This window comes from Protopterus annectens, chromosome 1.part0, assembly GCF_019279795.1.
Source record: "Protopterus annectens isolate FY-2018-M chromosome 1.part0, PAN1.0, whole genome shotgun sequence".
Classification (NCBI taxonomy): Eukaryota; Metazoa; Chordata; order Ceratodontiformes; family Protopteridae; genus Protopterus; species Protopterus annectens.
In genome coordinates this window covers 1728345133-1728489311 of record NC_056725.1, presented here as the reverse complement: position 1 = coordinate 1728489311, position 144179 = coordinate 1728345133, and positions in this window count along the sequence as shown.

Below are 144179 nucleotides of genomic sequence, written 5' to 3'. Positions count from 1 at the left end.
GATATGGCTAAGTCATGCTGAGAACTTTACACCATGTCTATCCAACTGGAAGTGATGGGAGGCCACAATGGCTGAGGTTAGACTTCCTCTTACTCATTTTCAGATTGTCAGTGTATAGCTACCTGAGTGCTTGATTCCTCTGAGGATTAAGGTCATTTCTAGGATTAGTTTACAATGCCCTGACATTGTACAGTAGGGGAACAGAAGCATATTCTTGCCTCTGTTAATATCCCTATAGTGAGACCATTTTGGTTGGACATAGATAAGGATTTTATTTATTTACTTATTTATTTTTAAAGACAGTGTTCCACTGATCAGGTTTCATTTAAAGGAAAACTCTACCTTCTCCTACAGTTTAACTCAACTCTTACGTTGTTATTTCCCCGACAATATGATTCAGGTATTGTGTAGGTACCTGAAACCTGCATGTACTTTATAAAACTTTAATTTCCTTGGCTTGAAATCAAAGGATAGGAAAGATCACCCACTTTTTTAAAGCTTAACATCTCACATAATTTGCAGAGGAATTTGTCTACATCTGCATGACATACGACAGGCAAAGAGAAATCTGTAGTTGGGTACTGTAGACAAAATCTTATTTGGGTAATTAGTCCTCCTAATGTCAGGAGCTCAGGCTGCTGTAAACAAAACTGAGAGGTGTGAAACTGTTTTCCATTGTCATTACATCAGAGAGGAAGAGAACTTTCATTGATTTACACATGCTTCCACTGTCGCAATGCCTTTCACAGCAAAACAGAGCAATTAAATCAGTCACCTTTATTGACAAATTTACATAAGCAGCATCACAGTATTGAAATGCTAAGCTTTAAACTATAAATGTTTGTTGCTTATACTACTTTACATTTTAAGATGACTTGAATGTAGTACCAAAGATGTCTGTGACATTTACAGAAAATTCAGAAAATATTTTTTCTTATAATACTTGTAAAGTATCATCACATTTATCAAGGTGTAGGGAGAGGGTCTGTCATTTCATCTTGGACTACAAAAATATACTTTGATCAAAAGCCTGCAATTTACCAACTGTTTTGGGCAAATGCTGTATAACTCCTTCGTATACTGTAAAACAAGCCCTGAGACACACACAAATGAGGGTCATTCAAGAGATAAAATAAGTAGTCGTGTTACAGACAGTACATAAGATGACAGTGCATGGAAACTCTGGATAAAAAACAAACCACTCATACACTATCAAAAATATAGACAACTCCATAATCTGGCCAAAACACATCTTAACAATGACAAAAAAAAACTTCTACTTAACACCCCTTACTGCACAACCTAGAAATCCAAAAAAATTCTGGAATGCAATCAACCAAATTCTCCACCCCAGTAACTCTTCACTCCCAACCTCTGCCCTAATAATTCACTGCTAGAAACTGCTTCCACCTTCAATAACTATTTTACTGATACCACTAGCAAACTTGTGCCAACTGCCAAGCCTTCCTTTCCCTCACCTCCCACCACACCCCTTCTACATAGTTCTCCTTCCTACTTAGTCCTATCTCTACTAGCCATATTAAAAATCTTTGTCTCAAACTTAAAGCATGTAATCCCTTCAGTCAATAACTTGCCACCACTCTTCCTAAAGACTTCTGCTAACTCTATACTCTCCATCCTCATTAACTGCTCTATCTGCAAATCCACTCTCCCATCCATCTGGAAGAAATTGTACACCATACCTATCAACAAAGGTGGAAACTCTGTTGAATTCTCTAACTATTGCCCAATTGCCATTCTCTCTCTCCACTCTCTAAAATCCTTGAGCATTGGGTCCACAAACAAATCCTGTTTTAGGTCATGCTAGAAAAGTTCATCACCCCTACCCAACATGGCTTTCACCCCCACCACAGTCCACCTTCTGCTCTCATTTCCTTTACTAACTCCATTTCCCTAGCTAGACATAATAATAAACTAGTATCCTGCGTCTTCTTAGACCTCTCTAAAGCCTTTGGCACTGTCTCTCATTCCATCCTGCTATATAAGCTATCTCAACTAAACATCTCCCCTGCTACTATTTCCTGATTTACTAGCTATCTCACTAACAGACAGATATACATCAAATGGCTCTTGGCTCTATCTCCCTTTCATCCTAAGAAAACTGGTGTCCTACAAGGCTCTATTCTAGGTCCCCTTATTTTTAGCATTTTTACTAACCAGCTCCACACATCTTGTCCTCAGTCATCTCTCATCCAGTATGCTGATGACTCCACTCTGATCACTATTGCTGATAACCTCTCTGACCTGCTCACCTGTACTCAAACCTCTTTCAACCTCAAGGAAACCTGGCTTACTAAGAACCAACTCAAACTTAACCCTAAAAAGACTAAACCCTTCCTATTCCTACTCAAATCACTCTACCAGCTGAAATTCTCTTTCTCCATCTCTTCCCTTAACATCACCATAATTCCAACAAAACCTCACACAAAGCTCCTTGGTGTAATCATTGATGACCAACTTATATTTGATCTCCATGTACACAACTGTATAAAGAAAACCCACCAAAAGCTTGGCCTACTTTACAGAAACCAAATGTTTCTCACCCCTAACTCCAAAATCTCTCTTGCTCAGGCTTACCTTCTTCCTAATCATTTGTACTGCTGTCAAATCCTTACTAACATACATTCCTCTTTACTATCCAAACTTGAAACTGCATATAACAAAGTTGCCAGATTTGCAGCTAACATGCCACCAAAATTATATCACTGTGTTTCACTCCAAAATCTCAGAAGGCTAGATTTTCCTAATCAGCTCATATATTCTCAACTTCTCATAATCCATTCTATTCTAAACAAGCCTCCCCCCTGCCCTAGCATTTCCTCTTTAGTCTCCCTCTATAACCCACCTCTCTCCCTCAGAAGTTCTGCCCTATGCCTATAACAGATCCATAAACTAAAAAAAAATTGCTTGGGCAAAATCTTCATAGGTGTCTTCTGGCACTATCTTGGAATAAGCTTCCCTTGGCCCTCAGAAATATTACTCATACACATAAATTTAAGACAACTCTTAGAAACCACCTATACAGCACCTGGAAATGTCACTGCAAGCATACCACCTAAATTCTTCCCTTCCCTCTCTCTCCTTTTATTTGTTTACCTCACTGTCATTCCTTCCTTTTACTTTCCTTCCCACATAAATACTATCTATTCTTACTTCCTGTTTACCCTATGTTACTATATTACTTCCTTTTTTTACCCCTCTAATTTACTGTCCCTAGTAACCTGATTCTTACTTACTATATACTTACTCTATATTCTTTTACTGCTCTTGATATCTTTCTAATTAACTGTCCCCTGTATTCTTGCACTAATCTCTGTTTTGCCTTCTCTACCTATTCTCTTCCCCTCACACTTCTGCTTGTCAGCTGACTTCTATGTCGCTCATACTAGACCACCAATAACAATTTGTCTGCATCTTTTCAACCTTGCTTGGACCAAATGCTCTTCTATACTCACTCCTAACTTGTAATACCTCACTCACTGACATTTCTTTTTGCACTACATTTGGTCACCTGCCTTATCTTCTCCGATTGTATCCTTTTCTACATATTTCTATTAAATTTACACTAGCATTATCAGTACTTCAAATCTGTTCCCTGCACTATTATTCTCTCACTTGCACAACTCCTCATTTGAATTTTTATTTATATTTTGTGATGTTAAGCTGTGGATCACTACTTTGAACTGTGTATTTTTTATATGTAAAACTTGTCCTCTGATTCTAATTACTTGTATAATTTGTACTGTGGAGCTTTTCTCCCCGGGCCCCCTCTGAAAATGGCCGGAAGCTCAGATGGACTAACTCAGTCAACAACTGTCAAATAAATAAATAAATAAGGAGGTATAAGATAGGAATAGGTGCCTGCCCAGATTTAGTGATATAGTTTATCCTGTGGTTCAGTAAGAACAGAGACAGACTTTGGCTACAAAGTCCTTCAGAATGTTTTTAAAGGACTAAAAGGACAGCGGTAACCAGGCTGATATGGGTAAGGAGTTTCAGGCCTTAGCAACATGGTATGAGTACAGACCATGCCCATCAGATTTGACAGGTTTATGGATAAAGAGTAGCTTTTGGTCACTGGATTGTACTGACCAATTGGGAACATAGTTGTGTCAAATGATATTTAGTCTTGGATAAGCAGATGGATGCTGCATACTTTTATTGATGGTAAGAAGCTGTGTATAAATTAGTTTGTGGAGTGATTCTAAAAAATTTACAATTTTTAGTGCTATATAGTTGTGGGTTATGAAATTGCTATTTACTGTAAATGTATCCACTTTATTATAGCATTGTTCAGGTTTTGATTTGTGTAATTCTTGGAGGTCGGCAAGGATGGGAGCACCATAAAGTAGTCAGGGGAGGAGTTAAGTAGTGTCAAATGTGGTTTTAGTTGCACTGGTGAGCTTGTTCTGTAAAGCACCCCTAGTTTTGGTGATTTTTTGTATGCAATTTTGTATATGCAGGCCAAATTTAAAATAATCATTCAGTATCATCCCTAATAATTTGCTATGAAAAGCAAGGATTATTTTATTAAAACAGAGGATTCTAAATTTTGTTTTTTTATGAGAGAGGGATTTGGGGAAAAAAGTAGTCTGTTTTTTTTTGGGGGGGTGTACTTGAGGTGTGAGTTACAAGGTCATGTTTCAGTGGCTGTTAAAGACTGCTGAGTAATTCTCAGGAGATGTCCCAAGTTGTCAGATATGCATAGAGTTTTGAGTCATCTGTGCATTGTTTTAGGGAGGCCTAATGTGTGAATGTATGGAGGGTATTAATGAGAATGTGAAAGAGGAGGGGACCAAGGATAGATCCTTGTGGTACACTGGTGGTAACTAGGATGTATGTAGATAGGGTGGAGTGCCATTTTACTGATACCTACTGGACAGGTATCTTTTGATCCATAAAAGGGTGTGCTAAGATATACCTAGTGAGAAAATTTGAATTAGATGTTTGCTGTGACAAATTGTGCTGAAAGTATTTTGACAAGTCTAAAAATAAGGAGGAGCATAGTTAGCCATTGTCTCTAGCTTTATTGACAGCATATATGTAGGTTAGAAGTGTGTGGGGGACAGGAGTTTTTCCTGCAGGAAATAGTTTAGCAATTGTTTTTAAATGCATTTTTCAAGTATTTTGGTGAGGGGGGATAAGATTGCTGTAGATGTAAAGTAGCAATGTCTGTTGAGTGCCCTTCTTTGTGTATAGGGATAATGTGGGATTTTTTCCAGAAAGATGGAATGTGAGATACCTGGACTGACCTATTTATAAGGATTGAAACAGGATAGACAATGCTATCGGCTGCTGTTTTAAGGTACTCACTTGGAAAGTCTTCAACAGAAGTAGAGCTTGGTGTCAGTTTGTTTAAAGAGTAGTTTTATATAGGATACTGGCAGGTTTGAAGGAGAAAGTGGATATGGTGACATGTGGCTGCTAGGCTGTGTTGGGACTGGCTCTTGGGGAATCCTTGGTTAGAACTGCTATAGCAGCTATGAAACAAGAGTTGAATTCTATTGCAGTTTCGAGTGGTTAGTTATTGGGAGAGGGGTTAGGGATGAATTTACAGCCAGGATGTAAGATTTCTTTAATGGCTGACCAGAATTTTTTAGTGTTTTGTTTAACTATTATTCTGAAAGTTGTTATAGTATAGATTTTTGTGTTTGTTTATTTCCTTTTTAGTACAGTTGCAGAACATTCAAAAAGTTTTTCAAGATATTTTGGTGTGTAACATTTTTGCCATTCTATCCTGCATTAGCATGCTGCTCTTTTTGGACAGCCAAATTGCATTATTTGTTTTTAGACTCTTCCTTCTAGCAGGTGCAAGCCTATTTAAGATATTTAGTAAAATTGTATTGAAATATTTTACAGTATAATCTAAATAGAAGATTTTTAGGATGTTGCAGTTAATAGATGATAGGGTGGTAATGAATATTTCTGGGTTTAGCATAGATCTCCCTATGTGAGCTCTCCTCCTACGTGGTGATTCTTGCTTGTGTTGCAGCATTTAAGTATGTGATGCACAAGATGTAAAAAAGGAGCCCCCTTAATATTTCCTCAATAGATGGATATTATACAGCCTATCTATATAATTGATTTAAGTATGTAATGCACAAAATGGGCAAAAGGAACCCCCGTAATGTTTCCTCAATAGATGGACATCATACAGCCTATCCATATCCTTAATTTAAGTATGTAATTCACAGAATGTGAAAAAGGAACCCCCTTAATGTTTCCTCAATAGATGGACATCATACAGCCTATCCATATCCTTAATTTAAGTATGTAATTCACAGGATGTGAAAAAGGAACCCCCTTAATGTTTCCTCAATAGATGGACATCATACAACCTATCCATATCCTTAATTTAAGTATGTAATTCACAGGATGTGAAAAGGAACCCCCTTAATGTTTCCTCAATAGATGGACATCATACAGCCTATCCATATCCTTAATTTAAGTATGTAATTCACAGGATGTGAAAAAGGAACCCCCTTAATGTTTCCTCAATAGATGGACATCATACAGCCTATCCATATCCTTAATTTAAGTATGTAATTCACAGGATGTGAAAAAGGAACCCCCTTAATGTTTCCTCAATAGATGGACATCATACAGCCTATCCATATCCTTAATTTAAGTATGTAATTCACAGGATGTGAAAAAGGAACCCCCTTAATGTTTCCTCAATAGATGGACATCATACAGCCTATCCATATCCTTAATTTAAGTATGTAATTCACAGGATGTGAAAAAGGAACCCCCTTAATGTTTCCTCACTAGATGGACATTATACAGCCTATCCATATCATTGACAGACTTACCTGCAAAAGAGAAGGAAGATAAAAGATGATGAATGGATGGAATCCATGGCTACAAACATTTTAAGTGACAAAACAAGAAAATCTTGCATTTTGTCATTTTGGTATGCATGGAAAGCATTTCTTTTTCCTGACTGCCACTGTAAAGACAAACTTCAGAAGGCTTCTTAGTCTCTTTACAATACTGGCATTCTTTCCACACCCTAATCTTCACTCATCTTCACTGCTTTCCCAAGGTCAATGAGACTGAAACTATAGACAAGATAGCTCTCAAGTGAGAAAAAGCTGAGTTTGGGGTGCTGGTCTTTGCCTTGCGGTCCCATAACGTGAGGTGCCAACTATCAATTTGTATCTTTATTTCATGTCAGGATGCAGTATATACATTGCATGCTGACTGTTGCATGCATGGCTTACATTTCTTATATCACTCTGGTATTTCTTACTGAATTTGAGGGTTATAGTCAAAAACAATGTATGAAAGCGTTTTACTTAGTACTATATTTGTTTTGATAGCACTTGTTAAAGGATATTGTTTAAATGCATGTGTGCTGTGATACCTATTGCTAACTTCCTATACATAAAAAAGTCTAAAAATGAGAATGTTCTGGCTTTTACAGATTTTCATAATAGGTCTTATAGAGGAAAAACAAGCTATCCCACAGCCTTTGTAAAGCTGAAGAGAGTCACTTTATTTATTTATTTATTTATTTACATTTTAATTTGGTAACCAGGTGGGTGAGCTTATTCTAGGATCGTTTCAGCCACAAGCCAGGTGCAAATGAGATCAGTGGATAAAGGGGATTATGATAAGAAGAAGTCTGAATCTGGCTGAGGTGTGCTAAGAAGCACCAAATGGTATATGTCCAGAAGAGTTTGGCAATAAATGAGACAGTCAAAGAAGAAATACCTTTGTTTTTTGCATGTTGGAAACATTGTACTAGAAATGATTTACATGACTGAAAAGGGTGCAGAAGGCAGCCTATTTATCTGATTAACAAATTGAAATACATAAAAATTAATGAAAGTAACTGGTACTTAATGTCATTTATAGCAGATTGCAATGATTACACCAACCCATATTCTGAAGGCCAATAACAATAATGGAACACTTTTAATGTGAATGTTTGTAATGGATACTCTGGAATGGTTTATTCCTCTCCTCTACACATATATATTTTTTTCATTTTCAGCATTTTCAGTGTTTTCCGTGTAAATCAGCATGAATAAAAAAGGTTTTGCACAGTCTGAGGCTGGCTGATATTTTAATGCAGATATATTAAATTATGATTTCATACTATACATAATTGTGAATTCAGTTCTCAAGGTCCTTCATGTTCATAGAAATGCGGTCCTATAACACCATCACAAAACAGCATGATATGTCTAGGCAGAGCAAAGTGTTTCTGTCATTTGATAAAGAAGCAGTGTTTCTTAAGGACTGATTATTTAAGGATGTGTAGAAAAGTAGGAAAAAACAAGCTGCCAACTTGAAAAAAAAATGTGATTTGAATTACCATCCCATATCAAGAATCCTGCAATTGCCACTAGTATATCCCTGCAGACAGGAAACTGCCAAGCATTTGTGAACGACGACATAATAAGCATTTTGAGTTCAACATTGCTGCTTATAGCTGCTGGTTAGATAAGAAAACAGTGAGAGAGAGAGAGAGAGAGAGAGATGAGTGTGTATGTGTGTGTGTGTGTGTGTGTGTGTGTGTGTGTGTGTGTGTGTGTGTGTGTGTGTGTGTGTGTGTGTGTGTGTGTGAAGAAGAGTGAGAGTGAGAGAAATGGTCTGCTATTGATTGAATTTCCCATTTTCAGAAAAAGTCCATGCTAACACAATTAACAGTCGGGAGAGCAGTAAATTGGTTAGTAAAGGGGATAGACAGCTGCATTTTCAATCTGTCTGCAAGCAATCCTATAGCTTTTTTCCCCTTTGCTGCAAACCATGACACATTGCCTAATGTATTGCCATGCAGTAATGACAGCTCTTCAGAGGGGTTGCAGCCTAGTCATTTGTCTGACACCAGTCAGGCTACTTGTGAGCAATGTCCTGAAAGGGCTTCGTAAAGCTAAGCACCAGCCAGATTCAGTAATGATTACTATATGCTTACCTGTTTCAGCAATTAGAGTAGCTCTGAACATCCATAAAGGTATAAGACTGTGTCTTACATCACGGAAAACACAACCTAGAGTTAAAAAATAAAACTGTAAAATATTTTATTTCCTTTAGTGTTAGATATTTAATATAACTTGCACAGATAAAAGCAAGGAAAAGAAGAAAAAGTAATAAATCTGCACATTAAATGCAAGGCATATTCAAAGGAACAAGTCAACTGCCAAATAAAAAGAATGAACAAAGCTACATAAGATGAAATAAGCTACAGAGAATGCAGACTGTATGTGCGATCTGTGTCTCTGATTTCAGATTTTTTTTTAGTTCAAAGACAAGTTATGGCTTTTGTCCAGAAACAGAAAGCATAAATCTTTTTCTTCCTGCTGAACTGCTAAATGGCAGTGGTCATGGGGCCTAATCTTGTTCAGCAGAGAAGACTCTGTTTGAGTCCTGTTTGCTAAGGGTCACACATGAATAAGATCCCAGCAATAAACACATTTGTTTCCTTCTCCATTTATCGCATTGACATTACATAAGGCATTCTGTACTTCTGCAGTAAGGAATATATTTATAATTACTAAAATAATAGTAACATTTTGGCAGTCCAGATTCATAGAGTGAATGCAACACACCAGGAAAGGATGAACAGGTCCTGACCAAATGACACTGCTATCTATCTATCTATCTATATATATATATATATATATATATGGGTTCACTTTATAACTTTGAAATACTGAAATCCTGAATTTCAGTATTCCGAAACCATAAAGTCGAATGTCCCAAATCCCAAAACTACAACACATACATCATCCAACCCACACCACAACAAACAAAACGCACACAAACACAAAAACACAAACAAACCTACACTACATATAAACAGGGAGGCAAGCACCCTGCACCCCCCCATGTGGGGGTCTGCACCCCCCACATCCCCCTACTTATATATACCAACTCCGAGATCGCACAAACAGACACAGAAAGGAAACTCACACCCACACATTCTACAGTGCCTCACACACAAACATTACACATTTACAAAAACCAACACATCCAACACTTACGCACCCATACTTTCACCTCCCTACCCAAACCCACACGTACAACTGACAAACACATTCATACACACTCAAACTCCCACTCAAAACCCCTGACAAAACACTCACTTACCTTAATTTACATCTAAATCCATACACAACATGAAACACCATCCACTCACAACACCACACACAATGTACCGTAAAACCATAACCGCAAATTCGAGATTTTCGGATTTGTGATTATGCACTTTTGTGATCTTGAAGGTTTGACTTTATAATTTCAGGATACTGAAATTTGGGAGTTCAGTATTTCGAAATTATAAAGTGAACCCATATATATATATATATATATATATATATATCTCTATATATATTATTTATATATATATATATATATATATATATATATATATATATATATATATATATATATATATATATATATATATATATATATATATATATATATATATATATATATATATATATATATATATATATATATATAATTGATTGTCCTTTTGTGTACCAAATGACAACTTTGCTTGCCAGTGTGTTCAGGTGTGGAAATATATCAGAAGCATTATTTTTTGGAGTATAGTTTATTTGCTGAGTGAGTACATTGAATGGCGTTCCTGGTGTCAGAAGTGACTAAATGCAGGAGTTATCAAGTGCAGGAAGAATCAAATTATGCAGTATCAAGTATTAGATACATTTGAGTGATGGGCATGTGTGTGTGTGTGTGTGTGTGTGTGTGTGTGTGTGTGTGTGTGTGTGTGTGTGTGTGTGTGTGTGTGTGTGTCTGTATGTGTGTGTGCACACGAAAGTGAGAGTGATTGCATGTTAGGGTTCAACTAAGGGCAAGGGAAGTGGGTAGCTTTAGTGTTGCTTTTTTATATTATTATGTGTATACATGCGTGTGTGTCTGTCTCTGTCTGTGTGTGTGTCTGTGTGACTGTGTCTTTTATTTAGTGGTACTCTTAAGGAAAGAGTGCTTATTTACCTAATGTTTAGTGTTGAGATTAGGAGCGGAGGTAGGGCTAAGGATGGCCATAGCACACATGAGGAATGCAGGGAGTAACCCCCTACCTTATTCCTCTGTGCTAACTGTATCCCTAACATTATCCAGCCCTACACATTGGGTCATTAAACAATCTTTCCTAACAGTGCTACTATGCAGAAAAAGTGTGTCTGCAAGTTAGTGGTCTGTTGCCTTTTTTGCTATTTCTATTACAGATTTCCTTGTGTAATTGGTACAGTTTAAATTGTATTGTCAACATGCTTGAAGCGATATTATGCATATTGCTGTAAGTGCATTCCACTATTGATAATACACTCATAGAACTGTGTGTGTGTGTGTGTGTGTGTGTGTGTGTGTGTGTGTGTGTGTGTGTGTGTGTGTGTGTGTGTGTGTTTGTGTGTGTGTGTGTAGAACTTGTAGGAAATGTGTTGTCCTTAAATTGTTACTGTCTGCTCAGTATAGTGTTACAGATGAGACAACTGAAATATGAAATAGATACACCAGTATTTAGGAAATCTTAAAAACATTTTCAATATGGACATAACCATAACATCTTAATTATACCATGATCCCCCCAAAATGTGCACGCTGATTGGCCAGCGTGCCCGTTGTAAATCGAGTTATACTAATGGAAAAAGGTCCGGTCGCCCGGACTTTTTTCCATTAGTATAACTCGATTTTAACTACTGTCTCGCTATGTTAAAAGGGTTTAACATAGCGAGACAGCTTTAAAATAAGCAACGGAGATCTCCGTTGCTTATTTTAAAGCTGACTCGCTATGTTAAACCCATTTAACATAGCGAACAATGTTAAAACGGAGAAAGCAAGATCTCCGTTGCTTTTTTTTAGTGTTTCTCTATGTTAAATGAGTTTAACATAGCGAGACAGTTTTAAAATAAGCAAGGAGATGTCCGTTGCTTATTTTAAAACTGTCTCGCTATGTTAAACTCATTTAACATAGCTTAAACTAAAAAGCAACGGAGATCTTGCTTTCTCCGTTGCTCACAACTCTGATGTACTGCGCAGGCACGCAGTACATCAGAACTGCCGCGGATGCCAGACATCTGCGGAAGGGTAGTAAACAGACATTATACTATGACATTATTTAAGAAAAGTAATAGTTTCTTTTCTTAAATAATGTCATGTATTACAATAACCACTTCTGGGTGTGGGTAATGCTAAATTTACCCAAGCTTGGCTTTGTTTGGTCCTCGGGCTTCCTCGGGACCAAACCATGCCAACCGTGGGTAAATTTAGCATTACCCACACCCAGGCGTGGGTTATTGCTATAATATTAAATGAGTCATTAAATAAGGAGATGTTTCAGGCTATGATCAGACGTTAGTAAAGTATATGAACTCCAAAACAAGTGGAATAGATTATGACACCACAGAAAGTATGACATACAACTTCACACAGATACTTTGTACACCTACAAAGCTGAATAAGAAAATAAATAGCTTTGCAGAGGGGAGAATCCCCCTATATCCTGTTGTGAGGAGCTGCTCCCTCTTGTGCCTGCTATTTAACTCCAAAGTCACACAACCTCAGACAACATGGAAGCCTTGGCTGGAAGAAATTGAATATTTCCTTTTCTCCCTGGTGACAGAATGTAAATAAGAAGTCAGGGTATATGTGTGCAGTGGGGATTCCTCCAAGGAAAACATGTTGATAATTTAAGTAACTTTATTTTTTTATTTAAGTATTCTTTGCATACTGTTTTCACAATCATATTTTGTTGTTAGTTTTCTGGATTTTATGCTGAGCCATTCATTTGAAAACTTTTGTTTCTATGATTTCTTATTCAAGATAATGAATGAAACAATTAAGAATACCACAGATATGAAATGCTGGTCTTAAGATGTAAGATCTCAGCAATAAACACATGGAAACATGTTTAGACCAACCAGGGCAACTGTAATGGAGTATAAGGAAGTCATTGATTGCGCTGTGCTTCAAGTCTCAGTTATAACTGCTTTCAAAGATGCACAACAACTTTTGTAGTGTACAGAATACCATAAATACTTCAAAATCAGGAAACAATACACTTGTTAAGCTCTTTCTCAGCATAAACAGCAGCCTAAACCACACTTATTATGCTTAACAAAAGCTTATTAAGCTCTCCCGATGTGTTGTTAAGATTATGTCTCAAGTTAGAAACTAACAGTGAACAGGGATGTCTTAAAAAAAAAGCAGCAGAAAATAAATGACTTTTAAAAGCTGTTAAAAGTTCATTCTGCCACAAAAGTGTAGTAGAACAGTGTCGAACAGCTTTTAAAACTGTTAGTTCTACAGAAGGGTACTGTTTCCAACTGCTGTCATTTGAATATTGGTATATGCTTTATCATCTCTCAAAGGCTTTGAAAGTCTGTAAAACAAGTCATGATCCTACACTTTTTTGTAACTAATAGTACATGGGGGAAGTTCCATGCACTACAAAGAATTATGATTAAATCTCCAATTATAACTCTTCCTTATGTGTTCTCAATATGGCTTTCAAGAGATTCCTCTTGAGCTTTGCTCTCGAGGGGAAAATCTTGCCATCCATATCTCAAACACATACTAAGTTGGTTATGATCACATACCTAATCATACTGTTCTATATTATGCACCTCATAAAGGTATTAAGATTTGGTTTCCTGCTGAGGTACATATAGTAGCCTCCACACAACAGCCATAATGGTTTTCACTGCTTTAAAAGCTGTAACACGCTTTGTGCTGCCACACAAGTAACACAGGTGTAGCAAGCTGAAGTGTCAAACAGCCTTTAAAGTTGCAGGAAGGGGTGAAGTCAGAGTTTTAAGTACTGCACACTAGTTCCTATAACGTAACTCCCCAAACTGTAGCCCTCTACAAAATTGCAATGCACATTTATGAAAAGCGTACTTTTTCATTATTGGGGGAAAAGGGAAAAATTTACCTATAAATAAATAAGCAAACAAGCAAATAAAGAATAGAATATCACAAAGGTAAATATGTCATCATTTTTAAATGTATATTGTAGCTTATCCCATTGCACAAAACAATAATTTCCACAAAGTACACATCCTGGATATGCGCTTGAGTTGTCACTGTCTGTGAAGCAGTACTACATATGTTACAACTCCTTGTGCTCCATATGTTTGTCTGCAGCTGGTAGGACATCAGTACAGCTAATGTTCCATGAACTACAAAGAATTATGATCAGGTCAGTCCAATCATAAGTAGCTGGTTATGTGTTCTCACCTCTTGGGCATCATATAGCTTGTGAACATCTTGGCATCCATTTCTCAAACACACAAGCTGGTTATGATTGGAGACCCTATCATAATCTTAGATGTTAGTGACCTCAGTCTGGAAGGATCAGTAAACCAGCAGGAGGAGGAGAAAGCAGAGAGCCTGTCCTGCTAGAGAACACATTTTTTTCTATTAAGAGACTCCTGTCTCATGTGTAAGACCTAAGTCAATCACCCAGAATCATACAAGAACAGTGCATGGTTTAAGAAGGTGGGCAAGCCTTGCCCTGCTCATAACAGTGATGCCATGGATTTTCATAACTCATAAGCACACCTCAAACTCTCACTGCAATGGGTCTATGCAGTCTGCAGCACTGCACAAGTAAATTAGTCACAAACCTGCCCCAGAAGAATGGAATGGCATAACATTGTGGCACCTCCGCCATAACATCATGGCACCCCCACTCCAGCACACTTGGTTTGGTGAGCCATAGCACCAGAGTAGAAGGCTGTGTAAGGAGTATTATAGAAGCCTGGGTGTGATTCACAAACTGAGCTGTTTATGTAGCTCATTCTGCCATGTCAGTGTTTTTTACATACAGTGTATGATGTAACTGCTGAGTAAACATGCACAGATCCATACACAAGAAAGGATCCAACAGATGCATATGGACTCCAAAAGAGTAGAATAAAGGAATAAAACATGCACAATATGGCCTTTCTAGGGAAGGGGACTGCCCCCCTGCTTATAGACCGTAGAGTGGATCTTTACACTGAGGAATGGAATTGCCGTGGTTATGGGAAACAGAGTAGAATTTGTACACTGTGCACTTTCTGGGGAAGAGAATGCTGATATATAGACTGTATTTTATATATCACGGTGAAAGGTAGGTAAAAAAAAAGAAAGAAAACTTGGTGCACAGGTACTAGGATAAAAAAAGTGCCATCGCCTGATGAGTGCACTGGTGCCTGGTGCGAATGAAACATAAATTCAGTGTATCAAAAGTTTAAAAGTATTAGACATTTGTCAACAAGATTTAGTCTAACAGACTTACTAAATGTTATGTCATCTTTCTGTGGCTGAATATGCTATTACCCATATAGTTATCCAAGGATGTCTTAAATGTATTTAAAGGTATAGTACTCTTCCAACTTAAGGAAAGTCTTTTACAGAATAATGGGTGTATTCAGGAAGTAAACCTACATCTAGCCCTGGTGATATTGTCCTCTTAAAACAAATGTCAGTCTCTCTGGTGTCTTTGTTATGTACCATATTAGTTAGGTAGATGTATTCATACATTATGGGATCTGTTATGGCCCTGTAGGCCAAACACAAGACACCTGTAAAAATCTATAAGATGAAGAGTACAGTGCCATTTGAGTTCAAGTGACAGCAAATCTCAGTTTTTTTCTGTGAAATAATCCGGCACCTTTTCAAGGAAAAACAAGTAGCAAGTTTATAACATAGTTAAACACAGCTGAGCAACTGTTATCACTAGGGTAACTTCATCTGCAATTATAAACTTGTCTGTTGGTCCAATATGATATTTTTTGTTTGTTTATTTGTTCTTAGTTCTTGAACTTGGACACAGGTGAGATTGAAACATTTCAAACAGTATAAATTCAGGTTTCTTCCTGCAGAAGTTTAAGATGGTACATTTGTTGGTATTTTAGAAAAAGCCATTACCGTCATACCAATATAACAAGTAATTCATATAATGTCCTCCTCACAAGTCACACAAATACCAAATTAACCATTATAAGTCAATTTTAAGAACTAAACTCCTTTTTTAGGCTTAGGTAGGGCTAACTTCTCAATAAATGTTTCTAAAAGCTCAGTCAGTATCCACTATAGAAACATAAAGATGATACACAGGAAGCCAGCAGAGCTCTGGTTCCTAATGGACCTGGAAGATACATTAAGATGAGAAATGCAACTGTTGTTTTTCAGAGGAACTATTTTCTCCTGTAGACATTTAGAAGTCAGTGTTGCCAAAGATGTAGCCTTCATCTCCTAAATTTTTTGCTGAAGTGCCGAGTAAAACATGCCTAGCAAGCATAGGCTTTCTCAGATAGAGTGGGATTGTTTTTTCCAATAACACAGTGAAGTTTGAATTCTTACTTCTCATTCTGTTTATATAATTACAAAAGACCTTGTTTTTATCATACATTTTAATAATGGACTGTCAAAAATAGTTTATACCCACAAAGAGAATGAGTAAACCATTTCTGAGACCTAAACAGTAGGAAAGTACTTATAAATACAATAGTGTCCTCAACTTCCATTATACAGCCTGGTTAACCATGCATTTCACCAAAGAGACCTCAAAATGTTCTTTTGGACATAAGCATTTTCTTATGCAAGAAGACGATGGGCAGGATTCACAAAACCTCAGTGTAAGAGTTAATATGTCTTACACGGAGGCTGCAGTTAAACGGTGTGACATCAGCATGCCATGCATATTCATGAGGGCATGCTGAATCACACCCTAGGCTAACACGGTCCATGTAGGAAAGTAGGGGGCATGTCCGCATGGCGAGTTCAACAAAGGGACACGCCCTCAGAAGAGTCACAGTCCTGAAAGTAAACTCCCACGAGTGAGTCCACGGAAATGTCAAAAAGCACAACACCACACATGACCCCACAGACTATAAACCCAACTGTAATGTAAACCGTAAAAATCAACAGTTTAATTTTTTTTTATAATTTCAAAAATGTTTGCCCGTAATTGCACTCGTTTGCGTGGGTGTGCCCTTCGCTCAGCCACAGTTAGCAGTCATTGAAAAAGCATATAAGCTCTAAATATGCAAATTAAGCTAAGTAGCAATAGTGTAGTGGTAGAGACGTTGGCCAAAGAGGAGGTAGTCACTGTTCAAGCCCCAACAACATAATTTTCTATTTTTAGTGAAATAAGCATGAAACAATCCCCTGACATATATGTATATATATATATATATATATATATATATATATATATATAAATATATATATATAAAACTATAATTTAAGTAAAATGTAATGAAATGGGCCATGTATTTTTGAAGAAATCTGACACAATAAAAAAAAAAATTTTATAAGTGCCCATAGCTGAGCAGTGCTCTAACAAGCTGAGTATGACTGGCCGTGGGTGAGCAGTGGTTTAACAAGTGTAATATGAGTGCCCAGAGTTGAGCAGCGCTTTAACACACTGAAACTGTGCGGCCGTAGCTGAGCAACACTTCACACAGCGTAATATGCGTGCTCATAGCCAAATAATGTGTTAACCAGCATAAGCCGTTTGCGCAGAGCTGCCCTACATTTAAACATCGTTGATCTCAGAAAAAAAAAAAAAACATTTTTATTTCATTTTTGCATCGGGGTATGTTGGCAGTGGCCACATATTTGGCCATTGGCATGCTGCCTGGAACATATGCAACCTTTATTTGGAGCTGACAAAGCTCCATTGTGTTATTTGCAGAACTGTACTCAGATGTCAACTGAGTACATTTCTGCAGATAACACGGCTCTTACACGGGCAGGTTTCTGCTTCCTGGATCACTAGATTACCTCATTTGCATGCCTTTTGGCTGCAAGTGAGGTAATTAGCATATCCACACACTGTCCGTGTAAGAACCGTTTTAGATGCTCTCTTACACGCAAATACAGGCTGTTCCTGGATCGCTATGGCTGCATGGAGTCTTACACTACTCTTAGACTCTGTGCAAGCCATCATGAATCCTGCCCATTCTCTAAGATTATATAAGGTACTGCATAAAAAATTAGATCATATGTGTACAGTCAGGCTTTCTAACTCAGATATCCAAGTTATTGAATTAACTCAACTTTGAAATTCAGAATTTTAAAGTACTGGAGTCTGGAGGAAAGACTTCCTTTAAATCAAAAACAGTGGCCTCATAGTCAGAGGGAATGGCAGAGTCTGGAATTTTCAGGATAATGCAGGTGTCTGAAGTACTGTAGGTATTACTTCTAGTCTATTACAGTCCCTAGTAGGAGAACAAACATTTTCTCCAGTGTGTTAAAATTTAAGAAGTCCATACATTTGGTTTGTATGTGTTAGTGTAACAATATAAAAGACAGAATAGCATTCACAGAGATGTGCTGCATTTCTGTGCAGGGGTTAAACAGCTTTGTGAAACTGCACAGTAAGACAGGCATATCATACATTACATCACAGGCATATCATACATTACATATCGAAAGTGGACCAGGCAGCTCTTCCATACAGGTAATTGTATGGTGGGGTACATATGCAAGCAGCGCTGCCACTATGTAAGTGAAGACGTTCATGCAGTGAAATGTATACATAAGTGATAGACACAGTCAGCATTGCAGCTGCATGCCCTATTGTACAAATCTCATGAAAACAGAAAACATTACTGCATCTCAGAACAGCTCAACATATATTGGGACTGAGCTGTAAGTGGTAGCAAGTCCCATAGCAGGATAGCAAAACGTGGTGTGTAAAGCTAGAAAACCATGCAGTGTTTGCAACTGCAGCACTATGCTGTTTGCATATGGGGACACTTGTCTGATGCATGAATGGAGAAGAAAGGGGAACATAGGATAAAAGGAAAGCCAGTAAGCAAAGGAACACATTGTATGGGAACCATGGCAATATTTTGTGTGAGGATACAGTCAATGTTTTTCTTTATATAAGGAAGGAGGAAAGGAAGAGGGGGGTGGGAAAATGTGTAGTTACAGACAGACACATACAAGAACACACACAACTAGGAAGTGATATCTGCACAATAGGATAGGGAGACATCCAATGGAAACAGCCACAGAGGTTCATAGGTTGGTACTAAGCTATCAGCCCTAGGGCCTATACAAGCCTAGCCATAAGAATTCCCTGGCTATTTCTTCCCACACTATTTACTTCCCTGGACCCCTGTCTAGCAGGATGACTGACATGATCCCTGGGGTGAATTTCGTTTCTCCCATCCAATTGTCAAGGTTCCTTTTGAAGAGGGCCAAAGAGGCACTCTGCTTGACATGTATGGGCAATCTATTCCAGAGTCTGGGGAGTCTCTGGGTCAGGAACCTATCCCTCCAGCATGTTTTGTTTATTGTGATGACAAGGTTTAGATCCTTGGAGCATGTGGCTCTGAGGGATTGGGATTTCTTTAAGTGTAGCATGTCCAACAGCTCTGGGTTTGACATGGCCTTGTATTTTAAGCAGAGATCGCCACTGAGTAGACGATATGCGACAGAGTATAGCTGGAGTTTTTTAAGGTGGTCAGCATAGGGCATCTGCTTTAGGCCTGTGATTCTTTTAGTGAGGTATTTCTGTGGCCTTTCCAGTTGTTGCAGATGTCTTGAGAGGTACATACCAAATGGAGCATTGTATTCTATAATGGGTCTAATGAGGGATGAGTACAGTGGGACAATGACCTCCTTTTTTCTGGATGAAAAGCCCTTAGTGATGAGGTGTGCCACATAGAAGGATTTCCTGACTGTTATGGTGATGTGGTTATCGAAGGTGAGACCACTGTCCACCTGTGTCCCTAAGTCTCTTATCATACTTTCGGTGTTTAGTGTACTGCCACCTATATGGTAATTCATGGGTACATGTTTTTTTCCCAAAGGGGATAACTATACATTTCTTGGCATTGAGCTTGAGCCCATGGCTCTAGCACCAATCATCTATTTCTGTAAGGCCCTTTTGTAGAGTATCCACATCATTTTGGGATTCAATAATGGCTCCCAGTTTGCAGTCATCTGCAAACTTTGTTAGCCAGAGTCCCTTAGTGTTGGCCTATACTTCAGAGAAGTAGATGCCAAACAAGAGCGGTGCCAGGACTGAACCCTGAGGTACTCCACTTGTCACTTGTCTGGAGCTGGATTTGGAGTTGGCTACTTTTACAGTGTGGGTTCTATCAGTAAGTTAGCAACCCATTGGGTGATGTAGGGATTAATGCCCAGCTTAGTAAGTTTATCTATGATTAATAAAACAAACCTAAAGTGAGTAGAAACACAATGAGAGCAAATAAAATCCAAAGAACCGTTTAATGATCGCTTTTGTTGTGGACTGTGCCTCACCTTCATCAGACAAAGAGCATTCAATTAACAATCTATTTATATTAAATCTAAGCAATTAAATTAGTTAGTGTAGCTTCATAAAAAATTAAAGGTAAATCACAGACAACATGTAAAAAGCCAATATATTAAAAATATGCTCTTAAAGCATATTAATAATAATAAAAAGTTAGGAAATTGAGCCAGCAACCAGAGGGTATTTCTATATGTACCCAATATATAAAGGCAGTGGACTTAAATACAAACTAAGTTAAGGTCAAATTGTTAAAATGTTTTGAACTATAATAATTCAACAAAATTGTAATTCATAAAACATTCATAAAACACTACTAAATGCTAATGCTAAAAGGGAAAAGTTATATGATAAAACTGTGACAGATGTAAGATAAGGTGTCAAAACAATACATACAAGCCACGGTCCCATATATACATTCCCTTAGCTGCATGCAGGCAGCTGTATCTTCTCAGTGCATATGTTACAATACTTACACAGGAATATGGCCCATTTACACATTGGACTCACCAGGTACTGTGTGGAGACACTGAGATGGCACACTATAACTGCAGCCATTAGCTGATCCCTGCAGAAATCTACAGAAAATGTAGCAAGTATATTACAATAAATGCCATCAGCACCTACATCTGACATTGAAACCCCACAGAGCAGCCCATACACCTTGACAAAGAACTGCCAGTGACAAAAGCAAACCCAAAACTGCAATGCTACCCACTTACCGTTATTGTCTAACTGCCACTTCCCATGCACAGAGGTCATCAAGTTTGTGACATGCAGGTCATTATATTGATTCTTACAGTGTTCCCCTGACCTGGTAATGTCTGTGGCTGAGGTCAGCACCTCAGATAAATCATACCTGACATCAGCTTATCTGACTAGATTATCATAGGAGAGCAGTAGGCACTTGCCAAGCTGGCTGTGAAGGAGCTATTATATGATCTTTCTCTCTTTTTAGTACCATGCAGGTGATAGCCACCAAGTGCTAGCAGAATGTGATATAGCCACATAACACATGACATATGACACTTTGCTATTGTTTGTCTCCATCCTAGGTGGATGAGAATCCCTATACCACTCATCCACAGACAAATTTGAGGCTATACAATCTGACCAGTTACTATATCCAGTTGGAGAAGGGGTCCCCTTAGCTCTGAGCAACAAAGATGTGACCTCTGTGGCTGTGGCAACAGATGAACACATTATATCTGTTTTAGGTATATGCAACAGTGTTCAACTTTGCCAGGATGTCCAATGCCATCATGTGTCACAGTTGGCCCCTGACATGTGTCCACCACTAAATATCAATGAGATGATGTATTAAACTATCAACCATAGACAATCTGCTGAATCCCAGTTTCCTCATTAGGCTGACTCTCTGTAGCAGAGGATTTGAGACATGTCACCCAGTTCTGTCAACAGCTCCATGAGAACATGCAGTCTCGTGACACATGACCGGTTGTTTGTTTGAGATATGTGTTGGCATACACCATATCCATCTCCACCTTACTGCCAAGGATTGTCTATGGCACCATCAATTCATACACTATCAATGTTTTCCAAACTCAGGATAATGTATGTACCTAAGATGGCTGTATCAGGGCATCATGCCCTCAGATGTTTGTTGTAATATATCTTTCAATTACCTAAGGCTCAGGTGATCGCTGAAAATATTTTTCACTCCAGTCCACTTATCCAGTTACTAGATTAAAAACAAAAAAATAATAACAAAATAGTAAGTTAAATAAATAAATAAATACAAATAAATAAGTGTTAAACACTATGCCTTCCCTCATTGTGGGCAAAGCTGGCAAACAGCCTCCAATAGCAGGAATCCAGAAGTCCCCATCTTGCAGTTACATACATCCCTACCAGGAGGAGCCCTAAGTCCTATTACAATGAGCCAGCAGAGTGGCCCCAGGTCACAGTCACATAGTGCACCACTGCCCCATCACAGGAGGAATTTCTCCCTGACACAGAGTACAAATCACCTTAAGACTCCTGTTTCTCTTCCTTGAGACATCCTGTTGGCCTTGGCTGTGGCAAGATCATGCTGGTGTGATACCCTGGAAATATTAAGACAGTGGAACAAGGCTTTCAGCAGACCAAACATGCACTCTATGATCTGTGGATTCGTGTGTGTGTGTGTGTGTGTGTGTGTGTGTGTGTGTGTGTGTGTGTGTGTGTGTGTGTGTGTGTGTGGTGTTACACTGCTCCAGTGAGTATCCATCATGACTTGTAACAGAGTATCAATGTGTGCAGGGAGTTAAAATTGTTAACATTAGATACAGTGCCTACACTTACCAGCAGATGGTCCTGTGCAATGTCACTGTGCATGAAATGGTGACACTACTGGTGTGTGTGCCATCTATGTGGATCATGTCAAGTGCATGGTCTTATGCTGGTCCCATGTGCATCACTCACTGCCTGTCAATGAATGCTAGCCATGACTGAATGCTGTGTACTACACAACCTGCTTATACATCCTGGCCACAACTGCATGCTGGACACTAATCAACCTGTCTATAGATCCTGGCCACAAGTGCATGCTGTGTACTATGCACCTTATATGTATCTTTGCCACAACGCATGGAATTGAGTTAAATGGCAGTGTTTTCTTCATTGTTAATGGAACAGAAAAAAAGTGGTTCAGCAAATTGTTGCATTCATCTTTATTCATAGTGGGTTTCTGTAAATCTTTACTGTTTAACATTTTATTAAAAACAATACCTGAACATATACAGCTCCCAAGTTATCATCAGTCCATGTAAGGGTGGACTGAAAAATGGCTATTTACCAAAACAGAGACCCCACATGCAGAAATTCAACTTATGTGGTACAAATACTGTATCCATCTAACTGCATATTTAACCTCAATAAACCATGTCTTAGATATTACACAAATATTGATTTGATTTCCTGATATGTCAGAGAAACAAGTCTAGTCCAAGAAAGCTCAAATCTTTTAGAAGAAGAAAAATAAAACTGGCCATATGATGTGAAGAATGGGCTGGAGGGATAGTGCAGGGGCCACACAAGTATTCTTTCACATAGAGTGATAGATGGCAACCACACAATCTGATAAAACTGAGTTGGATGAATTAAAAAGATCAGCCATGATGGAATCCAAAACAAGTATGGCTTCAGGCAGAGTTAGCTAACATACATGACATAAATGAAAATCACTGAAGCTGGGAATATGTGTACAGGTAAAGTTCAATCTAACAGAAACCAGGCAAGGAGGCCCATCATGTTTATTGTAGTTTGGTGAGTGTTGTCATGCCCTATCCCTAGTAGTAATGATAACACAGAAGTTAGAACAAATCATTGGGAAAGTTCAGAAGACACAACCCTCACTTAGTGGAATGGCATGACATGATGTTACCTAGAAGCTATTGTGTATGTTGTGTTGAATTCATACAGTGGTGATGCTAGTAACTTTAGTTAGACTCAGATGTACATAGTTAGGCTGAATCAGTTTGTCTACCGTAACTGTGTTGGTCATGTGGAACATCTCATGAATAGGTAATGGATTTAAAATCAGAGGAAGAATCGTAGGTCACACAAGGTAAACAAAAGGCAAGTCTGCTGAATGACAGCAGACACTTTTTTTATTCATTGTAATTAAGTAACTGGAAGGTTATTCAAAATTCATAGATGTAAGTGCATTTGGTAGTCCAAACTGTCCTTTTCTGTCATCAGTGTAACAAGTTCCTTAGTCCTGAATTTAATATTTGATGAAGAAGTAAAATTAGATGCCTTCTCCTTGCTGAATCTTGAGTGAAAAATTTTGGCATACACCTTTCAAGGCTGAGCAGCTACTGCAGTATATTTTCTGCATAAACTTATTAGAAACACAACCAGGAGAAGTTTCTATCATCTGTATGAGAATGTGCAAATATAATTTATACAGACAACCAGTAAATTATATGTTGGACTTCCAATTCTTTTCACAGAAAATAATTACTCTTGTGGTCAGCGGACATCCATTGCACATTTTACAGAAGCATCCCTGTTACAAACAGTGTGGACATTTCCTTTTCAAGCAGTTCTCTAGTGCCCAGTGTACTGTGAATAGCATATCCTAATAATGGTGTGGAACCCCATGGAAGTATTTTTGAGCACTGCCCAGAAACTTGAAAGGCTGGAACTAAGTAGCTTCTGTGTATAACACAGTGCTTTATTGCCCTAAGAGTTTTTGATTCATTCTGTGTTGCACCCATAAGGATAACAAAGAGGAAGTCTTATAGCAGTCTTCTCAATAGCACATTTTTTTCACTTAAGCCTCCCCTGTTGTCTAGCACTGGCACTGGTCCCACTGTAATAATGCAAAGGAAACTTTGTACACTCTTTATGTCAACGGTGCACTTCACTGCATGCTGTCATAGCTATTTTCTTTGAACAAAACTGACTGAATTGAGGCAGAAAAGTTGCTGTCTTGGTGAAAAGTACAATTATTTTATAGGAAGGTGCCTCAAATGTGTTTTGTGGTCCATGGACAGGCCTGAGACCTTCTGTGTGCAATGTAGAGCTTCATTAACAAGATGACCTCATAGGTTGCTTCCAGAAACGTACAAGGAAAGACCTGTGTTCCTTCTGCATATAGCAGATTGCAGAAGCAGTTTGCCAGCCCTGTATTTAGTGCATGTTACTGCAAAATCTATTACAGTGGCACAAAGGAAGGCATCATGGTTCATTTTAGTACAGCAGAGAACTTGACCAGAATGTTTCTCTGCCTTCTTTTCTCCAGCTGCCAATCCACTTATGCCTGTGATGGGATTTATAAAACCAGGCAATCCTTTCACACATGACATATTTCATTAATATTCCAGTCCTATCCTTTCTTGTGCCAGTTTATAAAGAATACTGCCAGTCAATGCTGCAGAGGATTAAAATCCTCTTGTTCCTTTTCTGGCTGTTTCAAAATGAAATAGTTTGTCACTTAGTGCACTATAGGATATATCTCTCATAACTTCTTCACCCCAATCACTGTGCTGTAAAACAGGCATATTTTTATTCTGCATTGAAACTCCTGCACTCCCACACCACCCCCGCCTCTTATGCACATCCTTTAGATGAAACCAGGTATCCATGCTGCATCCAACTCTCCGCCACTCCTAGAAGTCAGCACATGTGAATGGGATTTACATATTCCTGTTATGTGGTCTGGTTTAATCAACTTTTGTTGCCTTAACAACCTATTTATCATATGACATCACTTCTGTATACATTACTCCAGAATATGTGTACATGTCCAAGGAGTTCCAAATCATGCAACGTGCACATTACTGAGCACACACTTGGCCTGAATCCACGTCACAAAATCCTCTATAGAGCTCATGCCAAGAATATTTGTAATGTATTGCTCTAAGGAATTCCTTTGCAGAGAGTTGAATTAATATGCATTTCCATTATTAAGATAAGAAGTGGTACTGATGAAGGCGTATTTTTTTCATTTTAACTGGTATAGAGCAGCCAGATGTTAATTAATAAAGATAATTTGATTTTCTTCATATCAAATGCAATATGGGTTTGACAGCAGTAAAATAAAGAAATGAAAAGTAATCATCAGTGTAAGCATAAAGTTGCAAGAATGGTCACATTGGAAGAGTAATTAGAACCATAGAAGGGATGTATGATGGTCGAATGCCTCTGAACACAGATGCTTCTCTATAACTAGCTTTTGTCTATGAGAATGATAGTATTCAGCGTGACAAAAGTCTTGCTGCTTGTATGGATTTACTGCTACAGGGAGATTAACACACAGTCAACAAATTAAACCATATAAACATGTATGTGATAAGTACAGAGCTGCATGCAGCTCCCTTGTGAATATTACATTTTCAAAACATAATCTGGAAGTGATTCAAAGACGTTTAGGTTAAGATAGAAATAGCTATTCTTCATCTCCTTCTACTGTGATGTGTAGGAGTGTGTAACAGTATGCTGGCAGAAAAAAGATCGCACTGCTCATGAAGTAAGGCTAATTGTTTTCACATTTCTTCAGACCCAAATGTTTTTCTCTGTTCAGCTTCTGTAATTTACATGTGTCTTTGAAGTACCCACATACTTGTCTCATTCTGTTATGAACCTTCACAATGTCCCTGTTTAAATGCATACATTTGCAAGATTGTTCCACTACTCTACCATTGTTAAATATGGAAAATAAATATTACATGGCTCTAGCTGTCCAACTTTGGCAGCACTCACTTGTCCTTAGAGGAAGCATCTGGTTATAAACTGTGCCATCTTCAGTACTGGAACCTGATTCAGCATACAATGAAGTTGCAAAAAGTATCTGGAAATGTGCTGACTTCTTAAAAAGGAGTGGGAGATGCTGATGCCAGCTTTTAAGTCAGCTTGTCAGCTTTTGTATCTATAACATTTGTGGCTTTTTTACTTGTTTAATCACTATTGTTATAGCCCTCAGATTTTTTTTTGTTCTCTTCCGGACTTGCAACAGCTAGTAAACATTCTTAGGTGGTAAATAACAGCTTGTCCAGACAAACACAAGCCCTCCTTAGGGCAGTTACAGGAACAGATGAGTGGTATGCACTGCTGGCTACCTATACATGCTAAAATCATGTGTTTATAATATCTGCAGTTCTGTCTCCAATTTGATAGACTCTCTCTCTCTCACACATTATGTAACTGTACTTTACATGCCCTTTTCCAGCTTCCTGCATTAGCGGTTATTTGACTTTCTATCCATTCAAGCCTTTATACTCTTATTTTAGTTACCACAGTTGCAGACAGTACAAGGAAAATGGGATATCTCTTGTGTACATTGTTTATTCTCTTTGCTGGTTATTTTGTCTTGGAAATAACACCTTGCTTTGCCCTTTGAAATCATCTTTTTATTACCAATCCTAGGGCAATTCTTACCCTTGCAGTTATTCTCCCTGACATCATTTACCTTCCTTGAAATACGTTTTAATTGCATATCCCACCACCCTCTATTTTAAAGCACCTAAATCAACCCCACATTTTGATAGGAAAACGTTATTTTGCACACTCTTCCGTGCACATTCCATCTCCGTTCTTGTTTTGTGCTCCACGTATAAAATTTCTCTCCTTGCACCTATTACCTTTCCCTTTCTGTTCCACATAGTATTAACTCTATCATACATATCCCAGGACGAATATAGCCCAGCATATTTTTTAACCTTGGCTAGTAAAGGCTATATGACATATAGTAACTGGCCACCTTTATTTTGTAATCTCTGGCATCATCTACCTCATTTTTTCCATTTTTGCAAAGGGTTGGGGACTCACATTGGCATTAGTCAATATGACCAAATCACCTACAATCAATGTTTACACCTTTATATCATTAAAAAGAAAAGCAAGCTCATTGTTTCTGTTGTCCCTATACTCAATACCAAATTGGTAACACAGAACATAATTCAAACTAACCCCAATTTACCATGTAACTGTATTCCCTCCTATGCCCTAGACCTCTAGCTCTAATTGCTACACTGATGCTCATTTAATGTTATGTATAGGTTGCATGCATGTATATACCTTAAAAACACACTTCACCTGCTTGACATCTGGACACGAGACAATGCATTAGATAAGTCCTCAGATGAGACCTGTCAAAGACAAATACTCTTGCTCATTCTTCTATCACCAAGAAGAGCTGACTTCTTCAAAATTATGAACCAGGCAATCAAATCGTCAGGTACTAATAATCAGTACAGAAAGTACAGCTGTGTGATAACTCACCATGGCAGTGCACAAATAAGCAACAGTATACATGCAGTAGGACATGTGCACCGAAGTACTCCGCAGGAGGTGGGCATCTGCCTTCAGCCAGAATCTTCCACTATCCCATGACCCCGGGGCAGAAGACTGAGACAGCAACTTGATTACAAAAGAGAGCAACGTGTGCCCTTGCATCTGTCCTGCTTTAGTGCTGTGAAGAAGATGGGCAGAGACCATGTCAACAAATGACTGCATGTAAGGAAAAGGCGGTAGTAAAAGTTAAGGATGGACAAAACAAACTTACTTTAAGTCTGGAGAGGAGAACAAAAAGGACATGTTTACAAAGATGAAATATAACTGAGAGAAAGATCAGTAGGTGAACTTTATTTCTATAAACTAAGGACAATCAGGAGAAAATATGATTATAGGAAGGTAAAAAGGTGGCAGATAATTAATTATAGTGAGCTGGAAAGTGAACTCAAACCACGTAAGGGTTAAAATATGCAGAAAAAAGTCTTAAGGAGAAAAATAAAATATCCCGAATAATTTCTTCAAGACAGAAGAGGCATGTAGCTGAAGTAATCTGTCATCCATTGTCAAAGTTATTTATTGATTTATTAATGGTAGAATTGACCATGAAGGACTGCACAGTGGCTAATGTTCTGCTCACAGTGAAAGGTGATTCCAGGAGGATCTTGAAAACTATGGACGTCTAAGTTTTAGCCAAAGTGAAGAAAAAGATCTTTGAATGAAAGGATGGTAGAATTCTTGTAAAATAATTCTTTGTTAGACAGCAAGCAACATGGTTATGCAGACCCAAGTTCTTGTCAGACTTGTTTGTAAACTCTTATGGTTTGGTTTTAAGAATGGTAAGCAGGAGGAGACTGGTTGATAACGCGCACCTAAATGTTATTAAGGCCACTGATTAATCTCTTGATAACATGCATCCAAAAGTTATTAAGACCACTGAGTGATCTCCTGATAACATGCACACAGATGTTATTAAGGCCACTGATTAATCTCCTGATAACACGCACTGAAATGGTATTAAGGCCACTGATTAATCTCCTGATAATGCACACCTAAATATTATTAAGGCCACTGATTAATCTTCTGATAATGAACACCTAAATGTTATTAAGGCTGATTAATCTCCTGATAATGAGCACCTAAATGTTATTAAGGCCAATGATTAATCTCCTGATACACATGTAAATGTTGTTAAGGCCACTGATTAATCTCCTGATAATGCACACCTAAATATTATTAAGGCCACTGATTAATCTCCTGATAACACACACCTAAATGTTATTAAGGTCACTGATTAATCTCCTGATAACATGCACCTAAATGTTATTAAGGCCATGGATTAAACTCCTGATAATGCACACCTAAATGTTATTAAGGCCACTGACTAATCTCCTGATAATGCACACCTAAATGTTATTAAAGCCAATGATTAATCTCCTGATAATGCACACCTAAATGTTATTAAGGCCACTGATTAATCTCCTGATAACATGTATCTAAATGTTATTAAGGCCATTGATTAATCTCCTGTTAAAGCACACCTAAATGTTAGTAAGGCCGCTGATTAATCTCTTACTAACTTGCACCCAAATGTTATTAAGGCCGCTGATTAATCTCCTGATAATGCACACCTAAATGTTATTAAGGCCACTGATTAATCTCCTGATAACATGCATCTAAATGTTATTAAGGCCACTGATTAATCTCCTGATAATGCACACCTAAATGTTATTAAGGCCACTGATTAATCTCCTGATAATGCACACCTAAATGTTATTCAGGCCAGTGATTAATCTCCTGATAATGCACACCTAAATGTTGTTAAGGCCACTGATTAATCTCCTGCTAACATGCACCCAAATGTTATTAAGGCCACTGATTAATCTCCTGATAACCTGTACCCTAATGTTATTAAGACCACTGATTAACCTCCTGATAACACACACCTAAATGTTATCAAGACCACTGATTAATCTCCTGATAACACACACCTAAATGTTATTAAGGCCACTGATTAATCTCCTGATAACACACACCTAAATGTTATGAGGACCACTGATTAATCTCCTGATAATGCACACCTAAATGTTATTAAGACCACTGATTAGTCTCCTAATAATGTGCATCTAAATGTTATTAATACCACTGATTAATCTCCTAATAACACACACCTAAATGTTATTAAGACTACTGATCAATCTACTGATAGAGTACTAGTAAAATAAAATGGTATGGCATTGATAGGGTTTATCTCATTTAAAAACATCTAATTATATAAATAAGGTTGCTCTTCCTGATAAGAAAAGAGTGAAACAACTTAGGGATCAGTTTTAGTGCAGTTTAACAAGTGTGTCTGACCTGTCCAGCTACTATTAACTGACATGCAGAAAATAGTAAAATATGCACAGCAGAAACTGCAGAAATGTAAAAAAATGACTTGAGTAAATTATAAATCTTGGGAAGTAACAGGAAGCTATGTTTTAATGCACCATAATGCAATGTGATATTGTTGTTGCAAGTAATAATTAAACATATATGAACTGGATCAAGCACACCTTCAGAATACAATTATGGTGTAACAGTCGCTCTAAAACTGAATGTGAAAAAGTTAGTGAGTAGGGTAAAAAGCTACTGTAGTAAGTACCTGAAAGGGTTGGTTCAAGGAAACCGAATACCTATTTCCCATTCTTACTGATTGTTGAAACCATAATAATTATCACTCAGTTTACTGCAGATTGTAAACAAAATGAAGAAAGACATGTTTGAGAAAGTTTAGTGACAAAGTCTATAACAGGAACAGAAAGCTTCAGATATGAAGCATTAAAACGAAATTAATTTATTTTAAATACAAGACAGAATATTGAGGGTTTGTATAATAAGGTCATATACATTTTACAGGGTATAGCAAAATGAACAGACTTTGAAAAGATTGTTTAGAAACAGGTATAAATGGCAAATAAATAAAATGAGATTTTGTGAAGAGGGCATTGAATGAACAGAATATGTTAGCAAAGAGATTGTAATCATAATGCTACAGAGTGTATGTATGTATTCATCCTTTTTATACATCCATCCATTCATGAATCTGTTGAGACATATTTCCATCCATCTATCCATCTGGCCCTCCATCATCCCACTTACCCATACATCCATCCTTCCATTTTCTGTATTTTTTTTAATCTATTTCACAGTTGTAGGAGTGGTACAGGTGGGGTAGCAGGGACTGCACTGAGTCTATCTTTGTAATGTAACCAATAGTGCAGTGTAGAAACTAGCCCTAGATGGCTTGCTAGTCCACCTGGCAGAACAGACATGGACACATATGCAATCACATATGCAACTAGGAATAATTTAGCTAAACCAAGCAGTTTTCCGGCAAGTCGAATGTGGGAGGAAACTGATGCAACTGGCTGGAATCGACATGAACAAGGAAAGAACAAACAAATTCCAAATAAACCCAAGTATCAAACCAGGGGGTCTGAATATGATAAGGGGCCACAGTAACTACCTTACTACTGCATTGCTTATAGCAGTAGCTCTATACATTGGCTGTGCTATATGGTCTTCAGTCTTTTGTAATGACATATGTTCATGTGTTTGTGGTAATGTTAAACCAAATGTAAATCTTGTAAGACACATTATGCTATTATCTATTTGTTCAAAATCATCAGCACAGTACTTAGAAATAATCATTCCTTTGTCATATACCTTTAGCTCTTGGCTAATGAAAACTTTGAAATGACAACATTAAAGTCATTTTCTTATTGCAAAAATTATTTATAAAGGAATTGAAAATGATATCTGTTAGGTTAAAGAGAAGAAGAAATAAGTATAGTAAAATCCAAGGCAAAAATACAGGATTGATTAAGGTTGTGAAAGTTTATTTGCAGCTTTCAAACAAGGTTTATAACTTGATTATTATATAAAATATTTTTATTCTGTGTTTCAGCAGACTTTTTGTAATGCATCTCAGACAGCAGTTGTGAGGGACAGTTTTAAATTAGGGTGACCTCATAAACTAGCACATCAGAAAATTATTTTATACTAACAGCATAATATAGATATGTGGAATAGTTTTCCCCATGAGGTAATTGCAGTGGGCCCTGCAGTGGTACCTTATGTAACTCAATAATATGAACAGAAAGAAATAGGTTAGACTGACAATAGATACATTTACTGGATATATACTTAGGTATTCAGAAGGGACAAACTACATGGACTTGGTTATATTAACTCAGTATAGCATGAGATATATATATTTGTAATCCAGCAAAAAGGTACTTCCTATCAATGCCATAATTATATGATTTTACTCACACTTTGCCTGTAATGTCCACCATGCAGTGTTGTGAAAAAATCACATGGAGAATGTGAGGATATATGTGAGCCAAGCTATGTTGTTATAATGAAAACACTAAAGTATCTGGTACTGATCTGTTTCCTGTTAAGTTCTGAAGAATGAAGGCTTGTGTATACTCAAAGCAAATCCACATTGGTTCTTCTGTGGAATTCTGAGGGGTGCAGGGTGGTAGGTTGTTAATGGAGCTATCAGTTATAGTCATGTGTTGTTACCAGCTATTGGAAACACTCTCTATATGTTTTAACAATACATGCTTTTCCTTGCTTTGCATACAAGATGTGGGGGTTTGGAGGGACCTAAAGCATCAGTAGACAACAGGTTAAGACACAATGAAATGCAGGACCATCACTTTCAAAGCACAATGTTTGGGGCTGCAACAAATCACAGTTGATAAGCTTCTATTTGCAGAGGAAAAACACTAAGAGGAGTGAGACAGTCTTGTGTCTTCATACTTTTTGGCTCATCGCTTTTGTACACAGAAGTGGACTGGAAATTTGCTACTGGGGCATCAGTGCAGTGGGGCATCAGGGCATCAGTGCAGTTTGTTATGACACATGGAAAAGAAATGGTTTAATATTTCACTTGTACTATTGATCATTTTACTTTGTTAAAGAACTGTTTTAGCTGTATTTTATTGAATGTACAATCAGTAAAACATTTCTGATAAAAAAGGAAAATAAATACATTACAGGAGACAAGTCTTCTTCTTCATTTTTTTAATAAGGGGTGCAAGAGAAGCACAGCATTTTTCATGTCAGGGAGGAAAAAGGAAAGGGCAAGTGGCTGGAGGAAGATAAACCCATCATCAGCAGACACTAATGGATGGCACAGATGCATGTAAATTACCAGGGGCAGAATAATATAGCTTGGTGAGTGGGACAATAAAAAGAATGGTGCATTATTTTAAAGCTACACCATCAGCTCTTGCAGAATGCCAGAAGCTGCATTCTAGTCATGCTGAGTGCTTAAAAGGGGTGGCTTTGCTGTGCCCCTGCAGTATTGGGCAAACCACGCTTCACCCTCTAAAAGACATTTTCTTCCCCACATGCTGAGATGTGTTTGTGCATATACTATTCATACAGTGAAGAGGTGATCCACAATTTAAGTAGTTACTTTTACAAGAAACTTATAAATCATAGTATTCAGCTCTACTCTGAAACGTCACCTTCATGAAAGCTGACTTTCCAAAAAAGAAAAAGAAATACAAAAGGGCACAGAAATCACTTTTTTTTTTTGCAGGTTGAAAGCCTCCCTAAACAAGTGAATCATTGCCAGAGCACAATTAAAAATGACCCGGCAATGAGTTCTTATTGGCTAAAGTATTTCATCTTATGCTGTTCATCTTTTTATACTGAGGGCTACTGATGCTCAAGCAATATCCTCTCGAGTATGTGTAGGGAAGCAGGGAACATGCAGTTCTGTCTCTGTTATGCGCCCCATAGTTATACCATACTACCTATCTTTCTTGTCTGTCTTCAGGACTCTGCCACTGACATCCATCCTTTGAGTATTTGTACTATTCATATCTTTCTTACTGCTACCGTATGATTAGCCAGACCTAAAGCTAAATACAAAGCCTTTCATGTGTTTGTACCTGTCAACTGGTGATATTCTGCCAGCATACTTCCCTTCAGGGAATTATGCATCTGCTCGTTTACAAAAAATGCCGAAAAAACAGTGCTCAGTAATGTAAAATATGCTTTATGATTTAACAGTAAATAACATGTCTACATTTTCAATGAAGATGAATGTAATATGGCATTCATTTTAACACTAGCCCATAAATCATGGTTTCAAAACTTTATGGAGTCACATCTTAAATGCATTTTAACCATCTCTGAGCTAAGCATCACTGAGCACAATGGTACCTAATTAATTTGAAAAATTGTCTGGGAAATGCCGCTGAGTGCTTTTGTTCAGCTGTGTACTTCTCTGCAAGAATAAGCAGAGAACGAAGGATTGCAAGTCATATGTCTGGTTCTCTAAGGAATTTAGTGCAAGTTTCAAATGATGCAGCATTAATTAACTCTACAGGCATTGGGTAAAATAGGTTTAGCTGCAATCATCTGCACAAGGGGGTTTGACGCAACCAGTATTGATGTTACTACTGGAAAAAAAAACATAGCAAGTTAAGTCAATCAAGCAGTTATTGTATAATAAACAAAAAGTACTTGCAATACAGTTAATTCACCTTCGTATAAAAATGTCAGCACTTCACTTAAAGTTTAGACTCTGATTTGGATCAAGATTTAAAAAAGCAACAACTACTCACAAAAACCTAGCAAACCACCCTTAGTTACAATCAGTATTTATGTTAATGCTCTGCAAAATTAGTGAATGGATTACATATGACAGTTATAAAGATTACCAAGAGCCATGAATACCTGAGATACACAGACATGTATAGACACACACACACACACACACACACACACACACACACACACACACACACACACACACACACACACACACACACACACACACACACACACACACACACACACACACACACACACACACACACACACACACACACACACACACACACACACACACACACACACACACACACACACACACACACACACACACACACACACACACACACACACACACACACATACACACACACACACACACACACGCACACACGCGCACACACGCACACACATGCACATAGACACACACACTCACACGCACACATAGACATACACACACATGCATATGGGTAGACACACACGCGTACGCACACACACACACACATGGACATACATAAACAAAGGAGTAAGCAGTTTATGTATAAAACCTTACTTTCATTTGTAATGGGATGAAAACTATGTGATGCCCGTGTTTCTGTGTCAAATGCTTGTCCATACATAAGTCCAGAACTTCACTTACAATTCCATTCAGCCGCACTCTGTGTACTAGAGGGATAAAACCCTGAATATAGTCTGAATGGCCTGAGTTCAAACAGCATCTCAGGCAGTGGAAGAACCAGGGAGAATAGAATGGCAGTGAGTGGTCAGTGTTGGCTCACCCATTCTGGGGAGAGAAAGTGGTAGTTTTGGTCAGCTGACTGTCACCAAGCAAGCTATGGTTTGTGAGGTGTCAGAATACTGCCAAGACTAGTGACATGGTACACCAATGAGGTGTCAGAATACTGCCAAGACTAGTGACATGGTACACCAAGCCATTGACGGTTGCCCTCATTTAGAGTGTGAGTAGGAATGCACATAGGATAGACTTTGAAGGGTCTTATGGGTACCTGTGTCAGTCAGCATGGGTGAGGATAGGGCCTAATAGAAATGCTTTTATTGCCAATATCAGCAGATGCTGGGAAGGGCACAAACCACTTCCACAGCTGCTGATTGATGGCCCCTCTTGTCAGATTTCACACTGAGACCCCCTAAACTCAGAAGAATGAATGGGATCAAGAGCAACAGGAGGGGAGGGTTAGATGACTGGCAGGCATGGAGAGAAAAAGCAGCTAAAACCTCCATTTGTTTACATATACAGTGCTGTCCACTAATCTGCTTCACCATGTCCTGGCCCTGTTTGCCACATTGTTTATCCTTCTTCCCCCTTCACTGCCTTCCTTACATTTCCTTCTTAAACACCCATTTTCACTCTCTCTCTCTCTCACACACACACATGCACACACACACACACACACACACACACACACACACACACACACACACACACACACACACACACACACACACACACACACACACACACACACACACACACACACACACACACACACACACACACACACACACACACACACACACACACACACACTTTTCTGCCCATCTATTTCGCCTTCTTATCTTCTTCTACCATTCTCTAACCCCCTCCCAACTGCTCATCTTCAGTTCTTCTGGATGTCACACAATCTCTTGTTATTAATCTGCTGCAATCCCACCCCCCACCCCCCCAAATCCTATTGTCTTCCAGAGTTCTTTTTTGGGCTGAATCAGAACACTGGGATCAATACTTTATCCTATTACCAAACGGAATGAAGTCAAATAAAATAAATAAGATAAAACATAATAAAAGGAACCATTTTGATGGTTTGGTAACATCCCTTTTCCCTTTACATCCTAGCTTTATTTACTTAATGTTCATTTTTAGGTACAATTGTGGACTTCACCATTCCTTCCACATATGGTCAGGTTTTGATAACTTCAAAAAGCTGATTAGACCTTGCATCTTAACTCTGCACTTCTATTCAACATGAAAATAATCATTAAAACTTATTTAGTGTACATGTGTAGTCGTCTGAATTCAAGATGTTGTTTATTGCCTGCATTGCTTAGTGTTCATTCCCATGTCAGAGTATGAGCTCAGGTAATGTTACACACTACACCTTCAGGTATGGATACAGAACTCAGTTGTTCAAACAACTGTTCAGGGTCAGCTAATTATCTCTTTGAAAGATGTATAACAAAACTGTTGTGTACACCTCGCAGCCACTTTTATGAATTTGGCTCATTATTTTAATGGGTAATTTTAATCGTAATGACACACAAGGGGAGTAACGAAAGTTACAAACTCTTTTTTTAGAAGTAAACAATCTGTTAAATTATTTGAAAGTAAAACACCCAAGTCAAAGTGACTTCATTCAAGCCTGGATTATTTATTGTTTTCTCATGTTTGGCAGATATAGCTCGAGATGTGATGACTTACCCTAGACTGTTATCAGACCATGCACTAGTTTCATGTGATCTACTTATGATTAAAGGGATTGTAAACAGATCAAGAAGAATAAATAATAGTGTCGCTGACAGGCACTAAGAAGACGTCACACAAAATTAAGAAGAATATAGGCAAATAAATAAAAAACAATTTCTCTTCAAAGATCTGGGCAAAATTCAAATTCATTATTGTATATGTACTGCTTCCATTTACTTAGAAAACAGCGATTTTCACAACTAAAACAGGTCTATATTACATTATCAAACGTTAATTTGTTCGAATACATAAATACTGACACCACAATATTAAAACACTTAAATAACAAAAGCTGTTAATGTCAAACTGTGCATTGTCGAAGAGTTATAGTTGGTCAACTCAAATTTACTGACGTATTACATTAGAACAGCATCGCATCACACTACGTTCATGAAATACTAAATACTAAATAATATCAACATTACTGTAATGTGAATTTCTAAGTAAAGTATTTGTGTATAAAATCATTTTTGTTGTTATAAACCGTATAAGGGAGAAATATTTCATAATCATTTTATCCGGAAATAATGTTTGATTGTGCTGTAAATACACATGAAATACCATAATGTGTGTGCATTAGACTTCATAGCAAGTACAACAATGTCTGACACTTTGCTTTCAAGTCCAGGCATATTAGGTAATATTTGCCAAGCTGTCACATCTCAGAAATTTGCTCATTAGATAGTGTGCATTATATTTTCTTTATAGCAATGTTAAGTTGCTTAGGCACATTAGCATTAGTCATGGAGGTTGCTAAATTGACTTAACTTTTTACTTCTTCTTCTTCTTTCAGCTTTTCCCACTTAGGGGTCACCACAATGGACCATCTGTCCACTCATGATTGGCAGTGGAGTTTTTACAGTGTCGAGTTGCCAGCCCGGCACCCAAACTTCCACAAAAGGTACACACATGCACACCTAGGGCCAATTTAAAGTGTCTAATCCACCTACTGCATGTCTTTGTAATGTGGGAGGAAACCGGAGCACCCGGAGGAAACCCACGCGATCACAGGGAGGACATGCAGACTCCGCACAGAAGGCACTCCTGCCAAGAATTGAACCAGAGAACCTCTTGCTGTGAGGTGACAATGCTAACCGTTGCACCACCGTGACCGCCCTCTTTTTACTACACATCTTGAATTTATTTTTTCAACACTACACTTACGTTGCTTAGCAATATTCACATGGTGTGTGACATCACTCATTTACAATTGGTTTAACTAACAGCCGGAATGCAAAGTGGGCCAACTATGACAATTCGACATTCTAAGTTTTGGCACTTTTAGCATTCGCTATTTAAGTGTTTCGATATTTTGGTGCCGATATTTATGTACTCAAACAAATTAATGTTTGATAACATAATATAGACTCGCTAAAACTACATTTTGACTTATAACTATTAGAAAACGTCTTAGAAGTGAATTATGAAGCATACAGGAAACTTAAGATGAACAAAATATAAAGAAAATAGTATCTGAATAGAATTTATTATCAACCCAAAATCATAGGAAAAATGTGCACTTTGGTGTGGAACAGGATGGGACATTCTTCAAACATATTTGGAAATGATTATTGTGTTAATTACAAATTAACATAGAAATATTGTACTGAAATGTATGAAAATACTGGGAGCTATAATTTTATTTTATTTTATTTTATATTTAATAACCGGGTTGGTCTGACTGGGCAATCAGGTGCCCATTTTCAGCAGAGTCCTGGGGAGAAAAGCACCACATACATGACAAAAATACAAAATACAAAAGCTCCACATACATGATAAAAATACAAAAGTCAGAGATGAGCACAAATTAATAGAGCAAACAATAGTATATCATAGCATAGTATGATGAGAAGTTACAAAAGTGTACAATATATAGAGCGTACAGTAGTAAAGCAGAAAATATAATGTATTATGGAGAAAACGTGTTTTGGTACCAATTTTTTAGGAATAAGGGTGATGTGCAGAGCTGTAGTAACTACAGAGGGATTAAACTGATCAGTCACAGCATGAACTTATGGGAAAGAGTAGTGGAAGCTAGGTTAAGAAGGGAGGTGATGATTAGTGATCAGCAGTATGGTTTCCTGCCAGGAAAGATCACTACAGATGCGATGTTTGCTCTGAGAGTGTTGATGGAGAAGTACAGAGAAGGTCAGAAGGAGTTGCATTGTGTCTTTGTGGATTTAGAGAAAGCATATGACAGGGTGCCTAGAGGGGAGTTGTGGTATTGTATGAGGAAGTTGGGAGTGTCAGAGAAGTATGTAAGAGTGGTACAGGATATGTACGAGGGTAGTGTGACAGCGGTGAGGTCTGCGGTGGGAGTGACAGATGCATTTAAGGTGGAGGTGGGATTACATCAAGGATCAGCTCTGAGCCCTTTCTTATTTGCAATGGTGATGGACAGGTTGACAGACGAGATCAGACAGGAGTCCCCGTGGACTATGATGTTTGTAGATGACATTGTGATCTGTAGTGAGAGTAGGGAACAGGTGGAGGAGACCCTGGAGAGGTGGAGATATGCTCTAGAGAGAAGAGGAATGAAGGTCAGCAGGTCTAAGACAGAATATATGTGTGTGAATGAGAGGGAGGATAGAGGAATGGTGAGGATGCAGGGAGTAGAGGTGGCGAAGGTGAATAAGTTTAAGTACTTGGGATCAACAGTTCAGAGTAATGGTGAGTGTGGAAGAGAGGTGAAGAAGAGAGTACAGACAGGATGGAGTGGGTGGAGAAGAGTGTCAGGAGTGATTTGTGACAGATGAGTACCAGTAAGAGTGAAAGGGAAGGTCTACAAGAGGGTAGTGAGACCAGCTATGTTATATGGGTTGGAGACAGTGGCATTGACAAAAAGGCAGGAGTCAGAGCTTGATGTGGCAGAGTTGAAGATGTTAAGATTTGCACTGGGTGTGATGAGGATGGACAGGATTAGGAATAAGTATATTAGAGGGTCAGCCCAGGTTGGAAGGTATGAAGACAAAGCCAGAGAGGCAAGATTACGTTGGTTTGGACATGTGCTGAGGAGGGATGCAGAGTATATTGGGAAAAAGATGCTAAGGATGAAGCTGCCAGGTAACAGGAAAAGAAGAAGGCCTAAGATAAGGTTTATGGATGTGGTGAGAGAGGACATGCAGGTGGTTGGTGTGACAGAGCAGGATGCAGAGGACAGGAAGAAATGGAAACATTTGATCTGCTGTGGTGACCCCTAACAGGAACAGCCAAATGAAGAAGACGAAGAGTAAGAAAGTGCAGTAATACTATATACAGTTATATACATACATTTAAAAATACAATTCGTTATGGTAGTTTTTTTCTATGTGTTTGACTTTTAAGTAGTGCCAGAGGAAGATTTATCTGAATGGTGGTAGCAGGGCTAGCCATGGTCAGCACAGGAACATTGCCATATGAGACTGAGGTGGGCTTTTAACTGGGTTTTAAAGATGGGACTGCTGCTTTGCAATCTGACATCTGGTAGAAGAAACTTCCAGATTTTAGCAACTGTGTAGGAGTTGATGAATTCACCAGCACTGTGTCTACACTTAGCTGCTTCAAGAAGGGCTTTGTTTGTGGATCTTAGTTGGCGAGCAGAATTGTGAAAGTTGAGTAAGCCTGAGAGATCAGGAATCTTGTTTGGGTGGTACAGCAAGTAATGAGCCATGGTGAGTTGGTCATAGTTTAGTACGTTTGGCGTTCTAGCCAACCTAGTTGTTTTAGTGAGTGACAGGGGTAGGAAAGGAGATTAGTGTTGGTTGCAAATCTAGCTATTTTATTATAGCACATGGACAATTTGTGTAGGTCTGTCTTGTTAAGGTTTGTTAATACAGGGGATCCATAGAGTAATGTAGAGCAAAGGTGAGTTCTGGATACAGTAATTTTGGTATTTTTGGTTAGATAGTTTTTGCAGCGGTATAGGGTTCCAAGTTTTTTATGGAGTTTGGATATGGTTCATGCTATATGTTTGTCAGACTTGAGGTTTTGGTCAAGTATTACACCAATAAGTTTAGCTTGTGATAATGGGAAGATGTGGGAGTTTTGGGCAGAACTGATAGAGAAAAGAGCAGAAGAGTCAATAGTTTTGGTCAGGTGGAAAGGCTCAAGTTGAGTCTTTTTGGGGTTAAGTATTAGATGTGAGTTTTTTAACCGGTTTTCTATATTGGAGAGGGCCTCTTGGGTTTTAGTCTGGAGTGTTTGGAGTGTAAGGGCTGAGCAGATCAGTGTAGCATCATCTGCATATTGGACTATTGTATCTTGTTGGATGCTGGTATGGAGAGCGTTTGTAAAGATATTAAATAGTAGGGGGTCCCAGAATGGATCCCTGTGGTACACCTACTGTTACTGGGAGAAGGTGGGAGAGGGAATTATGCCACTTAACTGCTTGTTGGTGCTTGAATAGGTAGTCTTGAAACCAGAGCAAGGAAGGATTGTTTAGGTTGAGTTTGGCTAAGATAGTAAGTAGTTTGCTGTGGGATACTGCATCAAATGCTTTGGACAGGTCAAGGAAAGGTGACAGACACTAGGTTTCCTTGGTTCCTATATTGATTGACAGTGTTTGCTAAGGATATGAGTGCTGTGATGCTGCTATGGAATGGGCGAAAGCCATGTTGGGTGTTGGTGAGGAGACTGTTTGCAAGTAGATGTATTATCAGATGAGCATGGATACATTTTTCAAGGATTATTGATGGGGGGATAAGATTGCTATGGGGCAGTAGTTGGTAAGTTCGGTTGAGGGACCACGTTTATGTAAGGGGATTATGTAGGATGTTTTCCAAAGGGCTGGAATTGTATGCTCGTTAATAGAATGGTTGATAAGTATCGAGATGGGATAAGCTATAGCACTAGTTGAAATTTTGAGCTACTCTACCGGGAGTTTGTCGATTGCCAAAGTGGTGGGTTTTAGTTTAGTGAGGTGTGTGTATATTGTGTTGGTAGGAACTGGTTTTGAGAGTGAATAGGGGGTATGAGTTTGGGTTGCTGATTGCTTGCGGGAGAGTGCAAGGCTGGCTGTTGCTAGCTAGATTAAGGATGGAAGAAGTAAAGTAGTTGTTAAACTGGATAGCTATCCCTATAGTATCTCCTCTGACATAGTGGGGAGGGGTAATGGGTTTGCCTGTTTGTAATACTTGGTTGACAGCTGCCCAGAATTTTTGTGGGTTAGTGGTATATTTTACATGTAGCTCTGTGTAGTGATTTTTCTTATCTTGCCTTATCTATTTTTTTTTTTTGCTTTATTATGTAGTTCAAGGAAAATCTGCCTGTTACAATCGGTCTTATTGTGATACCATGTGTCCCAAGCTTTATCCCTAAGACTGAGAAGGGTTCTTGTGATTTAAGATCCATGGGACTGGGTTGGTTTTTATTTGAATTGTCCGTGGGGGGGGGGCATCTGATTTAATATGTTTAAAAAGGTGGAAGTGACGTAGTCCACTGCCTTGTCTAGAGTTGTAAGGGGAGCCCACTTGCAATATAGGTATGAAATTTTTGAATTACGGATTTCATCTAAGGTGGTTGTTTTAGTGGTTTTGAGGTGTTCTTTTAATATGACTGTGGGTAAATGTTAACTAAGGCCAGTTGGTACTGTACCACAATATTGGGCAGTAGATGGGTTGTTTGTAAGGATCTAGTCTAGTATGGATTCCTTGCTTGTATTTTTGTCAGTATGGATGGGTGTTTGGATAAGTTGAGTATAGAAATACAGGTTGATGTGATTAGATGGGATAGTTGTGTTGATGGATTTCCAATCAATGTTGAAGTCCCCTAGGAAGACTGTCTCCTGTGACAGGTTTGCAGATGTCCAGTTTAGTATAGACTCAGAATGTTGTCACCTGGGGGTATGTAAATACCCACTAGGTTTAGTTGCTTCTGTTGATTGATTTGAATTTTGGTGAATATGGTTTCTGCATTGTTAAATGTTGGGATTTCTTTATGTATAAGGTCTACATTGAGGACAGTCATGTATAGCCACCTTTTTGATAGCTCTATCAGCCCTGATTATATTATAACTTGGGACAAGTATGTAATTGTCCTTAATGTGGGGTTTGAGCCAGTCTCTGTAATGAGTGTAATGTCTGGATTGTAAGCAGAGAGTGTGGCATGTAGTTCATTGATTTTGTTCAAGATACTTCTAGTGTTCATACTATGTATAGGTAGGTCACAGGACTTTTTACAGTTAATTGCATATTGGTTGTTTGGACTAGTGAGGATGGTGGTATAAGGTGTGGGGCCTGGTTTGGGGTAGATATCGCCATAAATTTGGAGCTGTGTTTGCAGAAATAGACATAGAGATTGAATTTTGAGTAGAAGTTTACTTAATCTGTTGGGTTTGGTGGAAGCTATGGTGGAATTAATATATTTGATTTGTATAGCTTAGTGGTACAGTTATTCAGTAAGTGGAGTTGGATGCAGGAGAAGGGAGTGTTACTATGTGGTTAGTAGGTAGAAGTTAAGGTTTTGCTGGGGTGAAATATTATGTGAACATTATGATAGCAGGTAGTGTACAGTATAACAAGGGTAGCTACTAGTAATAGATGAGAGTTAAACATAGTTACTTGAAGGTTTGTGGGCAGTGGTTCTGTTGGTAGTGCTAGTATGGAGGTGTAGAGTATGGCAGAGGGGCTTGGTGGGTGGAGGTTGGGAGCTTGTTATTATTTGCAATAGTGTTGTTGTTTTGGGATTGGTTGAGCTGGTAGGTGGGAGGTGTGGTCTTATGTCTATAAATTGGCAGATAGTGGAGGGTGGCTGGGAATTGGGGGCAGGGCAGGGGAGCAGAGTGAAGCCCGAGTGTAGCGGGCAAGCCCAGATCAATAGTCAGCTGTTAGAGACCACATAGTGAACCTTAAGAAAATGTATGCTACTTTGCACAGTCACTCTACTTTACACTGTTTAATTAAGGTAAGTGTCGACATTATCTAATTTTACCCTGAAATTCTTAAAAGGATATAAAATTAAAGTTGGGGTTAGTTATAGATGAAACAAGAGAGGTAATGGAATGCAATTTTATAGAATCAAGTGTTTCTCAAAAGAAAATAGACTTTAGTTGGGGAGGCAGTTACCGGAGAGGGTTATGCAGCTGTTGCTTCCTGGCAATGTGCTTGTCAGCACAGTGGTAAATAATAATATACAATTACAAACACAATAACAAAATAATATTTTGGGGAAAAAATTATAGCCAAAACAATCTGCAATACTGTGGTAATTTTCACACCACTAAAATAAATGCTAACATGATACAAATGTTGATGATTTTCACAAAAAAATAAGCTCCATGCCCAGATATAATCTATGATGAATTTTCTAAAAAAAATTCAAATGTAGTCACAGCCCATTTATTAGAACTAATAAAATATTTAATTCAACAGGGATAAATATACATCTATATTATTTCACTTGCTAAAATCAAAACCCCTAAATAAGAGAAAGACAAGAGGCTGATGAATAACTATCTTTCTATTACCTTTTTAAATGAGGATTACAAGGTATCTGCAAAAAATGCAAACAATTATTTTATTCCACTGCTTCCAGAAATGATTCTCCTTTGTTGATTTGGATTTATTTATTGGTAGACATGTAATATTTTCCTAGATTGTTAAAACAAATAAAAAACCCTAAATTAGTAATTAATATATTATTCTTAGCACTGTTAACAATATATATATATATGTGTGTGTGTGTATATATATATATATATATATATATATATATATATATATATATATATATATATACACACATATAAACACATACACATCTATCTATATACACAAAAAATAGCAGAAAAATGCCACGGCAGAATATACAGAGCACGGACTTTATTGTAAGTGCTTTCGGTCGAAGTAATACCTCAACCTTCTTCGGACATAAACAATTAAAACAACCACACAACCTTGCTTAAATATACAATGCTTAATTAAATTAGATATAGGTATGATTATACCAGAATCCTGTCAAGTATTGAAGCATCAATCAGTAAATTAGTGATTAACAAGAAACGCAAAATTGACAGAGACATTAAAGAGTATAATAATAAAAGGGCGTACCCCCCTCCCCCTTTAGGTCAGTCTAGGTTGGGTGATGCAGGTGTGAATTCCAACACTGATTCTACACCACAGGCAATCCAGCAGGCTTCGGACAATGTTGATACGCAACCGATTAGGAGGAGTGAGCGTACCAGGAACCAAGGTACCCACGTAAACAATGACAACGGTGGTTTTATTAATCACAACCAGAGTGAGGGGGGATATAATGTGAATGACAACAATCAGGGTTTTCACAGGAGGAGAGATGTCTCGTCTCCTGGCACGAGCAGCAACAACAATTCCACATCCAATTACAGGGGGTGATCGCAGAGAAGGAAGAAGGGGAACCAACGGAGGAGATAGAGAACATTGATGAAACTGGTCCCACCGTTCTTACCAGCCAACAAGGGGATTTCAAAATCTACAATTATACTGTAATTACAATTGAACAAAACCTTATTGACTTTTTTTCAAAAGGTCTAACATTTGTTCCAGACAGAAAATGTAATGTAGTTAATACAATTGTAGATTTGAAATTATATGTTCGTAAATTGAACCTGGCATTTAGATTTGGTAATATGCCCTCCCTCTTGAATACTCACAAAGTTTCTAGCGTGTTTAACCCCCCATTACATAGTTCTTTAAACATTTTTGAGAAGGTTTGTGAGATTGATTTAAGAACTTTGCTCTCTTGCCATAGCATTCCTAAAAACACCAAAGTTAACATTTCTAAAGAAGAGTTAGACTTTATTTCTCTTCTCAATGAATGTAACATAAGGGTCATGTCACCAGACAAGGGAGGGGGATTAGTTTTTATGGATGAATACTTTTACAATGGAAAGTTATTAGAACATCTGGAATCTGACAGTTATTCGAAATCTAGTCTCAATGAGATACATACAGCTTATAAAAAGATTAAAGGTATTTTGGAGGATCTTTTTATTCAAGGGACTATAGATTCCGATATGTTACAGTATCTAGATATGCCAGCACCTAAGATCCCCACCATGTTTGGCACACCTAAAATCCATAAAAACCTGGTTAATCCCCCTTTCAGACCCATTGTGGATGGAAGGGGTTCGACTACGTACGCATGTGCCAAACTGGTGGATAGCATTCTAAAACCATTACTAAAAAGTGAGCCCCAAATTTGTAAGGACTCTTGGGGATTTTTACAGCATATAGATAAAATGGTGTACAATTCGGAACTCAAGTTTTTAGTGGTAGATATCAATGATCTGTACACAGTTATCCCACAACAGTTGGGGATTGAATGGACAAGGGAATTCATGTTGAGTAAAAAAGCTTCCAATGATCAAATGAACTTGGTTGAAACATTACTTGAGATTGTGTTATTAAACAATTTTGTAACATTCAAGGGACAATTTTACTTACAAAAAACTGGCATAGCCATGGGGTCCCCCTGCGGATGCAGTTTTGCAAACAGCGTACTTGCATATAGGGAGCATAAATATTTATTTCAAAATGTGTTATATCAAGAAAATGTCACCTGGTATAACAGATACCAGGATGACATGTTCTTTTTTTGGAAAGGGTCATCAGAATTGATCCCCCAGTTTATAGAAAGTATTTCAAATATGACAAATTTTCTCCAATTCACTTACACTATTGGAGAAAATGAAATCAGTTTTTTGGATGTCAAATTAAGTAAGGACATTTCTAACAGTAGATTCAAATCTGAAATTTACAGAAAGCCTACCCACTCAAATTCCCTTCTCCACTTCTCAAGTGGACATCCATTCCATCAAAAGAGAAGGGTTGTGAAGGGACAATTCGTGAGGGCAGCAAGAATGACATCTGATCAACAGGATTTTGTTAATGAATGTGAAACTTTGAGTGTAAAGTTTATTATGAGAGGATACCCAAAGGCTTTAATTAATGAAGTGAGGAAAGGGGTTGTGCTTAAAAGAGAAGGGGGTCACTTTAAGCCACTTTTAGGAGGGGGCAGCATGCATAACTCATTAAAACCATCAACTGAGGTGACACCTCAAATTAATTTTATTTTTACATATTGTATTGATTTCAACATTATAAGAAGCATCATTAACAAAAATTGGAATATTATACTGGAAGATACTCTTTTGGCTAAAGCATTAGGTGTCAAGCCAAAATTTGTGTACAGGAGGGGGATCAATTTAAAAAACTTAGTTGAAAAATCAACAAATATATCTACAACGACCAAAATGGGCATGGCAAAATGTGGGATGTGCCCACAATGTAAACATATTCTCCCAGGGAAAGAAGTACACATTAATGGGATTAACTATCGAATTAATGGCAAGTTTAATTGTGAAAGCAAAAATGTGGTGTATGTGGCTGTATGTGTAGAATGTTCATCATTTTACATAGGCAAGACAGAGCGTGCATTAAAGAAGAGAGTGTATGAACATCTTTATGCTATAGGAAAAAAGATCTAAATAATGCACTTGCCAGGCATACTTGCGAACAACCTAATCACCACTTTTTATTTACTGCCATACAACAAGTCAAGATTGGTACTAGGGGGGGTCCATGGCAATTATGGCTTGAAGAACAAGAACTTTTATGGCAAATCAGAACACTAGCCCAAATTCCCCCAGGTTTAAATGAGTACGCATCGATTAAATGTATATTAAAATTAAGGGCATTAAGGAGATAAACTGTTTACCGGTTACTGTTTATTGTTTACAAACTTTTTTACAAACTTTTTTACAAAATATTATTCATTTTGTGCTTTTTATATATATGCATATATATTTTTATATAATATTAGTGTATATATAAGATAATATTGATATTTTGTTGATGACCTGGACTTTAATATATATGGTTATTTTTAAAAAATCCAGTAACATGGTCTTTTATATATTTACATATTTAATAATTTTAATTTTTATTTAAATTCATGAGTTGGTGTTGTTGGAGAGTCTTGTGGAATGGTTCTTGATGTTATTACCAATGATAATTAATATTCAATATTTATATACAAACTATTTTTATGAAGCTATAATACTTTCAAGGGAAAACATAAATTTTATGTATTTATGTATTTATAATATCATATATATATGGATATATAACTTTTTATACAGAACAAGGTAAATCCACTAGTTAATGTTACAAATCCTCTTGCAGCTTTAAGAAGTTATAATAACTAATGGATTAATTAAGTGGTTGATTTTTTAATTAAGCATTGTATATTTAAGCAAGGTTGTGTGGTTGTTTTAATTGTTTATGTCTGAAGAAGGTTGAGGTATTACTTCGACCGAAAGCGCTTACAATAAAGTCCGTGCTCTGTATATTCTGCCGTGGCATTTTTCTGCTATTTTTTGTGTACATTGAAAGTTTGGTATCGTATTCGTATTTTCTCCAGTTTGTCATCTATCTATATACATATATATATATATATATATATATATATATATATATATATATATATATATATATATATATATGTACCTACTACATGGTCAAAAGATAATCTGTTTGAATGTATTCTGCAATGGGTAAAGTCATCAAAAAGAATACAGTTTGAACAGATTAAGTGGGACACCAGTACTTTTTAGAAATTGTTGAATACATGAAATAGAGAAACTGTTTGCCTTTCTCTGGAAATGTGCCTACTTGGAGTTGGAATATTTAAGTAACAGTGTGTGTGGGGATACAGGGGACTTGCCCCTGTAGAAACAGTTGTTTTATTTATTTATGTATTTATTTATTTTTATTTAGTCCATTTTTTAATAGTTTTGTTCAAACAAATGCATTTGGCAAAACATAAGAACATTTATAGATTTACTGGTTATGAAATCAATACATTAAAATCCAGAATTCTACCTTTTTCTTTAAAATTCCATAATGACACAAATGTGAAACCTGTTACACATTTATATATCTGGGCAGACAAAAATCCTACAGAACAATACTGTCAGATTTGTATAGTTTCCTCATAACATACAAAGAAAAATTAAATGATAGATTTTGAAACTTTACCTTACAAAACAAGGAAAAATCTGTCAGAAAATATTAGAAGTCTTATGGCCAAATAAGAACAGACAGTTCCACTAGTAAAATAAACAACAGATCTAATAAAAAGGTATTTACAATCATACCTAACTTCCATATGCCCGCGGTGGTGGTGCTGCGGTAGCGTTGTCGCCTCACAGTCAGATGCTGTCCGGTTCGATTCTCAGCTACAGCGTCTTCTGCATAGAGACATGCATGAATGGGCATACCTTCATTGAAGGTTGTGCGTCAGGGCTGCTAACTCGGCACGTAAAAAAAAAAATCAACTGCCAATCATTAGCGGACCGGAGTTCCGCCCTAACTTGGAAAAGCCGAAAGACACAACAACCTAACTCCCATATGAACTACAGAAGGAAGCAAGTTTGGGCACATTGTGGTTGCTGAGTAGAGCACTCTTTAACATCAAAGATGGAAAGAATAAACTGTAATTGCACCCCAACTTATGAAATCAAATGTAAAAGTGTGTAAGGAGACAACTGAGAAATAAGTCCAAATCCAAGGCAAGATTAAGTGCTTTCATCAACATCACATATTGACTTCATCAGAAGAAGTGATGAAGTCAACGTGTGATGTTGATGAAAGTGCTTAATCTTTGTTTTTAATAAATTTGCCATGAGACAACCCTAGACTTGTTTTTTGTGGATCCATGACATTTGCAACTGGTGTGTTTGTATTTTGCACCCTAACTTAGGAATAGGGTCCATTGCTGTCACGGTATTAGAAACACAGAAAGAAATTAAAACCCCAGCAAAAAATATAGGGAGCACATCAGTTGTCCAATATGGATGGGTTTTCACTTGAAAATGTTTACATTAGGCTTTCTGTACTCCTGATAAAACTGCAGAAATCAGTAAAGATAAATTAATATGCCTGAAACATAAAACAAAAATTAAAGCAGATTGGAAGTGTATTATATATGACTGTTCATTATTGAAAGAATATTGTGAAAAGTTATTTCTTCTATTAAACTCTATGGATAAATGAATTATTTTTGCTGAAACCTTGGTATTATTCAGTGCTCATATTCCCCTAAATGTAAAAACAGAGCAATATTAACTTTTGAGGACTATTTTAGCCATTGAAAAGTAACTATGAGACACTAGAAAACAATTACACAGTTTGTTGATTTTCATCTTTTCCTGAAACAAGTATTAACCAAAGATTGACATAAGAAATCAGAAGACAGCTTCAAGGAATCCAGAATTAAATCCATGGTCTAATATTGTACACCTGACTGAGACTTTGATCTCCTGTAATAATTGATCTTCAGCTATGATAAAGGGCTAAAGGTCATGATGTTCCATTTATTTCTTATTAAAAACAGACTTGGAAATATGCGAGTCATGAAATGGTTACAGACATCAGACATAAACAGTGGATATAGTTGGTCTGAATTGCTAGACTTGACATTAAAAGTTCATGACAATGGTTGTTCATGAAATTGACACAGTCATAAACAATGCTTGGATTATTATACCTTATATTGTTGCATAAAACAACTGATAAACATATTTTAAATAAAAACTAAATAAAATATATGTGCTGACACTATACTTTCAGATCCATAGATCGTTAAACATGTTAGAAAGCTGATAGGTAATATGCCGTACTGGTGGTAAATGATACCACGTTTGCTGCACCAGATGACATTGTAAACCTATTGGCTGATAAACTTAGCACAAACTTTAGTCCACCATTCCCCTGGTCACCACTACGGAAATACCAAATCCATACCATTCCCTGTTATCATCAGAAAAAAGTCCTAAAGGAGCTCTCCAAGGCAAAGAACACAGGATCTATGTGTTCTGTTAACATACCAGGATATCTCCTAAATGGCTTGAAATAGGACTTGTCCAACCCTCTAATGAAGCTATTTAATCTCAGCCTTGAAACTAGGTTTGTGGCCATTGACTGGAAGATGGCAAATGTTATTCCACTCCACAAGTGTGACCTCTTTACTGACCTGGAACACTATAGACCCATTAGTCTGACCAGTCTAATCTGTAAAGCCATTGAAACTGTCATGGATGTTATATGAAAAGACATAAATAAATCTACAAACACTGGATCCTAGTCAGATTGGGTTTGTCAAGGGGAGGTCATGCCTGTTGAACCTGATGAACTACTTTGAGAAGATCACAAAGGCTATGGACAAGAGCAAATCAGTTCCTATAGCCTATCTAGACTTGGCCAAGGCATTTGGTACAATTCTCCATGCAGATATAGTCAAATAATTACAAAAAAATACAAATAAACCTGTATTCCTCCTGCTGGGTAGCCAACTGGCTTTCACAGAGGAATCAAGAGATAAGACTAGGCATCCACCTCCACTAAAAGGCCAGACACAAGAGGAGTTCCCAGGGTTCAGTACAGTCCTGTTTGGCAATTACTTTTTAGATGTCCAAGCCAACACAAATGGCTGTGGTTGACCAAATTTGCAGACAACTGCAAGCTCGATGCAGTCAGAAAATACCCTAAAGATGCAAACACCATCCAGGACAGTCTCACACAAATGAACAATTGGTGTAACAACCATGGGGACAAACTAAATGCAAACAAAAGTGCCTGATCATCTCTTTCAGTAAATCATCCTCCCCCACAAATTACAACATCTACAACATACCTCTTATGGTCTAAACAATAGTTAGGAGTCTGAGAATTGATATTGGCTTTGACCATCATGTGTCCAACACAGTTAAGAATTAATTTTATATAGCTCAACTTATAAGTAAGGGCATTCCATGGAGGCCCAGGAAGTCTATTGTACCTCTGTACTTGAACCTTTTAAACCAATCATTGAATACAATGCTCCCTTTGGTATGTTCCTGCAAAAACACATGCTTCAAGTTGAATGCCCATACAAATTCCTAACCAAAAGAATTCAGGGAGTTCAACACATGAATTAGGGGGATCACCTTAGATCACTCTCACTATTCTGCCTAGCCTTTAAGGTCTCCTCAGACCTGCTCCATGTCTGCTAAAACAATAGTATCAGAAACACCCACTCTAAGGATTTTAACCTTTCCAGCAATCTAAACAGGACATGCTAGAGAGACAGATAGATCTCACAGCAGCTTCCTCTGTGTAGCCACAAATTTATCCCAAGTGTGGCACCTATGTCTCTGCTGGACAGAAGATGCTTATGTGTTGCAACGTGACTATTTCCTGTCTATAAAATGGAAAAAGTAGCACTTGGGAATTATTCCGTGCTAGGCTTAAAAAGGCCCGCAGGCCATTAGCCTAGAATTTTGCTATGTTTTATATGTTTCTGTGTGTTAAAACGCCTGATCCAGAACTGACACATCTCACACAGTTATTATGAATGGAACAACAAAAGTGATTTGGTATGCATTACAATAAATGCATCCACAGGATATTTTAAGTTGATAATATTATTTGATTACATTCTTTGATATAGTTTACATTGTTGATTTACAAACCTTGTCATATCACAATTCCCTTTCCATTGGGCCTGTTTCCATCTATACAGGCATCATCTTATGAATAGTGTCCTGATTAAGGAACCATTAAAGCTTTAGCATTTTAATTTATAATTATTTTCAGTTTCTACTTGTTTTGGAAGCTTAATCAGTGTCTTAATTGCAGTTAAGTCTAGACTCCAGAAACATTCACCAGTTTTAATAACAATAATGTTCTTGTTTTGATTTGCTGAGCATGGATCAACGCTGCATATAAGTGAAGTAATGATGAGTCCCCATTGAGCACCTAACTAAAATGTTAAATAACTGCAAACATGAATGAGACACTCAAGTAAGTACTTCAAGTTCGCTGAGATTTGGCTAATAACATTTTACATTGTTTTATAATTGCTAAGGAACACCAGAGAAATGGCACAGTCTCTAAGTACACTCAAAAAATGTTGGCATGATTCCATTTGTGGGGAGTCTAAAAAGTAATAACACCTTGATTTCTTTTTAAATTCAATAACAGGTGCACATACTCTGTTTAGCTTTGGCTGTTTGACTTCAGAGAACATGAAATTTAGTCATATTAAGATGAAGACAATATTCCAAGTGTCTTCTATTGCTGCAAAAAAGCTCATTATGTACCCATATTTGAAAATATTGCAGTCAAGGTTAAATAGGAAGGCCACTGGAGAGTGGCAAGGGAAATTAATGTCTAGAATGTTTTCTATATGATAATATGACCGGTTGTCATTTGTGGATGAAAATTATAATAAAAACAAAAACTCTAACTAGGTTCCCCACATTGCACATTTTTATTTGATTCATCTCCTTCTTCGTCGATAAAAAATCGCTTGACTTATCTACATGATTTGTAGCGAAAAGATACTAATACTACTGAAAAAATAATCTTTTTCCTGCGATATTTCACAGATCTCCAGCTGATTTTATGACAAAGACCATACTGTTTTTTTAAAGAAAGGCCATGCTTCTGATACCAGGTCAAACTTTCCACAGTAGAAAAAGATCGCTCTATTGTATACACCACCAAGAAATGTCTACAGGTAGCTTCTCTTTTTAAATATCTCAGGACATAATTTAATTCATCCTTATCCATTAGTAAATATATCCAAAGCAGTATTATAAAAGTAAATGTATAAGTGCACATACTATACATACGGATCACGTATTCGTTAACCACCTAAGGAATCGCTGCTATGAATGCAAGTCCTCAAGCCCAGGTCAGTCTAGTCAGCAGGGACTCTACCCAAGGATAACTAACTCTGTCATGAGGGAGCATCACTGCTTCCTGGTGCAACAGGCTAATCAAGGGCTTTGTCTGTCTCTAAGAAGTACTTAGTGCAACCCCCTGCTTTGTTTATATTACCACCATCCCTCTATAAGAAATGTAGTTCCAAAGCTGCACAAGAATACTGCTCTCATCTGTTTCTTCTCCATGTTCTTGTCAGTGCTCCAAATTATTACTCACCAGTACAAACTATGAGTTCTCACTCTAGACCCAAAATGTGGGACTCTGTCCCACCCTCCATCCCCCAGGAACATATCTTTGTCAGGGTTACATACTGAAATTCCAACAACTATAATTATAATCCCTCAAAATAGTGTAACTAGAAGTGTAAATGCAGAGGTAAAATATATGAAATCCAAGGCTGTGGTATAAGGTACAACCCCTACAAAGTGCTTTCAAGTTGTGATAGTATGCATTGAAATTCATTGTTTTTCTTAATTGTAGTTTGTTTTACTAACATACAGGATTTACAGTTTTAGATCTTGTACGTGTAATAGGAAGCCATCCTTAGATCTTGTACTTGTAATAGGAAGCCGTCTTTAGATCTTGTAATAGGAAACCATCTTTAGATCTTGTACTTGTACTAGGAAGCCATCTTTCGATCTTGTACTTGTAATAGGAAGCCATCTTTAGATCTTGTACTTGTAATAGGAAGCCATCTTTCACTTATTTTCCTTCTAGTTAAGGGTGCATATTTTCTTTGAGGACAGACGTTAGCGCCTCAGTGGAATTTTTTAATCTATTGTTATCCTAATGTTGTTGATCCCCAGTGTATTTTCTTGGTCTAAAATGGATGTGGTTTGTACATGAGCGTCATCAAATAGTTGCCCAGATATAATGAATTAGTTTAATGATCCCGGGATCTGTTTTGTAAATAGGTCTTAGAAAAAGGGGCCTCTGGCCTAGCCTACCTACCTGTAAAATAAATAAACATATATATTTTATGTATTTATTTGTTAAATGGATGAGTCCATTGGCCACAAATGCCACTTTTCAGTGTGAACCAGGATCACTACCTGGTTAAGTGCCATACTCGGAGCCCCACAATTTTACAAGAAGAAATAAGGGGAATCAAACCCAGGTTGACATAATCATCCACATTAACAGTTCATAGCCTTAACCCTCTCAGTTCAGGTTATAGAAGCCTGCCTATAATATCTTTCTCTTTTTCCCCCAAAAGCTATGTTGCCATTTGTTAAGTGTAGTTTTCTTGCCTAATATTGAATACTGCCTACATCACTTTTCTGTCATATCTGTATCCATTTACAGGTGCTAGCAAGTAAAGAGTGTTGTTTTATCTATCTCTTTCCATAGAGAAAACACAGTATTAGCCTGTCAAAAAATCCTTCTAGTCCACTTGCAAATCTTGCATTTCACTTTTCTATGTTGCATGAGCTTTTATACATAAACTTTGACCCATTCTTTATACCTCACGTCATTTTACACAACCTTTTCCTTTCCCCACAGGAGCGGCCTTAAGTCGACTGGTGCCCTAGGCAAAAGGGCTCCATGGCGCCCCCCACCACACCACCTGGTGCCCCCATCCTGGTCTACTTACATCAAGTAAACACTGAAAAAGCACCCCTGCTACAGCGGCGCCCTAGGAGGCCGCCTAGTTGGCCTATGCCTAAGGCCGGCTATACTTCCCCATACTTCTCAGTACTTCATCTAGTAACATTTTCAGTGGAGGCAAAGTGCTCCCCACCTGTTGTGGTACTGAAAGCATCAAAGAATTTGTCTCAGATTCTGTGGTCCTCTGAGAAATTATCTGTGTGTGCTCAGAGCTTATGTAATTGAGAATGCATTGTATAACTGCTAGCAATTTGTAGGTGTTTGGCAGTTCAGGGGTGTAGCACTCCTTTTATGACATTTTATTTTGTCTTTACTTTTTATTACCTTTTTTCCCTATTTAGTTTGGGTCTCCCCTACTGTGTACCATTTGTCATGTTCAGTGTCCTTCTACATTTTTCCCAGTAAACTATCATCCTTATGGACAGGAACATTCCCTCCCACCATATGTCTGATACTGCTCCTGTGCAAGGTGATACATGTCATTTTGGTCCATGGGTATGTGCACCCACACACATACATTTTGTGCCAGAGCTGCAGCCTCTGAGTTACACTGGGGGGCAAAACCAGGCCAAAAATAACCTCCAAGAAAAGGAGCTCTGACTGAGGTCACTCAGTTCACCCCCTCCCCTCTGTTTAACAAACATTTCATCCCTATTTATTTAAACATCAGCGGTCATTTGCATTTTACTATTGCTTGTAATTTTGGGTCATGACTGAAAATAACCTGTGCAGAGCAATGTACTCCCAAGGTTTCCACTAGGAAACATCGACTCAGAAGACAGAGAGGAACCACATCACTAAATAAAAAGGCCTGAAATGCCAAAACAGTGAAAACTCAAAACTAAATGTTTTTGCAAATGGGTAAGCACTTCTGCACCACCATGCATGATACAAGCCCCTAACTCCCCCAAACATATATATATATATATATATATATATATATATATATATATATATATATATATATATATATATATATATATATCAACTTCATGGTCACACAGACTGAAAAAGAGAGGGATCTCTCAATTCAAAGGAATCAATGCCAGCTCCCAAATAAAAACTGCACCAGAAATTACTTCCAAGGGGAAACAGTCGGTGCTCCATTTTTATGCGTCTTGTGATTCAGGCAAATAACAGTCAGGGAGTATGATCTCAGGCACCTATAGATATCTAAAGCAGACCTTACAGGTGCCTGCAGACCTTGCAGCTATCAAAAATTATCACTAGTTTGCCTGATTCCATGTCATACAGGGATGAAGCCCTGACTGTGACTCATGTGACATGTTCAGTTAGTAGCATGGAGGTGGATCAGCCAGGTGAGGGGTGATAGACGTAAGCAGGTAAGCAGCTGACACTGGCTCTCCTACCCTGGGGGAGGGTGGAAGGGCAGTTCACTATTTAGCTGGCACCTACAAGGCTGTATGTGTCAGTGTAACACATTGTTGCATTCAGCAATGTGCTGCTTTGGAAGGGAGTTGGCTTATGTGGTTGCATGCATGCACTCTTTGCAGGAAGAACAGCCACTTACTTAGAGGGTCATAAGTGCTGGAGACTTAGAGGGTTATAACTGCTGGAGACTCCACATGATCATGGACAGCACATCCCAACTACCTGGCACTTGCCTTCTGTAAGGATGGATGGCTTGATAGAGTCCCCACCCTGAGCAAGAAACAAATGGGTCATAGGGGTCTTGTCTTGACAGGGGAAACAAATGGGCTTTGTTCATACCTAAAATGTTACAATGAATGGATTAAATGAGTAAAGGAGAAAGAAGCTCAAAGTGAAGGGATTGAAGTGGGTAAATCATGAATAACTTTTCTTTTTGACTGCTAGCAAATATCTCATCCAAGAAAAATAAAAGATATTTTGCTCTGATATGCCAGTTAGTATCTCAGCTGAAGTCTCAGTCGTGAGATCTGCAGCCACTAAAGGAAAGATCATAAGACGATTTTCTTACAACAAGTGGTAGAAAACATTTAACTAGTAGCTGTGAGTGAATACAGTCTGCAGGCGATTCTTTTAAAAGATTCAGAAAGAAGTATTTCACAACCTGCTACATGAACTGCTTGATGAGTGATTTGAATATCTGCGTCATGAAGTAATAAATATGCATTGGGGAATAGTGTGCAGATGGCAAAAGTTGCTGTGATCTATATTTTATTCATCTACATTAAGCCAGCACAGAGAATAGCATTTCATTTTATAGATGTATTATAAACTTTGTCATTTGATGCAGATTCTGAAGGAGTAGTTCTGGTGTGTTACAAGGTCAATTCATTTTCAGACTGGGAATTAGGCAGTATAGAAAATGTGAAAAAATCTAATATTTGAAACAGTACTGTTCTTGACTATGGCAGAAAATCAGACAGAAATAAGACTTTCTAGAATGAATCTCCACTGTTTCTAAGCTCATATGTATGGAGTTTTAAAGGGTTTGCAAGATGTATTAATCTGCTTCGTAAAACACCTTGTTTTGGAAAGGACTCATGATCTGATAACCATTTGCTACATGAAAATGCTACTGAAATTCTGTTTATATGTATATCTGCCATACGCTAATCCCATTCAAATTTTACTAACATTTTTCTTATGAAACTGGTAATCAGCTTTAATAGTTTTTATGTGATTAGGTGCCAGAGTACACATACATTAAATAATAAATAATTAGGGTGACAGAAGAAGAAAACAGCTGAAGGGTTAAAATAATGAGGGGTCGCACTTAGTATTTTAACCCTCCAGCTTTCTTCCTTTGCCTCCAACAGAAAAGGTAATCATGAAGACAGGGAGCTGGGGAAGTTACATTCAGACCAGAATGAGAAAACAGATGTGGCAGGCAGTGCTTATATCTGGTATACATGGTGGTAAACCTTGAGAACCCAGTAGCTGATACTATCCTGTAGACTGGGTACCTGAATTATTTACTGACATTCCTGATATGTTCATCAGATTATGCCTCTATGGTCAACAAGGCATCCATCTGCTGGAGAGATCCTAACAAATATGTCAGGTTAAAATAATGGATAACAACCATTTGAAAGATATCATTCATCAGTAGGTGTACAATATGAACCATAGATGGCTATAGCTGTAAAGAGACTTTTCGCAAGGAAAGAGTGATATAATAAGCAGTACCTGCTAGACCTAGAAGGATAATCCACACAACTGATATACAACAAACAAATATACAGAAAATAATTATACATTGATAGAAAATGAAAATAAAGATGTGTTGGTATTGTCAAAACTCATCACATAAACCTTAAAAAGTATATATAACTGTTAGCTATCTAGGGTATTCTAGACTAATTTGTTGCAGCTATTTCTGCCTAATTAAGCAAATATACAATTGCTAGACAATAGGGTCGGGAATGTGAAAAGTGAAACAAATTTAAATGCAATTATAATTGAATAACAAGTTATATGTGTAATTGTAACCAAATGTTGCCACTTGATGCGTACTTCTGCACCAGTTTCAAATGTTTGTTTGGGGCCCCATGAGTCTTCTTATGCTGTTTTATTGAGTTTTAACAATTCTTATTTGCTCATTCACTATTCATGGCCTACCTAAGAGCACAATGACTAATAAAATTATTAAATCATTATTCACTAATTAGTAACCTAGATGCTGCTTGCCCACTTTTAAGAGCCCATGTTGCTGTCTGTTCTTATGTTTAGTACGCTGAGAGCGGTGGTGGTGCTGCAGTAGCATTGTCACCTCACAGTATGACGTCCTGTTCGATTCTCAGCTAGAGCGTCTTCTGTGTGGAGACATGCGTGAATGGGTGTACCTTCGTTGAAGGTTGTGCGTCAGGGCCGGCAACTCGGCACATAAAAATCTACTGCCAATCATTAGCGGACCGGAGTTTCGCTGTGGCGACCCCTAACCAGGAAAAGCCAAAAGAAACAACAACAACAACTGAGAGCCAGAAGAAGGCTGCCTGAAACCAGAAAGGGCAACATCACAGCAAGGCTGTAAACACTTATGCAAACTCATGTTTTTGTTTCTGGGAATCATCAAGAAGCAATGAATCTTGAGTCCCCATATGAAAATTGGAAATTATTAGTCTGGATTCTGAGTAAGAGCCAGTGACTCAGCATTATAGTATAAAACCACAACAAAAATACAGCAACCAGCAAGTTGTACTTATTCAATAGTTATTTCATTTTCATTAATGCATATCTATATCTAGAGCTACATATATAGATAGATATAGGTATAATGTATTATAAAAACAAGCTAATGAAAGACAAAAACAGAGAATAATTCTAGATTTGAAGTTAATTAGCTGTTAAATAGCTGAACAGAAACAAATGACTGTTTATATGTTGACAGCTGGTGTGCCACTGTCTCTGAAGTTATATTTTGTGTAAGTAAAGCAGTCTGCATTGCTAACCCAGAGTATATTAGAATTGTAACTGTGACTGGCAGTCATAAATAAAATAAATGTTTCCACAACAACAAGAATATTTCGTGTGTGTGTGTGTGTGTGTGTGTGTGTGTGTGTGTGTGTGTGTGTGTGGGCATCCAATGTGCGTATCGGTGTCTGATATGTATATGTGTGTGTGTGTGTGTGTGTGTGTGTGTGTGTGTGTGTGTGTGTGTGTGTGTGTGTGTGTGGGCATCCAATGTGCGCATGGGTGTCTGATATGCATGTGTGTGTGTGTGTGTGTGTGTGTGTGTGTGTGTGTGTGTGTGTGTGTGTGTGTGTGTGTGTGTGTGTGTGTGTGTGTATGTGTGAGCATGTGTGTGTGTGTGTGTGTGTGTGTGTGTGTGTTTGTGTATGTTTGAGCATCCAATATGCACATGGGTGTCTGATATGCATGTGTGTACACATGTGAGTGTCTACGTGTGTGTGTGTGTGTGTGTGTGTGTGTGTGTGTGTGTGTGTGTGTGTGTGTGTGTGTGTGTGTATACATTTGTGTAATTTTGGTTTATTTTTGTTTATCCTACAACTTGTGGATGCCTAACAGGTGAGTCCCAGCCCTATTTCCCTGATGTTACCTTTACCTGACTATGGTTCTCATTAGGTGATCTGACCACAACATTACATGTCATATAGCTACTATGCTTAACTGTACAGGGTAGATCTCTTTATCTCTTTTCTCCATGGCTTTCCTATCACAGGATTAAACTAAAGGCATTGTGGGGTGATGTCCCTTATGAACGGCTGTAGGGGCCTGCTTACTTGAACTTCTGCTCTATACAAGAGCTTTAATTGGTAAGGCATATGCTTTTTGTTATGGGGTGAAAAGCCAGTCTGACATCTTTTGCTGTGAAGCTTGAACTGCTTTCACATGTTGACTGACTGGACAGCGGAGTGTTTTAATTCAATGCCCCAGACTAAATAAGTATCTGACATTTAGGGGAGGACAACTAATGAAAGGATTCAATGGTGGGTACTGAACATCAGAAAACAGCTTGGATAACGGCAGAACCATCCAATAGCAGGACAGCTTGTATCCAGCATTAAATGGTAGCTACTATGTCTTCTGAATCCTTATAAAACTAATCCCCCAAAATGCCAAGAAGGAGTGGCCAAACACTATGTAGAACAAAGTCTGCAATCACTTAAGATGAGCCAGAACAAGCAATCAACTGACTTTAAATGAGGATGGACAGTCTAAAGACAAATCCAGGCAAAGGTCATGAAGATTCTAAATGACAAAACAAAGTGTTACGTGATTACACAACTTCCATTATGCATGTTATATGCACTCTGGGCATTAGTCATCCCCACTAACTATCACATTAATAATAATGTACTAAGCATGCAATCAGTCGTGAGGCAGTTGGGCACCCAGATTGATAAAAACCTGACTTTTGACCACCACGTTGCCTCCATTGTACGGAAGGCTTTCTACATGGCCCACCTCATAAATAAGGGTATTTCATCCAGGAACAAGGAGGTCATAACATCCCTGTACTCCTCCCTTATCTGACCCATTATCGAGTATGATGCCCCCTTCAGCATGTATCTTGCCAAGCACATGCAGCAGCTGGAGAGACCATAGAGGTTCCTGACCAGGAAAATCCAGGGTCTCAAACACCTATCCTATACAGATAGGCTAAAAGCCCTGTCCCTCTACTCAGTCTCATACAGACTGCTCAGAGGTGACCTGTGTCTGGCATACAAGGCCATTTCAGACCCAGCCTTGATGGAGTTGTCGCATATCCATAAGACAAACTCCACTCATGCAACCCACACACAAGGCCTTAACCTGGTCTGTGACATTAATAGAACTTGTTGGTGGGATGGATTTGTGTCCCAAAGACTCCTCCATCTGTGGAATAGACTCCCTCTCCATGTCAAGCAGAGTACCTCTCTAGACCTCTTTAAGAGGAACCTGGATGACTGGATATGAAACACAAAATATACCCCTGGGATCTTATCTGTGTCCTTGCTGGACAGGGGAAACAAGTGCTGACTCTGAGGGAACATGGGCAAAATTCTTATAAGGGCCTCAGGGCCAATAGCCTAGCATCATCCTATGAACCTATGAACCTAGTGTTATAGACTCATAGGTTTCTACAAGGCTAATGACCACAAGGGTCTTTACAAGCCTAGCTGTACAACCCAACCAATCCCAGTTTTGTCCCCTAGTTCCTTGCATGCCTATATGGTGGGGTATGTTAGTAAGAAGGTGGCTAAGGGTTATGTGGGGGGTTATGTTAGTTGGGGATTAATTTACTTACTGTCAACCTCTGTCCATCAGAGACATGAGAGCTGGACCGGGGGTGAAATTGCAATTCCCCATCTAATGATCTAGATTTCATTTGAATAGGGTCAGGGATGAACCCTGCTTCACATAGAAGGGGAGCTTATAACACAGTGCGGATATCGTTGAGGACACATATCGGTCTCTCCAGTTTGCTCTATTTATGTCACATGCAAAGTTCAGATCCTTGGATTTAGTGCTTCTGGTGCTGTTTGTTTTGCAGATGTGCAAGAGATCAATCAGTGCTGCTTCTGAAGATGTCTTATATGCCAGGCACATAGATTACCTTTCAGTAACATGTAGGAAACTTACTAGAGAGATTAGGCCTTAAGGCAATCTGTGTAGGACAGGTTATTCATTCTCTGGATTCTCGTGGTGAGGAACCTTTAAGGGCATTCCAACTGTTGCAAATGATTGGTTATGTACATGCCAAAGGAGGCGTTGTTCTAATAAGGGCTGAGTTGAGTTGTACTATTACTTTCTGGAACCTGGATACCATGCCATTGCTTATGAGTTGGGTGACATCGGATGATTTTCTTACTATCTTGGCTATGTGTTGGTCAAAGACTAGATCCCTAACCGTCAGGTCAGTTCTTAGGGGTGTTTTATCGATGGAATAATTAGCATGGGTGGATGATTTTCCAAAGGGCACGATGATGCATTTCTTCACATTGAGTTTTAATCTGTGCTCTGATACCACTCATTTGCTTGTTTTAGACCCTCTTGTAGGGTGTTTGTGTCTTGGGGGAAATTTATGATAACTCACAATTTATAGTCATCTGTGAACTTGGTGAGCCAGAGGCCCTTGATATTAGCCTTAACATCTGAGAAGTAGATGCCAAATAGGAACTCCCCCAACATGGAGTCCTAAGGTACTCCACAGATGACTGGTCTTCTGGTCTCCTGGTGGAGGTGGTCTCACCGATCACGACTTCTTGGGTCCTATCTGTGAGCCACCCTACAATCCAGTGAGTTATGCAGAGATTCATTCCTAGTTCTGAGAGTTTGTCAACAAGACCTGTGTGAGATATTGTATCGCATTCCTTGGCCAGATCAAGTTAGGCAGTATACAGCATTTTCCCCTCACTTATAGCCTGGGTGAAGAGGTCTACCAGGATGAGCAGGAAAGACCTTCCCTTAACAAAGCCAAACTGGGATGGGCCCAGTGTCTGTAGGTTGCCAATGTCCTTATTGATCATTTCATGATAATTCGTTCCATTGATTTGTATATTAGATTTGTCAGTCTGATGAGTGTAGCTCCCGTGGTTGATTGATGGTCCACCTTTATGAAGAGGGATGACTGTTGCAGTCCTCCATTAACTTAGCATATAACCTGTTTTAAGACTGTAGTTGAAGAATGCATGAAGTGGTCCTGCTAAGTCATGTTTTAGGCTATTTAAGAGGCAACCGGCGATATAGTCTGGGCCCATTAAAGCAGTATTGTTTTACCTTAGCAAGTACCACCAAGACCTGCTCCCAGTTGTTAGTTGTGGGGATATGCTAGAATGGATTCCATAGGGGATAGCAAGAGTGAGGGAGTGAAGTTACAGCTAAATTTATCAGCTAGTAGACTCATTGTATCACCCTGGTCAGTGAAGGTTGTGCCATTTGCCACCAGTTCTGCACACTGCTGACTGTTGCTTTTAAGGTTGCTGACATAGCTGAAGAAGGCATTGTGATTGTCTTTAGCCTGGGAGGGTATGCTAACCTTGTAATTGGCTTTGCTGGACTTCATTGATCCCTTAGTTTCTTGTTTAGTTGAATCAGAGAGCTCTTGTCACTATGAAAGTTGGCCTTTCTTATTTTGGCCATGACTTTTTTCTTTTGCTGTATACCCTGTTAAGGTAAGAATTCCACCAGCATGGTTTGGTTTTGGTGTTAGATCTGGGCTTACATCTAGTAGGTACAACAGCCTGAGTCATACCTCTCAACCTGTTAGTGCACGAAATCTGGACAAAGCCTGGTAAAATGAGTGGTCAAACGCTCAAATTTAGGGACATATTTTAAATATTGCTCTTATAAACTTAGAAAGTTGCTACAGTAACAGGGTTTGTTTCAACATGCATTTTCTGAAGGATATGAACACTGAAACTCAAATGTATGTCATTATTTGGAGACTTCAATCCTCAGATCATCGCAGTGATTTCCCAGAAAAAACACAAACTTTATGAGGAACAGACCAAAAATACGAGCTAATAATCTGGATATTCAATGAAAATCTGGACAGTTGTGAGGTATGGCCTTAGTGCAGCCATTTACATGTTTGTACAGGGTTTCTGTAAATAATTCTGAATAGGTAGCAGTGTTCTCAGGGTTTCAGAGAGCCATGAATTTTGACAAACTGTTGCTTAAAAGGATGTAGTTTGCCTTAGAATAGTTCTTAACTGTTATGGGTTTAGTTGGGTTTTCTAGGCTGATTTTTATTTCAAAGGTGACAGCTTTGTGACTGACCTCACCCATGAGAATATGACATGGTAGGGGGAGGGGGTCAACGATCTCCCCTGTTGATGAGTATAAGGTCCAGTATATTTGATCCTCTGGTTGGAGTGTACACTATCTGGTCCAGGATGCTTGTATGAAAAAGGTATTTGGTTGGTTGGCAAGCACCTCTTGCAGGTCTATGTAAGAGTTGTGAGTTTGATGGATCATAGAGAGTGACCTGTAGCTGACTATGACAAGGTAAGGAACCTCCTCTATAGAGACTTGGACTTAGATGAACTCCAGGACATCATCCTGTTTAACCAACCAGGAGTTATATTCGTTGCTAACGTAGCTCAAGATACCTACACCTTTAACTCTTGTCTGTGCTGCTGTTGGTCTAGATGTGTGGAAAGCACTGTAGCCTTCATTGCCAGAGTACTTTCTGCAGCTGTAAACCAAGTCTTGCTAATAGCACAAATGTCTACATTCTAAGAAGAGCTTGTAGGGTGTGCAGTTTCTTGTTTAGGCTCCTAGCATTGAGCAGTACCACCTTAGGGTTTCTTTGAGTTGTTTTTTGCTACGTTGATAGTTTTGCCATTTTGATATTGCCTAAAAAGGCTCTGAGGTGGTTGATAAAGGTTTAGCTAACATCTAAAAGCCTGAAGGAGACAGGTACAGACCATCCTTAACAAAGCAACGTGATCTATTAACCATGTACTCCCACGCTGATAGATATTGGATTCCTCTGGACTGACACCAAAAGCTAAGCCAATTATTAAAATCAATCATTTTCTGTTTATACTGTGGCATAATCTGTGGTGAAGGTAGAATGCTACTGAATACAAAGCACATACCCATTTGTGACATATATTCAGAGAGGTGCATAATGTCTCTTCTCATATAGTCTAGTGTGGTATGTTTCAGGTCATTTCCACCCATATGGACTATGAGAGAATCATATCGGCACCTATGGTTCAGTGTCTTGAGTGCCTGCATGATACTGCGAATCCTAGCTCCAGGTATGCAATTACCTGTTATCTTCTCCTTGTCCAGCCTGATGAGAGGGGCATCTATGTGTGTCATACAATAGAATCCCCTATGACAAGAGTACTATGTAAAGTATTTGCTTGCATTTTGGGCTTTTTTCTTGTGGGATCACTGTGTGTAGACTTATGTGTGGTGTTAGGTGTTGCTTTTGGTGTATGGTTTAATGATTGATGGAGGTAGGTGTTGCTGTTTAATGCCTTAGGAGGTCTTTGAGGTTTGGAAAAGTTTCTTTTAAATGTCTCAGCATAAGAAGGTCTATGTGTGTGGTGAATAGTATGTGTGAAGGATGAGTTTGAGTGGGTCTATATTAGAACATCGAAGTTTCAGAACTTCAAATATTCTAATATCAAACCCTAGTAACTGAAAACGGATAACATCGAAAATTAAAAACAGCAAATTTTTTCCTAGGGAAAAAATTTGCTATTCCAAAACACATATACATGACATAAACGCACCAAACAAACAGCAATCCACACACATACACCTAAAATCTTACATCTAAACCTACACTAAACTGTACATACACCACTATCTACCCACTTACCTTAATCCAAACCCTAATCCTAAGGTCCATCACTATTGCACACACACCTCACCCGCTCCCTAACCCTAACTCACTTACCCCACCCTAACCCTCACGTCCACACATTCGCACACTTACCTGACCCGTGCCTTAACCCTAACTCACCTAACCTGCCCTAACCCTCACGTCCACACAATCGCACACTTACCTGAACCCGACCTGTAACTTTCCACTGCAGAGCTGAAAATGGTGAAGCAACAGGAACGGACAACCAAATTCTTTCCCTGGGAAAGAATTTGGTTTTCTGAAACTTCGCTATTTTCAGCTTTCGGTTACTAGGGGTCAATATTAGAACATTCGAAGTTCTGAAACTTTGATGGTCTAATATAGGCCCATGTGAGTGTGTTCATTACAACCTTGTAAGTGAGATTTTGGCCTCCAAGAAAGTAATGTATGTACATCTTTTGCATACTGTGTTTATTTCTTTAAGGATTAAAAGGTTATCTGAGTACATGAAACAATTGCTACATTGTCTCAGGATGCCTATATCTACCAAGATGGCCACAGATACATTTAGAAATTGCAATTCCATGCTGTCAGAACCTATAGGAGAAGATAACAGGTAATTGCATATCTGGAGCTAGGATTCGCAGTATCATGCAGGCACTCAAGACACTATGATGTAGGGACTTGGTTTTACAGTGGTCACCTGAATGGTGTCTAGGGTTAAGGCTAGATGTTAGTGCTATGATCTTATAATTATGCTGTTTATGTGCTAGCTTAGCTCCTTGCAATTCCTTCCTGTGATACTGGTTAAAGTCCTAATAACTAGTTTTTTAGGTTTGCTAGTATATGGGGTACTACTAACTTCCACTGCATGGTGAAGAGCTCTATGCAAACATGCTTAATTTATGGCAAAGAGAAAAAAAAAGATGAAAACTAACTCCCAGACCCTCTAGCCAATAAACAATGACACATTGAGCTCCCTGGAGTGCATCTCATCTCGGACAGACCAGGTAAACATCTTCTGCCACAAGATGGATGATTCTGGAATTTCATAATTTAAAAGCACAGCAAAAGCAGTTATTGACTGCAGATTTGCACCTACAACAAAGTCCCTTAAAAAGCTCTCTGCGTGATAAAACAATCTAATTTTAAGCCTCCCTGTGTGTTTCCCAACCTAGACTGACCAAGTTATCTTACTACTGCTACTAGAATAGCAGTCCCTGTCTTCTTAATGTAACAACACACTTTGGTTAAACAAAAGTGAAAAGGTGCCAACTAGCTACAACAAATAATTCTCACTTTAATCCTCCCCGTGTGCTTTCCAACTTGGACAGACCAAAGTATCTTTCTAGTCTCTCTAGAATTGCAGTCCCAGCCTTCTTAATGTAAAAACAAAATTCAGTTAGGCACAAGTGAAAAAGTACCAGAAACAAATCTAACAACTAGCTACAAGTAATTTCAAGGTGATTCAAAGGCAGTCAAGCCAGCAATGAGGAACACACACACATTTAAGGTAATTTCAAAATACACTAACAGTCTAAGGGGAGGGTCTTCCTAGTTGTTTCTGTCAGAAACCAGAGGGCATAAGGCTGAGACAAGCTTCCCAGGCCAGATATACAGTAAGGCCAGTCAGCTCAACCCCCCCCTCCCCCTTAAGTTTAAAAGCACAAAAGCACAAGAAAAGGATGGGAATCAAATTCAGAGGAGAGTGAGAAATGCAGGCTATAAAAATGTCTTAAATTAATAGCTTTATTTTCAAATAACGATTAAACACAACACAACACACAAAACTGATTTTAATGGTAAGATAAGTGCAGTATTTTAAATGTAGTATTTGACTGGATGTACAATGTAGTCCAAATGCTTTTTTTTTCAAACTTCCAAGCTTCCAGCAGTCCCAAGACTAAGATGGCTGACTTCCTGTGTAATGTAAAATATTGGTGGAGTGGGGGGTACTGAGTTAATTATCACAGGCTCTGGTTAAAACTCACACAACTGGACAAAGCTATTTCTTTTAAGTGTGGAAACTGACTGCAACTTTGGATGAGCTAAGATAATAATCCACTTAAGAACAAACAAAATAACAATGGATATTGTTTGAAAAGTGACTAAAACAAAGAATTAGATGAGCAGTGCTGATAATCCAATTGAGAGCTCAGAGAAATAACAATGAATACTGTAAAACCCAAATCAATTCATAGTTGTAGCTTCAGATTCAGAAGAGAGCGAGTAAAAATGCAATATGACGGCCCACTCAGAAAACACCTAGGCCCAGAAAAAAAGCATACTTGAAAAAACCACTGCAGATTATAAAAATGCCTAAATTAATAGCTTTACCTTCAGATAAAGAGCAAACACAACACACACACAACTGATTTAAATGGTAAGATAGCAGCAGTATTTTAAATGAAATATAAATATAATTCTCTGAATGCAAAATGCGATCCAAATACTTTGCTTTCACACTTCCAGTAGTCCCAAGACTAAGTGACTAAAACAGTGGGCTTCATTTTTATGGACATGTAAACTTGAGTATAAATACCTAGAAAGTTCATTGTAGTGTACTATAACTAACTGTTAACAAACCAGAGGGGCACCTCTGCCTATTACATGTTGTTTCTTTTATATTGGCCCAGAGAAATAATGAGGCATAAACTTCTGCAATAGTCTGTCACACTGAAGTTGCTAGCCACCCGGTGGTGTGATACTCGGTTATAGATGATTGTCACTGTTGAAGTGACTCCCCAGCCACATCTGTAAAATGGGAAAAAGGGTTATGGACAGATAGACAGACTACCATGTATCATTTATGTGTAATCTGTGGTGTGGAATGTCACGCCACTAACAGCCTACACATATCTGGCATTCCAGAGCATTTTCTGAAAAATAAACTTAAAAAAGATAAGAAAAGCCAAAGTAAATATTTTGTGAACAATAAAAACTATTAAACTGTACAAATTGCAATGTTATCACACAAAAGAAATCTTTGCAGTGATATGTCAGTGCAATCATAGTAGTAGGCATCCTTCAGTCCCAAAGGATCATGGGTTTGTGCCTCTAATGGACTGATTTGAGCATTGTCTTCTGTGGCTGTGCAATCCAATCTGGGACTGGCAGTCCTTTCTACACTCTGAGCAGCAGTAGGCAGATGTTCGTCTGGTATCATGGGCACAGATCTTCCTGAGGGCTTTCTTATCCTCTGCTCTCTTTGCCAAGGTGGTTTCATACATAGTGACAGGTTCCTTTACTTCCTGTTTCCAGGCAATCTTGTCTGAGGCAAGACAATACCAGTTGTCTACACTGTTGGAGAGAGGACTGAGGTCAGGCTTGCATATGTCTTTGTAGCACAATGTGGGTCACCCTTTCAGCCTCTTTCCAGACTCCAGCTCTCTAAAAAGGAACTCTTTTGGTATTCATCCATCTGCCATGTGTGAGACCTGACCCAACCAACTCATATGTCTCTGTTTCAGGAGGGTGAACAAGAAGGTGGTCCCCATCCTCTCAACACTGTGCTGTTGGGGATCTTTTCCTGCCATGAGATACCAAGTATGTGCCTAAGGCAGTGCATATGCCACGCATTATCTTTGCTTTTATCCATGTAATACCTGATTACTCATGTTATACTCGTTTATTTGTAATATTTGTGGAGCTTTTCTCCCCAGGCCTCCACTGAAAATGGGTATTTGGCCCAGTGGACTTTCCCCGGTCAATAAAATAAATAAATAATAAACTATGGAATACATTGAGCCACTGCTCCTGTTTTGAGTGCAGAGTCCATGTTTCACTGCCATACAATAATGTGTTCAAAACACAGGCTGTGTAAATCTGCACCTTGGTGTGCACAGCCAGCTTATTATTAGCTCATACTCTCTTTGTCAGCCTGGAGAACATTGTGGTCCTTTTCCAATGTACTTGTTGATCTCACTATCAAATGTCAGATTGTCAGAGATTGTACAGCCCAGATACATGAACTCATGGACAACCTCCAGCTCATAGTCATTCACCATGATATATGACCCACTGCCCACATTTTGGCCCATCACTTGGATCTTCTTTGAGCTGATCGTGAGGCTGAATTCCATACCTGCATCCACAAAGTGAGTCATGAATGACTGAAGCTCTTCCTGAGTGTGAGCCACAATAGCTGCATCATCAGTAACCAGGAACTCCCTTAGATGCTTCCTAAGCACCCTGGTCTTTGATCTGTGCCTTGACAGTTTGAAGAGGTTGCCATCTATTCTGGCTCAGAGAAAGACACCCACTGTAACAATTCCAAAAGCAAATTTCGACAGAACTGAAAAGAAGATACCAAACAATATTGGATCCAGTACACACCCCTGCTTTACTCCACTGATAATCTCGGAAGGTTCAGATGTGGATCCATCGTACATGATGGTTCCCTTCATAAAAGCCCCTGATAATGCTAAGTAGTATTGGAGGACTGGGTATGTCCTATACCATCCAAGTCTTAGTGTTTTTTGTTTTATTTATATTGCTTGGATTTGTGGACCTGAAGAGACTCTTTCCTTTGTCAGCTGTTTTTTACTTGCTTAGTATTAGAGGACAGCCAGTCTTTGCCAGTATTGCAAACAGACCTTGACTACAGATGAAGTCGAATGCCTTGGTCAGATCAATGAAGACAATATACAGAGGTCTGTTTTGCTCCCTGTACTTTTTGTGTAGTTGTCTAATAGAGAAAGCCATGTCTGCAGTCTTTCCATAAATACCATAATATATTATAATGCACACCAACTTAAAATTAAATTTTTTACTAAACTTTCACAACAAATTGATCATATCTTGGAAAGTGTATAACCTAGACACATATAGTCAGAGCATTTTTGTTAACAAGACATAAGCTTCAACATGACAACAATAAATTCCTCTATGAGTGCATGTTTAATGAGATATTTACAGAAATATGAAAACATTTGCTTAATTGTATAATTAGTAGAATAAATTACATTGAATATTTCTGAAGATGTGCAACTTGCAGCACAGATTTGAAAGACAGTTTTCTTTGACAACATCTAAGGTTTTACCTGATGTCATGCAACAGTTTGTAAGTCACTTGTATTTTGAAGCATTAAGTACATATGGAAATATAGTTTATTTTCATAATTACTTACAAACTACGTGCAATATATCATATATAGTGTGATTTAAAAGGACAGTGACAATGAATTTTTCTGTCTCCCACCATGACATGTCACACTGTAATCCTCAATAGCATGTAGGGCTCTCAGTTATGAAAATAATGAACATAAATATGAAAATATAGCAATAAATGACACACAGTGACTCATTTATCTACTGCAATATATTCTAGATTAACAGTCTTAGTGTACTTTTATTAATAAGTTTGTGCACTTTTTAATATTGCCTACTGTTGTTAGCTGGTAATTCACTTAGTAAATGAAGCCAGATCCAGAAATGTTTGGATGCCATAAGGAGCTATGAGTGTGAACTGGAAGTATACATAAAGGTGCTATAGCCTTGTGTAATGTTTCCTAAAAGCTACAACATCCAGTCATAGCAATTCCATTATAGATATAAAAACAAACACAAGTAGATTCAGATTTTGCAATCATTTAAGTTAGTATAACACATAAAAATTATGCTAGAACCTCTTTTACAAAAACAGTAAATCATTACAAAAGTTTCTTTTCATGCTGGTCAGTAAAAGTGACTAACAGATCGTCCAAAGCAGTATAAGGCACATTCATGTATGTACAGATAAAAATACAATGATAAGACTAAAAGCAGATATGCACCATGATAGAAGAAGGACCTGAGATGATTTAGACAATTCTAAATCAATCAATCATTAAAGAAAAGGAGGCCATTCAGAACTTACAGGACAATTGGGGCGTGGCCAAGGATGAACACAGGATAGCAGCAGATTTCTTCAGCTCCACCAATTTCACTGCACTGACAGGAAATAATTACTTAAAAAATTAATTTATGAAGTAATTTTCTTTCTAAATATGTTTGTTTTATCTATTTCTTGAACTATATCTAAAAAAGAAAGGAAATTTTAATAATATTCCTGTCAGAAATCACCTTGGAAATTTTCTTGTCAGTTTCTCTGTTTGAAATGAGTTCCAGTAAGACAAATTCTCAAGACTCCAGCATCAAGAAAGAACTTCAGTCTCTGATATCTACAATCCAGCAACTTACTGCTAAGATGGATAAACTGGATACTAAAATTGATACCTTCATAGAAAAAACTACAAAACAAATAGACTTGTTACATATAGACTTGCAACAACAGAAGATCCAGATTACAAGCATAGAAGAGACTGTAAATGACATGGAAAATAGAATCCAAGAAGAGGAAATCAACATTGAGTTTTTGCTGAAACAAAATACACATCTACAAACAAAGCTTGATGACCTGGAAAATAGATCTAGGTGCAATAACATTAGGATTTTTGGACTGCCAGAAAATATTGAAGGCAACAATATTACTTCTTTTTTAACAACATGGCTCCCTAAAACTTTAGACTTACCAGAAGCATTCTCTTTTGGTATCGAAAGAGCCCATAGATCTATAGCTAATACTAACTCTAACAAAAAGTATCCTAGATCAGTTATAGTTAGATTTCTATCATCTTTTGATAAAGAGATGGTTCTTAAATCTGCTTGGGCTAAAGCTCCTGTTAAAAATAATGAGACAACTGTGTATTTTGACAATGACTATTCTTCCTTGGTAATAACTAAAAGAAAAGTTTTTCTGCCATTAATAAGGGAGCTTAAAAAAGCACAGTTTAAAACCTACCTTCTGTTTCCTGCCAAGCTAAAAATCTTCCTTCCTGATGGTCCTAAAATTTTTGATGACTTAGACTCTGCATTGCTGTTTATCAAAAAAAATAAGATTTTGGATAAAATAGAGGGAATGGAATGGGCTAGTCCTTCATTAAAGAGGTTGGCAACTGAAACTTCGTGGAATACTTCAGAGAAGAAGAGACTAAAAAACAAATGACTTGTTCTAGATTTTTTTTTCTTTTTTTTTTTCTCTTTATTTTTCTTCATTATTAATATTTTTAAATATAGTTACTGTATTTTCAGAAAGCCACAAATATTCTGAAAAAGATTTAATCAAAGTTATTTTTTGTGTGCAAAGAACTGTTTTGTTTCATAATCAGTCAAAATACCTGAGGAACTAATAACAAGCTATCATTCAATATGTTTCTCTTTCTGATAAAGAGAATTAAGGTTAGTAACTTGATACATTTTTTCTTTTTTTTTTTCTTTTTCTTTTCTTCTTTTCTTCATTTTAAACAATGACATTCTATTTAGATTATGCAGTGGGTATGGGGTGGGGGAGGGCAGGGAGAGAAGTGTAATGAAAATATGATAAATGGAATAATAACTTATTTATTCCTTGTAAAAAAAGTTTATATGTTGTTTAAATGCTGTTGCTAATTATACTTCTTTGATTATATTGCTTATGCCTATTTACAAATAATCTGTCATGCTTTAATTAATAATAATTAGAACTAAATAATAGTAAATAGTATGTTTCATTTCCATCTTTATTAATATAAGCAGCAAGTAATATTCCATTGTAAATACTTTTTATAGCTTCCTTTTACATTTTTTTATCTTTGCTTTTGCTCGCTTTTATTTTCTACTCTCTTTTTCTCTGTTCTTTCTCTTTATTCTCTTTCATATTAATATATTGACATGCTTTTGATCATACAGGTACAGTAAATAATAAGATTTGTATAAAAATTGATTTGGGGCAAAAATATTGAGTTATATTACATATTAATAACTTTGGGCTTAGTTTCACTTTCATAGAGGCTGTAATAACTTGTAAAATACTTCGCGAAGGTTTTGTTATGTTTAGCTTCATTTATACTGCTAAATGAATGTCAGTCACTTGTTTTTAACAACATTCCCACCAAAATGTTAAGGGAGACAATTTGGGATGTGGGTTACCTCGTGAATAGTGTCCTCAAGTTGTTTTAAAAGCTTCAACACTCAGAATTCACCCAGAGAAGCTGAAAGCAGTCAATTTGAACTTTGACCCCAGAATTCACGCTGACACATCGCAGATTCATGAAGAACACTCTACCAGGAAGTAGAACTGCTGCAAATGTGACTCTGCCATGGAAAATGAACTCTTTAACATTTAAATGTGAGTTATTTTATATAATTACTTAATTATTTATGTTATAATTTATAAAATATGTAAGTTATAATGATTTTAAATGATGCTGTTTCTCATAGTAAGCAAATGTGATATTTTAGAAGGCATAGAAAGTGAAACCTTTATACAAGTGTTTCTGAAAGTTTACTTGACTGCAGCATATTAATTTATGTTAAAAACTTATGATTTAAACATATACATTGCTATAATTCATTTGATTTATCTGATTGACAAGCATAAATAACTTTATGACTCTATTCTGGAAGAAGTTGTCATGTGATATATTTTAAAGCAGCAGTTTAGATATACAAAATACAGATGGCTTTCTTCACAATAATGCAAGTGTTTCTGAGAATTTACATAACTATGCAGTATGATTTATAACAATTTCTATAAATATAATATTTTATTCTACTGACAATAATAAGTATGAGAAAAAGCTCTGATACAAGTAATTTAAAGTCTTTTGGAAGCTGTTAACTGCATTTATATGACAGAAAATAGATACATCTTAATATATGTAATGTCTGAACCATATTAGCCAAAGCTATTGATTTAAATGAACATTAGAACTTATTTTTACAAACTTTGAATAAATTAATATGTAAATATGCCCTCCTTTTTTTTTTTTTTTTTTTCTCTCCCTCTCTCACGTCTTTTATTTCTCTCTCTCTTCTTGGTTCCTAATATCAAGTTTATCTGAATGCTATTTGAATATAAATGTATTATATTAAATAGATGTATATAGTAGTATGAATAGTTTTTAAAAAAAAAAAAAAGTTTCTCTTAGTTTATATGATGCTGTTTTATCAAATGTGTAGTTTTGTCTTACCAGATAATCTAATTGAAAGTTGTTAATTTAAGTTAAATATAACTAGTATTAAATTGATAAGGTGGTAGCTGAGGTACTGCTGCTTAGGGTAGGGGGTTAACTTGAGTAGCATGTACTACTCTAAGTTGGAGTTTTTAACTCCAGGCTGGGTGCAAGGTTTAATCCTTACATTATTTTCTCTTGTTCACTGTTGTATGTATATAGTTCTGACATCCACAATACATTTTGTAAGCTCATTGTCACTACAAACAAAATTGAATCTTATACAAAATCCCATAAGAGATTCAGTAAATACAGCTATATCTAAAGGTACACCTAAAGGAGGAGGTATAACATTACTTATTTTGTTAATTGTTATTTTGATCATAAGTTTTTTATGTTTTAAAAATGCCAAATGACTTCTCTAAAAGGAATTTCTTTAAACATTAATGGACTGAATAATCTGTGTAAAAGGGCAAGCCTAATAAGATACATTAATTTACATAAGGCCAACTTAGTCTTCCTTCAAGAAACACATCTCTTGAAAAAAGATATTGATAAACTAGCCACAAACAAATATACAGTATTGGTTAGTTCAGAGCACACTGAGAAAAAAAGAGGAGTGGCTATTTTATGGAATAAAAGTATGCCCATTCCTAAAATTATTAAGTCTTATCAAGGTGATAAAGGAATGTTTTGTATGGTTACAATACAAATTAATGGGAAGACTTATACATTAATCAATGTATATTGGATACCTGGAATTGGTATTAATACAGTGAAATACCATCTTGATAAGATCATATCATTCTCTATAGGAAATATTATTTTAGCTGGTGATTTTAATTGTATACTACATGAAAGTGACACTACCACTATAGGAAACAGGAAAATTACATCTAATGCAAAACATTTAAAGGATTTTGCTAATTCTTATCATTTAAATGATATTAATAATCAGATAGACTCAAAATCATTACCATACACCTTTTTTTCTAACAGATACAAAACTTATTCAAAAATAGACAGAGTCTTTATTTCTAACCAGATGATAACAGAATTAATTAACTCTAAAATCATTTCATGTCCTATATCTGATCATAATTCAATTGTTTTTGAGTTCATGATAAAAAATACTCACAATGTTCAGATCAAAAGGATACCAGCATACTTAACTCAACTAAAAGACTATAAATAATATATACTTTCAGAAGTACAACATGTTCTAGACATAAATAATACTCCTGAAGTCTCCATTGTTTATGTTTGGGATGCTTTAAAATCATATCTATATGGACAATGTATCAGATGGTATAATAATAAAAGGAAATCTTGGGATAAGGAATTGGTAGATATTCAAAGTAAACTAGACTGTTATAAACATAATAATAAAGAAAATATTATGGATAAGAAAGTCATTGAAGAAATAAACAAACTAAATGAGAAATACAAAGAAATTTTAACTCATAAAGTTAAAATAACTTTAGAGAAATACAAGTTTTTGTCTTACTCAATAAGCCCCAAATACTTACATAGACTAAAAAATAAAACAAAAAGGTTGAATAAACAAAATCATATCAAAGAAATCTTTTCTCTAAGGAAAAAGAAGAATGTTTCTAGTCTACCAGAAATACTAGATGAATTTAGAAATCACTTTCACAAAATTAATCATAATAACATTAGCATGGAACCTAAAGATAAAATAAAGGAATTTATAATCACAAACATGAATAAAAAGCTTAATAAACAACAGTTTAAACTATTGGATAAAAGTATTTCATATACAGAGGTTGTTACACAAATAAACAAGCTTAAATCAAACAAAGCACCAGGTAATGATGGTATTATACCAGAGATATATAAAATCCTTTCTAAAAGTACATACTCATTAATACATAAGGTTTTTATTTTGGCCCAAAATGAGCTAATAACCCCCCCCCATCTTGGCAATATACATTTATTTCGCCAATTTTAAAACCTAATAAAGATCCAACTAGATGTACTTCATATCGACCCATCTCATTACTTAATGTTGATTATAAAATGTTTATGAGTATTTTTGCTGATAGATTGAAGACAATCATCCCTGGCATTATAGATATAGATCAGACAGGCTTCATTGTAAATAGAAATACTTTTGATAATATAAGGAGAACTCTAACATTAATTGATTTTGCAAATAGGAAAAAGAAAGATTTAACACTTATTAGTCTTGATATAAGTTCAGCATTTGATTCAGATAGTTGGGACTACCTGTTTACCTTACTGAAGTGCACAAACTTCTCAGATGCATTTGTAAATCTAATTGAGCATCTATACAAAGGAACATTGGCTTATATTAAGATAGGAACATATGTTTCAGAAAAAATACCCATTTTTAAAGGTACAAAACAAGGGTGTCCACTCTCTCCACTATTATTTACTTTAATAATGGAGCCTTGGGCTAATCTGATCAGAAATAGTACTGATATAGAAGGATTTGAAATAGATGAAAATACAACATCTAAAATTCAACTCTTTGCAGATGATGTTCTAATTACATCAGCAGGATCTAATTCTTCTATGCAGTCTCTATTTGATAAAATGATGAATTTTAAAAGTATTTCTGGTTTAATATTCAATGAAGAAAAAACTAAAATACTACCTATATATACACGAAAAAATGTTCTCATTAGTGATTTTACTAAATATGTACCCAATTCAGGTCAGATAACTTATCTAGGTATAATATTATCTAAAGATATTAAATCTATTATACATAATAATTATAATACCTGTCTTCTTAATATACAAAATCTTTTCAATACCTGGAATAATATGTTTTTTACTATGGAAGAGAGACTTACAATTATTAAAATGATAATATTCCCCAAGATATTATACTTAATACAATCAATAATACTCCCACCTACAAAAATAATTATCAAGAAATTGAATACATTAATGTTAAATTTCCTATGGGCACCTAATAGACCTAGGATTGCATTAAAGAAACATACTAATAGCTGGTCTCAAGGGGGTATTTCTTTTCCAGACTTTAATTTATATACTATCTCTTCTATTGTAAAAGTTATTACTTTATTAATAGATCAGTCATATGTTGCAAAATGGAAAGATTACTGGGAGCTAATTAGTATTCACTTCATGAAAATCTCCTTAACACATAAAAATATGATTGTAAATAACTCCATGTTATGGCTACTAAAGGAATTTTGTACTTCACCTATTACACCTAAACATATAGTTAGTTATCCATTAAACATTATTATTAGCTATCGTAACTTTATATTCATGCATCCTAAATATAGGGAATGGAATTTTATTATATTCCCTATAATGTATACTGGTATGCTTTTGTCATCCACTTCTGAAGGAACTCATTTAGCTACAGATAATGATCTAAAGTACTGGTATCAGTTGATATCTGATAATAAAGTTAAAAATCTAGATTTTTTAAAACAAGAATTTGATCTAAGAGAAACTTGCTGGTTAGAGGTTCAGACCTTTAGACAACATCTCATTGATAAAATAGATCTAATGTCTATAACAGTTAAAGAATCTATCCCAACACTGATTGATTACTTCATATTAAATTTACAACATAAAGTTTCTGATAAAGGTAAGCTTTCATATATACATAAAATTATCAGACAAGAAACTTTTTACAGTGTAGATACCTATTCCATTAATGGTGATCCACCAAATCAACAAGATAAACAATATATATTGGAATCTGCCTATAAAACTACGTCTTCCATTGTCTGGAGACTTTTTACATGGAAATTTTTACATAGATCCTTTTATACACCTTTGATGATGAATAAAATAAATAATAAAGATAATCTATGTAAAAGATGTAATGTAGAAATTAATGCTGACTGGGCTCATATGTTTTATGACTGTATAAAATTTAAAGAATATTGGAAGTCAATTAATGAATTTTTGCAGGCTCTTTTTACAGATAATTTCATTATTTCTAAATCTCTTATATTATTCAACACACCTGTACCTCAAAGTGTTAAAAAGGTTAAGCTTCCCTTGCTATGGTCTATTCTAGCAGTGGCTAGAAAAATAATAACCAGAAATTGGATTTCAGATACACCTCCTTCATTCAATGAATTTAAAAATGTTATGAATATAGTGTGCCATATGGAATTGAATACAATAAAGTCAAAAGCTACTAGAAAAACATCTTATTATATTGTATGGGATAATTTACAAAACTTGTTAAAAAAATCTTAACTTCAATAGCATGGTATTTTAGTTTAATTAATTGATCTGATTGTAGTGGATGTCTTTGTAAATACTTTGGTTGTTTTGTTGAATGTTATAATCATATCTATTTTAATTACTTGTATAAAATTGTTATGATATTTCTCTTGTATGTTAAAAACAATAAACTTGTTTTTTAAAAAAAAAAAAAGAACTTACAGGACATACAGAATAAAATTAAAGGATTAAGTGTTAAAAAGGCAGTTCAAGCAAAAAGTAAATTTTAACTAAACCTATTTTCAAGAATTCAGTTATGATAACAAGAAAAGTCAGGCATGTACTGGATCTGTAGTAATTACTGGTGATGTAGTATCAGGCATTACATCCTTGGATCCACTGTTTAATACTGAGGCTACAACATATACTAAGACTTTTTCTGCATCATCTTTATGGAAAGCAGTCCATTTTAAACACTGCTTTACCTATTACAATGAAGGCCATGCTTAATAAAACTTTAAATAAAATCAAAACTATGAGAAGCATTGGTCTAGATGGTACCACTGCAGCATTCATAGTGAATGCTAAGTTGTCCCTAATACTAGTATTATCTATATTATTCAAACAAATCTCTAAATATATGCTCCCCTAATTGCTAACAGCCCCTGTTAATAAAGACAGACCTATCAGTCTCACAAGCACACCTGAAAAATGCTTTAGGTAGTGTTTGTTACAAATCTAGATGGACACCAGCTTACGTTAGCCAGTTTTAGATGCAAGTCAACTTATTTTTCCTTTGTATAACTCACACATCTGCTCATTTGCATAAACAGTTAAGTACATCTGATGATACTGTTGATTATGTATGGATGTTACATAATTCCACATGATAGAATAGTCAAGATTAAAAAAGACACCACTAGGCATATCTCTGCATGTAATAAATTTGAATATTGACTAGAGATTGAGCAGAAGCAGAAAGCAAACTATTTATTTTTAATTTGACTAGAAAATTAATGGAGGAGTAATTAAGTCTAGCACTACTAAGAGTCATATTTTACTTTCTTCCAACTACTGAGGTAATATAGCATGTCAGCATTCCTGATGGTTACAAACTTTGCTGAGGACTACATCACAGCATGATGCTAAGAAATACAAAAATTTAAGTATTCAAGTGGTATACATTTGTTAAGCTTTCTCCTAACAAAATGTATCAAGTTTGAAACTCAGTTGTTTCCAGAAAGTTTTGATGAACTACTTCTATTTTTGACTAACTATAAAGATATTGCTGTCATGGTAACTGATCAGCTGTCTTTCAGACTGAATGCATACAATATCACAAAACAAACATTGCTTTAATCAAAGTTCCTTCAATACTTGAATGAGATTTGTATACCTAAGCTTAAATTCTTGGTTAGACAAGTACTTGAACCTCACATCAATTTAACAAAACTTCGTAAAGGATAACCCGATATGTTTAAAAATGACAAAGAGCTTGTTGAGGGTTGCCTTAAAACCATTACTGGCATCTATTTATTATCTCTACTGATGTCAGACATTCAAGCTCCACTTAGAAATTAAAGCCACAAGCACAAAATACTTTACATTGTAAGCAACTAAAATGCAAGTAGAAACAGGTTTTTAACTCAAAAAATAAATGTTAAAATGTCAGGCCAGCTAAGAAATGTAATACTGTTAGAAAAACTGATAACTGAAAGGAAACGGTGGAATGAAACAAAAGAAATCATATTCCTTGACAAAGATTAGGCCACAAATATGTGTCATCTACAAACCTATAAACCTAGATAGATAGAAAGACAGACTGATGGACAGATAGATTCATAGATGGACATAAAGATAGACAGCTAGAAATAGGTAGAAAAACTAACCCATAAATAGATAGATAGTTAGAAAGATCCATGGATAGACTGACAGATAAATAAAAACATAGATAAACAGGTAGACAGATAAATATATTTTTGTGTGTATGTGTGCGTCTGTCACTCTGTCTGTGTCCCTCTCTCTCTTCTTTATCTCACGTTGCCTGTCTGTACTTAAGTGCTGGAGGTGTGTCTTGTGCTTAGAACAGTAATCCTATAACTGCTGCCTTAGTTAGCTGTGCTTTCTATACAGAGGTGAATTCTCCCCATAAATGCACCTCTATAACCAGAATGTAACACATCTTAAGTAGACAAACGTGATACATAACAAGGAACATGACACAGTAGAAATGCAATAAACAGAACCATCTACAAACATTCAAGAGATTTTTTTTTCTGAAGTTTTATGGTGTACTGTGTTTATCCTTGTAATAGCTTAGGTCTTAGGAATTTCAAACTTGGACAAACAGGATGCAATATATGCAGCACAAATAAAAGGTATAGCAGACCCTCTGGACCTCAGGTACTCTATTTGTTTAGCTTGTTTATGTTTTGACAAGGAATTGTTTACTAGTTTTTTTCAAGCACATATTGTATTGCAGAAAAATGTGTAAAATATATTGCTTCTTTATTGATTGTTTCCAAATTAAAAAAGAAGCAAATCTACATGATCACTTAAATTAAATATTTACTTTTTGAAGCTAGTCAGGCATTGAACAATTTTGTATTAATACCAACCTGACTTCTGTTTTTGATTAATTTTTTTACATGGTTCTGCTATGAAATGCCAATGTCCTAAAAATCAACATTCCAAAAGAATGAAACAAGAATGCCTGCAATTCAAAGGGGTAAAAAAACTCTTTTTTGTTCTTGTTTTTTTGCAGTGGGGCTTGACCACCCCCCACACCCCTGAACTTATATATACCAACTCCATCATTGCACCAACTCAAAGAAGAGAGAAATCTAAAAAAAAAAAGTGAATCACACCGGCAGTGGTTTCCTTTGAGGAAAAGCATTTGGCATTATGCCATTTATCTTTTTTTTTCTTGTGTGCTACTGATGCTTGAGCAATTTATCCTCGGGCGTACGCAACAAAGCCTTTTTGCATTTTATTTGCAAGGAAGTAGTATTTAATATTTTGCCAATTTATAGGAAAATATGGAAGCCATCACAAGAATGTTACTCATGTTGTTTTTTTGGCTTTTCCCGGTTAGGGGTCGCCACAGCGGAACTCTGGTCCACTAATGATCGGCAGTCGCTTTTTAGGGTGCCGAGGTGCCAACCAGATGCCCAACCTTCAACGGAGGCACACCCATTCATGCATGTCTTTCGAATGCCACTCAACTGCAGGGAGGACATGTAGACTCCACACAGAAGGTGCTCCAGCTGAGAATCAAACAGGAGAACCTCTTGCTGTGAGGCGACAATGCTACTGCTGCACCACTGCGGCATTTCATGTTGTAAAGTTTTAAATTCTAATGGACTTCTATGCTTGCAGGAATCTTCTGTCATGTTTTAATGTTAATGATGTTAGCTTATTCAGAATCGTGAAAAAAATACGATTTTGTTGATCATTCCATTTTCTAATGACCTGCTTCATTCAGCACAGAGTTATGAGGGAGAGGAAGCCCCTCTTTGTACTCATTTAGTGGAAAGTACAGAAGGTCATTCTAACCAAGAGCCGACCCACTGCAGAATGTATGTGCACACACACGCACACGCACACACACACACACACACACACACACACACACACACACACACACACACACACACACACACACACACACACACACACACACAAAAACTTGCAAATGAGAATGATTTACAGACTTTTACAAACTTTATACAAAAGATGCCGCAGTAGAGAAGTAAACTGAGATTAAGGACCAGTGTAATGGGGCAGCAATGCTTTAGTGCTAATTACTGCACTAACTGGCTCCATGGCATTGTGGCATGGCCCCCTGACTGTGACCCAGGCACCCAGGGTTTTATTACCAGCCTGGCACTGGAAAATCCAGGCAAGAAAGGGAGGAGTGAAGGGGTGTGGCCCACTTCCCCTCTCCTGATTGAGTGCGAGGTTTTGTACATACTGGGAGGTACAGCGTGCAGTGTGATTTCCCTGATGGAAACTGGTGAAACCATTGCTCATGTCACACAGTGAGGGGCAGGGTATATCCCTGGTGGATTTGAGGGGGGTGGGGGTGTTATACTTAAGTTGCTCTGATGCATCTCTTTTACACTGTTTTGGAGTTTATAATAGTAGTTTAAGTGTTATAGATTTTGCTCCTGTGTGTCTTTTTGGCTTTTCCCGGTTAGGGGTTGTCACAGCGGAACTCTGGTCCACTAATGATTGGCAGTTGATTTTTACGTGCCATGTTGCCAGCCCTGATGCACAACCTTCAATGAAGGTACGCCCATTCATGCATGTCTCCATGCAGAAGACGCTCTAGCTGAGAATCGAATCGGACAGCATCTTACAGTGAGGCGACAATGCTACCGAAGCACCACCACTATTACAATAATTACAGTACATTAGGAACTTCATAATTACAAATTATGCTCAGTTGCTGAAATCGCTGCTGATGAGAATAAATAATACACAGAGGGGTATTCAATGTGTGAAGAAGCAAGAACAGTGGAAATAAATATTTAGTGCACAGGTAGCTTGATAATAAAATATCTGGTACTTTAGCCTAGATGCTCATATTTCCAGCCTTTATTAGACTTAACTGTTAGAAGAAAAATATGCACATGTGGGTGTGCGTGCGTGTTTGTGTGTGTGTGTGTGTGTGTGTGTGTGTGTGTGTGTGTGTGTGTGTGTGTGTGTGTGTGTGTGTGTGTGTGTTATCTCTGTTTCTCTCTCTCTCTCTCTCTCTATATATATATATATATATATATATATATAAAATATGTTTGTACATATATACATATATATTTATATATGTATTCATGCAGACTTTCAAAACTTTACTTAGTGAAACGTGTAATACAAGTAGAAATGATGAACTCATCATATGACTGGAAAGTGCTGGTATTACTTTGAAAAATCAGGGTACAATGGGGAGTAGGAATTTACACTTCCCCCAGTGTTGTGTAATCTTGGAGTTGGTGGGTACAGGGGGTCTTGTTCACTGCAATAAACGACAACGTCTAGTACAGGACCCAAAAACTTATGATGCGGAATCATCTTCTGGTAAATGCTGCACATGGGTGTGAAATGCATTGCGCTAGCCTACAACAATCTATCTAATCCTTAGTGCAGATGAATAAGGCAGTGAGCTGCTTCTGTATCCAGTAGAATGTTCCATCCTGTTAGGAAATTCATTGCACGTATTTCACGCCTACATCTGACGAAGTAACTTTAAACAAAAACGTATTGTGACAACGAATTGTGTCAACATTAATGTTATAGCAGAATAAACTTGTTGGTTTGAATCTCCCTCCGTGGTTTCATTGTTTCACCTTACATCGCATTTTCTTGCATTTACTGGTGTCGTTGTGCTTTGGTGATCACTTTTGGTCACTGCAAAAAATACTTTATAATTGTTTACTATGTTAGAGTTGGTAATTTTGAGTTTAGAGCTTTGTAGTTTGATCATTTTGCGTTCAAACATTTGTATTTCAGCTGTTTTATGCATAGATGTCATTTATTTAGAAATATCTGATCTATCTATCTAGCTATGCTTGTTGAATTTGTGCTGTGGCTGTGAATTTGTTTAAATGCTGTGTTTTCCAAATGCAACCTTCGTTGAGGTGTGCTTTTACCAAAGCATAAAGTTTTGCTTTGTTAATTCCAAAACTATGGCTCATGAAAACTGAAAATTGAAATCACTCTTAGAGCTAACTAATATATTCACATTTAAAACTTCTATATAGATTTGTGCTGTCTGTTTTTTCTCCTGTTGATGTCACTTTGAGCATCTTAGATTACCAGCACACTGTCATAAGTATATAGTACATTCAAAATACAAGTTCTGCCAGCACTCTGAGGGTAGTTCCTCGTCTACGCTATCAAGAAGATTTTAACACAAACATTATTTTACAGTGGAATGGGCAAGACATTGCAAGACAACAATGAAAGTGTGCTTTATCTAGAAAATGTGAATAAAACTACACAGAAATAAATAGGATACTGCATGATACAATTGGGCAGACAGCAGTAAAGACTCGATGTGCAAGTATTGAAATAGTTATTTATTTATTTTTTTAACCAGGAAGACCTGTGTGCAAGATCCCTTTTTGGTGGAAAGCCATGGAGAAAAGATCCAACCAGTAAAAACTTATAAATAATAGACAATAGCAATTATTACAACTAATATTACTACATAGCGACAAAAAAACAGTGATGTGAGACTATTCAGTTATCATACAAGTCAAAGGGTAATCAGTAATTTTAACTGAATTATATGCAAAAATACATTACCTATTTCATGGAGTTAAGAAGCAAACAAGCCACTGGATGTTAGTGGATGTCTAATAAAGGTGGAGAGGAGTAGGTGGAGGTGAACTCCAATGTTTGTTCGTGTTTTTCGGCTTTTCCTGGATAGGGGTCGCCACAGCGGAACTCCGGTCCGCTAATGATTGGCAGTAGATTTTTACATACTGGCTTGCCGGGCCTAATGCACAACCTTCAACGAAGGAATGCCCATTCACGCATGTCGCCACACAGAAGATGCTCTAACTGAGAATCGAACAGGCAACGTCTAACTGTGAGGCAACAACACTACAGTGAAAGATATAATATGATGGTAGGGCAGAGTGGAATTAGAAGGTGGTGGTAATTGAAAGCAAAGTATATTTAGTATGAATGAGTGAGTGAGTACAGAGAGAGGAGGGCAAAAGGCAAACTGGTTTGGTAGGACCATAGTGTGTTAGGTGAGTAGGAGAGGAAGAGGGGCAGACTCATGATTTGGCAATGTGGGACTTTAGTAAGGACTTGAAGGGTTTATAGGAGAGTTACTGTCTTGAGAGTGGGATGGAATTCCAAATTTTAGCTATGTAATTTGGGTACAGAAAATCACCTTCTACATTTTGAAATGAATAGGAAGAGTTTATCAGTAGATCTCAGGGACCAAGTGGGAAATGATCATAATCAAAAGTTTGAGTGACAATTTTATTTGATGGATTATTGCAGTATATATATCTGTTCTTTTGATAGCCATGTTAGCATTCAAAGTATGTCTGGTAGCTAATGGCAAATGACATCTGTCGCAGTTGTCGACATGGCTATGCGGTTTCAGCTCTTACCTCTACTTTTGTGTCTTTTGGCTTTTCCCGGTTAGGGGTCGCCACAGTGGAACTCCGGTCCGCTAATGATTGGTAGTGGATTTTTATGTACCGGGTTACCAGCCCTGATGCACAACCTTCAACGAAAGCACGCCCCATTCATGTATGCCTCCACACAGAAGACGGTCTAGCTGAGAATCGAACGGGACAACGTCTTGCTATGAGGCAACAACACTACCGCAGCACCACCACCGCAGTTGTAGCTCTTACCTCTACTAATTCTAACAATCTTTGCAACATAAGAGAGGTCTGTTAGGTCAGGAGTACTTCAGGGTAGCAAACATATGCTAGGAGTTCTGAAAATATGTAACATTCCTAGCATCCATACATTTTTTCTGACTTCTGTGGTGTTCAGTGTTCTAGCTTTAGCTACAAATTAGAGATTGCTATTTTAGGTAGCAGTGTGAAATTTGACATGGTTATTCGAGTGCACAGTAATTTAAAAATCCCACATACAGAAACTCTGGGGCTTGTATTGGGGTGTGGTGCTTTAAATGCCAGTTCTTCTCTTTTTGTTTCATTGTTACCAACAACACATTTCAAGAGGATAATAACTATATTTTCCAAACAGATTGTGAACATTTCTGTAGGGGAACAGCTAAACAGGTATGCATCAAGTAGTTTGTCCCAATAACATTGGTGAAATATTTCAAAGAGAATGCATGTCCTTCAGTTATTTCCATTACGTCGTTTGAGCAAATTGTTTTAAGATAATTTTTTTCCAAGTTAAAATTAGCCTGACTCACATGTTGTAGCTCAGATATCCTAATTCTGTACTTCCTGAAACCTGCCTATCAGACATGAAGCTGTATAATTATACATTACCGTTTCAGGTTTCACACACTAATTTCTCTTTCTGGTAATCCATTATTAAACTGCAGCATTTAATTCTTGTATCAGGTTCAGTGGTCTCAGCACTTCTCATCCTCAGCGCATAAAATGGTTTAAAATTGAAATATTCTGTGTGCATGGACATGAATTCTCAACAGGCTAAGATGTCTAAAGCATCCTTTTCTAAAAGAACATCAGGCTTAACAGACGTAGTGTCTCATTTATGGATATGACAAAACTCTCTTGTCATGTCTGTCATAAAAAGTAAACAGAAATACATACTCGTATCATTTAGATTTATCCAAAATATGATATGCAGTGTGCAACAAAAAGGCATTTTTAAATGTCATCAGTAAGCTTGTCAATGTTTAAAATCAAAACACAAAACTTGAAAACAATAAAAGTTTAACACAGCATATATAAAAAAAATCACAAAAGTATAATAGCAACTAAAATATATATTTTGACTTACAGAACTAGTTACAATATACCTTATTAGTTGAAATTTTAGCATTTTTGTTCTCTTGTCTTATAATGAAATTTTCCTCACTGTATTGAATTTGTATAATATGCTTGTTTTAGTTTGAAACTGAGGTAATGTGCTTCTGCATTGTTACTAGCCATTCTGTCCTTTGTTTCTTTACTGCCACCTTATTCTCACATTATGCGAGTTGTGTGTTTTAGGGGGAAGATGAGTGGGGAATTAAAAGAGCTGAAGCCAGCCAGAAGCAGCAATTAGAAAAGGAAAAACACAGCAGGCAGAAGCGAATAGCAAGACACCATAGAATACAAGTGCAGAGAAAAGGCCTGAAAGACAAGATCTCCAATAGTTCCTAAAGGCATTTCTCAGAGCTAAAGATATGTGTGTGAATGCAGTCTAGCCTGGATAAGAAAGCCTGAGGAAGAATAAGATGCAGGATAAAAATGTCTGCATGGTGGGGTAAGAGCCGTGGAACCACCGTTTGTCTATGAGCAGAACTCGTGGTGCCTAGTTTAATGCAGCTCAAAGACGAACAAGACAGTAGCAAACATAAACTTCCTGTAGAAAAAGATCATCTAGCAGCAGCCTGTTGTCTCTAGCCAATCAAAAGTTTCAGAGGCATATGACACATGACATAGCAGATAGGCGAGACAGACTGTTAAATGCTTTGGATAACTGTGTATAGGAAGTCTGTTGTTGTGTCTTTAGACTTATCCCGGTTAGGGGTCGCCACAGCGGAACTCCGGTCCGCTAATGTTTTGGTAGTGGATTTTTACGTGCCGAGTTACCAGCCCTGACACACAACCTTCAACGAAGGCACGCCCATTCATGCATGCCTCCACACAGAAGATGCTCTAGCTGAGAATCGAACGGGATAACATCTTGCTGTAAGGCGACAATGCTACCGCAGCACCACTAGAGTCTGTACTTACCTTAAAAAATGATTAGGTAAAGGAGGACAACAGGGAAAAAAGTAACTAAACAAGAAAACAGACCACATAAATAATTGTACCTGATTGCAATCCATCAAATAAGTACTAGTCAATACCAAAGATTAGCAAAGTGTTATAAAGTCGTAAGAAGCATTAACAAGCCTGAGTAGTGCAAATGGTATGGAAGACAAGAGAGGAACTGATATGGGAAAGGTGATCTAGGTATGATACGGAGGTGAAAGTAGGGAACTTGTGTGAAACAGATGAATGACATGCCTACAGTATGACTGGGGTCCAAGAGGTGAGTCCATTCAGGTGACAAGACTCACTGGGAACTCAGAGCCTATGCAGAACTGATTCAGCTTGGCAAGTAAGTATATAACAGGACACAAATACATGTATGAGCATTTGACAGAAGACAGAGCCTATGCAGAAGAGCAGATGTGAACTAAAAAGAGATGAACGAAATAAAAACGAGGGAACAACTACGAATGAATATGTTAGAACTGAAGGTGAAGGGGCAGAAGATCTGTGATCCAATAGTGAGTGCGTTTCTAAAAGTCTGTGAAAAAGGCTTATGTGACATTTTTGAGTGTTCTAATGTGAATTCTAATGGCTTCAATAATTTAACACAAAAAGAGAAATTTGCTTTAAAATCATTAGACAATAACAAGGAATTAATTAATAATCAAATCAATTGATAAGGGTCGGGTATAGTAGTGATGGACAAGGTTGAATATATTGATGCTGTGGTGGGACATTTGCAGAATGAAGATATTTATAAACCTATCACAAAACCCCTAGTGGATAAGTTAATTTCTGAATATAATTCTCATATCTATACTATGCTTCAGAACAGTTTACTGGAATTGGAATTATTGCAATTTTGTACTGTGACATATCCCCTTGTACCAGTTATATATGGTTTACCAAAGATCCATAAAAATCTTAATGAACCCCCTTTTACACCTATAATGCAGATGCAGGTGGTGAATGGGGGGACAGAAGAAGAAAATGTGTAATGGGAAAGGGATGAATAAAAGATGGCCGAAAAGGTGCTGAAGAGAAAGAACGGACACCGGCTGTGACTTGTATTTAAAATGATACCAAAGTATGTATAACAATCAGTCTAGTCATAGCACTAGTAATAAAAGGAGAAAAATGCAAAAATCTAGTCATCATTCATTTGAAATAACTTGCCATTCTGAAAACAAATGCAAATGAAGGGGAATTTTTAATTGCTGTTATACTTGTGTCATTTCAGGTAACAAGTTCTTTTACTTTAATTTAGTTACTGTATGCTTTATTTCAGAGCCAGTGTAACAAGAGAACAGCAGCAGTACACTTGCAAGAAGAGCATCTGAGCTGTAGTACATTAAAATTTGCACTCCTCTACTGTGTGTGGAGATGCATTACACAACACAGTGACATAACAGGATATTCATACATTTATTAGATATCAGAAACATGATATGTAAAAAACAAATAAAAATAGGATCATAGGAGGTTACTAGGCTAATGGCCCTAGGGCTCTTACAAGCCTAGCCAAGAGATTACCCCCAAAAAAGAAACCTCAGTCAGCACCTGTTGCCCCTTTCAATAAGGGACAATGGTGGATCCCTGGGACAAATTTGTGGTTTCCCATCCACTCATCAAGGGTGTGCTTGAAGAGGGTCAGCGAGGCACTCTGTTTGACATGCATGGGAAGTTTATTCCAAAGACAGGGCAGCCTCTGGGAGACAAACCTATCTCTCCAGCAGGTTTTGTTGATGTCACATAGTAGATTTAGGCCTATCGAGTGTTTAATGCATGAGGATTTAGACTTACAGATATGGAGCATCTCTAGTAGGGCAGGGTCCAATATTGCCTTGTAGGCAAGACACAGTTCAGCTCTGAGTAATCTGTATGATGCCAAGCAGTGTTATACATCATATTTTATGGCTCTAGTGCACTTTTGGGTCAGTGTGTGTGTGTGTGTGTGTGTGTGTGTGTGTGTGTGTGTGTGTGTGTGTGTGTGTGTGTGTGTGTGTGCGCGCACGCACGCTCGTGAGTGTGTGTGTGTGTGTGTGTGTGTGTGTGTGTGTGTGTGTGTGTGTGTGTGTGTGTGTGTGTGTGTGTGTGTGTGTGTGTGTGTGTGTGTGTGTGTGTGTGTGTGTGTGTGTGTGTGTGTGTGTGTGTTTTGTTACCCACATTTTTTTGACTAGCAAATTGAGCAGAGATATAGCTGGTATTTACTGGGGAGATGGTTGACATAACTCTGTGGTAGAGCAAGACAGCACAAAATGAGGGTGTGTCAGGCTATGTTTAAAATATCCTTGTTACAGCCCTGGAATCAGTAAATTTGTCTTTAAGAATCCTGAGTATTTCCTTAGGGTGTCTTTTGCATATACACTGGAGGAAAGCAAAAATGTCTGATGCATAAAGAACTCAATAAGAAAGATCTTTACAAAAATGTAAATTTGACAGAATATTTACAGACCTGTCTTTTTCTTTGTTTCCTTTTTTATTTATTTTTGTTTAATTTATTTCCATTTTTGCAATTCAAGGGCAAGTTGACTTGTCAGGTAACTTTGACTATGACAGTGCAGTGTTCTCCAATGAATGCAAGCACCCTTCCCATAATAAATCTCTGGGGCAGTAGTAAACCTTTCATAGGATCACCAGTCCACCCTGCCCAACTGAAGAAGTGAATGCTATGCAATGGGAAGGATGGCAGAGCCACGTCTATACACACATAGCAGGAAGTGATCTCATAATGCTCCCCGACCCGCGCCCCACATGATGATGTTTCCCAAAGTTTCATTTCTCCAAGTCTTCGCGGTTTTAAATACATGATTGGAATGGACCCCATTTCTAACTTATAGTGCAATTAAAGCTTATGAACTTAACATTGTTTCAGTGTTAGCCAAAAGTGCTCCTCTGAACTCCTACAATGTGCCCAGAACTGACTCCTTCTGCAAGTCATATGGAGTTACATGTATTGTTAGCGTATCTAAGTATGGCTATAATTCTTTTTTATTAGACAGTTTGCTCCTAGGTTCATAGGTTCATAGGTTTATACTAGGCTAACTGCCCTAGGGCATTTATAAGCCTAGCCCAAAGTTATGTGGCTTATGCCGCCCCTTATGTTAGAAATATTGTGCCCATTAGTTTGTTGTGCCTCTGTCCAGTAGTGACACAGAGATGATTCCCGGGGTAAACCTACGATCTCCCATCCACCGGTCAAGATTTCTCTTGAACAGAGCCAGCGAGGTGCTCTGCCTCACATGGACCAGGATTTTATTCCACAGCATGGGGAGTCTCTGGGTGATAAATCTATCCCTCCAGCACGTCCTATTTATATCCGTGCTAAGGTTTAAGTCTCTTGCTCTAGTGGTTTTGGTGGATTTGGATTTTTTGAGGTGGAGCATGTCCATTAATTCTGGGTTGGTCATGGCCTTGTATGTCAGGCACAGGTCACCTCTGAACAGACGGTATGCAACTGAATAGAGTTGGAGTTTCTTCAGTCTGGCAGCATATGACAGGTTTTGGAGTCCCTTTATCCTTTTGGTAAGGAACTTTTGGGGTCTCTCCAATTGCTGCAGGTGTCGGGTGAGATACATCCCGAATGGGGCATTGTACTTGATCATTGGTCTGATAAGTGAAGAGTACAGGGGAACAATGACCTCACTTGATCTGGATGTGAATCCCTTCATGATCAGGTGGGCAATGTAGAAGGTCTTTCGAACCACTTTAGCAACTTGAGCGTCAAACGAGAGGCCACTGTCAACCTGTGTCCCCAGGTCCCTGATAACCTCTTCTGTGCTTAGTGGGTTGCCACCTATATGGTAGCTTGGGGTTACCTTGTTTTTCCCGAAGGGTATGACTATACACTTTTTTGCGTTTAACTTCAGGCCATGGCTCTGGCACCAGCTATCAGTTTCCGTGAGACCCCGCTGAAGGATGTCTGTGTCTGATGTACTATCCACTATGGCACCCAGTTTGCAGTCATCCGCAAACTTTGTCAGCCATAGTCCTCCTATGTTTGCCTGTACTTCTGAGAAGTAGATGACGAACAATAGGGGGCCAAGGACTGAGCCCTGTGGGACTCCACTTGTAACCGGCTTGGAGTCTGACATGGCTCCAGCAACTCTAACCCTGTGGGTTCTGTCCTTTAGCCCGTTTGCAACCCATCTTGTGACATATGGGTTTACATTTAAGCTGGTAAGTTTCTCTATAATACCCGAGTGGGGTATTGTGTCAAAAGCTTTTGCAAGGTCAAGGTAGGCTGTATGGACTGCCTTTCCCTCATCAATGGCCTTGGTGACTGTTTCGAAGAAGTCGACCAAGTTCAAAAGGCAAGATCTGCCCTTGACAAAGCCAAACTGGGTTGGGTCCAAGGTCTGCAAATCCCCTATGTCCTTGTTTATGAGTTCCATTATGATCCTCTCCATAGCTTTGCAGACCAGGCTTGTTAAGCTTATGGGGCGGTAATTACCAGGGTCCGTAGAGGCACCGCCTTTGTGGAGTGGGACCACAGTTGCCGTCGCCACTCCTTGGGCACATATCCTGTGGTGAGGCTAAGATTAAACAGCTGCCTTATGTGTGGGTTTAGTTCTTCATTGAGTTCATGTAGCACACAGCCGGGGACCCCATCCGGTCCCATTGATGCTGTGTTTTTAGCTTTAGAGAGAGCAGCTTTCACCTGTGCATTTGAGATGTCTGGGAGGCTACTCTCAGTTGGGATAGTTATCTCTCCTTTTGGGGGGGAGAGGGGGGTGAAGTTTGTGCTGAACCTGTCTGCCAGTATGTTGGCAATGTCTGTGGGTTCAGTGATTTTTGTATCATTTTGGACTAATTCTGAGCATATCTTGAGAGTTTCCACCCAGGTTTCTGACATAGCTGAAGAAGGCCTTATGATTGTCTTTTGAATCTATGGCAATTTTTCTCTCAAAGTTGTTGTAGTTTCCAACTACTATAGGAGCTGTTTGAGTGCCTGATTGCCATCTTTTCTGCCTGTAAATCTTGATATGTTATGACATTGTGTCTCTCTCTGTGCGTAAGACATTGTAATCACTGGGTGTAGCGATTTCAGTGGTCAGTGCTACTTTTTCTTTTTTCACTGACTACTTTTTCTGTTTTTCTCACATCTACTTTCTGAACTGTTGGCAATGAGTGATCCCATGTGACATGAACTTCATCATTCTCTGTAATGCATTTGTAGTTCATGTTTTCTATGCTTCCCAGCTACTTCTATAGTGTGGTGTTTGCTCAGTCCCCAGTGCAACAGTCTTGTCACATTATTTGCCTTTCGGTATACAGTCCCTCTGCCATGAGTGTATCACACCCAGCAATAAGATAAATGATTATTTCCAGTTCTTTTGTGCAGACCTGCATTGGTCTGTTTCTCTATTTCACCAATATATTAAATGGACTTTGTAAACCAACGTATACACAGCCCACTATCCTGGGCTGCCATTATTAGCATTTCATCTTTTGGTTTCAATTTCTCCTCTCCTTAGCCATTCCTGTGTCAAATCTTGGTCAACATGCAGTTGTTCCAGAAGGTCTCTATACGTGCCACTACATGCATACATTTTCCAGTTTTCTTTCTTATCTCGTCTTTTTCCTTACATTCTTGTACATTTAATCAATTTTCAGGAGGGCCATATCCCCTCCTGAGCAAGGAATATACAATCTTGGTATACACTGATTTTTAAATATTATTTGATGTGTGAAGCATTTTTCTTGTTTTTTTTTTTCCTGTCCAACTGATCCAGTACTTTTAGGGTCCATTCAGTCACCCCAAATATGTAAGCTAGAACAGGAAAAACAAACTAGTTTAAAGCTTGGACTATGGCAGTATCATCTAGGGGTTGAGAATGTGCAACCAGGCATGGTTGCTTGGGAACTGCTCTGCCATGGGCCAATGGGTGGACACACACCCAGACCCCCACACATATTCAGCCCAACCATTGCTCTCTGCTGAATTCTCCACTAAAGTAGAATGAACAGTATAGGCCTACCCAACAAACATCATCATAAGTCCGCCTCCCCAAGGAAGGCAATGATGTTTATCTTTGTCATTCCTTCCCCACCCACTGAAAGCTCTAACGGTTACCTGAGCTACTAATTAAACTCAGGCCACCTGGGTTGTAGTAAGACTTTTACACCTCTTTTCCTTCAGAGATTGTTACAAATCTCTTTTTTAAAGCATCATGGTAAATTCATAAACAGGAAAAACACCTGTGATTCAGAAAGGCTAATGTTGATGTGGAAACCTTAACTCGGAAAGTTTCTGCATCATGGTAAAAGCCTTTCCGATTCAGAGACCACTCTCAAGCTATGTTTTTTCTCATGGCAGTGGCCATAGCATAAAGAGTAGTTTCCCTGTGTAAGCTGCATGCTAGTGCAGCAGTATGAGGGTAACAACTAATGCTAATAAGCCATGTACTCTCTGCTGGAAGTGGCAGCCACTCCAGGTCAACTTCTCAGAATGATTTTTTTTTCTCTAGAAGGATATAATGAACACCATTGCAGTGTTATAAGATAGTACTGCATTTTAGTTTTCTGTTATTTATTTATTTTATTGAATATTGTGTTAAAGATAGTACTGCATTTTATTTTTCTGTGTATTTATTTGCTTCACTGAATATTGTGATCTCTCTGTCTCTCCACAGTTGGTTTTGGTGGCTTTGGAATTGCCCACCCCTTCTATAAATTTGTGTTTGAACACTCCTCCTGGGTCCATCTCATTTGCTCACTCAACCGAGTACAGTGAGATCATATTTTGATTTCAGACACTCCTACCAGTCCCATCTGTTCAGCTCTGTCCCAGCTCTATCCCAGTCTAGTGTCATTAGCTCATTCTACCTAATAGAGAGAGAACGTTTGAGTAGGCCAACCCACTTAGGCCCTTAACCTTGAATTATCTTCTGTTTCTCCTTTCTCCCTTTCCACTTTACTTCGTGTTCACACTGAGTGCTTTTTAGCTGATAAGTATACTTTTTGGCACTTTCACAACACACATAACTCTCCTAAACAGTGTGCCATTCAACCAAAGCCCCTAAAGCAAAACAGCATGCCCAGCACACTAGTCATAGGTGACTCGATAGTGAGGAACACTGATGTCCCACTCACATGGCTGAATAAGGAGAAAGTTAACAGTCAGCTGCCTGTCAAGTGTCAAGGATCCGTCATATAATGCATGCACTTAGGTTCCTCAACAACAGGTACAGATATGACTCTGTCATTGTACATGTGGGTGTGAATGACCTAAGACGTATCTCCTTAGACTATATAAAAAAGAGACATGGAGGAGCTCTCAGATTATGTAGCCCAGGCTGGTACGACCCTAGCCCTGAGCAGCATCCTACCATCACCCAGAATGATACCACATTACAAGCAGAAAATGATTGATTTCAACAATTGGCTAAGTTTCTGGTGTATTTTAAGGGGATCCAGTATCTGTCTGCCTGGGATGACATGATTGACAGACCTCGATGCTTTGCCAGAGATGGCCTGCATCTGTCACCCCTGGGCTTCCAGATACTGGCCAAGGCTATTGCCACCCCTATAGTGCCTTTTTAGGTGGTGTTCCAAAGACCAACTTAGCACCATAACAGCTACAAACAAATGCTATCTGAGGGTCATGCTGCTCAACACTAGAAGTCTAAACCTCAAAATGCACTTGCTCGAAGCACTCCTTAAAATGGAGAACATCAACATTTGTGCTGTAACAGAGACCTGGTTCAAGGCAGCAGAAAGCACCCCTGCACGACCAGGCTATAACTCATTCCACACTTTTGGCTTCAGAACCTGGACCAAAGATCCAAAGGTGGTGGTGTTTCCATATTCATAAAAGATGTGCACACCTCCAGACTTGTAGCCCAACATAATGCATCAGAGATACTTCAGGTGCAGCTAACATTGGGTAAGACAACAATTCAGGTTGTAGCCTGTTATAGGTCCCCAACCATGTCCCAAGACACTTACTCAACGTTCCTGAGCACCCTGGAGAATATTAGGCTCCAACCTAACACACTCCTACTGGGCAACTTTAACTACCCCTCCATTACCTTGGAAAACTACTCATGTACCAATACACTTTCCCAACATTTCCTGGAATTCATTAATTCCAATGCCCTGGACCAGCTCGTTCTTACCCCCACTAGAGGCAGCAACATCCTTGACCTGGTCATTACTAACATGGGCAACCGTTGCTCTACACTAATAGTCAAATCCTCCCTGGTTAGATCCGACCACAAACTAATCACCTTGGAAATCCACATCCCTCCCATCCCCCCACCCCCACAAAGGTAACCACAACGAAAAACTTCTCCAAAGCTAACTTTGGGCTCTAAAGAACAGAGGTGGCTAACTTCACAGCACCCATGCAAATGAAGAATAGCTGCATGACTGCAGAATCATACACCAATGCACTGTACAAACACGTACACAAATGTATGGATCTTGCCATACCCAATAGAACCAAGACGCTCTCCTAGGTCCTAGGTCCTCTCCTTTGGTATCTACTTCTCAGAAGTCCAGTCCAACATGTAGGGACTCTGGCTGACAAAGTTCGCAGCATATTGCAGGTTGGGTACCATTATTAACTCCCCAAGTGATGCTGACATCCTACAGAAAGGCCTCACTGAGACCAACGACTGGTGTCAGAACCATGGCCTTAACCTCAGTTCCAAAAAATGTGTCGTCATCCCCTTTGGAAAAAACTCAGTTCCCATGTCTACCATATTGATGGTAGTCCACTGAACACAGAAGGCATTATAAGAGATCTGGGAACACAGGTTGACAGCATCCTCTCTTTTGACCACCACACTGCCACTGTGGTCGGAAAGTCCTTCTATGTGGTACATCTTATTACTAAGGGTTTTGCATCCAGGAAGAAAGAGGTCATTGTCTCACTCTTCCCTCATTAGACCAATCATCGTGTACAATGCCCCATTTGGCATGTACCTCACTAGACACCTGCAACAACTGGAGAGGCCGCTAAAGTACCTCACAAAGAGGATCCTAGGCCTTAAACACTTGTCCTGTATGGACAGACTCAAAAAACTCCAACTATTCTCTGTCTCATATCTCTTACTTAGAAGTGATCTCTGCTTGACTTATAAAGCCATGTCTGACCCAGCTCTGTTAGAAATGCTACATCTAAAGAAATTCCAATCCCTCCGCACCACATGCTCCAGAGACCTCAACCTCATTACCACAATCAACAGAACATGCTGGAGGGACAGGTTCATAACCCAGAGACTGCCCATGCTATGGAATAGACTTCCCATACATGTCAAACAGAGCACCTCACTGGCCTCTTCAACAGAAATCTTGATGAGTGGATGAGAAATAGAAAATTCACCCCAGGGATCACTCCAGTGGCTCTACTCGACAGAGGCCCTGGAAACTAAGGTCGGGTGGCACAATGCCAGGCTAATCCTATGGGCTAGGCTTGTAAAGGCTCCAGGGCCATTAGCCTAGTACACACCTATGAACCTATGAACCTATGAACATGTCTGTATCCTGTCTCTGAATAAGAGATTTCCTCCATGACATTAATTGGCCAACTCACTCTGGTCAATTAGCATGAGTGGAGCAAATGTTTTTAAGTCCTGCCCATATATTCTAGTGTGGATTGAAAGTTTAGAAGAAGATAAAAGCAAGAAGGTTGGAATTTTTGTCTATAAAATAAAATCTGGAGTTCAACCAGAAGTAAAAAGATGATTGCACAATTTTTCGACCTAATGCAAAATCCAGATTAGCAACTGTTTCTTAAAGGTAGTAAAAATATTATTTTAGGTAATTGTTTAAATCACTATAACGTTTCTAGTTATTTAGCTTTCAGGATGAAGTTTCAAAGGGCAATATGCAGGTGACTATGGTATATCATCTCCTGTAGTTATTATGGCACATACAGACAATAAATCTATTATATTCCCACTTGATGGTACCTTAAAAATGTCTTTTAAAATTCTAAGCAAACATGGAATTACTCTTGATTTGTTTCTAGAAAGCTAAAAGACAGACAGGAATTCAGCAGAGGCAGTACATGTCTATTAAAAGCTTTACTTACACTTAAAAGTTCCAGCTGTGAAATGAATTATCTAAGCCAACTATTACTAAAGTTGCTGCAAAGCAGCATCAGAAAATATACCTTTAACCGTAAACTATAGAAGCACTTAAAATGGAAATGAATCAGCCCGCTATAAATGACTGACTCGTAAAGGGAATAAAAACCTTATTATTAGCCTTCTATTATAACTATGCAGTGGGACACAGATGGAGTTCATTTAGTAACCTCGGTTATGTTGTTTTTCATTAAACATTAAATACAGATTTGTGTACAGAATATTTACCATGACTCATATCTTCTGAGCAGAGTGCATGTACTGTATGAATGTTCCAATTGTAAGCTTAAGTTTGATTAATGTTAATGGAACTTAGAACTCCTGCACCATCAAATGCAGGTATATTTTGTCACTGCATCAGTTGATTATGGTTTATGATTGCAGTAATGCATAAGACACTTTTAATTTATATTTTAACTTTATTAACCTACTAATTACATAAGAAAATGAGTCCAACTTTGATGCTTTTCAGACATGACCTGGACCACAAGGAAAAGGTAAGTGCAGCACATACATATACAGGATTGAGCCTCAGACCATGAAGCTGTAAGGAAGAAAACTCACCCCAATACTGGACACTGGGCATAATAACTGTCACATAAGATGTGATATATTTCACAGGATCATAGACGATCCTAAGATCACAGGAGGTTACTAGGCTATTTACTCTGAGATAATTTCAAGCCTAGCCATTTCATCCCAATGTAATACTATAGAAATGCTAGTCAATACCCAGGCAAGGTTGCATTAGTAATGACTGCCCATGTCCAGGAGGGTTGTGGGCACTATCCCCAGTAAGAATTTACGGTGCCCCATCACTCATCCAAGTTCCTCTTGAGCAGTGTCATAGAGGTGCTCTGTTTCACATGAATTGGTAACCTATTCCAAAGATGCAGCAGTCATTGGGTGACAAATCTGACCCTCCAGCATGTCCTTTTTAAGTCACAAGCCATATTTAGGTCCCTGGAGTATGTAGCTGTAGTCCTGTTTAATTTACGAATATGCAGCAAGTTCATTAGGTTAGGGTCAGAGATTGATATGTAAGCCAGGCATAAGTCTCCCCTAAGAAGTCTACATGATATAGTGACAGGGGCTTTAGTGGGTCTGTGTAAGGCATATGCTGGAGTCCCTTGATCTTCTTTGTTAGAAACCTCTGATGTCTTGCCAATTGCTTCAGGTGCTTTGTATGGTACATTCCGAACGGGGCTTTATACTCAGTTATGGGCCGGATTAGTGCCGATAAGCCTTCCTTACTACAGTAGACACATGGTGATCATCTTCTTTTATTTTTTTTGAGGGGGGGGGTAGAACAAGGCAAGTATTTGCTGAACAGTGCATTATTACTGTGATTCCCCAATTATGTCCACAGGTTCATAGGAGATCACCAGGCTAATGGCTCAAGAGCCCTTACATGCCTAGCCAGTTTTACCCAGATTTTACCCAATTTTATATCCCATGGGGAAAGATAACAAGGGTCAGCAAGTGGGGTTTGGGCCATTTTTATAGATTGCCTCTGTCCATAAAGGACATGGGTGCCACCCCTGGAGTGAATTTGCAATTTCCCATCCATCAGTTTAGATTGCTCTTAAAGATGGTCAGAGAAGGGCTCTGCTTCATGTGAACAGTAAGCCTATTCCAGAGGAGGATCAATCGCTGGGACAAATATCTGTCTCTCCAGCATGGTCTACTTATGTCAGAGATCAGGTTTAGATCTTTGGAGTGTGTAACTCTCATGCAGTTAGTTTTGTGTATATGCAACATTTCCTTCAGGGCTGGGTCATATACTGCCTTGTAGGTCAGAAACAGATCACCCCCTCAGTAAATGGTAGGAGGTAGGAAACTGAATACAGTGATAGGGCTTTTAAATCATACAAATATGACAGTTGGTTATACCCTGTATTTTTTGGTGAGAAACATCTGAGGACCCTCCAACTGTTGCAGGTGCCTGGTGAGGTACATGCCGAAGGGTGCATTGTACTCTATTATTAGTCTGATAAGGCCTGAGTTCATTGGTATTATGACATTCTTAGATCTGGATACAATGCCCTTATTTATAATCTGAGTCACATAGAAGGATTTCCTCACCTCCCTGGTCACATGTTGGTCAAAGTTCAGATTACTATCTATCTGTGTACCCAGATCTCTCACCACTGGGTCCAATGTTAGAGAGGTGCTATCACTGTTGTAATTTGCAGGGGTATTTAATTTCCTAAAGGGGATTTTTATCCACTTCTTTGCATTTAGTTTGAGGTCATGGCTCTGACAATCATTAGTCTGTGTCAGACCTTTCTGTAGGATATCAACATCATTTGGGGAGTCAGTGATTGGCCCCAACTTGAAGTCATCAGCAAATATGGTCAGCCGAAAGCCATCTACATTTGCCTTGACATTTGAGAAATATATTCTAAACAGGAGGGGATTCAGCACTGAGCTTTGTGGTACTCCATTGGTGACTGGTCTCTTGCTGGATGTAGATTCCATGAGCCATTTGGCTATCCATCTGGTGATGTAGTGGTTTCTGCCCAATGTTTTGAGTTTATCTATAATACTTGAGTAGAGCATTGTGTCAAATGATTTGCCCAGGCCAAAGTAGGCAGTATGCACTGTCTTACCTTCATACCTGGCCTTGGTGACTTTCACAAAGAAGTCCACCAGACTGAGCAAGTAGGACCTGCCCTTGATGAAGCTGAACTGGGTTAGGTCTGGATTCTGGAGATTTACTTTGTCGTTATTGATCAGGTCCATGATTATCCTTTCCATAGCCTTGCATATAAGGCTAGTCAGACTTCTGGGTCAGTAGTTTTCTGTGTCAGTTGATGGTCCTCCCTTGTGCAGAGGGATGACTGTTGCTGTCCTCCGCTATACTGGGACAAAGCCTGTCAGAACACTGTGGTTAAATAGAAATCTAAGTGCATCTACTAAGTCATGTTTCAAGCTATTTAATAGGCACCCTGGGATTCTGTCAGTGCCCATTGATGCCATGTTTCTAGCTTTAAAGAGTGCAGTGATGACCTGTTCTTTTGCGATAAAAGGCAAAGGAGTGGTATGGGGTATTTTATGGGGGGGTTACCGGTGGTAATGAGTGGGTGAAATTTGAGCTGAATTTATCGGCCAGCAGGTTTGCTGTTTCTTCTGGATGAGTATAGGTAGTGCCATCTAAAGCCAACTCAGCACATTGTTGAGTGTTTCCCTTAAGATTTTATGCATAACTAGAAAATGCTTTGTAGTTATCCTTTGCTTGGGAGGCTATTTTAGACTTGACTAGTTCCCTGTTTTGCCTGTTGAGTAAAAAGGGATTTTCTTCTCTGTTGTGCTCCCTTCCACTTCATTCTAGACAAGGATTTCTTCCTTCTGTTGTATAGTCTATTTATGCCAGGGGTCCACCAGGTTGGCTTGTTTTTCTGGCTAGACCTGGGTTTAGTTTGGTCAGGTACTGCCATTTCTGTGCACTTGTTTAAGTGGTTGTACAGGGCAGTCATGTATACTTCTGCATAGGCTCTGTGTTTTCAGGGTTAGACAGTGCTTTAAAATTACCTATGCTATCAGTTAATAAGAGGCAATTTGCCTTAGAAAAATTCTTTTGGGTCCTAGGATTTTATGGGGGTACTACCATTACATTAATTTCAAAGGATACCGATTTATGATCTGAACTTACAAATGAGGACATTAAACTAGGGAGAAGGGGTGCAATGCCATGTTTGTGAGTACTATATCAAGGATATTTGAGCCCCTAGTGGGAGTGCAGACCAGCTGTTCTAGAGTATTTGCATTGACAAAGTCCAGGAATCTCTGAGCCTGCATGTTAGTGGTCGTATATGTTTCCCAGTTTATGGAGGGGTAGTTAAAATCGCCCATGAGATGTGTGTTGGTCTGAATGGGAAGTGATTCTAGTAACTTCAGGTATGCAGAGTGGATGTCATGGTACCTGGTTGGGGACCTCTAGCTAGGGATGATATGGTGGGGGATTTTGCCTATGGTCAGCTGGACATGAAGTATCTTAAAAGAGTCACCCTGCTTGACCAATCTAGAGGTGTGATAAATTTTTACATACATGGAAACACCTCCTTCTTTCATTTTTTTCCTCTTCAGAGGGTAGTCTGAATGTGTGATATGCACTGTAGCCTTGCACTTCTGCAGTACTTTCCACAGCCTTGAACCATGTCTCTGTAACTGCAAAGATGTCAACATTTTCCAGTAGGAGGAGAGCTTCCAGAGAGTGCAGTTTCTTGTTAAGATTCCTAGCACTGAGCAGTAGTACCTTTAGCTTGGCATTACAAGAACTTGTTACATTGGTAGGTCTGTTTGTTTGGCAAAAGGCACTATGGGGTTGGCAAATGCCCTGGCCGCAATTCAAAAGGATAGTGGAAAAAGGTGCAGACCATCTCTGGCAAAGCAGTGTGGTCTGTTGATCATGTCATCCCAGGCTGACAAATACTGATCTCCTTGGAATGATACCAGTAGCTATGCCAATTATTGAAGTCAGTCATTCTCTCTTTGTATTCTGGCGTCATTCTTGTTGAGGGTAGAATGCTGCTCAACGTGAGGACCATACCAGCCTGTGACACATATTCAGAGAGGTCAATCATGTATTGCTTCATATAGTCTAGGGAGGGACATCTTAGGTCATTTACACCCACATGAACTATGACTGATTCATACTGGTAATTGTGGTTGACTGACCTGAGTAACTGCAAAATCTGGGGAATCCTGGCCCTGACAGACAACTGACTGTAACTATCTCTTTATCCATCCTGGTGAGTGGGGCTTCCATGTGTCTCACAATGGAGTGTCCTATGACCAAGATATTTGAATGTGTGGTGTTTTGCCTTAGAATCTTACTTGTGGAGACACTGTGATGTGTGTTTTTATGTGTAGTGATTGGTGCTGACTTCGCTTTGTTTGCATGTGGTTTCTGAGGGCAGAGTATTGGAGGTCCCCGAGGTTTTGGTAGGTCACTTGTGAGTACCTCTGTATTTGTGGGTTTATGTGTCTAGACCTTACTTAGTGAGGGAAAAGATGTGCGTGTGCTGGCAACCTGTCATTTGATTTGTCAGTATGTGAAATTCATGTCTAGTTCATGTACCAGTGACAATTGCCTGTATGAGTCAATAACCTATTTCCTAGAATTTCTGTATGAACCATGTGAAGAAACCAGAAAGGTACTGCTCTGTAGAATTGCAAGACAAAGGACTATTTTTGTTTCATTTAATTCTGGGACTGAGGAGCCAAGCAAAGTTGTTATTTTCATTTCTTGATCAGATACCTATACAATAAACCTAGTTTTTTGGTAATGCAGTGGCTCCTATGTTCTTTAGACAAATTTATTTGTATGTATGCATGTATGTATGTATGTATGTATGTATGTATATAATTTGTTTTTAGCATATCATTTTATCTGTATATCTGTTTTGCTCATTTATGTGATTCTATTCACCCAGGCTTTGCCTGCAACTGGTTCATTGAGATCAGGGCACTACCCAGGTAAACAAATATCAATAAATATAAATACATATTTTATTAATATTTTGAGTAATGAAATAAAGCTGTCTGTTTTTCACAGAACTACAAATTATGACCTGTATGAAACTATGATGGGCATACCTGTGTGTGTATATGTGTATGTGTTTGTGTGTGAGTGTGCCTGCACTGTTCTGGAAGTTAAAATGGAAACTCTTTATTTGTATTGCACAGGGTGTGCCGTATAATCATTTTCCATGTCTATGACTGCATACACCATAAAGGCATTTTGCCTTCAAATTTTATCATTTCATGGTGCTGTAGCAATGTAAACAATTTACCTGCACACAGTACTGCATCCTGATGTGGAAAATTATCATATGTCTTTTTGCTGTATGCATACTGCACTTTTTTGTGTTACATGGCAATTCAGAAATAAACCATCATTTTCTGTTACAAAGACATATAATATTACTCAAGTGAAATAAATGTCATTTTGTTTAATTTCTTGTAGAAAAAATATGACATCTACTAATGTACCATAATCAGTGGATCATTATAGCAGAACAAAAGTAAAAAAAAAAAAATCTCATGAGCTCAAATCTTTCTCAAGTACCTACAGTTACTTCAAGCCCACTAAGAGTACAGGGGACTGACAATGTCCAGATAACACCCACGCTATTCACTAGCATTAATGTGCAGACAATGTTTGTTTTAGCAACTGTATGTTATTATGCCAGCAACTTCTATGTTTCTTATCTGGCCAGCAAATATTCAGACTTACAAAGTTTACATATGTCATGTAGGTGATTACATAGATTATTCTAATTTCTGATAGTATAGCTGTTAGAAGGAGTATAATACTGACACAGTGGTTTATTTTGTTCTCCAGTTCACTTCTTGGTTAAGATGTTGTCTCTGAAGAGTCACCATTTCTGCTCTATATCAGACTGAGGTTTTTCCAGATGCTTTTGTTTCTACATCTCAAACAATATTGTGGATTGATGAATTAGTTATCTTCCAAGCTGCTCATATGTGTGTGTGTGTGCGTGTGTGTGTGTGTGTGTGTGTGTGTGTGTGTGTGTGTGTGTGTGTGTGTGTGTGTGTGTGAGAGAGAGAGAGTACTGGTGGCTAGAGAGAACTCAGGATATCTGCTGATGGTGCTTGAACCCTGCACCACTGCTACAGGTAACAAGAGCCTGAATTCCCTACCCACCACCATTTGTGAAATGTTTGGAGATTTTTGCCTCATATTTTGTTCTGTTCTATTCCTTGTAAAATCTGTGGTTTCTGAATATTTAACCCCCTTAAATAGTTGATGGTGCAGTGGTAGCATTGTTGCCTCATAGCTAGAAGTTGTCTGGTTTGATTCTTGGCAGAGGTGCCTTATGTGTGGGAGTCTGCATGTTCTCCCATCTTACAAAGACATATTTCTGGAGTGTTTCTCCCTGGACCTCTGCTGAAAATTGGCTTTTGTTCCAAGTCAGACTTTCCTGGTTAACAAATGTTAAATAACTAAAAATAACAGGCATTTGAATGTCAGACTTCATATTCTTCAGAAAGTACATAGTAACAGAAAACCTTTTATTCTAGCAATTTTCTAAGTTTATAACATGGGTATTTGAAATTTGTCCCTATTTTTGGGATTGTATTCCCCCATTATTGGCTTTGTCCAGGTTTTTTGTGCTAAGGTTGAAAGCTATGGTGAGAAGTGAATTCACTGAATATGTTTAGGGACTGTATTCCCCCATTACTGGCTTTGTCAATGTGTGTTTTTTGCTAAGAAGGTTGAGAGCTATGGTGAGAACTGAATTCACTGAATATGTTTGGGGGCTGTATTCCCCCATTACTGGCTTTGTTCAAGTGTTTTGTGCTAAGAGGTTGACAGCTATGGTGAGAACTGATTTCATTAAATGGTAGCCATTTAAGTTTCAGTCTTCCTCTCTTTTACAAAGCTGGTGATTTGACATAGTGGTATGTTGCTCTGACTATTTTGCACAGGGTCCTGGGTTCAATACTTGGCAGTGAAATGTATGGTAGTGACACAGCATTTTATTCTAGCAACTTTCCAACATTATGCAAGCAATGTTTAAAATGTGTCCCTGGTTTCTGGTCTTTTGTCCCCCCCCCCAATAAATTTTGACTTTTTCCAGATTTCTTGTGCTGCAAAGTTTAGAGATACAGCTGAGTGTCAAGTAGATTTTACAAGAAACTGATAGCTGCAGGGGAAGAAAAGTTTAGTGCTGTTTATGCGGAGTCTGCTTGCATTGTTAATAGCACAACAGGTAGTGTACTTGTTTTTGATGCAGGAGGCTGTGGGTTCTACTCCCCCAGTAAGAAGATGCATTGCTGATACTGTACTGTGTTGTAAAGGGGGTGGATGCTGCAGTCCTTTTTGGCAAAGATACCTAGTAACTATGAAACTGTTATCAGTTTGCCACCCATTCCCTATTGCAATATTATTCGCTTATCATTTTTTTTAATGCAACATAGGCAATTTATTCCTCAAGGGCAACAGACACTATTTGTAGATGAAACAATGAAATATAAAGTTGTTTGCTAGCAGCCACCTCTTTATTAGTTACAGATTTCTTTAATGTGGAATTATTTAGATGACTTTTACTTCTTCAGAAATTGTACATATTTACTGATACTGGTGGACTGTAGAAGTTTGAGTAGATTTCTATGATGGAAATGTTCTGAATTGGGCAGTTTTGTCATTATTGGTGCATGCATTTTGTTTCATTGTTTACTGGAAAAATTTTCAAGGCAATAAATTTAAAACGTCCTCTAACAACTGTACTGTATTTTACAAGGAATATAATTTAATACAGTCAGGAAGAGCACATGTATGTTTCATGTGCAAGGGGCCTATGATTTGAAAACAGCTCAGAATTAATCTTTATCTGCCACTGGCAAAATGTATTTTCTTTGAATTATATTGCAACGTGTTTTGATATATTCAATATAACGTTATATATTTTATATTTATACTGAATGTGTAGACAGACATTTGATAACTGAATTTAAAGACCAATGTTTTCTGTGAGAAAATTGTATTTTCTACACACAATGAAAACAGTGTGCATTTCACTTTTAGAAGGAAATGAATGAAATGTGTTAATCAATTAGTTAACCTATTGACCAGACCACTAGATAAAGTATAAAAACTGATGCATTTTGTGGTTTTAATTCATCTCTGAAGAAGTCTCCGGAGGGAGACGAAAGCGCTAAGATTTTTTGTTTTTTGTTTGGTGTGAAAATAAATCAATTACATAACTTTACTGGTGGACTTTATCCTTTTGGAATTCTGTGGGAGGAAGACCTTTATTGTTTGTGGAACAGGTTTTTGTTACTTGGTGTGACAATAATTTTTTGGTGCTTTGTGGTTACTAGTTGCCCTTTGGGAGGTACCTGATCTGTGAACGAGGATATCCTGCCATGGATACCAGTAGTTTATTATCTGAATTAATCAAGTTAATACAAACGCATTCGCAAGCAGATGCTATACCTTTAAGTACAGCCAGCGAGATTCCATGTGTGCAAAGCAGTCCGAGAGCACTTGACGCAGAATTGATGACGTCAGATGCTAGAAAAGAGCGGCGAGGTGAGGAGAATGGGCTGTTGAATGCAAACGTAAGGAACTGTACAGTTCTGAGGTCTAACCTGGGACAGGACATGCAACGGAAAGTGGCTCCAATAGCAGATACATACAAGGACATGGATTTTGGAACTTGGCTTAATCGCTCATTTCGTAATACGAGTGAAAAAGAAAGAAGAAAGGAGAATAAGGAAGTCCCTACTTTCAAAGACAACTGTAAGACATTTAAAATATTGTTACAGAAATATAAGGCCTGAGCAGTCGAAAATAATTATTTTGAAAAATGTTTAAAAGAAAAAATTGTGCCTAAAGGTCTTAGATTGAATAAGTATCCTAATAATGCGAAGCATAACAACAAATTTTTTTAAATTGTTACTGGTATATTAAATGATTGTGGACTGGCCATTTTAAAGGAAATGATTAAATATAACAAAGTGAATATGGAAAATACTAAGAAAGAAATTGATAACTAGTATTTGAGTATCAGCACAGATGTTTTATTTTCAGTAGAAGAATATAAAAACATATATTATAGAATATTGCAGGATGTTGATTATTATACAAACATTAACATGAATAGAAAACTGTCTAAAATAGAAAGAGATTTAAAGGAATATGAATTAAATCTAGCATATTATTGTGACAGGAGACCAGATTTGAACTATAAAAAGAAAAATTATCACTCTGCTAGTAAGCATTACAATAATAACCAATATCAGAGAAACTATGAATTTAGGGATGGAGAACAGTTTTATAATGAATTGCAAGCTACTGGCAGTACTGATTATCAAAGATATGAATGCAATGAAAGTAGGTTTAACCGGAGGGATGTTATCCCTTTAGAAATAGACGAACCGAGGAGATCAGAAAGAATAAGAAACCGGAATGTACAACCAACATATGCACAGATAGCGGAGAACAACAATCAGTATACAGGGAGACCGCAACATTAACTACTAGTAGTGTTTTAAGTAATGTGGAAGAGACATCAATTGGGAGACAGGAGAGCACTAATCAAGAGACTGATGACAATAATATTATAAATTCTTTTAACAATTTTAATATATTTAATTATACAGACATTCAGATTAGTGAAGACTATTTTAATTTATTTATAAAAGGTTTTAGTTTTGTTCCTAGTAGTATGCCACCTTTGGACAATATCTTGTTAGATATTAAGTTATATACAAGGAAATTAAATTGTATTCATAATTTTAAGGACAAAACATATGAAGATAATAAAGGCAGTATGTCAAAATTAAAAAGATCTAGTACCTACAACCCACCATTACAGAAAGAACTATTTAATTTTGAAAAATGTGTCATGAAGAACATTAGGAATTTATACAATAAAAATGGAAAAGATATTAATATGGGAAGGACAGACAATTTAACACCCACTGAGTTCAATATATTAAATGAGTTTGGTAGAAACGACAAAGTTAGAGTGATGAAGCCAGACAAAGGTGGAGGGGTGGTACTAATGGACAAATGGAAATATAATAGGAAAATGCTGGAAATTTTGGATAAGGAGAATCAATATGAGATCGTATCAAAGAATGAAATTAATATTTTGTATAAGAAAATTGATCTGATAAATTAGGACAATCTCCTACAAGGTTTGATTGACAAAGATGTGTATAATTTTTTCAGTGTTCCTAAACCTGTAATACCTATTATTTTTGGAATTCCAAAGGTACATAAATCTATTAAAGATCCCCCTATGCGGCCAATTGTGTCCTCCCAGGGCTCAAAAACTCAACCTTTGGCTATATATGTGGACTACAAACTCAAGCATATTTTTAATAGTTTTGAACATATTCTTATTGACTCATGGGATTTTTTAAAGAAAATTGTGAATTGCCCATACAATAACGATTATATATTCTTAACAGTTGATGTTAAAGATCTGTTCTCAGTCATTCCACATGATGAAGGGTTAAAATGGTTTGATGAGATTATAATAGGAACAGATGGTCTTACACATGACGAATATAGAGTGATTCTGGAAAATATGGAACTTATTTTAAAATATAATTATCTTTACTTCCAGGGGGAGTATTACCATCAAAAGGAAGGTGTTGCCATGGGATCAGCCTGTGCACCAATATATGCCAATATTGTGATGTTGTGTTCAATGGAATGTATGGTAAAACTAATATATTTCAGAAGAATATAAAATATAGTTACAGGAGGAATAGGAATATAAAGAATATGCTGGAACATTACAAGACTAACAAAACCAATACAGTTATAGGTGCAAATAGAAAACGGGGAACTTTTAAATGTGGACGGTGTGCCCAGTGCTCTTTCATTGCAGAACAAAATAATTTGACAATAGCTAGCATAGGAATTACTTTGAAAGCTAACAATTATAGTAGTTGTTATACTCAGGGTGTGGTTTATTTGGCTTTTTGTAAGGTGTGTTCAAAATATTATGTGGGTAAAACTGAGAGACATTTTAGAGCCAGAATATACGAACATATAAGGGATATCAACAAGCAAAATGTGAATAATGCATTATATAGGCACCTGATGTGTTGCAAGGAGGCTAATTTCAAATTCTGGGTATTAGAAGAGGTTGGACACCCTGAAAGAGGTGGGGACTGGGAAACAAAGTTAGAATATAAGGAAATGATGTGGCAATTGCATTTGGATGCATGTGGAGGGAAAGGATTAAATGACCACATATCTATTTCACCTGTTTTAAAAATTTTTGCTGCTGATCCTAAAAGGGCTGTAAAAAAGTTGAACAAAAAAGTTGAATAATAGTTAGGAATTGAAACAATAATCAAACAACAATCATATTTTGTATAGATAGGTGGACATTTTAATAATATCATATTGTATATTTATATTAAATTAAATTATTGAATTAACATTAAGAACAGTTATATGCATGTGGGGGTATGTGTATGCATGGGGGAGGGTGTGTGTGTATGTATTTGGCTATACATGTGTGTTTATGTGTGTGGGTATGTAGATGTGTGGATACATGATATATGTGTGTATGGGTATGCATATGTACGTATGTCTTTTGTGTGCACATTATGTGTATACATGCAATTTTCCATATGTATATATTATTTGTATTTTTACCATTTATATTTCTACATTTTGTATTTTTATACTATTTATACTAATATTATCATTATTATTGTATGTAATATATTTAACAGGATATTAGTGTTTCTTTTTTTTAGTATGTTAACAGTGGTCTCCCACTGTTTATGTCTTAAGGTTTTGGTACAACATACTGTTGTGTGGATCTACTTGTATTCATTTATTAGAAAAAGCATTGAAAGTTATGTTGATCTTTTTGCATTCATTTTTTCTACAATATAATAAGTATATTAAATGTACTTATGATTTATTGAATTCATTTAATATATTGCAACGTATTTTGATATATTCAATATAACGTTATATATTTTATATTTATACTGAATTTGTAGACAGACATTTGATAACTGAATTTAAAGACCAATGTTTTCTGTGAGAAAATTGTATTTTCTACACACAATGAAAACAGTGTGCATTTCACTTTTAGAAGGAAATGAATGAAATGTGTTAATCAATTAATTAACCTATTGACCAGCCCACTAGATAAAGTATAAAAACTGATTCATTTTGTGGTTTTAATTCATCTCTGAAGAAGTCTCTGGAGGGAGACGAAAGCGCTAAGATTTTTTGTTTTTTGTTTGGTGTGAAAATAAATCGATTACATAACTTTACTGGTGGACTTTATCCTTTTGGAATTCTGTGGGAGGAATACCTTTATTGTTCGTGGAACAGGTTTTAGTTACATAGTGGTATGTTGCTCTGACTATTTTGCACAGGGTCCTGGGTTCAATACTTGGCAGTGAAATGTATGGTAGTGGCACAGCATTTTATTCTAGCAACTTTCCAACATTATGCAAGCAATGTTTAAAATGTGTCCCTGGTTTCTGGTCTTTTGTCCCCCCCCCAATAAATTTTGGCTTTTTCCAGATTTCTTGTGCTGCAAAGTTTAGAGATACAGCTGAGTGTCAAGTAGATTTTACAAGAAACTGATAGCTGCAGGGGAAGAAAAGTTTAGTGCTGTTTATGCGGAGTCTGCTTGCATTGTTAATAGCACAACAGGTAGTGTACTTGTTTTTGATGCAGGAGGCTGTGGGTTCTACTCACCCAGTAAGAAGATGCATTGCTGATACTGTACTGTGTTGTAAAGGGGGTGGATGCTGCAGTCCTTTTTTGGCAAAGATACCTAGTAACTATGAAACTGTTATCAGTTTGCCACCCATTCCCTATTGCAATATTATTAGCTCATCATTTTTTTTAATGCAACATAGGCAATTTATTCCTCAAGGGCAACATACACTATTTGTAGATGAAACAATGAAATATAAAGTTGTTTGCTAGTAGTCACCTCTTTATTAGTTACAGATTTCTTTAATGTGGAATTATTTAGATGACTTTTACTTCTTCAGAAATTGTACATATTTACTGATACTGGTGGACTGTAGAAGTTTGAGTAGATTTCTATGATGGTAATGTTCTGAATTGGGCAGTTTTGTCATTATTGGTGCATGCATTCTGTTTCATTGTTTACTGGAAAAATTTTCAAGGCAATAAATTTAAAACGTCCTCTAACAACTGTACTGTATTTTACAAGGAATATAATTTAATACAATCAGGAAGGTGTATCAAAGAGCACATGTATGTTTTGTGTACAAGGGGCCTATGATTTGAAAACAGCTCAGAATTAATCTTTATCTGCCACTGGCAAAATGTATTTTTTTTTAATGTGGGTTTTAATGCTGTTTCGATGAATGTGAGTTTCAAAGGCAGAGAAGTTTAAATGCTAAGTCTGTTTTCATTATGAGACTGCATTGCTTTGTTTAGCAGATGTCTTAGTGTCTGTGCTGTAAAATGCAAAATAAAACTTTCAAATGAAGTTCAGATCATCGTAGAAGTAAAGCAGTATGCACATTAGTGTTTATGGTAAATGGGGTGAAATAGCCAAGTAATGGTTTATTGGAATGGCTGCAGGGGGGAGGCTCCATTCAACCATGATTTTGTGAGGGGGAAGGGCGGCAAACTCAAAGACAGCCCCGGCTGAACTATACCTCTCAACTGTCCAGATTTTCCCAGAATTAATAGATTTTTGCTTCTTATTTTTGGTTTGTTCCTCATAAAAGTTGTGGTTTTCTGGCAAATCATTTAGGAATTAAGTCACTAAATAATGACAAACACTGAGTTTCAGACTTCATAACCTTCAGAAAAATGCATGCTAAAGCATGACCTGTTATATTCTATCAACTGTCTCAGTTAATACAAGAGCAATTTTTAGTACTGTTTATATGTTCCCCCAATATATTTGGTCTTGTCCAGATTTCCTGCATTAACGGCTTCAGAGGTACGTGCAAATAAATTGCTTTATAGAATTAGGCATATCCAAACCTCTCAACTGTCCACGATTTTGGCTCAAAATGTTGCTCTTCCCCTAATAATCCCTCCAAAAAATGGCAATTTTGGAAGAAAACGTGGAGGGTTTACACTTAATAAATAACTGATAATCAGTTATAGATTACTTTTATTTCAGAAATGCATGTAGATTCTTTTACTTTGTCAGTTGCTCAAGTTAGCAGTACTAATATTAAAAAAGTGTCCCTTCTTTGACAAGTTCCTAGGTGTATTGTGTGGCTATTTTATATTTTTGCATCACATTTTTGGTCCATTTTTCATAAAATTGTGTTTTTTTTTTTTTCATGGCAAGTTAGTGGCAAATCATTACAGACTGAAGTTAGAAAATAATGACAGATGTTTGAGTTTCAGATTTTAAACCCTTCAGAAAATCCATACTAATGCAAGACATACTATTCTATTATCTTTCTAACTTTATAACAGCAATGTTTAAAAAATTGTCCTTATTTTTGGGCCTTTGTCCCACTTCTGTGTATGGCTTTGTCCAGATGTCTTGGTCTGAGGTTGAGAGGTATGACAAATGTGTCAGGGCCATCACAGTCAGCCAGAGATATTTCAAATTGTGACATACTTGTTGCACCCCACTCCCCCATGTAGTGACTCTTGATGTGTCCAAGCAAGGCAAGGAGCAGTTATGCAGTGTAAATGTGCAGGGTATCCCCCCATGCAATGTAAATGTGCAGGGTATCCCCCATCTAAGGCAGACACAAGTACTACAGTGGCTTTTCATCTGTCCTTGATTTTGCAGAATGTTCTGGTTTCTGTCATATTTTTATACGGTTGATTTATGCTTATTATTCAGAAAGTGCCTGTTGCTCTGTGTTTAAGTAGCAATGCTTTAATGACCATCAGGAAAGCTTGTCTGAGATTGAAAGATGCAAGTAAGCTTTAATAAGCATACTGTTAAAGAAGTGCCAACATTGAAAGCCTTTCTGTTGTTGCCATGCAGAGAATACTTGCATAACTAGATAACGTATAAGCATTGGGTATTGAAATGCATATGAAAGTATTTGTAATAAAGGACAGGATTACATTATTTTAAGAAGCTCATTACATTTGTTGGAGACTTGCCGTCATCTTTGCAGGCTTTACCTGTAAACTAAATAGAATGCCAATCTATCATGTGTGGTCCATAACCTGTGCAGTAATCCTTTAAGCAATTTATCTTGAGCTTCTTTCTTGTTTGCTTTTCATTTTTTACTTTGATCATTTTTCCCCCATGAAACAAGTAGATAGTTGTACAGACAGCAGGTCTTTTTTGGATAAGAAACATTTTTACAAGTGGGGGTATCACAGAGATTGCTACTTTCAGCATGTTACTTTGTATTTTAATAAAGCTGAATATAAATTATAATTAGAACTGCAGTGCAAGGAGAAGTGGTTTGAGTTGAGTGCTGCTTGTTTTTCTTATACTTGATTTTGACTGGCATTCCAGTAATGTATTTAAAAAGTAATTTATTTTTTCATGCCTCACAACCTTTTTGTTTCCATCTAGATATTAAGTAAGCTGTCATGCAGCCAATGCATTGAAATATTTTTTTTTGTCTACACTTCATTTTGTCTTGATTGGACTCTCATAATGACGGTTTGGCACCCAGGGCAGCGTATTTAATTAAAGTTACAGTTTTTGTGGTTTTGACCATAGCTCCTCCCCTTTCTAGTTTGTCACACCCCTTCCCATTGACCCCACCCATCCTGCTGTCTCCTGCAGCCCCCCTTTGATTTGAAGTCACCAGCCACCACTGTCTTTAACAATGATATGGTCACAAATGAATCCATCCTCGGTAAATCTGTTGGTGGAAAAAGCAGTGATATAATATATAGGCATGTCCCCTACCATGGTTATTATTTGCAAATAGTTTTCAGAGCCATATTTTGCACCATTTCAGAGATATCTGCTTAATTTTGTTTCAGCTCTTGTTGTAGTCAATAGATAACTTGAAAATGCCCAGTACTTTAAAAGAGATCTATGCTGCACGAGAAGAGAGTTCTTAAACAAGGAACAAACTATAGTAACAACAATGTGTAAATAAAGTGCACTACACATGCGGTATGCTGATATATACATACATAAATATAACAGTCTACTTCACATGACTGAAATCTCATTTGACTGAATTTCATTATACTGAATTGTAAGTCATAGACATGATGTGGATTTCCATTCTCCTGTGACTTGCTTGTGATAAAAAGAATTACTGTAACTTATAGTGCTGAGTGTCAGAATACTGATAGTCATGTAGAAAGTAGGATTGTAGCATTTCCAAATGTGGTTATGTCTGTTTACATTTTTATGGGAAGTATCTCCAGTAACATGGTAGATGTTTTGTGTGTTCCCAGCAGTAGTGGTGGTGTGTAGAATACTGTAAAGCAAGTAAAAGGTATATGCTGTAGTGCGATCTTGGAGTTAGTATATATAGTTAGGGGGTGTGAGGGGGCACAGCCCCCACATTGGGGGTGTGGGGGGGTGTAGACACTCACCTACTTTGGTTTTATATCGTCTGGTTTCTGTTAAGATGGTACGTAAGTAGTTTTTAAGTTCTGGAAAGAGTTAGTCATTGGTGTTGTAAGTGTGCATGTCTATGGTTTACAAGATAGTATTTTGAAATTTGCCATTGTAAGGTTTCAGTATGAGTTTTAGTTAAGTGAATTTTCAGTATTTTGAAAATTAGGTATTTTGATTTCAGTCAAATGAAAGTCAGTCAAATGAAATTTCAGTCATGTGAAGTAGACCCAAATACACATGTTTACATCTCTCTCTATATATAAACTGCATATATATATATATATATATATATATATATATATATATATAGTATACATGCATTTCGTCGGCTGGTGGATGGCCGACCGGAAAATGTTTGACGGCAGTATGGCGACTTCACATAATTGCGAACACAAGTATGCCAAACTGTAAAACATCCACCCCTTTTTGACCCATGGTAGCACTTGTTTAGGTGGTAGAGTGGTCAGAAATATTGAATTCCAAAGTTTTTACGACATTCCGAGCATTCGACCCCTGGAGCTTCGACATATAGGTTCGTGGAAACCAAGTTTCGACCATCGGTCGCTCGGTCATATGCATGTAAACTATATATATATATATATATATATATATATATATATATATATATATATATATATATATATATTTATCTATCTATATTTATATAGCTATATCTATATATGTATATATAGGTGTACTGATAAACAGTGAATGACCCAAAGATTTACATTTTTACATTCATAAAGCCGACTACAAAAGGTCGACTTTGCAAATGCCAAAATGCTACTACCCATGTGCCTAGCAAGAAATCTTGGCACATGCAACATACTGTGGAAAAAAAAATTAAACAGTTTAAGCTCCCCTGCACCCAACACACCCCACTAACTGTACATGCTAACTCCAAGATTGTACAATCTTGGGGAAAAAGGCAAATGTGCCTACCCTGAGAAATGTACGATCTTGCATACCAGTCAATCATCATATTATCTAAACAAATGTTGAACAAAGGGGGACTGAGTTCCCCCATATATATATATATATATATATATATATATATATCTATAGAGAGAGAGAGAAACATATTATACAGCAGGTACGCAAAAAGAAAAGATCAGCGACTTCAGAGAGGAAAGCATGATCCTCTCATCATTCTTCAATGACACTCAACCCTTCAGCTAATTGCTATTGTTCAAGCAAGACCCCTGAAAATTCCTTCATGAAATAAATGTAAATTTATATAAAGTACAAGTTGTATGAATTAACTTTACCAAGACATGTCAACAGAAAAATGTTCTAATAAGGACTCTGTGATTCACCTCACTCCTCATGGCAAAAGGTCTGCGTTACCATGTCAAACCTTTTAATCAAAATCGTAATGTTTTCTCAGCCTTTCTCAACATTGTGACAGCTATTTCAACACTGCCTCTCAGGAAAGAGCAAGAAGCAATTTACTGCTCAGTACAGGCAATAATAGAAGAATTTTATGTAATCAGAAGCACTAAAATGAAATGAAACAAGACTTTCTAGTTTCAAAAAGATCTTTTGTTCTTTCTGAATTATTACTCTGGTGCTGCTATTTTACAGCTGGTGCTATTTCTAGGTCAGTTATGAATGGTGCCGAATCTATTGGATGGGATGTTGGTGTTAGCAGCTGAACCAGTACATGATCCAGGTCGAGAGTTCATAGAGCTTAACCTCAGAAACATTGATTTATAGATTTTGAGCCACTTTTATAGTGAATTTATTTAATCTGATTTTAGTTGTTTGACTATCATATCTTGTAAGAAGTACCTACAAGCCCACTGAAATGCGTGGCAAACCATAATCAAAAAGTAAGTTCTACAGGTGCTGCAGTTCCAGTCATTGAAAAACCACTGTCTCACAGCCAGGGACATGAGCACCTTACAGCTTATATAGGCTGCTATTCATGCGTGAACTTGAATATGAGTTTAGGCAGGCAGCCTGCTGGGAAGGACTGGGATCGGGTTTAGGATTATGAAGGAGAGGTTAGGACTAGAATGGGAGCAGAATTTTAGGGTTTGAGAGCAGGAAGGGAGTTTTGGGGTTAGGGAGCATGTAGGGAGTTTAAGGTTTGGGAAGGTTAGAGTTTTAGGGTTAGGAAGAAGAAAGGGGGATTTAAGATTAGGACTATGAAAATCAAAAATGCTAAACATGCTGTGTTATCTTAATATTGAGTAGAGTGATTGATATTTTTCAAGATGCATTTTTAATATATTTCCTCAGACATATCTAAGGATGCTTTTTGAATGAACTTCCCATAAGTACAATAAAAATGCAACAAAATGGTTGTATACTATGATACTACTATTTTATTGTTTTAGTACTATTATAGGGGATCATCATATAGGCCCTGCAGACTATCATCCACACTTCCTAAATAGTTAATCTCTGAAGTTAAATATGTTGTAAAACTGAATGCATGCTTTTGCTGGAAAGAAAATATTTCCTTTTCTCCACTTTTCTCCAAAGCTGTGTGTCCTCAAAGCTGGGTATTTGTGTGTATGGTGGGGGGTGGGGGGTTGCATCTGTCAGCATTCTGATGGATATGCTTATTCCTCACAAAAATAATCAACTTGGTTTTCTCGGTTAAAAATTATGATATTCTGTCACCCATAGCTCTAAACCAGTCATGGATAAATCTCAACAGAATATGGGACAAATCCAAAAACAATCTTGGACCTTTTTAAAATATTAGTACTATTAACTTGAAACATTGACAGAACAAGATAATGTGTACGTTTTCTGAACTAAAAGAACTCTGTAACTCTGTTTACTATCATTATTTATTGAGTGTAATTTATCACCTTTTCTCCAACAGTCACCAGTTTAAGAAGGATTAAGAGGAACAGACCTAAAATGTAAATCAAAATTAGGGACATCCCAGAAAATCATTGGTGTATGCATTACATATATAGCCTTCTATGACCTTTAGAAAGGCATAGACTAGGATTATAAAAAAACTCTATAGTACTACAGATTATTTGATCAGCAGTAGACAGGATTTATTTCTTCCCATGTTAATGACTGGCTCCCTTAAACTGGTAACTGGTCAACAGCAACTGAAATTCCATAACAGTTCCATAACATTTTTGAACAAACCTTCAAATAAGCAAGGAAAGTAACATCAGGAAATCAGGAACAGGGAAATAGCATTTGAAACAGCACCTGATGAAGCACATGCTGAACAGGAAAACTGCATTTATTTTACTGCACATTGGCTCATGCATTCTAAATTTTAATTTACCCTTTTTATCTAAACATTTTTTCTTACATTTAGTCTATATGTAAGACATTGAATTAAACTAATAAGCATGTCATTTCATAGATAGACAAATCAATAGATAGAGATGTAGGTAAAGACATCTGACTATCTATCTATCTATCTATCTATCTATCTATCTATCTATCTATCTATCTATCTATCTATCTATCTATCTATCTATCTATCTATCTACGAACCAGGAGGGCTACAGCTTATTTTTGTTCTGCATTCTGTCTGAATGTCTTCCATTTTTGTTGCATATTCATAATTTGCTCCCTGAACAGATTTAAGAAATAGTCAGCTCAGTGGGCCGAGATACAGTATCTGTCTACAACACTAGTGACCTGTGTTTGGGAGTGGATTCATGATAACAGTACATTTGGCTGGGGGGATAAGAGGAAGTGACTGAGGGCTAGCTTGACTATCCGGGAAGCTAGGATGAAGAGATTGAGGGTTAGCTTAGCTATCCAGGGGGATAGAATGAAGTGGTTGAGGGTCAGCTCACCTATCCCATGGGGAGGATGAGGGGAAAGTCAATGCCTGTGTAACCTCTGGTGGGGATCAGGAGTCTTGCAGGATATCCCAAGTTAGCTCAAGACAAGGGTGGCAATGTTCTTCCTTCTCTTTATCTAGGGACTGGCTGCCCGAAGAATGACAGCTCCCAGTCTCCATGTTGGATCCCTCATTCTCTGGGCCTCAACCATTGAGTTCAACTTCATGAGGTATTGGAGGCCCACCTGATAAAATGGCATGTCGTGTGGTCCTGACAAAGTGTCATTTGGGGATCTAAGAAAAGTTGAGCATAGAAGCCAAGGATAATAGCCTGAGGCTGTTCAGGTTTGGGGGGGGGGGGTTGGGGAGAGTTATAAAATGTATTTTGTAATGTGTTTGCCTGTTTTTCAAGGATAGACATATAAATGAAACTCATGCAAAACCTGAAAGCTCGATAGCAGGCCCTCTGGCATTGATTCCAGGTATATACTACTGGCGATCCAGGTTCTATTAGCAACCTACGTAATGGAGGGACAGGTTCAGGAAAAAGTATGTTGCACATTACACTTGCACTATTCAAATTAGTACCTCTCGGTGCCTCATCAGTTGAAAAATGCAACTCTAGATGTTCTTCCAATATTTAGTTGAGTTACAATAGTATGCTTTATAGATTTTTCAGTTCCAAAATGCATAACCCAAAAATCATAAAAATGCCATTTTATTTTTACAGGGGGCAAGCCCTCCTTCGAACTCACGCACCCATCACATTGCCTACCTTACCAAAGTACAGCTATGTTGTCCCAGTACAGTGTAGAAAAGGGGAAAAACATTGATCTTGCATTGCCAGCTTGCATAATCCACCCACCTGTTGTGAAACATGCTATGAAATAAAATGTCAGTGAAAAGGCAATTGGACAAACATGCTTAAACAAAATGTAGGTAAGGCACATTGTAACCTTAAAAATGCACATTCAAACACAATTATGACTTTCATTTGCATAGACTTTGCTATTAAGGAAGCATATGAAAATATATTGCATGGTTTATTTCAAATAAATTTGTACATCATATATTCACAAATGGGGGAAGTGATTCACAAAACCAAATAGTATAGGGAAGACCAACTGAGCAGGTGGAGGGGTTGGTTTCAGTGGCTTATGTAAATGTGATGGGAACAACATATACAAATGAGGCTCATGCACAGCTTGATGCACTGCTCTTCGTTCAGTCTTGCAAAGTAAAGTGATATCATAGAGATCGGCACTATGCAATGTCATAGCAGAATACTGCAGTAACTACGTAAGGTATGCACCTATTAGCTATATGCACTCATTCCAGTCTACTGGGCAATCTGAATAGCAGTAGCTGTGTAGAGCTATGCAGGCCACAGTGGTAGTGCTGAAATGAGATTCCCCTGCTCAAATAGAGACTTAGGTAAGCAGTCCTGTGCAGACCCTTCTTCTGTATTTTTGTGGTGTGTGTGTGTGCGTGTGTGTGTGTGTGTGCGCATGTGTGTGCGTGTGTGTATGCGTGTGTGTGTGTGTGTGTGTGTGTGTGCAGGTATTTGCATGTCTCCTCCAGTGGAAGATTACCAAAGTAATCCAAACATCAGTGCACACAAAGGCATAAACTGAAAGAAGAAATACATTTTCAAAAAATACCTTTTTCTCAAAATGGAAAATTAACTAGTATTCATTTATACAAAGCTAATAATTTACTTCAACAATACAGCATCTATGAATCATTTCAGCAAAGTCTAAACAAAGCACGCATGAAATGCATGTGTCGGTTAGTTTTATTTTTGTATCTTAGTCTTCAATGATTTCTCTGAAAAGCAGCAGTCTGCATGGAAAAGCAATCCACAAAAGCAAACAGGAAGTTTGACGCCAGCTGTAATCCTTGTTTACTATAAGCACAAATGAAAGTGCTAAGCTCTTAAATCTTCTCGCAAACTTAGCATTACTTCTTTTCCTCTATGTATTATGCTAAACAAAACAGGAAGAATAATATGACATGAAGACCGAGTTACTCATGCTATCTCTTTAATCAGTGTGCCAACCAGAGATGGTGTCCTAACATGAGCACAACATTATTAATCTAGTACCCTTTTCAAACAGTGCAGTGTTTCTGCTGTAGAGATTACAAATGGTATTTTCTTTGCTACTTATATGAAGCAGCTATATCTCATTTCTATATCTTTCTGGCAATACGTTTAGGGGCTTTTCCTTATCATGAATGTGGTGGGTAAAGCACTGCCCAATTCAGCCGTGAACCTGTACACTTCTACACTACTAAAGTACAATAGTGCACCTGGGATGTGATTAATGCTTAGTGAAATGTGGTATTTAGCAACAATTCAGGGATTTCATTATGTTGTGGTCCTTTCCCTAACATCAACTGCACTATCTGATTTTCCCTTTTGTTATATTCCATAATGAAGCTTGCTGTATGTAGTTTTCTTTTTGCATTAATGAGGCACAATTACACACCTGACTAATTAATGAAAAAGTGGACTATTAAAGTGATTACCCCATATAAAACTGCTAAGTAACTTATCAAATCAGGTCATTTTTTCTAAGAAATACAGGCACACATGGCAAGTCACAAAATCTGAATGTAAACACAAAATTTTAGGAGTGTTAAACTTAATTCTGAGCAACACATTATGAATTCCATTGTCCTATATGTGTCTTGTTTGAACATGGATATGTAAAGTATACTTAGAGATATAGACCTAAGCAATGAAAATGTTTAAATGATGAAAAGGATGCCTCAGGTGATTTAATATATTTTTCAAACAAAAAAATCATCTGATATTTAATTGTTCTTTTTTCCCCTGAATTACAGTATCATGGAACTTAAACTTCACTTGGATTCTTATACTCTTTGAGTCTGTTGTCAGATTTTGTTAAGTGGCAGAGAGCTAACAAAATGAATGCTGATTTAGGACTCAGAACTCATCTTTCCACTCAGCAGATAAGTGAAACCTTGTTAACGTGCTTTATTGATACACTTAACATCGATTGCCAGGAATCTAGCTGCACCTGTGACTTCCAGTATGGAGCATGTAACACTCAGTTTTATGCTGCATACAGCTGGATCTCAACTTCTATCCAGGAAATGTTTTAATGTGATAATGCACTTTTTTAAACATACTTCAGTATTCTGAAGGCTTTTACTATAATATAAGTCGTCCTTCCTAAACCTTCTTATGTTCCCTTTGTGCTCGGTTTCCTTGGACAAAATGAGCTTAGATTTTACTTATTCCATAAAAGGAACATGGTGATACAATGCTATCACTGTGGTACACAGAGGATGTCTTGCCACCCCAGCTCTCTATCTTCCTGTTTCATGAAAGGTAAGTGTTAAGCTGCTGTGAGGTGCACACTGCACAAAGGTGTGAACATGGAACCCTCAGTAATATTCCATTTTTGTGAATGTTCACTGAAGTGCTCTTTGTCATCTAAACATCAGTGCAAATAGGTAAAGATAGCAGTCAATTACCTGATACTCCTGTTAGTTTGCACTAAGGTAACACAGTGCTGATATAACCTAGTTTTCAGACATTTTCTTCAGTTTGTGTTGTTTCACTGTGGGGTTTAAAATTAGAGACTAACATATAATCTCAAAGCAGCTGTGACTATTACTTTGCTGAGACGGCATCTCTCCCTTCTTCCATTCTGAAAAGTGGCCAGACTTCACAAATATGTCAGTTTTCCTTTCCATAGTGAAATATTAAGCAAATGCTGAGTAAAACAGAAAGTGCAGCAGAAGATGGACAAAACTGCAAGCCTGTATAGCTTTACAAATATTAGCTGTCTTAAATTATCATGCTCGATGTAAAAACATACATCTCTAATACAACTACACCCCTTCACCCCCCCCCCCCCAGCTTCTGCATATAAAGGTGACTTTTAGCCTATGCTAATCAGCCTCTAGAAGCACTAGCCCAGTTTGATAAGGATTCCTTTTGTTTTTCTGTTCTTAGGCATTTATAAGTGCATGGTCTTAATTGACTGTACATTGTCTCCCTAAGCCTTGGACTGCCTCACATGAAATGCACTCTGTACTGTCTCATAAAGTTAGGTGTAATAATATACACGTGCCTCATAATGTAACGTTATTCAAGTGCCTTTACTAGAGTGAATCACATTTGTAGAACACAGCCAAAAGAATGCCAAACCTCTTTAGGTTCATAAACAATGACTATTCCATTAGCCATTAAGGCCTTTCTTGTCCAACCAGCTTCCATCCTAATTGAGCTATTTCTTTCACATTCATTGTAGTACACCAAGTTTTGTCATTATGAGTGCTGCTTCTTTCACCTCCCTCATAATACGTATATACTTATATGCATACATACATACAGTGCATACATATTTACCTATATACATGCATACATACTTAAAAACATACATACAGATTTACTTACATACACAGGTTCATAGGTTGATACTAGGCTATATGCCCTAGGGCATTTATCAGCCTAGCCAGAGTGTGTTTGGCTTTCACCACCCCTTAAAAAATGGGTTTTACTGTGCCCTTTTTAGGTTAGTTTACTGTGCCTCTGTCTAGTAGTGACACAGAAGTGATCCCCGGGGTGAACCTACAATCTCCCATCCACTCGTCAAGATTTTTCTTGAAGAGAGTCAGTGAGGGGCTCTGCCTGATATGGACTGGGATTCTATTCCAGAGTGCTGGGAGCCTCTGGGTCACAAATCTGTCTCTCCAGCATGTCCTATTAATTTCTGTGTTGAGATTCAAGTCCCTTGAGCACGTAGCTCTAGTGGATTTGGATATTTTGAGGTGGAGCATGTACATTAATTCTGGGTTGGACATGGCTTTATACGTCAGGCACAGATCGCCTCTAAGCAGGCGGTATGCAACTGAGTAGAGCTGGAGTTTCTTTAACCTGGCAGCATAGGTCATCTGTTTGAGACCCTTGATCCTCTTGTTGAGGTACTTTAGTGGTCTTTCCAGTTGCTGCAGGTGTCGGGTAAAGTACATCCCAAATGGGGCATTGTATTCAATTATGGGCCTGATGAGGGATGAGTAAAGGGGCACAATGACCTCCCTTGATCTAGATGTGAACCCTTTCATAATAAGGTGGGCTATATCGAAGGTCTTTCTAAACACTTTGGCAACGTGGTTGTCAAAGGAGAGATTACTATCAACTTGGGTTCCCAGGTCCCTAATTACTTCCTCCGTACTTAATGGATTACTGCCTATGTGGTAGTTTATGGGCACTTTGTTTTTTCCAAAGGGGATGACTATACACTTCTTGGCATTTAGTTTTAGGCCTTGGCTTTGGCACCAGTTGTCTGTCTCTGTGAGACCCTTTTGGAGGATGCCTGTGTCAGCTGGAGAGTCGATTATGGCACCCAGTTTGCAGTCATCTGCGAACTTGGTCAGCCAGAGTCCTCCCATGTTGGCCTGTACCTCTGAAAAATATATACCAAACAAGAGCGGTCCCAGGACTGAACCCTGTGGGATGCCACTTGTAACAGGTTTAGAGTCTGACATGGCTCCTGCAATTCTGACCATGTGGGTTCTGTCCTTGAGCCAGTTTGCAACCCATCTTATGACATAGGGGTTAATATTTAGGCTGGAGAGCTTATCTATGATGCCAGAGTGGGGTATGGTGTTGAAGGCTTTTGCGAGGTCCAGGTAGGCTGTGTGGACTACCTTCCCTTCATCTATGGCCTTGGTGACTGTTTCGAAGAAGTCTACCAGGTTCAAGAGGCAGGATCTGCCTTTAACAAAGCTGAATTGTGTAGGATCTAGCGTCTGTAATTACCCAGTGTCTTTGTTTATGAGATCCATGATGATCTGCTCCATAGCTTTGCAGACCAGGCTAGTCAGGCTTATGGGGTGTTAGTTTCCAGGGTCCGTTGGGGCTCCACCTTTGTGGAGTGGGACCACTGTTGCTGTACGCCATTCCTTGGGTACATATCCTGTAGTAAGGCTGAGATTGAACAGTAATCTAATATGAGGTTTTTAGCCTTCTTGGAGCCCCAGAGACGAGAGCCGAGGGACACCGTCGGTCCCCATTGTTGCTGTGTTTTTTTGGAAGAGGGCCCCACCTGAGCATCTGAGATAACAGGGAGACAACTCTCTGCTGGGATAGATATTTGCTCTTTTGGGGGGAAGGCGGGGAGATGTTTGCACTGAACCTATCCGCCAAGATGTTGGCAATGTCTGTGGGTTCAGTGTATTTTTTGTCATTTTGGACTAACTCCAAACATATCTGGGAGTTGCCACCTAGGTTTCTAACATAACTAAAGAAGGCCTTGTGGTTATCTTTAGTGTCTTGTGCAATTTTTCTCTCGAAGCTGGCCTTGGAAGATTTTATGAGGGCCTGTAGTTTTTTGCTAGTACTGACAAGTGATGCTTTCTTATTGAGGGATTTTGCTTTATCCTGCAGTAGCTTCCTCCTTTTGTTGTATAACTTATTTATGGCAGTGGTCCACCAGACAGGACGCCTGCCTTTGGAGGATTGGGTCTTGGTTTTATTTGGGATTGCATGATCCATGCATTCCTGAAGATGTCCATATAATGCATTTATAAAGGATTCTGCAGACTGGGCCGTAGTTTCCACTGGCCCGGTGGCTTTGAATGAATTCACCTTGGTTTTTAGAAGTGTGAAATTATCCTTGGAGAAATTTTTTACTGTGGTTTTCTGGGGTGGTGGTGGGGTCGGGATGTGGATGTCCAGCGAGATTAATTTGTGGTCTGATCTTACCAAAGAGGGGTGTACCTCTGGTGCAGAGCATAGAGTCCCCATGTTTGTGATGATCAGGTCCAGTATGTTTTCCCCTCTTGTAGGCATGGTGACCAGTTGTTCCATAGCATTTGAGTTTATAAATTCTAGGAACCTCTGGGCTAGGCTGTTGTGGCTTGAGTAGTGCTCCCAGTCTATGTTTGGGTAGTTGAAGTCACCCAATATAAAGGTATTTGGAGAGACCTTCATATTCTCCAATGTTCTCAGGAAAGCCACGTGAGGTTCCAGAGTCTGGGATGGTGGTCTGTAGCAGGCTACAAACTGAAAGGCAGTTTTGCCCACTGTTAGTTGCACATGGATGGTTTCCAATGCTTTGTGCAGTGCCACTAACCTGGAGATGTGGGTATCCTTGATGAATATGGATACTCCCCCTCCTTTTGTGGTTGGGTCCAAGTTTTTGGGCCGAAAAGCATGGTATGAGATATAACCTGGTAGTGCTGGGGTGCTCTCGGGAGCCTTGAACCAGGTCTCTGTTATTGCACAGACATCAATATTGTCCATGCTGAGGAGAGCTTCAAGTGCTTGCATTTTGAGGTTTAGACTTCTGGCATTGAGTAGCATTACCATTAGTTTATTTTTCCTTGTGTTGTCTATGGAGGTGGGCTTGTCTTTTGAGCCTTGCCTAAAAAAGGCACTATGGGGGTGGCAAGAGCCTTTGCCAATATCCGAAAGCCCAGAGGTGACAGGTGCAAGCCGTCCCTAGCAACGTGGCTTGTCGAGCATGTCATCCCAGGCTGACAGACACTGGATCCCCTTTGAATGACACCAGAACTTTAGCCAATTGTTAAAATTGATCATTTTTTCTTTATACTGTGGCATCATTTTTGGTGAGGCTAAGATGCTACTCAAGGTCAGGGTCATACCTGTCTAGGCTACATGATCTGAGAGCTCCTCTATGTCTCTTTTCATGTAATCCAGGGAGGTACAGCTCAGGTCATTCACACCAGCATGGACAATGACAGAGTCATATTTGTACTTGCTTTGGAGTGACCTGAGTGCTTGTGTTATGTGGCGGATCCTGGCAGCTCACTGTGACATTCTCCTTGTTCAGCCTGGTGAGTGGGATGTCAGTGTGCCTCACAATAGAGTCACCTATTACAAGTGTATCAGGTGTGTCGTTTGGCCTTAAAGGCTGTGACTGTTTGGCACACTGATTTTGTGAAGTATGTGTTTCATTTTTTTTGTTATGTGGTAGAGGTTTCTTGGATGTCTGCTTTGGAAGTCTTTGCTGCTTAGGCAGATTTGTATTTAGAGCCTCCGAGTATGTTTTAGTGTGTTTATGTCTTTGGTTTGATGATGTGGTAGGTCTATGTGCGATTGGATTTGTGGTGTGTATGGTTACCTTCTCCTTCTGACTGGCTGCGCCAGTACTGCGTTGAGAGAGCTTAGCCTCCAGTTTGGCTATATGGTTGCATCTCTTGCATATATATTAATGCTTGTTGGGAGGAGGAGAAGGTTGTCTGTGTACATGATGCAGTTGTAACATTGCCTCAAGATTCCCAGATTCACCAGCTGGGCTGGAGCGGAAACTAGCAACTGATCTTTGGACATGCCGGTGTAGTATAAGTAACTCCTTTATGGCTGACAAAAAGGACCAATAGGGGACGAGTACTCCAAGGGAATATATGAGGAGGTAGTGCTATTAGCTTAATAGTGCTAACTTATATAATTGTTTTTAAGAGCAGTGCTAGGTTATAGGTTGAGAATAGGATCTTTACTTGAGAAAATAGAGTAGATCCAAGGGAAAAAGAGAAGAGCAGACTTTGTGGAGCCGTGAATTGTTTAAGCCTTGTTAAGCGGCACTGCCCAATGCTGAGCTATGCGCAAAATCGCGCAAAACCGAGCCAAAGCGGGTTGTTATACATGGAACTTAAAAGAGCTAGAAATTAGCCCAAAATGGCCAATAAACTACAAGATTCTTGTGCTGAGGTCACTCCTCCAGGGACAGATAGGCTGCTCAAAGCTCCCCACTCCCACTGGTGAACAAAGAAGCTTCCTTCTATCCAAGTAAGGAAATGGGCAACACAGGAACTATTCTAAAGTCCAGAATACAGCAATGCCTGTATTAGGGACTATTCTAGGTCTGGAAAGGTGGGAAACAAGGATTTTTTTTGTTTTTTTTCTTTTATTAACAGAACAAACAGCAGAAAAAGTACAGTAAAATCTTAACACAGGCTAGCACACTTGAGTGAGCAGCCTCAACAGTTAAATTCAAACAAACAAACTTTTAAAAGTGCAGGTATTGGAAATCACAAAAAACAAGCTTAAAACAGGCAAAAGAGCAGATTAAACTCACTTATCGGTGAGGAAAGACGGTCGCACAGGTAATAGCAGTAAAATATACTTAAATCTTGGAAGCAGTCACTCTTTTCATTTCTCTGCTGCTAGCACTACTCTGCAGGACCACGAGGAGCTGTTGCTGAGTAGGAACAAGTGAAAAAACGCGCCAAAGCGGGTTTTTACACAGGGAACTTAAAAGAGCTAGAAATTAGCCCAAAACGGCCAATAAACTACAAGATTCTTGTGCTGAGGTCACTCCTCCAGGGACAGATAGGCTGCTCAAAGCTCCCCACTCCCACTGGTGAACAAAGAAGCTTCCTTCTATCCAAGTAAGTAAATGGGCAACACAGGAACTATTCAAAAGTCCAGAATACAGCAAAGTCTGTATTAGAGACTATTCTAGGTCAGGAAAGGTGGGAAACAAGGATTTTTTTTTTTTTTATGTACACTCACATAGTAATGCTGCTATAGTTGTATGCTTTTTATAAAGTGATGATGATTTCATTTGATTTCAATGTTGTGCTATCCAGAGAATTGCAATGAGGATTCTTCCTACTGTTCTGAGTTGTGTGATTTTATAATAAAGTGCTACATTATTCCTGATTATTTCATATCCTAAGCAATTCCTCTGTCACATGTTCACTACTGATTAGTTTAGCACCCTAAGCAGGTCCTCTGCCAAGTGCTCGCTAATGATTATTTTGCATACTAAGCAGTTCTTCTGTCACACTGGACATAACTGTCCCTTTTCAGGGGTGACCCAGAAGCACTGTCTGCTTAAGTAACTTGATCAGAGTCATACGGCAGACAAATGGAGGTGGATGGAATCAAACCCCATACCCTAGGTACAGGAAACAGTTCCTTAACAACATAAGGCCCTAATCCCATATGCTGACTTCCAGAGAATTATTTTACATCCTTAGCAATTCCTCTGTCATACGTTCCCTGTTCATTATTTCACACCCTAAACAGTTCCTCTGTCACAAGTTCACTGTTGATTATTTCATAACTTAAGCAGTTATTGTCACATGTTCACTGCTGATTATTTCATAACGTAAGCAGTTATTCTGCCACATGTTCTCTACTGATTATTCACATCCTAAACAGTTCCATTGCACATATTTTTTTATAAATATATTAGCCATGTGAGCTCACTGAACACAACTGTCCATTTCAGGCATGACCAGGAAGCAGTGTTTTGTTAAATGACTTGCTCAGTGTCACACATTAGGAAAAGAGATATGGAAAAAATCAAATCCTTCAATTTGGGTACAAGAAAAGTACAGTTGTGTACACTTACCATAAATGTAGATGTTTGAGTGTATTCACTGTTGCAGTCATCACCTGTGGGTTACCCCTGCTGTGGTAGCCCTCGGTCGGCCCGAATACCAGAGTCAATGTTTTTCTGCACTGGCTGCTGTCACTTGCTGACTGATGTCAGGTCGTCAGTGCTGTAAAGCAAGCCAGCCAACACCATTACATCAGTTTTTCTTGCCCTAACCAGTCAGAAGCCCAAGGAAATATGGTAAAGTGGTCCTGGTGGCTAAAAGCCACCATAAGAAGCTTATTTCTCCCTAAGGAAAGAAGATATAAGGGGAAGGAGGGAAGAAAACCAGGACTGCCACAGTGAATACACTCAAATATTTACATTTATGGTAAGTGTATACAACTATACTATGTTCTTCGTGTTTCACTGCTGCAGTCATCACTTGTGGGAGGATTCCCAAAGCTGAGGAGAGATGTGGAAGGATTAGTAAGAGACCTAGGCATGGGTCAGCATGCCCTGCAGAACTGCAGAGGCAAACCCTGCCCTAGCCTTAGAAAATAGAGGTAGGTGGTAATGCTTGGTAAAGGTATGGACAGAAGTCCAGGAGGCAGCTTCCAAGATGTCCCTGGGGGGAACTCCTCTGAAGAATGCTGTGGAAGTGAAGGCTGCCCTAGTGGAATGGGTACAAATAGACTTAGAGGGTGGTTTCCCATGTAATCTGTAGCAGAAATGGATACAGTGTGATATCCACTTGGAAATGGTTTGCTTGGAAATGGGCTTCCCCTCTGCGCCTGGGGCAAAGCTGACAAGTAGTTGGTCTGTTTTCCTAAAGGGTTTAGTACAGTCCAGATAGTATCTGAGCTGTCTGTGCACGTCTAGTGAGTGCAGAGTTCTTTCCCCCTTGTTTTAAGGGTTAAGAAAGAAGGTGAGTAGATGTATGACCTGGTTGACAGTCACATTAGATACCACCTTGGACATAAAGGAGGGATTAGTCCTCAGGGGGACCCTGTCTGCATGGAAAGTGATGAAGGGCTCAATGGCCATCAGTGCCTGAAGTTCTGAAACCCTTCTGGCTGAGGCGATAGCTCATAGAAAAGCAGTCTTCCAGGAGAGGTATCTTAGTTCTGCTGAAGCAGCAGGTTTGAAGGGTGGTAAGGTTAGTTTTTCCAAAACGTAATTCAGATTCCAGGCTGGAGTGGGTGGCCTTCTGGGAGGTCAGATATTAGAAGCCCCTCTGAGGAATTGTTTAATCAAAAGATGGGAAAGCAGGGGCTGATCTGTATCAAAATGAGCTGAAATGGGTGAGGTGTGGCTTTTAATAGAAAAGAAGGACAGGCCACTATTGAGTAGCTCTGCTAGGTAGTCCAGGATAAGAGGGATGGAAGGTTGTGAGGTATTGCCCCCTCTGGACTGGCTCCAGGAGCAGAATCGTTTCCATTTTCCTGCGTAAGATTTTCTGGTGCTGGGCCTTCTGGCCTCTGTGATAATGTAACTAGGACCTGTTTGCTTAACAGGGGCATCTTGTTTGCCTTTAGAGTATAGCTATGCTGATAGTTTGAGAGTCTACAAGTCTGGGTGCAGCATCCCTCCCCCACCTGAGTCAAGAGGTCTGAGATCAGGGGAAGCTGCCTGGGAGGCTGTAATGTCAGGCTGTGCAGTAAGGGGTACCAATACTGTCTGGGCCAATTTGGAGCAATGAGGATGGCCTTTGCTCTCTCCTCCCTTATCTTGATCAGTACCTTGGGAATAAGAGGCAGAAGAGGGAATGCATACACAAAGAGGGAGTTCCAGGGGAAGGTCAAGGCATCCACCTTCCACACTAGGTGGTGATACTCCCTAGTACAGAATTTTTCCAGCTGATAGTTGAGGTGCAAAGCAAAGTGATCCACCTCCGGAGTCTCCCACTCCTGAGTGATTTGTAAAAAGATTTTTCTGTGGAGCTGCCATTTGTAGTGGTCCAGTAAGTTTCTGCTTAAATGATCTGCCAGGGTGTTGTTGATCTCTGGTAGGTATTGGGTTATTAGGTGTAATCCCATGGAAGAGGCTGTTAGCCAGAGGTTCATGGCTAGCCTACACAAAGGGTAAGATTGGGTCCCTCCCTGTTTATTGATGTACCACATTACTGTGGTGTTGTCTATTTGGATAAAAAGAACTTCTGGCTAGAGATGAGGTTTGAAGGATGTCAGAGCCTTTTGTACTGCCATCATTTCCTTCTGGTTGAGGTGTAAGGGAAGGTTCTGGGCATCCCAAAGACCATGGGTGCACCTGCCTTCTAGGTGAGTGCCCCAAGCAATGTCTGAGGCGTCGCTGGTAATGGTTTGCCTGGTTGGGTGGAGGGTGAAGGAAAGACCCTTGTTCTTGGCACAGGCCCCTGCCCTCCAGAGAAACTTGGCCCTTATACAGGGGATCAGAGGGAGAAAGGTCTCTAGAGGATGAGAGCACTGACACCAAAGGTTCTTTAGGTACCACTGAAGTTTTCTCATGAGAAGCTTGGCCAGAGGAATTAGAAGGATGCAAGTTGCCATGTACCCCAAGGCTTGCAGGAACTTCCTTGCAGTGAGGTGACTTCTGGAAGCCAGCTGGTAAAGTAGAGAGGCTTTTCTTGGGATAGAAAGGCCATTTGGGATGCTGTGTCCAGCAGTGGTCCCAAGAAAACTATCTTCCTAGAGGGTGTTTCCTTTGATTTCTTCTCATTGATGGTGTACCCTAAGGAGGTTAGGAGCATTTTGACAAAGAGGAGGCCCTTGAGCAGCTTTTCTTTGCACTCTGCCTGAATGAGGCAGTTGTCCAGATAAGGGTAAATCTGTGTATTTTTCTGTCTGCAAAAGGCTATGGCCAGGCCTAAGCATTTGGTGAATACCCTGGGAGCAGTAGATAAGCCAAGGAGCTAATCTGGATTCATGGAAGACATCATCCACCACCTCTAAGATAGGGAGGATAGCCAAGGGTCTGTGCTGGGACAAGTCTAGAACTCTCTTAGTCTTTTCTTAGACTGCAGGAAGTCCTGGGATTCCCAGTGGAACTGTTCCCTGAAGGTGTGAAGGGTTTCTCCAAAGGAAAGGTCTTCTGGTGGGGAGGCAGAAAGAATGGATTCCTCTGCATCTGAATCCTCTTATGCAGTAAGAGGTTGTTGTTCCTCTTCAAAATCTGAATAATCAGATTCCTCAGAATCCTGTTCTGTGAATATATCAGGAGAAAGGTATTTTTTCCTTTTATAAGGTGTGGCCTGACTACCCCTGATAATGGAGATAAGATCCTCCACCATTTTAAGCATTTGGGCTTGGGGTGGTGGAGCAGGATTAAGATGGTGGCTAGAGGTAGATTTTGTAGGAGTGATCTTGCTTCCAGGCCTAAGACTATCCATCGGTCTGAGAGAAGTGGAAGTCGGATGAGAAGACATCGTTTTTTGTCTAGATTCGGTAGTGTGAAAGGTCTCCTCGGAAGCTGGTGCCTGCATTGCGGCTCCGGACCCAACTGAGGCAGAGACAACCAAAGGCTCAGAAGATGAAGAAGATTTCTGCAGCATACCGGACTCTGAAAGGGTCTCTGTAGAGGCCTGCGAAAGTATGGTATTGGGCATTAGGGGCTGCGAAGGCGCCTCACATAATTCCAGAGAACTAACAACCTGCTTAACTGTAGAGTTGGAAGGCTTAGCCTTGTGTGATCTGTCTCTATCTTTATCTTTACTTTTTTTTGATTGTCTATGGATTTTTGGCTGACAGACAGCATTTTGGAATGCAAAGACAGAAGACGAAAATACCTGGCTACAATAAGAGCTCTACGATGAATGGTCCTCACATTAAAGAGGGCACAGAACCAGCAATGGAGGATGTCGTGGTCTGGGCCTAAACAAGTGACACAGTATGAATGGAAGTCTCAGTGTGGGATCTGCTTTCCACAGGCATTACAATTGTCACCTTTTTCGGACATCGGTTAGTGCAAGAAAAAAGGATCCCCAATGGGGTACTTAGCTTTAGACGTTTTCAGCTGTAATTCAAACTCTGGTAGTGACCGACCGGCACACTTGCAAACTGCTTCTGCTATGGGCTCCACGGCAAGAAAGACTGATGTAATGGTGTCAGCTGCCTTGTTTTAGTCAGCAAGTGACAGCAGCTGACTCAGAAAAACATTGACTCTGGTATTCGGGCTGGCCAAGGGCTACCACAGCAGGGATAACCCACAGATGATGACTGTACCAGTGAAACACGAAGAACATCAGCACCTTAATGACTCAGGACATTAATACTTAGGGGTAACTGCCATAGAATTACTTCACATCTTTAGTTCTTCTGTCACATATTATCACTAATTGTTTCTTATTCTAAGGAGTTACTCTGTCAAATGTATTTATACATTTCTTCATACATTCATAGGCACTTACTAGGCTATTGATTTGTTAGGATCTTGAGAAGGCTAGCCTTACATTCCCAGGGTAGTTTTAATCCTTATATTTTACATATGAATAACCCAGAAAAGGGCTAAACAAGTATGTGTTGGAACATTTATGTTTCCCCTACCAATGAGGGACATGGGTACTAAACTTGGAATGAATTTGCAATTCCCCATTCATACATCCAAATTACATTTGAATAGAGTAACAGAAACACTTTGCTTTATGTGGAGCGGAAACTGTTCCACTGTAGAGGTTTTCTCTGTGATACGTATCTATCTCTCCAGCATTGTTACCGAGTGAGATACATAGGGACTGAAATGCAGCTAGGAAAGTTTCCCTATGATATGTGAGCACAGGATGGTGTTGAATACCTTTGCATGGTCTAGATATAAGGAATGCACTGTTTTGCTCCAATCATTTGCTTCAGTAACCTTTTTCAAACAAGTCAATCAGGTTAAATAGGCAGGACCTACCAGTGACACATCCTAAATGGCTCGAGTCAAGAGTTTGCAGGTCACCTATATATTTATTTATAAATTACAAAATAATCCTTTCCATAGCCTTACAGGAAAGACTTGTCAAGCTTATGGGTTTATAATTACCCAGTTCCATTAAAGTCCTGCATTCTTGCAAAGAAATGGCTGTTGCTGTCCTCCATTAAAACAAGGAAAAGTCTGTTTTGAGGTTGATATTGAATAGTTTCTGGAGGGGGTCAGATAAGTCATGTTAAAGACTGACCAGTAGGCAGCCTGGTATGTTAACTGGCCACACAGATACCATCATATTCCTGGCATTAGACAGCACCTTGTGAACTTATGCTTGGAAGATTTGAAGGCAGTGTAGATGTGGGTATGTGATCTAAGAATATTGTAAGGGAGAGCGGTGACATCTTTGCTAAATTTTACCAATAGTACCTCGGCTATGACCTTGCAGTCTGACTATGGGGTATTACTTACTATTAGCCCTTTACAGTACTGTTCATTGCTTCTGAGGTTTCTAACATAGTTTATGAAGGCTTTCTGGCTATCCTTCGCCTAGGTAGCAATTTTTATCTCATGCTTGGTTTTGGTTGGTTTGATTTGATCAGGAAATGGAGTGTTTTGTTTTGCAAGACTAAATTTGGCATCTTGAGAGTCAGATTCATTTTTGAATGCAATAGTTTTTGTCTTTATTATAAAGCCAGGTTTATATTTAGGTTCCACCACAGGGGTTTATTTATGAATTGGGTATTGCATTTATTTCTGAGGGGGGCAGATTCACCTATTCAGCTAGTCACGTGCACAGAAATTGGCAGTGAAGGATTCCAGATAAGCAGTGGGGTCATCAAGATGGAAGGGACTTTTGAATTTAACCAGGTCATCACTCCATTTTAGTAGATTAGCCTTTGTATAATCTCTAAATACTGATGTACAAGGAGATGCTTCAGGTTTTAGATTTATGATGGATTTGACTGATTTGTGGTCTGATTTGACCAAGAAGGAAGTTACAACTGGTGGAGAGCAAAACTGCTCCATATTGGTAAGGAAAAGTCTAGAATGTTATCAGCCCTGGATGGGGAGGTGTATTAACTACACCAGTGACTTTGTGTTGATGAAATCCAGATAAGCCTCCTTGTTTATGGAGGAGTAGTTGAAGTCTCCTAGGAGAATGGTGGTTGGCTTAATATGTATGTACGTCATACTAGTTAGGTGATGGGCATTGGCTGAAGGGGATATAGAGAGGGTCTAGAGTTAGATATGATATGATAATGGCCTTTGTTAATAGTAAGTTGGATGTGGAGGAGTTACAGGGCATTATTTTGTCTAATTAGTCTATAGATGTAGTGCTCTTTTAAAAATATGGAGACACCACCACCTTTAGATTGTCTAATGTGGTGGGTCTGAGTGTGGGATAGAAAACTCTGCAGTGCTGGAGTGCTTTCAATGGTCTTCAGTCAGTCTCTGTGATGATGCATATAGTAATTTGTTCTACAGTGAGATGTGCCTATAGGGATTAGAGTTTTTTTTTTTTTTCTTTTGTTAAGGCATTGACATTTTGAGACCTTTTTAAGGCTTTTCATGATATAAAATTAACAAAGATAAAACAAAGGCAATAGCTGTAAACAACACACCCACACATGAACTGGTTCAGCAGTATTCATGGGGACATGATAAAATGAAGTATTTAGGAGTATGGATTAAAAAGGATTCTGTTATGGCAGTCAAGGATATTTGGCAAGATACTAACCAAAAGATAACCGAAAAACGGAGAAACTAGAGTCTCTTGTTTTTAGATATGGATAGCAAGATTCAAGCAATGAAAATGTTTTAGTCCCTTTAGCTTTTATTTATAGGTTAGGCACATTTTTATCATCCAGAGGAGAAGTAATTAATAAAGAGGTGAAGGATTTTATCTGGTATTGGAAAAGAGGAATACTCAATTGGGATAGCTGATCCGTCCACTAGAACAAGTTGGTTTAGGATCACAAGATTTGAAAGATTATATTAGAGCTACACAGTTAAGACTCATGTACATAACACAAGCAGAAAGCTATGATTCAAAGTGGAAAGGGATGATGATGAAGCGGGGGGATATTCAATAACTAAGGAGAGAGTAGGATTTTGGATACAGATCCTTAAGAAGAATAACAACAGCCATAAAGTAGCAGAATGTGGGAGAAAGATACCCAGACAGTTCCAATAGTAGTAGGAGCAACGGGTCTTATAAAAAATAATTTACGATCATATTTGGATATCTTACCAATACATGTAACTCCATACGAACTGCAGAAGGAGTGATTACTGGGCACATTGCGGGTGCTGCAAAGAGCACTACTGGCTGACATCAAAGACTGAAACAATTCTAATTCCATGAACTTTAATCATACTTTGACTTAGGAACAGGGTCTATTCCCATCATGGTATTAGAGTCTCAAAAGACTTGGAGAAATTAAAACTAGCAGAATGTATTTTAAGAACTAAGCCAATACGAGAAATGAGAAAGGAGATTTTGTCAATAGGGGTAACTGCAATTAGGGGTACAGAGAATAAGCAAGAGAGGGATGCAATTCACTGGGGAAAACTGGCAAAGGAACCAAGGTATTGGGTGCAAATAACTAGCGAGGGAAAGGCAATAGAACAGGAAGAGGCCAAGAAGACATTTTTCCTGCAGGCTAGAGACTGTCTTTTCTATCAGGGATTGATATCAGAGTATAGACAAAGAGAAGTGGATACAGGAATCCTAAGTGAAAGACCTGCTCTGTTATAGTATTTAGTTGAATCTAAAACAGTAGCTGCTTTTAAAAATGGGATAATTAATAGGGCATATAAAATATTGCTTGATAACTATAGGTCTCAATCAAAAGCAGTTAAAAAAGATTGGGAAAAGACTGGATAAGCAATTCACAAGGAAATAATGGAAGGACATATGTTTGGCACCCAAATATGCAACAAAGACTAGAGGATTCAGGATACTTTCTTGGAAGTGTTTTCATAGGGTATTTTTATACATAAAGCAAACGCCAAAGAATTTTTCCTCAGGTAGCTGCCAAATGTTGGAGGTGTGATGGAGAAGAAAAGGTAACTGAGAACATATGCTTTGGGAGTGTAGTGAGTTTGCAGACTTTAAAATTTCCCTAAGGAGTACTATGTCAGAAATACTGGGTGAGCAAATGGGTATAACTAACCATTTTTCTATTTTGAGCTGGGATACAGGATCTGAATTGTCTACACAAAGTAAGGCATTGTTAAGTTTAATTCTGGTGGCTGCCAAAAAAGCAATTGCTAAAAAATGGAAAGCAAAGTCAAACCAGCTGTACTTGAAGAAGTGAATATTGTAACAGCGATAAAAGAATGGGAAGTGGGGTCTTTACAAAAGGGTATGAGTAAATTACATAGAAGAAATTTTGGGGAACAATGCATACAGAAAAATGTTATGGAGGAGTACTGAAGTTTAAGGGAAGGTAGTAATTGATGCATTTATGTAATGTTAGATTGATGATAATTATACAAAATAATATATGTGATATATAATGTTTACAACTGGAAATATGTTAATATGATTTGTTTTCTTTTATATAAATGTGTGTTTGCCTATATCTTAAGTGATAACTGAAAAAAGTCTCCTAGCATTGAGATGCAATACCTTAATGTTATCCATCTTCTGTTTAGTTATGTTAGAATCCTCAGAAGACTGTGAAAGACTGACAGCTCTAAAAAAGCACCATGGGGATGGAAAATGATTTATCTAATATATCAAAGCCTTGGAGAGATGTGCAAGTCATCCAGAACAAAGCAGTTGGACCTATCTAGCATCTCTTTAAAGGACAACATAAGGTAAGCCAAGTGTTGAAATCAATACTCTTTCGTTAGTATTGTGGCATTATTCATGGTGATAGTAGAATGCTGCTAAAAGCTATGTTCATACCGGCCTCAGAAACCCATTCCAAGAGACTCCGTCATGTCTCTCTTCATACAGTGCAGGGAGGGAAGCACAAGAAATTTATACCCACATGTACTAGGGCAATGTTCTACTTGCATTTGTGGTGTAATGACTTGACTGGTTGTGTGATGTGACAAATCCTAGCACCTGATTGGTAACTGACAATCACCCTGTTTTTGCACAGCCTGGTGAATGATGCATTGATGTGCCACACCACAGAGACATGTATAAGTGGGATATTGGATTCTATGGTGGTTTGTCTTCTGTGCTACAGAAATGAGTCAATGTGACTCTTAGATGTATATTTCATGGCAGGTTATGCCTATGGTGTGTGTTTGTGAGGTTGCTGAGGGAACTTGGTTTTTAGGCTACATTTAGGAAGCCTTTGTGTATTAGGTAGGTTATTTTTAAGAGCCACAGCATATGTAGATCTAGGTGTTTGACCTGAGTTGTGTGTGTTTTATTTAGTGTTATGTTGTGGCTTTGTGAGAAAGCCTTGGCTCCAGTAACATTGTATAACTACACCTCTGACACAGACAGTGTCTGCTGGTTTAAGTAGTAAATGGTTATCAGTAAAGAGGAGACATTAGCAGAATGTCCATATCAACCAGGCTGGCTACAGAGATAGTTGGAAAGCACAAATCCATCATTACAGGTGCTTACTAACATGGGTTGAAGGGGCCATTGTGCCTTTTGGTTTGGAGTTAATTTCCTGGAGATGCTACTTGTCTAAAACACACAGTCGACGTCTACACATGAACAGCACAACTTCATACAACTACTGACTATTTAAATAAAGTACAATACAAGTTGGGGGAGCAGGTTCTACAGGAAAAACTTAAGGCTATAAATGCCTGTGTCTATATAGTGCTGTCAGTCAAACTGATATTTGACAGGCACTGTCTCAATAAATAATCTTATTTATGACACAAACAATAAGCAATAAAAAGCTCGAAAGGTTTGCCTTTGTAGCAACATCCAAACTAGCCTGATAACCTTCTTCTGCTACCAGAAGAAACCAGGAACTTATTATAGCAAAACCTCAGTAAGTTAGAAGTCAAAGCAGCACAAGTAGCATCAGCACACTCGGTAGTGAACAGTTTTTAGCAAAGGCCACTCAGCTTGGTGTCATGTGTTTTAATTAGAACAGTCCAGTCTGGTTTAATCTGGTAACAAAATGGAGTGCTTAGCTCAATGTGTAGCTTTATTAGCAAATGAAATGCTTGTTATACTTCTTCTTCTTCTTTCAGCTTTTCCCAGTTAGGGGTCGCCACAGCGGATCACCTGTCCGCTCATGATTGGCAGTGGAGTTTTACGGTGTTTAGTTGCCACCCCAGCACCCAACCTTCCACAGAAGACACACACATGCACGCACTCATGCCTAGGACCAATTTAGAGTGTTCAATCCACCTACAGCATGTCTTTGGGATGTGGGAGGAAACTGGAGCACTTGTCACACTAAATCCCCTTATTTATAACACTAAGAATAAATAAAAAAGCTCAACAAAGTATGCCAACCAACAGCAAGACAACTGAACAAAGCCTGTGTAGCAAGTAGCACCCACAACTAGTCACCAAAGGAAACCAGTAAACTTAATATTGTAGAAATTCACTAATTAGCAGTAAAACCAGTGCAAGCAATAGCACTCATTATTAAGCAATCATACCAAAGGCCACTTGGCCTGGTATTCTGCTAGAATAGTCCACTCCAGTGGTTAACACTTCTAGATATTGTAGCATTGTACAGGTATTTCTTGGGGGAAACTGTGGGTGATGGGGAGGTGAAATTTGAGCTGAATTTGTTGGCCAGCAGATTTGCTGTATCTTTCAGCTGAGTACAGGTGATCCCATCTACAACTAATTCCACAGATTGTTGGGTGTTGCCCTTAAGAATATGGACATAACTGAAAAATGCCTTAAGATTATCCTAAGCCTTGGAGCCTGTTTTTAGCACAGAGTCTGCTTTCAAAGACTTGACTAGTGCCCTGATTCATTTGTTTAGACATACACATTCCCTCTTACTCCTTGACAGGATTTCCTTTTGTTGGTTGTACAACCTATTAATACCAGGGGTCCACCAGGGTGGCTTGTTTTTGTGGTTTGACCTGGGTTTATTTTGGGCTGGTACTGCCATTTCTATGCAGTTGTTTATACATACAGGACTTGTGTACACCTCTGCATAGGTTTCTGTATTTTATGGATTTGGGGGAGCTTGGAAACTATCTATGCCATCCCTTAATAGGGGGTAATTTACCTTCAAGAAGTTCTTAAAGTTTTTTGGGTTAGGTGAGGGGAATAGTTTTACTATTTCAAGGGAGACCACTTTGTGATCTAATCTTACCAGTGAGGACATCACACTATCCCATATTTGTAAACATTAGATCTAGGATATTTGTTCCACTAGTTGGAGTGCAGAGTAGCTGCTCCAGGGCATTTGAATTTACAAAGTCAAGAAATCTTTGGGCCTCACATTAGTGGTCACGTATGCCTCCCAATTAATGGAGGGGTATTTAAAATCACCCATGAGTATCATATTGGGCTGGATGGTGAGTGATTTTAGTAACTTCAGGTATGATGTATGAGTTTCCTGGCTCATAGTGGGGGACCTGTAGTGAGCAAGAATATGGTAATGGATTTTTCTCACGATTAGTTGGACATGGAATAGCTCAAGCATGTCATATTGTTTGACCAGCCATGAGGTGTGTTTATCCTTTATGTAGATAGATATCCCTCCATGTTTAGCTCTTTCATGTTCAGTGGGTGGTTGGAATATATGAAAGGCATTATAGCCATGCACTACCGGAGTGCTTTCTGTGGCTTTGAACCATGTTTCAGTAATTGCCAAGATGTCAGAATTCTCTGGGGTTAGGAGAGCTTCCAGGGAGTGCAGTTTCTTGTTGAGACTCCTAGCATTGAGGAGTAACACCTTTACCCTGTCCTAAGTAGTTCTTTTTATGGTCAAATGTTTGTCTGTTTGGCAATGTGTAAAAAAGGCACTATAGGGTAGAAAATGTTTTGGCCAATATCCAAAAGCTTAGAGGTGACAGGTGAAAACCATCCCTGGCAAAGCAGCATGGCCTATCAACCATGTCCTCCCCGGCTGACAAGTATTGGATCCCTTTGGAATGACACCAGTAGCTAACCCAATTGTTAAAGTCGATCATTTTCTGTTGGTATTGTGGCATCATCCCTGGAGTTGGCAGAATGCTGCTCAGTGATAGGCTCATACCTGCCTGTGACACATATTCCGTGAGGTCAATCATGTCTCTCTTCATATAGTCCAAGGAGGTACATCTCAGGTCACTTACACCCACATGTACTATGACTGAGTCATACTGGTACTTAGGGATGTGACCTGAATGCTTACATAATCTGGCAAATCCTGGACTGTGAAAGGCAAATAACGGTAACCTTCCCCTTATCCAGCCTGCTAAGAGGGACATCAATGTGTCTCCGATGACCAGAATATTGGGTTGTGGAATGTTTTGCCTTATGGGATTGGCAGGTGAGACACAATGAGATGTGGCCTTATGTGTTGAGATGGGAATTGTCTTGTTTGTATACATGTAGAGTTTCTGAAGACTGCATCTGAGAGGATTCGAGGTTTGGGTAAGTTACATGTGAGCACCTCTGCATATGTGAGTCTGTGTGTGTGGTCCTTTGTGAGTGTGGTGAATGATGTGTGTGAGTTGTTGACAACCTATTTGTTGCTTTTTGTGTCTGTATGTTTAAGTCTAACCTCCATTGTCAATATATAACTACATCTCTCACATACTGTATTTCTCTGTTTGAGAATGAAGTGGTTGTCTGTGTACATGAATCAATTGTTACATTTCCTCAGGATGCCCATGGCCACCAAGCTGGATGCAGAGATAGCAGGAAAGTGACCATCCATGATTACAGGGAAAGGATAGGAGTGGAAGGTGTTCACAACCGGATGAGGGAAGGGTGCTTACTTGGTGTAATCTGCAGCTAACATAACGAGCAATGCTGCCCAGCACCAAACCAGATGTTCTATAAGGAGCAATAGTCCTGGGTGTTATAATAAGGAAAGATAGACCTAAATAGTCCTAACTAAATGCTTAAATGCTGCTCACCATGCAAACTAGTTGCCCCATGAGTAACGCAGGACTGAGGCAAACTTACAAGGTGGTTGTTATCGGGAAATTTGAACTTCTGGTGATCGTGTGTATACAAGGCACCAGTAATCCCTGCTGCATAAAGAGCAGCTTCTCACAAACATGAGGCTTATATATGATCAGAAGAAGCAAGTTTTGCACTAACTATTCCCATAAGGCCAATCAGGTAAACAAACAATGAGCCCATAAGGCCAATCAGGTAAACAAACAATGAACACCTAAGGCCAATCAGGTAAGCACATAATGAGCATTCCACCAGCAATTCCCAGCTGACAGGTGAAATCAGCCCTCTCTTCCCACAAGAGTACAGACTCCTGACACTAACTAAAAATTACACTACAGATTATTTCAAACTCTAAGCAGTCCCTGCATCACGTTATTTATTACTGATTATTTTGCATAAGCATTTCTTCTATCGGATGTACATTACTCATTATTTCATATCCATAGCAGATCTTAAAATAGAACAAATACAGATGTTCGCTAATTCACTGAGTTTAGGTCACTTTGCAGTTTTCTCCATGTTTACCAAATCTGCCATTCTGCTGACAGTTCACAAGTTCTGTCACTCCTAAGCATCTAACAGGTACAATAACTGTTGTGCATACAAATTTTACCTGCTTGGAGAAAATCCGAATTAGGGTACTATATGTACCTTTTTGAAGGGCTAGTACAGGGTTTTTTTTTTGCAGATTCCCTTTCTGCCTTATGTCAGTAAAGTATGCTGTTGGGTACCTCTGACATGTTATTATGTACCCTTGACATATGCTAATCACTCCATACCTTTTCCATTCATGCAGATGGAAGGCCTCCTTTTAAAGGTCCCTTTGTTCAATGATCATTCAGGAACTATGGATCTTCACTTGTTATTAATAGGTTATCCTAAGCCATTACTAGCTGATGCTAATAAAAACACACATGCAAGACCTTGGCTTTACTCTTAATTAAGTCTGGTGCAGAGCTACAGATTGCACTACCCTACTGTCACATAACCTTGGTGAGTAACATGCACGCTTCCTCATTGCTCATATTCCAGCCAAGCTGCCAGCCACATGACAATAAAATCACTGAATCCTGATCCATTACCTAAAATCACTTCAGCTCATACCTGAATTAAGACAGTCCAAACTTTCTGATGAAGCTATCATTCTGCAGACCTGGTCTGGCCTGGGATGGAAGTAGCAAGTCTTTCTCCCCTGTCTTTTTCTCTTATCTTTAC